General features: G+C 37.6%; 8 protein-coding genes across 19 annotated transcripts in view; 6 read left to right on the top strand and 2 right to left on the bottom strand.

Annotated features, from left to right (window-relative positions):
- The window catches only part of LOC117343178 (solute carrier family 23 member 1-like), a 46232-nt gene extending 17163 nt beyond the window's left edge, over positions 1–29069 (top strand). For all 6 annotated transcript variants that reach the window (XM_033905514.1, XM_033905511.1, XM_033905509.1 and 3 more), the window contains exons 4-15: positions 19024–19181; positions 19901–20001; positions 20497–20573; positions 21115–21296; positions 21773–21893; positions 22557–22713; positions 23449–23598; positions 24146–24249; positions 24385–24514; positions 25483–25626; positions 26249–26344; positions 27113–29069. In XM_033905514.1, coding sequence (XP_033761405.1) covers positions 19024–19181; positions 19901–20001; positions 20497–20573; positions 21115–21296; positions 21773–21893; positions 22557–22713; positions 23449–23598; positions 24146–24249; positions 24385–24514; positions 25483–25626; positions 26249–26344; positions 27113–27405 — 1713 coding nt within the window. In that variant the 3' untranslated portion in view covers positions 27406–29069. The remainder of the gene's footprint in view (positions 1–19023; positions 19182–19900; positions 20002–20496; positions 20574–21114; positions 21297–21772; positions 21894–22556; positions 22714–23448; positions 23599–24145; positions 24250–24384; positions 24515–25482; positions 25627–26248; positions 26345–27112) is intronic.
- Positions 1543–16351, bottom strand: LOC117343180 (skin secretory protein xP2-like). The gene is made up of 7 exons (XM_033905515.1): positions 16146–16351; positions 7184–7335; positions 5776–6184; positions 5111–5298; positions 4403–4461; positions 2886–2921; positions 1543–2061 (listed from the first exon to the last, which is right to left on the bottom strand). Exons 1-6 carry the CDS (start codon positions 16251–16253, stop codon positions 2917–2919), a joined length of 921 nt encoding a protein of 306 aa, XP_033761406.1. The 5' UTR covers positions 16254–16351; the 3' UTR covers positions 1543–2061; positions 2886–2916.
- A 4500-nt stretch (positions 29070–33569) lies between the features above and the next one.
- LOC117344024 (solute carrier family 23 member 2-like) lies at positions 33570–55330 on the top strand. Of its 3 annotated transcripts, none has more exons than XM_033906618.1 (14): positions 33570–33703; positions 42662–42808; positions 43354–43511; positions 44051–44151; positions 44514–44590; positions 45459–45640; positions 45806–45926; positions 47912–48068; positions 48360–48509; positions 49189–49292; positions 49676–49805; positions 50397–50540; positions 50967–51062; positions 53414–55330. In XM_033906618.1, the coding sequence occupies exons 1-14, from the start codon at positions 33659–33661 to the stop codon at positions 53668–53670; spliced, it is 1869 nt and encodes a 622-aa protein (XP_033762509.1). In that variant the 5' UTR covers positions 33570–33658; the 3' UTR covers positions 53671–55330. The 3 variants fall into 3 exon arrangements, with proteins under 3 accessions (XP_033762509.1, XP_033762507.1, XP_033762510.1); XM_033906616.1 differs by lacking the exon at positions 33570–33703 and adding an exon at positions 38480–38583; XM_033906619.1 differs by lacking the exons at positions 33570–33703; positions 53414–55330 and adding exons at positions 38480–38583; positions 52258–52904.
- Positions 55331–59848: 4518 nt separating this feature from the next.
- LOC117343311 (U1 small nuclear ribonucleoprotein 70 kDa-like) lies at positions 59849–60765 on the top strand. The gene is made up of 2 exons (XM_033905653.1): positions 59849–59932; positions 60031–60765. The coding sequence occupies exons 1-2, from the start codon at positions 59849–59851 to the stop codon at positions 60763–60765; spliced, it is 819 nt and encodes a 272-aa protein (XP_033761544.1).
- A 15252-nt stretch (positions 60766–76017) lies between these two features.
- Positions 76018–88693, top strand: LOC117343893 (inhibin beta chain-like). Its single transcript, XM_033906440.1, has 2 exons — positions 76018–76615; positions 85556–88693. Exons 1-2 carry the CDS (start codon positions 76291–76293, stop codon positions 86416–86418), a joined length of 1188 nt encoding a protein of 395 aa, XP_033762331.1. The 5' UTR covers positions 76018–76290; the 3' UTR covers positions 86419–88693.
- A 5020-nt stretch (positions 88694–93713) lies between these two features.
- LOC117343926 lies at positions 93714–107063 on the top strand. 2 transcript variants are annotated; one of them, XM_033906486.1, is made up of 12 exons: positions 93714–93800; positions 96204–96240; positions 96712–96790; positions 97409–97534; positions 98563–100252; positions 100316–100598; positions 101071–101212; positions 102113–102259; positions 102957–103124; positions 104302–104406; positions 105293–105455; positions 105855–107063. In XM_033906486.1, the coding sequence occupies exons 1-12, from the start codon at positions 93749–93751 to the stop codon at positions 106700–106702; spliced, it is 3840 nt and encodes a 1279-aa protein (XP_033762377.1). In that variant the 5' UTR covers positions 93714–93748; the 3' UTR covers positions 106703–107063. The 2 variants fall into 2 exon arrangements, with proteins under 2 accessions (XP_033762377.1, XP_033762376.1); XM_033906485.1 differs by having other exon boundaries at positions 98563–100598.
- A 1266-nt stretch (positions 107064–108329) lies between these two features.
- LOC117343929 (acidic mammalian chitinase-like) lies at positions 108330–119865 on the bottom strand. 2 transcript variants are annotated; one of them, XM_033906493.1, is made up of 7 exons: positions 119777–119865; positions 116350–116482; positions 115199–115659; positions 114405–114526; positions 114096–114225; positions 113106–113390; positions 108330–112314 (listed from the first exon to the last, which is right to left on the bottom strand). In XM_033906493.1, the coding sequence occupies exons 2-7, from the start codon at positions 116417–116419 to the stop codon at positions 112177–112179; spliced, it is 1206 nt and encodes a 401-aa protein (XP_033762384.1). In that variant the 5' UTR covers positions 116420–116482; positions 119777–119865; the 3' UTR covers positions 108330–112176. The 2 variants fall into 2 exon arrangements, with proteins under 2 accessions (XP_033762384.1, XP_033762385.1); XM_033906494.1 differs by lacking the exon at positions 119777–119865 and having other exon boundaries at positions 116350–117114.
- Positions 119866–119893: 28 nt separating this feature from the next.
- LOC117343927 (sterol O-acyltransferase 1-like) lies at positions 119894–143505 on the top strand. 3 transcript variants are annotated; one of them, XM_033906487.1, is made up of 16 exons: positions 119894–120187; positions 124548–124621; positions 126277–126413; positions 130517–130555; positions 133541–133603; positions 134003–134110; positions 134575–134723; positions 135581–135708; positions 136254–136326; positions 137605–137707; positions 138183–138379; positions 138788–138864; positions 139091–139189; positions 140237–140372; positions 140697–140839; positions 141491–143505. In XM_033906487.1, the coding sequence occupies exons 1-16, from the start codon at positions 120046–120048 to the stop codon at positions 141539–141541; spliced, it is 1719 nt and encodes a 572-aa protein (XP_033762378.1). In that variant the 5' UTR covers positions 119894–120045; the 3' UTR covers positions 141542–143505. The 3 variants fall into 3 exon arrangements, with proteins under 3 accessions (XP_033762378.1, XP_033762380.1, XP_033762381.1); XM_033906489.1 differs by lacking the exon at positions 130517–130555; XM_033906490.1 differs by lacking the exon at positions 124548–124621 and having other exon boundaries at positions 120111–120187.
- Positions 143506–144179: the final 674 nt, after the last annotated feature.

Here is a 144179-nt window from a genome sequence, read left to right as displayed (position 1 = left end):
TTAAAACTCAACTTGAGAGGGAAATGTATGGAATATAACGGTAAATCTTCTTTGTAAATCGTCGCTGCCTTTGAAGTTATCACTGTGCGGCACTGTGCACGTGCTTGTTTCTTTGATGTGTCAATCAAATTAGACTCCACTTTATAGCGGGGACTTATTGCGGGTTGCGATTAAATAAATAATATTTAAAAATGAGGTTTTAATATCACTTTTTTCAGCGTTTTATAAGGAAAATAAAATGAAAAACTCAACAATTCCAACAATCTGTCATGTGTAAAAAAAAAAATTCTATTAGCCAATTTTTCTGATCTCTCTGCGGGCAAGCCTCTTTAAATGTTTGTAAATTAATTCAACTGAAAAACTTACGGTTTCTAAGATTGACATGATGATGGCATTTGAAATGCATCATTTAAATAATTTTGGATTTTAAAAGTTTTGGTTGGAAGTTTATATGCGTGAGTGTATGTGTGGTTATACCATTTAACTTGGACGAGTTTTTCGTCATTCTACACAGCCCAGTCGCCTACTTATTTGGGTTTTCCTTGTCAGATATAAATGTAAACACTATAAACACGATAAAACCCGTAACAAACACACGATGGCAAATGTGTATTCACTGAGTCATCGTGTATTTGTGAGAGTCTAGCTATTTTCATTTCATTTGGCTCTGATCTACTAACTTCTCTTTTGTATGACAAGTATCAATTGACTGCCCCGCAGCTTGTCGTCACGTGGTAACAGAGATTTGTTTCCCTTTATCTGTACGATAAGGAACCCAACTCCACATGGACATCCTAGTGCGCTTTAAATGTATGTTAAGTGATTTACTTAAATACCTGATCAAAATAGCCCTTTGGCAAAGTGTCTATAATAGGTGTGTCATTCTCTGGCCACTGCCATCGTACTGTGACGTAGCATTACCTTGGCATCACGTATCTGGTCATGCACCTTACCGTGGCATGACGTAAGGCCAACATTATCATACCAAGACACCACGTATCTGGTCAAGTCTACCGTGACATGATGTAAGGCCAACATCACCGTACCATGACATCACGAATATAGTCACTGTACCGTGACATGAAGTAAGGCCAACATCACCGTACCATGACATCACGAATCTAGTCACTGTACCGTGACATGAAGTAAGGCCAATATCACCGTACCATGACATCACGAATATAGTCACTGTACCGTGACATGACGTATCAGTCATTGTACCGTGGCATGACGTAAGGCCAACATCACCGTACCATGGCATCACGTAACTGGTCACTGCATCGCGGCATGGCGGCTGCACCGCGCATGACGTCAACGTCACTGTACCATGGTATCACATACCTCGGCACTGAACCGTGGGATGACGTAAGGCCAACATCACCGTACTGTATCTGGTCACTGTACCGTGACATCGAGTACCTGGTCACTGTACTGTGACGTACAGTGAGTCACTGTTATTATACCGTGACAAAAAGGCACGCATATCTAAAACGTGTTGACCACTGTCTAGAAATTGTAATGAAGAACAACTTTAACATAGAATTACACTCCAAACTATCGTTTATTGATGAACTCACAGAGGATTTGTTCACTTCCGGTTCACATTGACACGTAAAGTATAAGAGTCACGTGGTTTCTGTGAGATCATTGAGGCTAATCCAGCTTCCGAGTCAGTTATAAGTACCAAATTATCAATATAAATAAGATTACGTCACAGCAAGCAGTGTCTCTTGTCCTTCACGTGCCCCGCACATAATTTCCGGCGAACGTTATGCAGTGGTGAGATGTGAACTGGCCCTACTACAGGAAGAAATTGACCACATCTATCAGATGAATATCCGCCCTGGTGTTTGGAAAATGTGTATCCCTTAATCTTGACGGATCCAGGGGATAAATTCGTATCGTATCCGCTAGAACTATATCAGGTTCGGTTCCTTCACGCTGTTTTGAGACCTTCGCGCGCATGCTCCGAAGTTTTCTTTAAAGACTAGAGTCCACATGTTAGTGACTATGTGTCCGGTGGTTATCATTGCTGAAGGATTTAAGGGGTCCATGGCTGACCTGAAGACACGAGAAAAAATATTCATTATGTCCCTGCACAGCTATACAACTTTTCCTTCCGGAACAATTTTTCCATCTCCGGATTCGTTTTCGTAATTAGTTTCTATCTTATCTTCTTCCGGTTTTCAATAAAAGCATGGTGAATCGTCTTTCATTTTCTAATTAAGAGTCTAAAATCATTGGAAATAAACAGTTTAAGTGTATTCATTAATACCAAATACAATGTACCATTAAATGATATCGGGTCTATTTGAAACATGCCATTTTTAGAAATCGTAGCCAAATCTCTCCCGTCTGAGTTATAATGTAACTTCAGTTTTTTTTAAGGTTGAGCCCCATTTACTGAATCTGAACGAGATGATAGTATGGGTGACGATTCATACTTTCTCTATTTAATTTTTATCCTTAAAATATTTGTTAAGTGAAAGTAGTATCCCAACACCTGAACTTTCCTTTCTCCGTACTAACGATTCCAAATACCGGAATTGGAATACTTGGTGTTTAAAACAAACAAACATTAAAAAAAAAATATCACGTGACTGACAAGCATACAGTGAGAGAAAAGAGAAAATGTCTAACAGTTGAAGTGTATTCATTATGCCCATCTTAAAGGATCTCGAGCCTATTTAACGCCATTTAGAAGCCAGTTTAAGCGGTTTAACCGGTTTAACCGGGTTAACCAGTTTGATTAGTTGATAAAACTGAAAGCCAGTTAGTAGAATTGTTGGAAAGATAGGCAATACACTTACTTTGGCAGCTACAACGATACTGGAGTTGTTTATAATGACACTTAAATATTCTAAGAATGTTTGTTTGATACTTACGTAGGTTTATAGACGGCTTGGGTGTCCCATGTTAATCTACAACAAACAAAATGATTGTACCATTTGTTTACTCTGGGGTATGTCTAGTCTCGTAAATATACCTCGTCTATAGGTGCTTTAACGTCATGGATTTAAATTCACGTAAGGAGGTTTGATTTGGGGAAATATGTACCCTGGATTTGTTTAAAACTTCAATCAGTGATTTTCCCTATATCTCGAGCTTCGCTGTGGACATATGCATATGTAGCGAGATCGGACTGCCGGATTTTAGTTTTGTGTAATCGACGGTTGTGGTAGATACGTGTATTCTAACTGACGGTTGACCTAGATATGTGTATTCTAACTGACGGTTGACCTAGATATCTGTATTCTAACTGACGGTTGTCCTAGATATGTGTATTCTAACTGACGGTTGACCTAGATATGTGTATTCTAACTGACGGTTGACCTAGATATGTGTATTCTAACTGACGGTTGTCCTAGATATGTGTATTCTAACTGACGGTTGACCTAGATATGTGTATTCTAACTGACGGTTGTCCTAGATATGTGTATTCTAACTGACGGTTGACCTAGATATGTGTATTCTAACTGACGGTTGTCCTAGATATGTGTATTCTAACTGACGGTTGTCCTAGATATGTGTATTCTAACTGACGGTTGACCTAGATATGTGTATTCTAACTGACGGTTGACCTAGATATCTGTATTCTAACTGACGGTTGTCCTAGATATGTGTATTCTAACTGACGGTTGACCTAGATATGTGTGGTCTAACTGACGGTTGACCTAGATATGCGTATTCTAACTGACGGTTGACCTAGATATGTGTATTCTAACTGACAGTTGACCTAGATATGTGTATTCTAACTGACAGTTGACCTAGATATGTGTGGTCTAACTGACGGTTGACCTATATAAGTTTATTCTAACAGACGGTTGACCTAGATATGTGTATTCTAACTGACGGTTGACATAGATATGTTTATTCTAACTGACGGTTGACCTAGATATGTGTATTCTAACTGACAGACCTAGAAATGTGTATTCTAACTGACGGTTGACCTAGATATGTGTATTCTAACTGACGGTTGACCTAGATATGTGTGGTCTAACTGACGGTTGTCCGAGATATGTGTATTCTAACTGACGGTTGACCTAGATATGTGTATTCTAACTGACGGTTGACCTAGATATGTGTATTCTAACTAACGATTGACCTAGATATAAGTATTCTAACTAACGGTTGTCCGAGATATGTGTAATCTAACTAACGGATACTACTTAGACTGGCCATCATCTTGTTTAGAATTTTCTGAGCTAAATTCTAATACTAGATTATCTCCCCTTTACTTTGAAACCTAGAATCAGACATATCCTAGCCACCAAAACCATAAAGCTCAATCTTATTCATAATTTTAATATTCTTAAGACTTGGGGCCAGTCCAGATACTACTGAGCAAGGCCTCTTCCCCCAGAAGCACATGTACATACCCTATGGTTACTTTCCGACTTACCAATAACTTGTAGAGCTCCGGACATCTTTGTTCCCACAGGAGCTTTTGATACGTCTAGACTGAAACAGGAATGTCAGATTTATATGTCAGGGGGACATAATGTTATATGTTGTTGTCAGGGGACATAATGTTAGATTTTTGATGTCGGGAGACAAAATGCTAGATTTTGTTGTCAGGGGAACATAATGTTAGATTTTGATGCCAGGGGGACATAATGTTGATGTCAGATGGCAGGAACGTTAACAAAAACAAATTGAAAATAACAACTTTCATAATTTCGTATAAGTTTTAGTTTTTTCAACTCACCTGGCCCGAGAGCTTATGACATGGTGCGGCGCCCGTCGTCCGTCAACATTTGCTTTAAATCGCTACTAGTCATAAAATACTGAATGAATTTTTACCAAATTTGGTCAGAAAGACCCTTGGGGGAAGGGGAGGGGATTCTACATCAATGACGATTCTGACCCCCAAGGGGCCAGAGGTCTGGGGCCGAATAGGGGAAATAGAGGTAAATTATTTAAATCGCTACTAGTCTTAATTTTATTTAGTAGTTCAGAAGATACAGTATGTGTAGTTTCTATTAAAATTAAAAGTTAGAATTGTATCAAAAATAATCAATCTGGCATATGATATATGAAATCACATATCTTGAAATGTTCCATGTGGAACACAAGTCCTGTACGACTCCAAGACAAGTTATAGACATACTTTTCCATTTCACGTTCGATTCCCTCAGTCTGTGAGGCGTAAACTGATGCAATGTTGTCTGCAGAATAAAGACCCATCGGGCTGTTGAACTGCGCATGCGTCACATTTGGAATGGCCTTCTTGACGCCTCCAGGAGAGAAAGGCTTAGATCCTCGTGTTGCCTGTTCTCTGAAGGCGGGGGACGCTAGCTGGAGCAAGGATGTTGAGCATGCTATTTATTCAAATATTCATGATGACATAGTATATGTAACACTATTTTTATTTCACCAGTGTGCAAAATTGAGTCATGTTGTTGATTCATTGTCGCGAAATATTTCCGTTAGTTTTAATCGAGAGTAAAGACCTCAAACTTTAAAACGACACTAATATATATAATCCAGATATGAACTTAAAGTTGTCTAACATCAAGCATCACAATTTCACAAATTGGTGAATTTAGCCAAAGCAAACTATAACGCGCCACTTCTAATTTCCTCTGGTGCTCATGTGGATTTTTTCTTCGCCGCAAAATATTTAGTCCGACTCGACAACAATCTTGCCAATACATAGATATCCCTTTTCGCATTGGCCACACGAGAAATGGTATTGATAATCCGATCAGGTACACTCTGGTTTCTTTAGATACTATTACTGTCTGCCGTCAGTTATAAAATATAAACACTTACCACTTCTTTGGGACTGAGTACCTCCGTGTCTGGGGGTACGTCCATGGTTGTGTCCACAGCCAGGGGTGCGGTAGCAGCTGGCGATTCCTCCGTCTTTGGTTCACTTGAAGGAGTTTCTTCTGGTGCCGGGACAGGCGCTGGTTCTTCAGGTTTAACTGGCGCTTCTGGTTCTGGTGCAGGCGCTTCTGGTTCTGGGGCAGGTGCAGGAGCAGGGGTGGGTTCCTGAACTGGTGCAGGTGCGGGTGCAGGTGCAGGGGCAGGGGCCGGGACGGGTGCGGGTTGCGATGACGGTTTGGATGCTGGAGCCAGAACAGAAGCATATCCTTGCAGGTATCCGTTGTTTTGTGGTGCAGCAGCTACAGGTTGTGGGGGTTGTGTCATTTGGGCTGGGGGTGCTCCGGGCGGGTCTCTTCAAAACGAAAAATTCAATAAATCAGCCGTCAGTTACCTGTATACTTCAGTGATGGTTACCTGTACACTACGGTGATAGTTACCTGTACACTACAGTAATAGTTACCTGTACACTACAGTAATAGTTACCTGTACACTACAGTTAGTTACCTGTACACTACAGTGATATTTACCTGTACACTACAGTGATAGTTACATGTACACTACAGTAATAGTTACCTGTATACTACAGTTAGTTACCTGTATACTACAGTAATAGTTACCTGTACACTACAGTAATAGTTACCTGTACACTACAGTTATAGTTACATGTACACTACAGTAATATTTACCTGTACACTACAGTAATAGTTACCTGTATACTACAGGTATAGTTACCTGTACACTACAGTAATAGTTACCTGTACACTACAGTAATAGTTACCTGTACACTACAGTAATATTTACCTGTACACTACAGTAATAGTTACATGTACACTACAGTAATATTTACCTGTACACTACAGTAATAGTTACATGTACACTACAGTAATAGTTACCTGTACACTACAGTAATAGTTACCTGTACACTACAGTAAAAGTTACCTGTACACTACAGTAATAGTTACCTGTACACTACAGTGATAGTTACCTGTTCACTACAGTAATATTTACCTGTACGCTACAGTTAGTTACCTGTATACTACAGTAATAGTTACCTGTACACTACAGTGATAGTTACCTGTACACTACAGTGATAGTTACCTGTACACTACAGTGATAGTTACCTGTACACTACAGTAATAGTTACATGTACACTACAGTAATAGTTACCTGTACACTACAGTAATAGTTACCTGTATACTACAGTGATAGTTACATGTACACTACAGTAATAGTTACCTGTACACTACAGTAATAGTTACCTGTACACTACAGTGATAGTTACATGTACACTACAGTGATATTTACATGTACACTACAGTAATAGTTACCTATATACTACAGTGATAGTTACCTATATACTACCAGGTCCATCTCCAGTCCCGATCGGATGATCTCCATTTTTGTTTGCTCGTGTGACGCTCCATCCACGTTCATGTTGTTGATTTGAAATACTCTGTCACGTGGTCTGAGCCCACAACGGTCGCAGATACTGTTTCTCACAATCTTGTAAAAAGACATTAAAATTATTAGACAAAGAGTAGCAGAATCGAGTCATTTCGGCCCAATTATAATACCACAGCATTATAGTATTGTGACACATAGCCGAAACTGACATCGATCTTCGAATTTCAAAGACAACTTGTACACGTTTTATACCTGTGTGTATACACTATACATGCCGCCCTGGTCATTTGTCTGATGAAGGTGAAAGTGTTCATACTATACAAATCATGGAAACGTCACGTATAAACCATTCACGGGCTGTGTAACAAAATTCTAACAAAACCTAAAAATATTACCGATTCTGTAATTGCTATGTAAGCATTAAGAATTCTGTTATCAATGGTTGTCATCGGCTGAAACTGGATACATAAATATTATCACATTTCAAAAATCTATCAGAATTAGATACAGCCTAGATCATACCTGGGAGGCGATTGAGCTATTGTCATTGCATCAGTTTACCCTTATTTTTATTGACGTTTCGCGTCACGTGACGAAATGTTAATGATGTCAAAATACCCAGATTACACATATCATTGTAATTATGCATAATACATTATGTGGTTAATGTGCTGTCAGTGCGTCCGTCCATTAGCAAACTATTTCAACTCTTCAAGAGAAAAAGGATAAATCTTGACAACAGCATTATACCAGCATTGAGCAAGGCGTCTGATTGGACAGAGCTCGTAGGTCGTCTGTCAAGGTTAAAGGGTCAAAGGTCACACTCGACCAGTTCAATGTATTTTTACATCATGGTCGGTACCCACGTGATACGTTTTCGTACGCAGAGAAGACTCCGTGGGGTCCGACGATGGGTTTACGTATACACAAAAGCATAGTAACATCACATTCTATTCCGGGTTAGAAGTTGGTGGACATTGGTCAGTTTTGAAAGGTCAAATGGCACACTTGATGACTTTGTGGTGGGCTGAGATATTATATATAGCTTGGGTATCAATGTTTTCATTGTCTTACGAAGGAGAATGTAGTCTTTATTATCTTTGGCAGCAGCATCGCTCACTAAATATATATCAGTATATTTGTTCTGTCCAAAGTGATGTATCCGGACGATAGCTTCGAACGGTCAATGAATTATGACCTCGACAAAATGTGTTGCTCTGTGCATTTTAGAGGCATGGACACCTCGTGTTATTCTATGTGGCGATTGCTCGTAGTGTGTCCATGTTTTGGTTCCAGAAACTATACTTGGTTCGAACCCTCATCCCTACTTTGTGCATATGTTTTTAGTTATTTGTACATGGCTTTTACTTCATGTTTCGTCAGTTCCGTAGAAGTAGATGGTGGAAGCAACCGCGTTACCTTACAGCTAAGTAATCGTCGCGTGTCGAACATAAATGATGTGTACGTGTTGATATGTGAAACAGACGCTGTGTGTGAACACTTGTGCGCATGCGTTATTAAGACATCTAATGCATGGCATCTTGATTCACGGTACCCAAGTGTACATAGATCTGAGCATTTCTTACACTTTTAATGTATTTTGACATCCTAGTTTGTATAGAGTATTTTGGACAGTTCAGTCCAGTTATATATTATTAACGCCTTTAAAATTAGGCTCATCAGTCGACATGTGTATATTCACAATACATCAAAATCATTTATTACTTTGGCACCACGTGCACACACAAACAAATAATAAATAACATACAACGCCCTTAAACGGTTACAATACAAGATATTCACACAGGAATAGGTTCATATACCGGACCGCAGCAAAAATAAAATGTTCAAGATATGAAAAAGAGATATATTCAAGTTTAAAATATTTGTTATTTATCTAGAATAAGATAAATTATCAATGATAATCTAAAAAGATCGTTTTCGTCCGATTTTTTTTCATTCCGTGAAAAGATCGTTTTTTACAGAAAATAGGACATATATCTAGATGAATCAACTCGTTTTCACTACATATGTTTTGTTTTATTTTATCATTATTTTCTATTGTGGATCAGACATTCAAAAGTTGGAGGTGGGCTTATTCCCGAATATGGGCTTATGCAAAAACAGTGAAAAAAAGGGGATGGGTTTATACCCGCTAAAATACGGTACATGTAGACTAACACATTATCAGGTCCTTGTTCTCGGGCGCTATCTGGTCAGAAAAAACAGTGCCTCAAGTTCATGTTTTCTTTGCTAATCATACACTTTGATTAACGCGATATGTATATCTGTACAGATGCTTTCTCAACATTCCCGCCGGCGGGAAGCACGCGCTAATGGCTTCCATAATTTCATATTAGTTAGAACTTCTTTGTATCACTGAAATAATACGACATTCTGTAATAAAGTAAAGAAATTCTTTGTTCTGTGTCAGCTAAGTGATGCGGGGGAGTTGGGTATATTAAACGACGGGCAGTGAATGTAGGGGAAAGGGCATTACCATGTAATATAGAAATCATTCAAATAGCTCATTAGTTTATTGGAGCCAGATAAGACTTCTACCAGCCCTCAAGTAAAACATTTACCAAGCTGAATTACGATACTACATGTGGATTATCTCCTCCTAGTTTTAAAACTTTAGATGACATATCCTAGATACCAAAATTATCAAGTTCAATTTTATTTAGACAGCAAGTATCTACACAGCTACAATCGAGGTCGTGGTATACAGACAGCTACTCTCTAGGTCGTGGTATCTAGACCTCTAGTATCTAGATCGTGGTATCTAGACAGTGGTATCTTCACAGCTACTATCTTGACAGTGGTATCTAGACCTCTACTATCTAGATAGTGGTATCCAGACAGTGGTATCTAGACAGCTACTATCTTGACAGTGGTATCTAGACAGCTACTATCTAGACAGTGGTATCCAGACAGTGGTATCTAGACAGTGGTATCTAGACAGTGGTATCTAGACAGTGGTATCTAGACAGTGGTATCTAGACATCTACTATCTAGACAGTGGTATCTAGACAGCAACTATCTAGACAGTGGTATCTACACAGCTACTATCTATATCGTGGTATGTAGACATCTACTATCTAGATCGTGGTATCTAGACATCTACTATCTAGATCGTGGTATGTAGACATCTACTATCTAGATCGTGGTATATAGACAGCTACTATCTATATCGTGGTATCTACATAGCTACTATCTAGACAGTGGTATCTAGATAGCTACTATCTAGACAGTGGTATCTGGACAGCTACTATCTTGATAGTGGTATATAGACAGCAACTATCTAGACAGTGGTATACAGACAGCTACTATCTTGACAGTGGTATCTACACAGCTACTATCTAGATCGTGGTATCTAGACATCTACTATCTTGACAGTGGTATATAGACAGCAACTATCTAGACAGTGGTATCTACACAGCTACTATCTAGATCGTGGTATATAGACATCCACTATCTAGATCGTGGTATATAGGCATCTATCTAGATCGTGGTATCTAGACATCTACTATCTAGATCGTGGTATACAGACAGCTACTATCTAGATCGTGGTATCTAGACATCTATTATCTAGATCGTGGTATACTGACAGCTACTATCTAGATCGTGGTCTATAGACATCTACTATCTAGATCGTGGTATACAGACATCTACTATCTAGATCGTGGTATGTAGACATCTACTATCTAGATCGTGGTATCTAGACATCTATTATCTAGATCGTGGTATACTGACAGCTACTATCTAGATCGTGGTCTATAGACATCTACTATCTAGATCGTGGTATCTAGACATCTACTATCTAGATCGTGGTATGTAGACATCTACTATCTAGATCGTGGTATCTAGACATCTACTATCTAGATCGTGGTATGTAGACATCTACTATCTAGATCGTGGTATCTAGACATCTACTATCTAGATCGTGGTATCTAGACATCTACTATCTAGATCGTGGTATACAAACAGCTACTATCTAGATCGTGGTATACAGACAGCTACTATCTAGATCGTGGTATACAGAGAGCTACTCTCCAGATCGTGGTATACAGACATCTACTATCTAGATCGTGGTATGTAGACATCTACTATCTAGATCGTGGTATCTAGACATCTACTATCTAGATCGTGGTATTTAGACGTCTACTATCTAGACAGTGGTATCTAGACCTCTACTATATAGATCGTGGTATACAGACATCTACTATCTAGATCGTGGTATATAGACAGCTACTCTCCAGATCGTGGTATACAGACATCTACTATCTAGATCGTGGTATGTAGACATCTACTATCTAGATCGTGGTATCTAGACAGCTACTATCTAGACAGTGGTATCTAGACAGCTACTATCTAGACAGTGGTATCTAGACATCTACTATCTAGACAGTGGTATCTAGACAGCAACTATCTAGACAGTGGTATCTACACAGCTACTATCTATATCGTGGTATGTAGACATCTACTCTCCAGATCGTGGTATCTAGACATCTACTATCTAGATCGTGGTATATAGACATCTACTATCTAGATCGTGGTATATAGACATCTACTCTCCAGATCGTGGTATACAGACAGCTACTATCTAGATCGTGGTATCTAGACATCTACTATCTAGATCGTGGTATATAGACATCTACTATGTAGATCGTGGTATCTAGACATCTACTATCTAGATCGTGGTATCTAGACAGCTACTATCTAGACAGTGGTATCTAGACATCTACTATCTAGACAGTGGTATCTACACAGCTACTATCTAGACAGTGGTATATAGACAGCTACTATCTAGACAGTGGTATATAGACAGCTACTATCTAGACAGTGGTATATAGACAGCTACTATCTTGACAGTGGTATACAGACAGCTACTATCTAGATCGTGGTAAAAGTGTTAAGATAGAATAAGTCACCAATTACACCGTACTTTTAGTATACCAGTGCAGTACATACTTACCACCGCGCATGGTGGTGATATTTGTATACATACAATGTGTGTAATCAATTACTTCTAGAAACTTCTTCACTTATACCCCCTCCCACAGACCCCCTCTCACAGACCTCCTCCCACAGACCCCCTCTCACAGACCTCCTCCCGCGCCGGTAGGTAGATACACATGTCTGTATCATTCTCCCCCAGATGTAATTGTTATTGGCACACAAAACATCACAGCATGTACTGACATTCACTACTGCATGGTAGTCTTAGTATATTACCAGTATGTGCGTGGCGAGTGTCCGTATCTAGTTATTGACGATCAATTGTCCATGGTCCATATCTAGTGAGTGATGAGGGTTCATATCTATTGACTAGCCTGGCGTCCGTATCTGGTGTGTGACGAGTGTCCGTATCTAGTGAGTGACAAGTGTCCGTATCTAGTGAGTGACGAGCGTCCGTATCTATTGAGTGACAAGTGTCCGTATCTAGTGAGTGACAAGTGTCCGTATCTAGTGTGTGACGAGTGTCCGTATCTAGTGAGTGACGAGTGTCCGTATCTAGTGAGTGACGATTGTCCGTATCTAGTGAGTGACGAGTGTCCTTATCTAGTGAGTGACGAGTGTCCGTATCTAGTGTGTGACGAGTGTCTGTATCTAGTGGGTGATGAGTGTCCGTATCTAGTGTGTGACGAGTGTCCGTATCTAGTGAGTGACGAGTGTCCGTATCTAGTGAGTGACGAGTGTCCGTAACTAGTGTGTGACGAGTGTCCGTATCTAGTGAGTGACGAGTGTCCGTATCTAGTGAGTGACGAGTGTCCGTATCTAGTGTGTAACGAGTGTCCGTATCTAGTGAGTGACGAGTGTCCGTATCGAGTGAGTGACGAGTGTCCGTATCTAGTGTGTGACGAGTGTCCGTATCTAGTGAATGACGAGTGTCCGTACCTAGTGAGTGACGATATAATAAACCTCTACCGATAAATGTCCTATTTCAATGAATTTGACGTAATCCGACCCAAGTTTACGGAGATTAAAGTAGTAACAGGTGAGCGATACAGGCCTTTTATACCTCTTTTTGTTACTGGCACATAAGGACTATCCGCAGAGAACTGTTTCTATTGTAGTGAAGATGACACCTCTGGTATTTACCAAGTATAAGTGTACATTCTATTCACTATTTACAAAAATGGGCATTTTTTCGGATTTGTATTAAGTATCAACTGAATGACCGATATTAAAGCGGTATTTATCAGAAGGAGGGTGAGCATTGAAATGTATGTTTTTGTCTGCAAGTTTTTTTTAAAGACCACGAAACTGTAATGTTAAGGTCACCCAAGACCAAGTCTCAAGTTACCTATCACAGTAGTCAGTGCGTCGTCCGTCCTACGTCGCCATCATCCGTTCTTAAACAATTTATTTTTCGACTATTCTCAATGACCGAGAGGATCACTTTTCAACTTCAGGATTATTATCAAGTAGCCTATTGCACTCGCTAATGCGTCGTTCGTCTTGCGTCGTCTATCGTTCTAAAGAACCAATATGTCGGATCGTAATGTTAGGCCAGAGGCATGCTGGATGGAGGCAACTAAGTTTATGTATTAAAATTGATGACCTTCACCTACTTTCAATGTCAAAGTGTCAAGATCTCTAAATGACTTCTTCTCGGTAACCAACAGGCCCAGGGTCGAGGTATCAAGCAATAATGGTTAGCATGCTGGGATGAAGGGCTACCAGGTTCGCTCAAATGATCAAACCTTGATCTACTTTCAAGGTCACATGGTTAAGATGTGCCGAAATTTTATTAAGAAAACAAAACATCATCAGCCCATGTGCCTGATCTTTGGTGATGTCATATAGAACATGTGCATCCTGCCATCTGAAATCTCGCATATTTGAAAACGATGATCACACCATAGCGATCAGCCATCAGTCTTATATCGCTGATTTAGCGTTGTGAGTAGTTTGAACCCGTGTAGACTATGTTTAAAAGACATTAGTAGACCTAGTGTTACTGTCTGTTGTTGTGTTGGGAAGACGTGGATCATACACACTACAAATCGCTGTTCCATATTATGGGTATTAGTTACACCTAAAAACATCACACGCGAGGAATGTCGGACTAGTATTACATGTTAACAACGGTGGTTTCTCGTGTTAATTGACAAGTTTACCTCAAACCCACTAACACTCCAACAATCACGTCTGTTGACATGCTCCTTACCTCAAACCCACCAACCCCTCCCAATATTAGGTCTGTTGACAAGTTACCTTTCGCAAACCCAACAACACCCAATATGACGTTAAGTGGCAAATAACTTACCCCAAACCCTCTAACGCCTTCAAATATTACCTCAAACCCACTAACCCCTTCCAAAATGGCGTCTATTGACAAGTTACTTATCTCAAACCTACCAACCTATCACACGTTCACGTCTATAAACAAAATTTGCCTCAACCCCACATCCCCCCTCACTATCACGTCTTTTTAGTAGCTTCTTACCTCAATTCCACTAGCCCCTCCCACTATCATGTCTATTGACAAGTTAACCTCAATCCCACTAACTTTTCCCATTATTTCTTCACACATAGATATAATTGTATTTACTCAAAACCCTTTCTCCCCTGTATTTGCGTTGTGACCTCCCAATAAACGCTGTTTTATGATCTACATTCCGGTAACCTGACAATGATATGACGTAATGTTGACGTCATGTTTACCTTCATTACGTTTGATGGGTTTTACGTCGCTTTAGATTACACCAATCACAACAACAATAGCGTCCCTCTTTTATTCATCTGTCATTAAGACTCCATTCGTTACTGGTAAATGGTACAGCCTGACAGCCTCACTATGGCTAAACTCTTGAGTTAACTCACTTAGTTTTATTCAGTTTTGGCTCTTCTGTGACAAAATCTCAATTTTAGTGAAACGTGCTAAAATCGTGTGTGTATATCGTACAATGCTGTCTGAAGAGATATTTTTAGGTCACATGGCAAAAATATGACGTCATTTTGGCGCCATATTGATGTTGACGTCAACGCTTTGCACGTCGCCTCAGATAACACATATTGCAACTTTGCATAAAACATTTAGATGAGGGCGACTTCACGCAGCTCTATATGGGACTATATAGATATATGTATATATCAAAATAACCCTTTCACTGTAAGATTTTAACTACTGAACGGTTGTCAAGTTATATTCATTAACTACGTGAAACAATCTGCGTGACGTCAGAAGCTCGTACAGCCATGATTGGCACAGGTTTATGTAGAACCGTTGTTCATTACTCCCCGCGTTCCGTGGTGTAACCCATACCCTAATCATGTTAAGGGTGCCAGCTCAGAATGGCGTCACAGTAACATTTATACTTAAACGCCGACAAATGTTGATTTAAATATCATACAGTATTTCATAGTTTTTTTTTGTTTTTTTTTTTATCTTTTACGCAAGAGAAGGAGCCAAACTTGTGGTGATGTGGTATAGGGTAACACATCTGAGGGCGTGGTGGTTCTAGAGATAGGTATAATGGGGGTACGTGTAATGTGACACTGCTACGTGTATTTGACAAGACGTTACTTATTTTGATAAACGATGCTGAAACATTGATGTTTCTGCCAATTTACATCGCTGCAAGTGCTCATGGTAAATATAAGTATGTCTCAATCAAAACCTACCATACTACAAACAATATAGAACAAATCTTGGTGAACGATACTTTCTGGGGAACACCGAATACATTATTTAATAAGCCGGTCCATTGATTCTGAATATCACTATCATTCAACTTCTGGATCTGATTGTGCCTATCAATAATGTGGATTATTACATATCAATCATATTGTGCCTTCTGCACAAAATCTCCACAGGATTGATGACATTCATAGCTAAAATATTGCTACTGTCGTAGACTCTGTCTAGACTAACACAAGTCCGGATTTATATAACCTACCGTTAAAATTGTCATCGGAAGTCCATATTCCATGCCTCCGTGGAGACGAAATCCCCAGGACATTCCGGAGTCTGCCCTGTTCATCCGTATGGTCAGTCGCTGGGCCATGGTCAGTTTCTCTCCTGGTCCGTCACTTCGCACTAGTACATCCCTTGCTCCCCGCCCGACGTCACATGTGTTAGGTATATACCCCAACAATTAGCACAAGGCCAGGCCAATAAACGTTAGTCTTCTGCGCCAAAGCAACCACGCCTGCCACAGTGCTGAGACGCTCGGAACATCTCTGATTAGATTGGCTTACTCTTACTGCGCTACTAATTGACAGTTATTTTTCCAAATGTACCCGTCTGTTTTCTTAAGAAAGTTGTGTTCACAACTTCTCAGTGATAACTAACTATCCATCTGTCTATGGAGTATATTGCTAGTTGGTAATACAGTAAATATATCCGAAGGTCAGAGCTTTACTACAAAAACAAATTGAACAGAAACGAAAACTCTGGAGAGAATGGTGCTAATCTCAATGTTTGCGACATGGATTTTATCCCAGAAAGTGCCGCCTATTGCCTATGACCAATTTTACTCGAGAGGTTGTCACTCTTTGCTAGTAGTGTCTTTGCAACCAGATGGCGCCACTTATTGTTAATAATGGTTTTATTCCATAGGGAACAACTCGTAGGTTATGGTGGGTTTTTACACTAGAAGGTTCCACCTATTGCAAATTGCGCTTTGTAGCATTCTTCACCCTATTGTACCACTTATTTCTAACAGTGTGTTTTCACACTAGAGGGCACCACCTATTCCTGACATTTGGGTGTCCCCACCAGAAAGCCAATTGCGATGATCAATTTAATGGAGACGGCCTTATGTTAGACTAAATAGAGTCAAAAATGCCAGAAGTTATTGAATTGTCTTAAGTTAAGCATTCTATTTTGTGTCTGTGTTCATGTAAAACAACATTATATATTATTTGGCTTGGCCTAAGAGCGGCACGTGCACACCGCCAGCTGTAGGCAGATGATTGTTCCATTGACAATCGGACCGACGCCATTTTGTACCGTGGTACTGTTTGATCCGCACTCACCGATTATTACCGAACGGCGGGGATGTTGTCAGACAATGTAACAGCTAACTTGTCGCATCAGCGGGGTGGTGCCTGGTACATACAACAGCTTATATCACTTGTTGCACCAGCGGGGGCGGTAAACGGTACGCTGTAACAACTGTATGTACGATGTGCACGGCAGCTACGCGTGAGTTTGGTTTCGTTTTACGTATTGTTGCAGCTGTTAGGTTTGTGATCATGATTAACTGCTGGGCTGTGTGAGACATGTAATACTGGATATGTATCCCTAATGGAAACAATCGCAATATATCGATATTTCTATGTATCGTTACATTAGCACTAAATAAAATGTACTCTAATCACGGATTATAAAATACCTACGTATATTTTCTCGAGATAACACACTCGCAATTATTTTCTCTCCATTATTGTATTCCGTTTCTTCCGGTCGTTTCCCGCTATTCAAGTTTAATCTCGCCTCTTTATCGTGAAATCAAAGATAGCGCCTTAGTGCCAATTGGCACGACCTTCTCAACTTCCATTTGGTTGGTTAAGGTCAAAGTTCAAGGTCAAATACAAAATCTGATCAAATAGCACCTGCTACAGACACACGGGATTCCACACATATCCGTATATACTCAAACAGAGAAAGTATATACATGCCCTGTGACAACTTTCACTTCCCTTATGGACAAGGTCACTCTTTGAGGTCAAATTACATATATGGACAACCAGCTAATGTCACTTTCACGGCGTTAACTCCATGTCAAGGTCATAGATCAAATCGGACGGAATAACAACATGACAGCATGTTGCAATATTTGAAAAAAAAACCATTTCTAATAAAAAATTGTAGTGCCAAACAGGAGCGTAGATATCCCAGTGTCCATTCGTTGCTATTAACTTTACTATGCTGTGTGTTACAGCAAAGCCTGTGGTGTGCTCAACTGGGTTGTGTGTTACAGCAATAACTGTTGTGTTAAATGTTACCGGGTTGTGTGTTACAGGATTACCTGTTGTGTTAAATGTTACCGGGTTGTGTGTTACAGGATTACCTGTTGTGTTAACATTAAAAGTCGTGTGTAACATTTTACCAGGTTGTGTGTTACAGGATTACCTGTTGTGTTAACATTAAAAGTCGTGTGTAACATTTTACCAGGTTGTGTGTTACAGGATTACCTGTTGTGTTAACATTAAAAGTCGTGTGTAACATTTTACCAGGTTGTGTGTTACAGGATTACCTGTTGTGTTAACATTAAAAGTCGTGTGTAACATTTTACCGGGTTGTGTGTTACAGGATTACCTGTTGTGTTAAATGTTACCAGGTTGTGGGTTACAGCAATAACTGTTGTGTTAAATTTTACCTGGTTGTAGGTTACAGCAATAACTGTTGTGTTAAATTTTACCTGGTTGTGGGTTACAGCAATAACTGTTGTGTGTTAAATTTTACTGGGTTGTGTGTTACAGCAATAACTGTTGTGTGTTAAATTTTACCGGGTTGTGGGTTACAACAATAACTGTTGTGTTAAATTTTACCTGGTTGTGAGTTACAGCAATAACTGTTGTGTTAAATTTTACTGTGATGTGGGTTACAGGATTACCTGTTGTGTTAAATTTTACCGGGTTGTGGGTTACAGCAATAACTGTTGTGTAAAATTTTACCTGGTTGTGGGTTACAGCAATAACTGTTGTGTAAAATTTTACCTGGTTGTGGGTTACAGCATTAACTGTTGCCTGTTGTGTGCTAATTTTACCGGGTTTTAGTCTACAGTATTGCCTGTTGTGTGTTATATTTCACTGTGTTTTGGATTACAGCATTACCTGACAGCGTTTGGCTCTACGATCTCGGTTCCTTTAATCCTGTATAAAACTTTCTGCGTGGCGGAGGACAAAGTCGGACTTGGGGAGCTCATCAATACAATATTCTTTGTGTCCGGCCTATGTACACTTCTACAGACTACGTTTGGAGTCAGGTATTCTGTCATATGTGACGTCATCTTTGAACTTTCATATTAGAGCATCATAATCAACGTAACGTGTGTCATTTGCTCATGTCGAGACGTATGTGATGAAAAATGTCTTTTTATAGAAGTTCATCAATAGCATAAATGATTATCACGGGATACTTCTCAGTATATCAGTAAGTAGCGTGACAAATCCGCAAATTAATGCTGAAGTCGAAAATTAGTTTCCCTCATTTGAGAATATTTTAGATCACATAAACAAAATCTTGTATGTGTGGAAAGACGCCATTTTGTTGTCGACACTTTCCGTCATAACTTGCTACAGACAGGTCAAACGTACGACAAAGATATAACAGATATATTTTGGATAACAACACAGTTGTAAACACAATTGATAGCTTAAACTGGTTATAGTAAGAGATAATTATCTGCGGATTTGACCGTCACAGGCGACGTCACAACTTTGGAAGGTTAAGATGAAAATGATAAAATACTGTATCAGAAGAATAATAGTCATTGTTGTTTATAAGTTTTACCATCGCTCACCCGTGGATCAAATCTCTGGACCACCGACAGTACTTAGTGTTTTGATTTTATCAATGTAATTGTCGACGGGAAGAAATTCTCACGGAAAACTATGAAATCACAGTTTAATCACATAAAATGGTCAGATTTCGACATTTTCTTTAATATTTCAAATGTTTATAATGGATGGTATTTTGTTACAGACTTCCCATTATACAGGGCGCTACGTTCGCGTTCCTCGTGCCAACTCAGTCCATCCTGGCCTTGCCGCAGTGGGCATGCCCCTACACACTAGCCGAGAAGGGTATGTCCTAGACTTGGTCATCATGTCTTCGACCAATAAGGAAAGAAATCAAATCCTTGACCACTTCTACCGTGGATTTGTTCCTCGTCATTACAACACCATCTATCTTAATGCCAATAACTATTTCACACATAGCCAGCAGGCACTGTCTGGTCATACGACCATGTCATTGGCACGCATGTAACAACACTTTTATGACGTCATAGATAGCATTGATGACTTTTTTGGTTGCAATCGGAACCCCTCGTCATTTTTTCCTACGTTCGCCGACGGAGGCGAGGTGTTCCGATTGTTTTGGCTGTTGAAAACCTATCAAAATCTTACAGATATAAATTAGAGTCTTCGCTTATTTCTCATAAATGATATACTCTATGTAGACTGTTTCTAAAGTCGCGAGACAGTAGAAGCCCGGATAAACGTGTGACACAAACGATGTTTATTTGAGAAGTATTGTGTTTTGTATGGTTTAATATCACTTCTTTGTTTTGCTATCAGGTTTGGTCAATTTGACGGACTATCCAAGTATTGGTAGTCCAGGACACAGGGAGATCTGGCACTCTCGGCTACGGGAGGTAATGTATACAGTGTGAAATGGTGTACGGCCTGGAACCCATGTCTGTGGCTGTATATACATATTACGTAATAGTACATGTCTGTGGCTGTTTATACATATTATGTAATAGTACATGACTGTGGCTGTTTATACATATTACGTAATAGTACATGTCTGTGTATATCATATAGCGTATTACATCATTCATTGTATGTTAAAATTCTTTTTTTTAACCCTACCCGGTAAAAATGACATCCCTTGGAACACCGAGAAGTCTCATTTCCCCCGAATTTTAATGTAGCCCTTTAAAACGTCTGAAAATGTGCTACACCTGAAGAAACGATATAGGTATTGTCAGTTTGTTTTATATATAAAAAACACACACACACACACAAAAAAAAAAAAAAAAAACCAGCTTTATTTGTATGAAAAGCAACTTTATACATGCATGGAGATGTAACCATTACTCTTCAAGAAATGCCGAAAAAGTGTCAACAGTATGCTGAAACCAAGCTGTCAACGACACCAATACTAATATTAACATCGCGTGTCTGTTTCAGATCCAGGGAGCCATCATGGTGGCGTCACTGTTCCAGGTTGTTATAGGTTTCAGTGGCGCGGTAGGGGTGGTGCTGCGCGTGATCGGTCCTTTAGCGGTCACGCCCACCGTTACTCTGATTGGTCTCGCGCTATTTCCGGATGCGGCCAACCTCGCTGCAGAGCAGTGGTATATCGCCTTGATGTGAGTGACGTACATGACACGTGATAACACATGCGCTCTCCATACGTTGCATGTTTGAAACGTAGAATCGTAACATTGTGAGCGTTTCCAGTGCACATTTACAGAAAATAAACAAATATTTCTCACACATGGCTGGATTTCAACTGCCACCAATCACTTTTAGGATTTAAGGCTTCAATGTTTGCGAAATTATTAAACGTAGCTTTTATAAACGTTTACAAGTCCTCTTCCCAAATTGTTTCGAAAGTAGTTCACCTAAACACAGCAACTGAAAACTGTTTACAATGCATATATAGCTCCGTTTTGCGCTTCTTTACTTGACAGTGGAAACATTCGATAGCTCGCACAGTTTTCAATCGCGTTTGAATTTAAGATAAACACATAATAATTATATACACCGAACTGATGAATTCCATTTCGAAAATGCGTTTCGCACAGATTGAGTTTAAAATCAAATTTTATCTCGTTTCTTTCAGGACAATGTTTTTGATAGCGCTGTTTTCTCAGTATCTGCGTAACGTCACCATACCTGTATGTGAGTACCGGAGGGGGAAAGGGTGTAGCACATACAAGCTGCCGATCTTCAAACTTGTACCGGTACGTTATACAAATTGATTCATGCGTTAACAGTTTGGTATACTTGAATATGAATATGGAATACTTTGAAGATTAATAGAATCTTACATGGGTCTGTCCCGTGGACAGGGATATCTCAACCCGAGTGTAAGAGTTTGGACAGTCATCACGAGGCTTGCCGAGTGCTGGCCAGCCGAACTCTTACACGAGGGTTGGTATATTCTTGTTCGCGGAACAGACCAATGTTTGATTAGTTTTCTCACATGCTTGCAACCAAATGTACGTTTTTTATGAAATCGCGCCATCTTCAATGCTCCTTTGAATGTTCGTCAAAATTTATGACGTCTACATTTGCGACTTTTAAAATTATTCAACGTAAAATGATGACGTTACGATATTGTGAGCAGCCTCATATAGCGCGCCGGCTGTCTTTACCCACCCTGTGTAAGATCCATTTATCTTTTCCTTTGCAACCGCCGAATAACCATGTGAAGGTATGTGAGAAATTCTTATCTCCTTTCCCTCTTCTTCAATACTTCTACAATTTAGGAATATTGAGCGTTACACATCTTATATCTCCTAAGAATGCTTCTTTGCTGTTTACCATCCTTACAATAGGCGGGTCATACAATGACACAAGACTACTTTATACCTACAGCCAAATGACCTGTTGACCTTTTGTAGGTATTATTGGCCATGGTAGTAGCCTGGGGGATATGTGCCATCCTCACGGCGGCAGGAGCCTTCCCCACGGACAGTGGAGGCTGGGGGTACAAAAGTCGCACAGACACCAAGATAAGCGTTATCGCAGATGCACAGTGGTTCCGATTCCCTTACCCAGGTAAAATAGGACAAGTCTCTTACAGTCTTCAAGTGTCTTTGAATTTTGCTTGCAATGTAGTCTGAAAAGCTTTGAACATACTCTCGGCAATGATAAATCTCGGATTCTGGCCCGTGACATTGAGAAGTCTTTAAATATATGTTAAAGTACTCCATAATTACATACCTGTTTCCTATCGTCGAGGATTTTAAAAATGCCAGTGACATCTCTGAACCATTTCGATTCTTGTTCCTATTAATTCCGGTTGTGCAATTACTTACAGACATGACTTTGGGGAGATGCACTTTCAATGAAAAAGATAGACTCGTTATTTAAATATTGGGTCAAGGTTCAACTTAACACGGTTTGGAAGTTCAAAGTTCAAAGGTGAAATGCATATTGCGTTTTAAAATGGTTGCCCTAAGAAATTGGAGAATCAGTGCTGAAATGGTGCGGCGTGATAAGTGAAGCACCAGGCACTGCAACATTCGTTTTGGAACGTAAAATGTCTTCTATTCTCCAAGAAAAAGTTCCTTAAAATTGTTATTGTGGCCTTGAAATGGAACTGAATTTGGTTTTACCAGATCTGTATGCACACTTTATAAATCATAATAACCAAATTATGTAAACGTTAACTTGTCGGCATTTTAAGTTGCCGTTTAATTAGCCTATTCAATGTTTGACTGTGGCAGTAAATAGGGTAGGTAGTTTGTGAATACAAGGAGATTATCCTTATTGTTTTCCCTGTGTCCTTAGGACAGTGGGGCGTTCCTACTGTAAGTTTTGCCGGAGTTTTCGGGATGTTAGCCGGAGTTCTTGCGTCCATGATGGAGTCTGTCGGCGATTACTACGCATGCGCACGACTGGCCGGAGCACCGCCCCCTCCAGTGCACGCCGTCAATAGAGGTACTGTTAGAGTTTTGATTTACTTTCGGGTTAAGAGTTCAGTACGAATTGAGTTTATGCCCTTGACAAGTGAATTGGATGTAAAAAAAAAGATTGCATTTGATTGAAAAATAGGCAGTCTACACAGAATTGACGCAGAAATGAACATAAGCGACGCCTTCCGGTGTCCATGTATTGTTCCGGGACGACTGCCAGGCCTTCGACAAGGTGCAATTGCTTTGTAGAATGTCCCTTAAGCAGACCTTTATAGAATGTCCTTTAAGCTGACCTTAGGCATATTGGCACCGATACAACAAGCTGAAGAACTAGATATTTTCAGATAAGGTTCAGGCCTGTAGACCGCAGGTCAAAGGTCAAAACCTCTGTTATCAAAACATTCAGCTCAATAAATTGAGTTATTTTTGGTCGGTAAAAATCGGTCTTCATACAAGAATTTCTTTTGGTGAAAATGCAAGCTTTTTATCCATTATGCAAAAACGTTAATAAGTACTTTCCACTCGATGACGCACTTTGTATGCGACGTCTCAAAATATCACGTAATTTTCAGGTATAGGCATGGAGGGCATCGGCTGTATCCTGGCCGGCGCGTGGGGGTCTGGGAACGGTACGACGTCATACAGCGAGAACGTCGGGGCTATCGGTATCACCAAGGTAACGCAATATCTAATTCATATATGGTCATGTAAAGTGTAGGTCCAAATCTATTTGTAGCAAAAGAAATCTTCTAAAATGTCGTTTGATTATTTTAAATATAAATTTAATAATGTTGAGTCGTTTCCTTTACAGGTTGGCAGTCTCCGTGTAGTGCAGGTAGGGGGCATTATCATGATTTTACTCAGCTGTTTCGGCAAGTTCGGTGCCCTTTTCGTCACAATTCCAGACCCAGTCATAGGCGGAGTGTTCATGATTGTCTTTGGTAAGGTTATACCAGGTCACAGTTCACAGGGGTCACACCATTATATTTGATAATGTTATACCAGGTCACAGTTCACGGGGTCACACTATTATAATTGATAATGTCATACCAGGTCACAGTTCACAGGGGTCAAACTATTATAATTGATAATGTCATACCAGGTCACAGTTCAAAGGGGTCACATTATTATAATTGATAATATCATACCAGGTCACAGTTCACAGGGGTCACACTATTATAATTGATAATATCATACCAGGTGACAGTTCACAGGGGTCACATTATTATAATCGATAATGTCATTGCAGGTTTATCGAGCATTATGTTGTTTGTTTGCAAAGCTCTTGCATTCAAATACATCATAATTACCATACAAGAACAATTCAATGCTTTAATATATCAGTGTAAACTCAATGTAAAAGTGAGGGACCATAACTTATATTACTTGTCCATTTAAATATGGCTGATTTTCATAAATAATTTTCTGTTTATTTCCACGAACTGTCGGTGTACTCGTGACGTCAAAAGAACGGCACGAAATTTAACTTTGGATTGCGACTCATACCAATATAGCATTATTGTACGGGCCGTGAAAATCAGAAACTGTGAAACTGAATCAGAACAAGTAGAACAGGCGTGCTATTAGTATACATGTACTTCAAGTATGATACCATATATGTTATTGTCATATTTCAGGTATGATAACAGATATGTTATTGTTACATTAAAGGTATGATAACAGATATGTCATTGTCATATTAAAGGTATGATAACATACATGTTATCGCTATTTTACAGGTATGATAACAGGTATGTTATTGTTATTTTACAGGTATGATAACAGATATGTTATTGTTATATTAAAGGTATGATAACAGGTATGTTATTGTCATATTAAAGGTATGATAACAGATATGTTATTGTTATTTTACAGGTATGATAACAGATATGTTATTGTTATTTTACAGGTATGATAACAGCCGTTGGACTTTCGAACCTACAGTATGTAGATATGAGTTCGTCACGTAACATTTTTATTGTGGGCATATCGCTATTCTTCGGTCTTTCCTTCCCTATGTGGATGAAGAGTCACGGCAACGTCATCAACACCGGTTTGTAAAGTCGTTAGCCTCCTTAATGACAAAACACGGGAGGGTTAGGTCACCTGACTGGGTCAGTGGGAATTTCCTTTTAGCCTTGCCGTAGGACGTACGGAAGTAGAGAGGTCACTAATTCGAGTCCAGATTTTTTTCATAACCCCTTAAACATATATACATGTTACATATATCTAATAAATTAACCAATAGTATGTAGGCCCATTATTTTATTTAAACTTCATGACAGGTTATACACAGAAAATGACGACTCTCACTCAAACCGTTACAAACAAAACTAAGCAAATTCCCTTTAAACCTCGTATTCTGTCAAACGAGATTACTAGATGTCTGTTTAAATGGTTTAGTGATAATGTTATAAGATAGCGACTGTTAGTTGAAGCACACAGGAGTTGCTTCCCTTCCTAACTAGTTATATTGCTCTTAATAGAAAGCTACTGTTGCTGATTTGCTATTTCAAGAAAGCTATTTTGAGTTAGATATTTCTTTTCCATTTACCAGTATTCAATATACATATTAAGAAAACTATTATGGTTTAGATATTTCTTGAATACATTGTATTTGCCGGTATTTGCTGAAACAGCACTTTTATCGCCTAATATCAAATTATATTCCACAGGAAGTGACGTCGCTGATCAGATACTCACAGTCCTTCTAAGTACCAGTATGCTTGTTGGCGGGGTGCTGGGCTTTGTATTAGACAACACCATACCGGGTAAGTATCGAAAAGCAGAGAGGCGACACCATTAAGATCCTTACACTTCCGGTTTATAATGTTGCAAACGTCGGGGTCAAGGTAACTGTTTCTGTATTTAGAACAGAGTGCATTCAAAATGAAGTTAGCATTCTGAAGACCAGTGTTCCTGTTCATTAGTCGATTTCAGTCCAACGCAGATAAGTGTATGCCGTCCGAGTGATCCGGGTGTATTTCGGAAGGCATCTAGGCTTGTTCACCATTATATGCTCTATGATCAATACGAACAACTACACAGCTGTCAATATTTAAGTCATTCATACTTTCACACTGTTTTTAAAACTTCAATCTGATTAAAATCAGCTGTTACATGGATACATTTACTACGTACTACGTCTGAACATCTGAAGGTGTTTCGATCAGGGTCACATTTGGGTGACCCGTCACAAAGAATGCTTATTATATATTAGCCAATCAGAGATGAGCTTTTCAAAGCTTTTGTCTGCATTTTGGTAAGGAGCAAAAGTTGCGATAAAGATGTTGTTTCGCATCGCTGAGCTCTGTTCGATTACTCTCGGGTCTTATCATGACTAAGCGTACTGTCAAGAGGAATATCGAATCGCTGAACAGATTTTGACAGCGGCAATGTAATTGGCTAATCGAAACGTCACCTGACCGTCACCTTGGTCGGAGCACCTTCAGATGTTCAGGCGTAGTGACATCTGCTTTTAATCAAATTGCTAAAACCTTTTTCATTAACGGTGATGTGTTTAATTTCGTCTCTGACAGGTACACCGGAAGAGCGAGGTCTGACCAAATGGCGAAGTGTGGACACCTCCACTTCCGGTGCCGTAGCGGGGTTTTCGGTGTATGATCTACCCCTGATACAACCATTACTGGATAGGATGTCTTGGCCGAAATACTTTCCGTTCTGCCCTAAGTTTGACCCGTCAGTGTGTTCCTGTCGCCGTAACGTGACAGGTAAAAACCACTCAAAGGACAACAGTTATCAAACAGACGACCAGAAAATAGGAACCATGGAAAGCAATGTCGCTTTTGAAAACGACGACACACAACTTTAACACGTGTGTAGAAAAGACAGCGTTACAAGCGTTCATCCAAACATTTAGCTGATTGAACAAATGACAACAGGTTCAAACACAAGAGTCGTCCTTCCTTTCCTGTCCTGGTTACAGCCGCAAACACCATCTTTGATGTTAACGAAATGATACACTGTGTCATGTTGATTAGAATATCTTACTGGGTCGTATAGGACGATATACTCATTTCCTGGAACTTAATGCCAGTTACTATTTTAACGTTTGCGAGTTTAATGAGTTTAGATTTTATTCCCTGTCAGCGCAATAAACGGATATGACGTCATAGCTTGTCACACTCCGGATTTATATACAATAAAAATGCACGCGTGTTTTTAAGGTTGAGTGTGTGTGTCAGTGCGCCTGTGTAAGGTTGAGTGTGTGTGTAATTTTGGCAGTACGATGTGTTTGATGGTGAGTCCTCGTTTGTGACGGTGCTTATATGTGGGAGATGTTGTGTGTGTGTGTGTGGTGCGTGCGCACATGTACGTGAGATGTTGCGCGAGTGTGTTGTGTGATAGTATACGTGAGACAGACAGAGAGACATTGCGCGTGTGTGGTCTGTACTGGTGTGGTGACAGTACAACTGTACGTGCGCGTTTGAGATGTGCATGAATATGACCGTACGTGTGTGATTTTTTTAATGGCCTCAAGTGCATGTCGGGAGTCAAAGAAGTGTAGTTTTGAAATAGTTGTAACACACAGTCACTAATTATAATACAGGACAGTTATGACTAACAGTTATAAGATTGTAGCAGGAAGGATATATCAATATTGGACCTTCAAAGGGAGACAATAGATAATGAAACATATGATAGGTAGTCTCTTCTTGCAGATTCAAGGAAAATGGACCGAAAACCTGCCTTAATGACCACCTGGATTAAACGATCCCTCCAAGCAGTTTACATAATGCTTTAGGGACTGGTAGGAAGCAAGATTGAGGTTTGGACAGGCTTTCATCGGGAATTTGGAGAGTTTTTACATTTTAGTTTGATCACAAACACTCCAAACAGGATCTTTCCACTTCCGCATGTATGCCTTCCTTGGTCCCAAATTTACACTTTACTGTTAAACGTTTGAAACGACAATTTGATACACAGCAGAATGATTGGTTTGTGACGTCATGATTCAAAGACAAACGATAAACCTAGAAGTGATGAATACCGTCGCCTCTGGGGTCATTTGTTTCACTGAGATTTCCCGTCTTCCAAAAGAAAGTCGTGTTTGATGGTGCTATATATTGATAGGAAAACCGTCATGTTTTTTTTTATAATTCATTTTATTTTTTTATTTCGTACATTTTATGATCAATTTTATATAAAAATAAGATAGTTTAAATATAATATAATGTATATGTTGTACTTATATATACTGTAATGGTGATTTATTTGATTATTATACCTGAAATTATGTCAGTCCATGATACCAAGTTTCGATTGGGCATTGAACTAAGTTGTGGTGACGTCATTATTGACTATGATCACGTAATAAATGACGTCAGAAAGACTATCTCAGAAAATGACTAATAGGTCTACTACTAACATCAGTCCCTCATACAACGAGACCCCAGTATGCAAGGTTTATATAATTCTTGTTAAACATTTTTGTTTATTCTACGCAAATTAAAATGTCATTTTTATAAAGACGTTTTTGGTGGCTTTTGTTTTGTTTTTTTCTCTCCTTTCTTCCTTTGGATCCTGATTAGATACCTAAAACAAGTTTCTCCCTTGGCCGTCCAACTCGGCTAGTATATTTCATTTTGATAAAATACAAAATACTAACCGCTCCCTATTGACTCGGCTAGGAAGTATGTAATCCCGATTAGATACTAACTACTCCCTACCGACTCGGACGTCATCTCGCCACCATTCTGAACACGTCGCTCGATTAGTGTGCCTTTAGAGGTGTTCCGAGTATCCCGCAACATGTGTTTAGTTCATCCACGGAGTTGCAGTTGATTCGGTTAAGGATAGACCGTCCATATGTCGCTGGAATATCAAAATTATAAATTAAATTGAGGTTTGGTCTCAAGGATATGTCTAATTCTAAATTTCAAACTAGGGGGAGAAAACACTAAATTACTTACCCCTCAGGAACACCGTTCCCGGTAATATGACGCCACCGGATTGATGGAATAATTTGATTTGATTAGTCAACACACGAAGACGGTCATTTTGGGCTAGAATACTCAATGCAAAACTTAAAATAACAACAAAAAAAGAGAGAAAGACTTTTACAGAAAAAACAGAAGTAGAAAAGAAAAATGTTTTATTAAAAAAAAACAAAAAACGCTCTTAACATACTATTAGGGACATTCCTTCGTTTGAATAAAGTGCAGGTCGCCAAAATGAAACTACATTGGAAATGCGTATTTTGTTTAAGTTGTAAAATGTATCATCTTTACACTTATACGAGTGTTACTCTCATGGGAAACCAAAGTGCTGCAAGTATTAAATTAAATGAAATTTTGCACGTTTCTAATATCCAAACGAAGGAATGTCCCATTAAATCGTTATCAATAAAATGTATCTCAGATCCGGGACTTGGAGTACGTTATATGAAAGGTCTGAACAGTCCATTAAACATGTAAGCTGGCCATGGGTGTTGTATCATGATGGCTGTATGTAGGGGCTAAATCGGTCCAACAAGACGTACAGGAGCTCGTCTGTTCAGGCAGACTACAATTAATTTCCAATTACATGATACTAAACGCCGGGGCGTATGGATTTTATATTGTTTCAGAAAAGAAGATATAAGAAACAGTCTATACCTATTACCAGAATGCACGCGCCCCCGGACGTAGATAACATACAATGGCGAGTTATTTTAGGTAGCTCATTCATGACAGCAACATGACCATTGCCCTATGTACAGATGTATATGATGTCCGGTTCTGAGCCGAGAAAGGACTGGTTTAGTGAGGAGTAATCTGCTATATTTTGGGGAATCTTGAAAGCCCCACATGGCTTCGTAAACAATAAAATTGTGAAAAAAAAATAAAAATTTCTTAAAGGTAATTTCCCCTAACTGCTAAAGTTATCAACTTTGACGTAATAACGACCCTGGTGTCGAATCCAAAGAGTTTTAGAAAAATAAAAATATATAATTATTTTATAAAACTCCCCGTCTTACGAAAATAAATCTTCCTTGGCGAACAATAATTCGGGCATGCGCAGTGACATTCGGTTTTCGCCAGTGATAGAAATATGACGGAACGTGAAACCGTCGCGAGGGTTGAATGGAATGCCCCTTTAATTATTGTTGTTATAAAATGAAAACTGGCGTGTCAGCAAGAACTGTGCAATTTAGTGCTCACGTTCTATGATTGTCACAGTGACCTTGACCGGTGTCAGTGTTTGTTCTGCAACCAGGTACACCGAAGTAGAACATCATAAGATATATTTAGCTCCACGCGACTGTGACATGATAATGTGTTAGTGTTAGTATGTATAGTTAGTATAGTTTATTCAACTTGAAGCCTTACGGCTCATAAGTATAACATAGAAGCATCAACATACACATATATACAATACGTAACTAATTGTTATAGAGGATGAACAAAACAGTAGGCGTAACTGGTGAAAAACATCCGCAAACATTGATTTTAACAACAAAAGCACAATTTGTCAGAGTAGTCAGGGGGTGGACAAAACAATAAACATAACTGGAGACGAGTACCTAAGTCATTAATAAAAGTAAATAATACAGTTTATAAGAGTAGATAGATAGTAGTTACCAAACAATAGGTATAACTAATATAAGTATCTAGGATTTTTCAAATGCAAATATATACTTTGTTAGTACACAGGGGCTTCGCACGAATTCCCAACCCACATATAAAAGTATCCTTGATATACAAAACATATGTTGACCGTGAGTTGTGAATTTGTGTCAAGTCCCTGTGTCTAGGTGTATTAGGACCTACCGCTGTTGTATTTATAGACTTTTAGCGGAGCTGGTTTAGCATTCGATTAAAATGAAACATCTAGACGGTAACAAAGTATCTGGTGACCCGGTCCCACACTGATGTGACGTCCTGTGACTTTTTTTTACTGCCAATGGTCTTTTGATATAACACACCGTCTTCTGTTATTCAGCGAGATTCTTATACATTCTAAAACTGCATCTATATTCAGTACAAATTTTGACCTTCGACAAAGTCACCTTGATTAGGACTATAGACCGAGAAATGTTTGGTCGTCTACGATGAAAAATGGCAGTATGGTAAGCCAATATTCTATAATATGCACCACTACATACCCATGTCCGTTTTATATGATATTGAAAGTAAGCCCGAGTTTCCTCTGGCCCTGACACAAGATTTGGACATTCTTGTTCGTGAATGAACAAGATTACCGACAGGCAGCCACCTTGTAATCTTCGATTTTTGAAGATATTTGTCATTATTTCTTACAGATAACGGAATTATTTCCCATTCATACTTGTACATATGTTATTGTGCTTATTCTTAAAGTTAAATGCTATCGGGTTGTGCAAATTCTTTTTCAGAATGAATGAAAACAAGATGGCTGACAGGTAGCCATCATGGATATTGACATATGCAAATCGTTATAACTAGCTTTCAGGGTATTTGGAAAGTGACTTTCTCAAATTCATATCACACGAAATTAAATTTTGATGTTACAAAACCGCAAAATTGCAATTATGTACCTATGTATTGACAAATCTCATAGTTATTAATCAATCATATCTGCGGGCCTACAAATCGTCAAATCACGCATCAGCCAATCAGATTTGTGAACTTGCAAATATCGTCCAATCGTACATCAACAATAATTAAATAGGTTAAATGAAAGTTATTGAAGACAAAGGATGTCCATGACTTATCGATCATCGTTTACGTACATAGACACAAGACGCGATAGACACGCGATAATGTTCCATGGTCACGCATGCTCACTCATAGTCACTCGACGTTTATCAGCTGTAGATCAGTAGCGATTCATATCCATATATTTACATTCCTAATGTGGTTTGCTGATATGAACATACCAAGTGAAAACAACAAACATATGACCATGAATACACTATGAAAACCGTATGAAAACATTGTCTCTCGTGCAAATCACCTGATTAATCGGGTCATATTAATACGCCATCGACAGTAAGACAGAAAGAGTAGCTTCCCTTGGATGGATAACGTTGGTACGAGATAAGTGTTAACAACATGAATGATTGTATTTAATATTATTTTTACTTTAATACTTCTTTCTTATTGTTTTATACAAAATTAAACAAAAAAGACCAGAAAATGCAGAACGACATTAAAACAATGGCGTGGTGCATAGGCGGGATCTCCCGGCTGTTCTAATAATTTGGCGTTTCGTCGTATACATGACAAATTTTTCTTTTTAATAAAATTTCTCGTTTTCTCGATATAAATTTTTTAAATCAAGGTTATGTAAATATATGAATTGAATAGATTTTTTAAATTTTCATTGCGGCTATGAATACCAGTAGCAAGCTACATATCCTCCGAGGCGCGCTACCGCGCGCCACGGGATATGTAGCTAGCTACTGGTATTCATAGCCGCAATGAAAATTTAAAAAATCTATTCAATCCATATATAGCTTAGATACAAAAATGACACAGAAACACAAGTTTATGACTCGTGCAAGACTCGAATTCACAATCTACGGCACCTATTTACTTGGCCAGAAAAGTTTTGGAATGCAATAAACATTGCAGGTATATTTGCTTTCTATTATTTCTTACTTAATATTTTTTAACAAATGTATGTGTGACATAAACTTCCCAACAACAAAGTCATGTCACGTATCAAAAAAAAAAAAACATCTTACAAGCGACAAACACCAGTCGGCCTTATCTGTAAGAGTATGAACAGTTGGTAGACTCTTGAATTAAGATACAGGTCGGCCGAATTCCGACGGTGGCAGGGAGAAGGTGCATTTTTTACATTACCTGTATTAAGTTGGGTTAGTTTAGGCTGCTAATTTAATAAATCACATTTTTTTATACCAACAAAAAAATTCTCACCTTCATAACTTTACTTCTTAGCACCCTCGTGAACACAGCGGCCTACACTACTATCAAATGGAATGCAGTGGAGCGTGACCATGTCACAGGTAAGCTAAATTGACTTAAAGCTGTAGTCGTTTGGGTTAGGACAACGACCTTTTACCAAGAAAGGATTGTGAGCGGGCCTTAAATCAACGTTTTATACCGAATACAGTAAAATAAGGGGTATTCGTCAGTATGACAACTCATGAAATGGAATACAATCAAGAGAAAGAAAAACAGGTAAGTGCATTTTGTATAAATTTCACACCTTCTGAATGATATGTGTTGATGTTACATATACAGCAATATATTCAGTTAGGTAGGTATAGCGAATGATAGTGTACATGTGCTGGAGAGGTCATAGCGTACTGGGTGGGGTGAGGGACAAAAAGTATCCCATTGGAAAGCCGTCTTATTGATAACTTGCATTACACCAAATAGTCGTTTCATTATATAATGTTTTCGTTTCATTTTATGTTGTCGTTTCATTATATAATGTTGTCGTTTCTTTATAAAAAAGGGTCGTTTCATTATACGATGTGGTCATTTCAATACAGGAAGTGATCGTTTCATTATATGATGTGGAAGTTTCAATACAGAAAGTGATCGTTTCATTATATAATGTGGACGTTTCAATACAGAAAATTATCGTTTCATTATATGTTGTCGTTTCATTATATAATGTAGTCATTTCAATACAGGAAGTGATCGTTTCATTATATGATGTTGACGTTTCAATACAGGAAGTGATCGTTTCATTATATGATCTACTGCGGTTATACTGTTGAAAAAGAAAATATACTTACAGAGAGAAGGTATACAGGAGAGGGAACCCTATACGAGGGAACGTATATAGGAGAGGGAAACATACAAGAGAACGTATATTGGTGAGGGAAACCTATACTAGTGAACGTATATAGGAGAGGGAAACCTATACGAGGGAACGTATATAGGACAGGGAAACATACAAGAGAACGTATATAGGTGAGGGAAACATATACTAGTGAGCGTATTTAGGGAAGGGAAACCTATACGAGGGAACGTATATAGGAGAGGGAAACGTACAAGAGAACGTATATAGGTGAGGGAAACCTATACTAGTGAACGTATTTAGGGAAGGGAAACTTATACGAGGGAACGTATATAGGTGAGGGAAACCTATACAAGGGAACGTATATAGGGGAGGGAAACCTATACGAGGGAACGTATATAGGGGAGGGAAACCTATACGAGGGAACGTATATAGGTGAGGGAAACCTATACTAGTGAACGTATATAGGGGAGGGAAACCTATACGAGGAAACGTATATAGGGGAGGGAAACCTATACGAGGGAACGTATATAGGGGAGGGAAACCTATACGAGGGAACGTATATAGGTGAGGGAAACCTACATGGGAACGTATATAGGTGAGGGAAACCTATACTAGTGAACGTATATAGGGGAGGGAAACCTGTACGAGGGAACGTATATACGGGAGGGAAACCTATACGAGGGAACGTATATAGGGGAGGGAAACCTATACGAGGGAACGTATATAGGGGAGGGAAACCTATACTAGTGAACGTATATAGGGGAGGGAAACCTGTACGAGGGAACGTATATAGAGGAGGGAAACCTATACGAGGGAACGTATATAGGGGAGGGAAACCGATACGAGGGAACGTATATAGGGGAGGGAAACCTATACCAGTGAACGTATATAGGGGAGGGAAACCTGTACGAGAGAACGTATATAGGTGAGGGAAACCTATACTAGTGAACGTATATAGGGGAGGGAAACCTGTACGAGGGAACGTATATACGGGAGGGAAACCTATACGAGGGAACGTATATAGGGGAGGGAAACCTGTACGAGAGAACGTATATAGGTGAGGGAAACCTATACTAGTGAACGTATATAGGGGAGGGAAACCTGTACGAGGGAACGTATATACGGGAGGGAAACCTATACGAGGGAACGTATATAGGGGAGGAAAACCTATACGAGGGAACGTATATAGGTGAGGGAAATCTACATGGGAACGTATATAGGGGAGGGAAACCTATACGAGGGAACGTATATAGTTGAGGGAAACCTATACTAGTGAACGTATATAGGGGAGGGAAACCTGTACGAGGGAACGTATATAGGGAAGGGAAACCTGTACTAGTGAACGTATATAGGGGAGGGAAACCTATACGAGGGAACGTATATAGGGGAGGGAAACCTGTACGAGGGAACGTATATAGGGGAGGGAAACCTGTACGAGGGAACGTATATAGGGGAGGGAAACCTATACGAGGGAACGTATATAGGCGAGGGAAACCTACATGGGAACGTATATAGGTGAGGGAAACCTATACTAGTGAACGTATATAGGGGAGGGAAACGTATACGAGGAAACGTATATAGGAGGGGGGGGGGGGGACTTGTACAAGGGAACGTATATAAAAGAGGGAAACCTTCAAGAGTGAACGTATATAGAAGAGGGAAACTTATCCGAGGGAACGTATACAGTAGCGGGAAACATACGTGGGAACGTATATAGGAGAGGGAAACATACTAGAGAACGTATATAGGAGAGGTAAATCTATACGAGGGAACGTATATAGGGGAGGGGAACCTATGCGAGGGAACGTATATGGGAGATAGAAACCTATACGAAGGAACGTATATAGACGAGGGAAACCTATACGAAGGAACTATATAGAAGAGGGCAACCTATGTGAGGGAACGTATATAGGGGAGGGAAACCTTTACGAGGGGACGTATACAGGAGAGGGAAACCTATACGGGGGAACTTTTATAGGGGAGGGAAAACTATACGAGGGAACGTATACAGGAGAGGGGAACCTATACGAGGGAACGTATACTGGAGAGGGAAACTTATATGAGGGGACGTTTATAGGGGAGGGAAACCTATAGGAGGGAACGTACATAGGAAATGGAAACCTATACGAGGGAATGTACATAGGAGAGGGAAACCTTTACTGAGAAAGGAAACTGATAATGAGGTAAAATAAACTAAGGAAGGAAAGGACAATAGTAATGAGGAAAATGTACTGGAAGAGAAAAGTGTTTTGGGGAGTAGAAATTTTGGAAGATAGTGAGAAAGGGGAGATTATAACAAGGGAAATTACTAAAAAAAAGTATACAGACAACAGGAATGTATATTAAAGAAGTAAGTTTGCTAAAGGCGGAACTACTGCATATTGCCGAGGAAAAAGTATATCGCGAGTTTAATTGTCTGACCATTATATTTTTGAGGGTAATTTATACCTCTGAGGAAAACGGATATAAAATCGGAACATATGCTTTTAGCGGGGCATATATGACGGGGGTGAGAGGGAAACGTGTACCGTATTGAAATGGGGATGCTTACTGGAGAGGAAAACGAATACATGAATTTAGGAAGGAAAAGTATGTTTGGGAGAAAAGTGAACTAGAGAATAGAAAATTAATAGTGCTGGGATTTCAAAGAAGAAAATTATTTTAAAACGGAAAAAGTAGACCGAGGAAGGAAAAGTATTTCAGATAGGTAAAAGCAAATAGGAGAGGGAAAAGTATATTGCACAGGAAAAATATAGTGAAAAGGAAATTTAACTGAGAATGGAAAAGTAAACAGAGTAAAGAAAAAACTATCACGGAGGGGAAAGTACATTAAGGACGGAAATATATAATTGGGAGGAAAAGGGATATTAGGAAAGTAAATGGAACCGGAAAGTAAAAACACATACGGGAGCGAAATGTATTAATGGGAAAGTAGAAAAGTATGCTGTTAGGGGAAGTATACTGAACAGGGCAGGTGATATCGAGAAGGGAAAGATATACTAAAGGGGGAATTATATTAAAGTATAATTCAACTTAAGAGGGAAAATGATTTTGAGAAGGGAATTTAAAAGAGAAGATAGAAAAGTATGAAAGCTGAAGAAGGAAAAATATCTTAGGGAGGAAAATAAATATGTGGAAGGGGAAGTCTTAGATGGGGAAACTATGCAGAAGACGGGAAATACACTTGAGAGGGAAAATGTACAGCGGAATAAATAAGCAAAATGAAAGGGAAATATTCTGACAGAGAAGGAAGAGCAGGAGCAAGAAGGGGAGGGACAGAAATGGGAGGAAAATGTGTTGGAATGGGATAAGGAGGAAAATATATGTATACAGAGGAAGAAATGTAAAATTAAAGTGAGGACGGAATATAATGAAGAAATGAACAGGGGAGATAGGGGAAAAAATGTATATTGGGTAGGGAAAAGTACACTTGGGTGATAGGTAAAATATACATTGTACCAAGGCAGGAAAATTATAATGAGGATTGAAAATATATCAAAGAAGAAAAGGGATAAAGTATACTGAGGAGGGAAAAGTCATTTAGGAGGAAAAATATATTGAGGAGGGAATGGTATTTTTGAAGAGTGAATGTATATTGAGGAGGAAATAGTACTTTCGAAAAAGGAAAGTATATTGAAGAGGGAATTTTATTTTGAGGAAGGAAAGTATAATGAGGATGGAATAGTACTTTGACGAGGGAAATATATTGAGAAGGGAATAGTACTTTGAAGAGGGAAAGTATATTGATGAGGGAATATTACTTTGCCTAGGGAAAGTATATTGACGAGGGAAAGTATATTGACGAGGGAATAATACCTTGGAGAGGGAAAATGTATTGACTATGGAATAGTACTTTGAAGAGGGAAAATATGTTTAAGAGGGAATAGTACTTTGAGGAGGGAAAGTATAAAGACGAGGGAGATATATTGAGGACAAGATACTGACTTATTCCCAAGGTTTATATAAGGCCTTTTCCCCATTGATGCATAATATACAATTATGGCCCTCTGTGGAGGGATATATCCAGAATTATGTCCCTGGGAAGGGTTATTTTCCGAGGGCGTAGCTAAAAACTGTTCTCTCTGTCTGACCGCATGGCCCAGTTAACCAAATACCTAGACTCTTTAACGAGTACTCACATTCTGTATAGAGCACGAGCTGAAGAATGGTTCACAGTGTTATAACGACCTGATATAGGGGTCTGAGCTGCATGCAGGTAACTGACGATATGGGGCACGGGAGAAACAAGAGAAGGAGGAAAAGTAGCGATGGGTCTTGTAACACGAGTGGTCATAGTGAGTTCACGGTGAGATATATATCATTAACTAGCTTACTTAGCTTACTTAGCTGTTAATACCGAATTACATGCAGCCAACACGATTGCATCCAACAAACGACCGCCGACGCCCACCGACGCCCACCACCGCCATCCTTCCCTACTAGTATTCAAACGACATTTAACAAACGTCCGCCGACACCCGACATCCCATTCAACCCACCTACATATATAGAAACGCCGACGTCGCCCACCACCCCAGCATTTAACAAGCAAACGCCGAGGCCTATCTACCCCACTCCATTCTCCTATATTTCACAACCAAACGCAATCCCCCGCCCAAACCACAAAATACTTATCAAGATGATATCGGAACTCTGCAGAAATGAAGGTGCCCGGATGCAATTTATGCCCCATGGTCAGAATGGAATGGTTGAGTAGGGCGAAGTTATGCTTACTTTCTATTCACTTAAACCCAATCACCTGCAGATATTACAATACTTTCGACTGGGTCTAAGGTAAAGAACAATAAGTTCCAAAGGTTTTGGTTTGTTTGGTTTGGTTTGTTTTTGTTTAACGTCCTATTAACAGCCAGGGTCATTTAAGGACGTGTCAGGTTTTGGAGGTGGAGGAAAGCCGGAGTACCCGGAGAAAAACTACCGGCCTTCGGTCAGTACCTGGCAACTGCCCCGCGTAGGTTTCGAACTAGAAACCCAGAGGTGGAGGGCTAGTGTTAAATTGTCGGGACACCTTAACCATGGGACGGTTCGAACAGTTCGTTGATTGACCACATTCTAATAGGAGCACAGGATTTATGTAATGTGAAATCGTGCGTAATACATGAAGATCATTTTCTTAACGCGTCAGATCATTTGCCTGTGTCTTTAGAAATTTGTTATTCTTTAAGAAACACACATAGAAACGTTTTGCCACCAAAAGCCGTTAATTGGAGAAAAGTATCCCCCGAGCAAAAGGTTGCTTATGCCGACAAAGTAACACAGATGATACAGACTACGGTTAAACGACATACGAGGAGTAATTTCGATGATCTGGATAGTTTGGTAAAGGAAATTGTTTCCGCAATAAAGATCTCCGCAAAAGTTACATTGCCAGTGAAGCGATACCGCAAATTTCTAAAACCATATTGGAACGTTGGTAGTGTAAAGGAACTTCATACGACAATGAGGCAATACCGTAGAGTGTGGATAGATGAGGGTCGCCCGCGTGGTATAGAATATATTTCATACAAGGATTATAAAAATTCAAAAGCCGCCTTTCGCAAAGCGCTACGTGAAGCGAAGGAGCTATACGACCAAGAGCAACTCGAGCGTCTCCAGGAAGCAGCTGAAATTGATGTCGGCACTTTCTATAAGACTGTTCGCGCAAGAAAGTCTAATGGGCATCAATGTTCAGTGTTGAAGGTTGGCAATCAAATCATTCGCGATTCAGATGAGTTAAGGAATGTTTGGTTTGAACACTACAGGAAGCTAGCTCTCCCCTCTGATCAAAGTAACTTTGATGATAAACATCAGGCTAAGATAGCAGTGGATATTCAGGATATGTACATCAGTAGCTTCGGAAATAGTGATGGCATTTGCGATCAACCTATATCAGCAAATGAAACTGCTGCAGCGATCAAAGGTATGGACGACGGTAAAGCAGGCGGGCATGATGGCATAGTCATCGAACACATTCGGTATGGTGGCAATAGCCTACTCGACGCGATTGTTATACTTTTCAACCAAATACTTTCGAAGGAGGAATACCCAGTACATTTTAAGAAAGGCATAGTAATAACGTTATTCAAGGGTGGTAATAAAGATAAACTAGATAAAAACAATTATAGAGACATCACGCTAACGCCTGTTCTTCAAAAGTTATTAGAAAAGGTTTTATATCAAAGATTGAAAGTTAGATGTGCTGAAATACAGTTTCCGCATAGACTCCAACAGGGATTTCGGGCAGAATGTGGAAGCATCATGGCGGCGTTTACTGTTAAGGAATCAATATGTCACGACATCGAAAATAAGTCAAAAGTATTCGCTGCGTTCTTAGATAATGCCAAAGCATTTAACAGTGTATGGATAGAGGGGCTATTACATAAGGTGTACAGACTCGGTTTTAATGGAAAATTCTGGAGAATACTAAAACATTCGTTCGAGAACGTGACTTCGTGTGTGCTTTACGAAGGCAAAACCAGCGGAAGCTATCCGGTCAAACAAGGGGTCGGTCAAGGGAGAACTTTGTCAGCATGGCTGTTCCTTGTGATGATAAACGATCTCGCAAACGCTCTGGATGACGCGGAACAGGGGTTACATATACAAAAATTACATATCCCCTGTGTGTTTTTAGCTGATGACACGCTACTATTAACGGGAAGCATCGCAAAGCTTCAAGCTCAATTAGACATTGTATTTGAGTATGCTAAAGAGTGGAGGCTAAACTACAACTCTGCTAAATCCTCACTGATGGAGTTTTCATATAAGAGACGATTTGCCAATAGCAAAACAGCCGTATGTTCTCTGGGAGACGCGATTATCCAATGGGCCGATACAAAGACTTACGCGGGAATAACTTTTTGCCCGAACCTAAAAGCTGACGTAGGCATAGAAAGTGCGTGTAGTAAAGGTAGAAGGAGCCTTAACAGTCTAATGAGTGTGGGTGTTCATCCTGGTGGATTAAATCCTCTTATAAGTGCGAAGCTCATAAAAAACATTATCCTACCTGGTGTCATATATGGATGCGAACTTTGGGCTAATGTCACGCAGAAATCAGCGGACATGTTGAATAGAACTATGCGGTATGCTGCACGAAGATGCCAAGGTTTTGAGGAAACTTCGCCATCGGCCATAACTACTAGAGCTATAGGCTTACCCGATGATTTATGGTCTGAGGTAGAAATAAGGAAACTGTACCTATGGAACAAGCTTTGTAACGCTAAATCGTCATTTGTGTGGAAATCTCTTTTTATCATTCGACTGTGCTCATTTATGTTCACCGCGCAAACTTTCCAAAACGTGAGCTTCGTTGTAGACATTCTACAAACAATGGTAAAATATCAGATAGAGTCATTCTTTTTCAAATATATCCTTTCTGGTACGTGCTGTAGAGAGTTTCAGTGGAAATCGTTTGTTAAGAAAGTCGTGACAAACTATCATTTTGATGCATGGTGTCAAACGTGCGAAAGTCGTCCCGATTTGTTATACTATAGAGCTGTCCATCAATATATTGGACCAAATCCACTATGGTTACTGACTTTGAAGTTCCCTAAAATGACATGGAAAATCTGTGAACTAATCAAACTTTCCTACAGAGTTGATCTCAAAAATGTGATGTGCAAACTGTGCAATAAAGCTGTTAACAACGACGTTAAGCACTTTCTATTACAATGTCCTGCACTGTTCCAAAGCAGAGACATGTTACTCGAACAAATTGTTAATTGTATAAGTGTTGACAAGTATGTGCAATACGATATGATAGGAGAAGACGAGAAGTGTTCATTCATACTCGGCGGAAGGCACGACATCATCTTGGGTGACGAGGAATGGGACAATTTAATTGTTGCTATTAGTGTCAAACTTACTGAGATGTTTTCCGAAATGACCAAACTTCTTCAGAAGAGTTCTTGACTTTTTATAATCTGATCAGAACAATGATTATGTACATAAAATAATTCTTTGTTTAAATCGTTACACACAAAATGACATGATAATGTAATCTCTCAAGAGGAAATAAAGAATGTCTGTCTGTCTGTCTGTCTTGGCCACCGCGGCCAAAGGTCAAGGACAACGTACACGTAGATCTCTGATTATGACCCTTGCTTCATGTTAGTTAGCTCAGCAAAAGCGGGAGTGAAGTGTATGACATATAGTTTGTTCCGTTGTCACATGACTGGATCATTGATGACCTTTCAGTGTTCTAATTTGAATTTGAGTCTGATCCTCTACACGACCATCTTACACCGGTTATCGCCCATGGTGGTCGTTTGGCGCAGTGGTAGGGAACTCTCTTTTCGCCTACGCACGCTTCCGTCCAGGCCGGCAAGAGTCATTCATCTAAGTTGGAATAAATTGTTTGATTTTTTTTTCATATTTATTTCATATCATAGACGACATCCGTGTCAATGGATGATGAACTCGAACAGAAAAGAAGAAAAGATGAGAAAACAGACGAGACTACCGGTAGACTTTCGGGCCTGTTGTACAGCGTGGAGGAGGTTCCCCCATTGGGCCTCTGTGTCCTGTTAGGATTCCAGGTGCGTAGATATAGATGTAAAAACGTACCAGTAATTGAAAAAAAAAAACCCCAAAAAAAAAACCTCTCGGCTATTTCCGTCAACGCTCGGAATCAAACCTCGAATGTAAGATATCGCTATTTTCTTCTATACACCTTGGATTTATTGAGTGTACAAAAACACACCTGACATATATTCCAGGTTTAATTCCGAGCATTAGCGGAATTGGACGAGATGTTAAGATCGATGCACTATTAGAAGGATTGTCCCCGCTTATATTATAGAATATAGGTATATTATGCAGATATCACGATTATATCATGATACTCAACAAAACGTTTCATAAAATATCGTAAGACAAACGTCTTATAAAAAATTAAGAATATTAACGTCATAATTTTATTTTATTTTTTTCCGGTGCGTGCTTGAGTCTAATTTCCTCGGAAGGCGGGATAATGAATAATGAATTGAGATTCCTGGCCCTTTGTAACTGTATATCATTCTGGTGTAATAAGTCTTTGTCCCGAACTGAATACCACCCGTGTTAAGACATGTATGTTTTCCAGCACTACCTAACAGCATTCGGAGGGATCCTGTCAGTACCCCTGATTCTATACCGAGTGTTTTGTATAGGAGAGGACAGAGTCGGTCTGAGTGAAGTCATCGGCACCATTTTCTTCTGCTCTGGCATGGCCACACTGCTGCAGACCACCCTCGGAGTCAGGTAAGTATATGGCACTAATTTTGTCCGCCCCCCCCCCCCCCTCGGAGTCAGGTAAATACATGGCACTAATTTTGTCCGGTCCCCCTCGGAGTCGGGTAAGCATTCACCAGTTGGTCGACCACCCGCGATGGCCGATAAGCATTCAGCATTTTTTTTTATATTGAGGCGTGTTGTGTTAGTACAGAGCGCGCTGTTAAGGAAACTGCCGATATATTATTGCCGAAAAGTGAATTATTGAATGAAATAGAGGCTTGTGGTAAAGGGGCTGTAATTATTGACTAAAAGTAAATGTACAAACTCAAGCGGACGATATGTGCCTCGGAAGTACAGATTCTAAAAGTTTACAAAAAATGGTCGACATTATGAAAGCTTATGTAAGAAGTGTATATACAAAATACATTCTTCATGATCAATGTTACAGATGTGCATATCCATAGAGCATTGCTGAATACTTACTCAGGGAGTTCAATTCGTGACGTGTACACTGATGCTGCTGTCATATGTCCATTTTAAATTAAGAACGTAATATGATATTTCAGACTTCCAATCATCCAGGGAGGGTCTTTCACCTTCCTCACACCGACGTTTGCCTTGCTGTCCCTCCCGATATGGTCCTGTGAGTACACAGAAGCTGAAAACGGTAGGTCTTCAACAGTTCTTTATAAACCTGTCATCTCGTTTGATGTTTAATTAACGCCATGACCGTCAAGCAATATAGAAAAGCCACCCTCCCCCCTTACATCCATTCTCTCCCCGTTCATCAATACCCATGTTAAATATACATTCTTTTCTGTTCGCCATTTGACCTGCTTTCCTCTATTGAGTTTCAAACCATATGCGGCATTCTCCTCTGATGACAAATCGCTTTGACCGTTTGCGACTGTTTTATCAAAATAAGTTTGTTACTCATCGAATGTGTTTATATGATGAATAAGAGAGCACCAGATGATATGGTGTTATGCTGATTTTGTACAATTAGATTTTCATTGCTTCGTCGTTTAGGACTCCGAAACTTCACGGACCTGCCACCGTACGGAAGTCCCCAACACCAGGAGATGTGGCATATGCGCCTGCGCGAGGTAAATCCGTCTTGGTATTCACTAGTACGACAGGGCACATGCCGTCTTTAAAAGTCATTAAATTTTGCTATTTGTCATTAAAAAGTTTTGAAATAACTTTCGGCCTTGACAAGCTTTCATTCCTGATCCACGACCTTGAAAAGTCTTTGAAAATGTGATTAAGTGCATCATATCGACACACAAATATGGGAAAATGTATTTTCAAAGGTGACAATTCAAAGGCAACTTGCACCCTGTGTTTCAAGCAGATAGACTTTAAAAATGGGCAAATCAGTGCTGACATCATACATAACAAGTTTTAATCATCATGCAATGTACAAATAATTGCTATGTGGCATGTCTTTTCAATTCTGCATGAAACGATCCTTTAAAATGTACACGAGGACTTGAAAAGCCTCGAAATGTCCTCGAATTTCGTTTAAACATGTCTGTATTCAGGTTTTTGATGCGATGTTGGAGCATGTATAATACATGTAAATAGTCGAATATCTATACTAGTGTTATGTCCGTGTTCATGTCATAATCCGGACAATAGTCGCACCAATTACCACTACTGCCTGGTTCCTTTTTATGTGTTGCGCATGCTTAAAGTGTATACTTTAGATAAATGTATATATGTTAGGTTTTTATTTTGTTTTGGTTTGTTTGTTGTTTTTGTTTTTATTTATTCATTTATTTACCATTTTTTATTTATTTTTTTTTTTGTTATTGTTTTGTTTGTTTTTGTATTTTATTTTTCTTTCTTCTCGCTCTCTGTTTTGTTGTTGTTGTTGTTGTTTTTTTTTATTTTTGTTTCAGTAACTTTCCTTTTATTAATTTTGGTTTAGGTATTAACAATACCGAACTCTCTTTTTTTTGTTGGTTTTAGATACAGGGTGCCATAATGGTGGCGTCTGTGTTCCAAGTTGTAATTGGTTTGACAGGAATAATGGGCGTGGTTCTCAGATTTATAGGCCCTTTAGCGGTCACGCCCACTGTGGCACTGATTGGTTTGGGGCTCTTCCCAGAGGCTGCGGATCTAGCTTCAAAACAGTGGTATATTGCTGTCATGTAAGTTTGAACATTTTAAGAAATATTTATCACTTCCGTCATATTTTTTGATGTAATAAATGATTAATATGTTATTGTCTTATCCCCCCCCCCCCCCCCCCCCCCCCCCCCCCCCCGAAACAAATCACCACAGATTCATCATAAAATTCTTCACTGTTTCTATAGGACGATGGTGCTGATAGCATTGTTTTCGCAGTACCTTCGGGACATCTCTATACCCGTCTGTAGATTCTCGAGGGAAACCGGATGCGGTACATATAAACTTCCCATCTTCAAACTATTTCCGGTAAGTGAAACAAGAATCTAAGTGACGGCCATTTTCTCTCAGATAACTACAGTCACGTACGCTGTCATAAAGCGACTATAACTGTAGATTTCATACTGCAATTGTTAACTGTTTGTTGCGATAGTTGAGCGCATCTCTCTCCCCTTAAAGGACAATTTTATCTGCTCTGTCTGGGACAGACTGTGAACCCTCGCCACATCCTCTCTACGTATTTTTTATATCGTAACTTATCAGTGGCGTAGGAAGTCGTCAAAAAGTGGGGGGGGCAAAATTTTTTTTAACCTTAAATTTTACGCACTAAACAAATCGTATCCCATCTCCGCAAAATTAGGCAATAATTATCATTTCCACATCCCATGATAATTTTGATAATTTATGTAGTACAAAACAAGTTATTTACGCAAATCATAAATCACCAGGCCCGGCCAGGATTTTCGAAAGGGCGGGTGGTCCAGTAATTTAGTAATAATGCGAGCGCCGTAGGCGCGAGCCGATTTTTTTTTTTTTTTTTTTACGAGGGGCTGAGGGGCCGCCCAGCGGGTCCAGGGCAGCGCCCTGATAGGGGGTTCAAGGGGGTCTAAGCCCTCCGCGGAAAATGAATATAGCACATTTGCAGTAATTCGGGATCAGGCGCGGATCCAGGAGTTTTCGAAAGGGGGTCCAGTAATTAAGTGATCATGCGAGCGCCGTAGGCGCGAGCTGATTTTTTCCCCCTTTTTGCGAGAGGTCTGGGGGCCGCCCAGCGGGTCCCAGGGTGGCGAAGTCCCCCTGTGGATCAGCAATCGAAAGGGGGGGGGCAGTAATTTAGTGATAAAGCGAGCGCCGTAGGCGCGAGCCGAATTTTTTTTTGTATTTCCTCGTACCTGTCGGTAATTAGTATCACTCTATTCACGTTAAAACCGCGCATTTTTATTCATGTTGTGTTTCTGTCTTGTTCTCATTATAAACTCAATTAACTTCACAAATTATCATCAACTTATTGAATCTATGTGATGAAGTTAAGCAAAATTTCGTATTAAGATATAAATATTGACTTACCAGGCTATTGCAGACGACCGACACACAGGTCTGAGGATTGATATACTAGTATAAAGGTCGGAATGTTCCGGATGTACAAGATACAGTTTTTATCGTTGCCTTCAAGAAAACATTATCGGTTCGAAAATATACAGATATTTATCGAAATGAATATATAAATTCGTGTTTTTTCCCCTTTTTTAGATTTTGGATGTCAAAAAGTGGGGGGCAAAAAGATATGTTTGCCCCCCCCCCCCCCCCCCCCCCCCCCACTGAAAAAAGTGGGGGGGGGGGGGGGGGGGGGCAATTGCCCCCCCCCTGCCCCCCCGCTTCCTACGCCACTGCTTATGTCCCTTGTGTTTGAACTCGTAGTCATTTGGACCCGACTTATTAGCGGACTCCGTAGCACTATCCGTGTCTGCGTTTGTAACACCTTTTGTAGAGCAGTGCCAAGCAAGGAAACTGTGTCATTTTTACTAACAACATTAATTGTCATTAACAGGCTCGTCATTACCCACGTTTTGTTCATGATGCTATCTCTTTCTCGTGTCATACGTTTCTTATTCCTCTCTTCCGTTCCGGAAGTCAGACTCCCAATCTCAATTACAAAACGGACTGCTGTCCGGAATTTATAAACAAAGTACATAATAAAAGTTTAAACGGATTGGATAATTTTCCGGGATGATAATTATTTATTTCATTATTCCCGACCAGTGAGAGCATTATATATAACAACGAATTGAAACAATTCGTCGCCAATACGTGTGTCGACATCCGCCAAAATCAATCAATGAACGTGTTATATCGTTGAGCAACGAACTCGAAACACACGCAAACTTACGAGTACAAACGAATTAAATTTTAATCCATTGTGGTTACAAATTGCATAAAGTGTTTACCTCTCTCTACTCTTACTGAATGTTACACTATTATGATTAGGTAATTATCTGTGGTTATCTTATATTTAGGTGCTGATGGCGATGTTGACTTCCTGGGGGATCTGCGGTATTTTGACGGCAGCCGGAGCCTTTCCGACTGAATCCACTGCTTGGGGATACGATGCACGAACGGACACTAAACTGAACGTCCTGAGCGACTCGAGGTGGTTCCGGTTTCCATATCCAGGTGAAGATCTGTTTGATGTGACCAAAAACAGTTACAGCCTTTAGTCTATACTTAGAAATACTTCATCATACTTACCTATCTTGGGATTGGATGTTTTAAAAAAGTACATATGTAGTACAGTTTGAAATAATTAGGAGGTCGCCTAACTTCACTTAACATTAAAAGTTGTTTTTTTTTAATCTTTTTATTTTTTTTATTATTTTAAATATCCTCAACGTAAACGATTTCCCCCGCGACGATTCATATGGAATGTCCAGTAGAATACTAATTGATAATTGGATGACCTTATAGGTCAGTGGGGTGTGCCCACTGTCAGTACCGCGGGGGTGTTCGGCATGCTGGCTGGTGTCATCTCGTCTATGATTGAGTCTGTTGGAGACTACATCGCATGCGCACGACTGTCTGGAGCGCCACCTCCACCGGATCACGCTGTGAATAGGGGTAGGTAACTCTCGGGTATTGAATATTTTTTTTATATTCATAACATTTTAAATCAACCAGAGACATGGGGAGATGAGACACACTTCAGAAAGTAAGAAATGTATGTATAAAAATGTTATACGTATTTTTTTCCCTCGATCCTCTTAGAAGATAACCTCTTTGGCTATTATTTTAGACAGAAAGGTTTTTGTCGGTACCTCTTTGGATTCTAAGACCCTTCTAATATTTGTTTATACGGGGACTGCGATAGTTCAGTCGGTTAGAGCGCCGGCCACGTAACCTCAGGTGTAGGTCCTAGGCGCGTGGTTCGACTCTTCCTAACCGTACCGGTTTGTGTTTCTCGGGAAGCTGACAAACTGACCAGACTGTGCTGTCGCGGTTGTGTTCTTGGGCAAGACACTTTACCCTAATTGCTCTGGATGTCATTCGGCGGGCCTCCTGTATGTTGTTCAATGAGGTAGTCACTAACTACTACAATGATACCGCTCCTCAAAATGACCCTGGCTGTTCACGGGGTGATAAACCCAGCAAACAAACAAAGAAGCAAAGAAACAAATCATCTTACAAACATTTGAAGCTTTACTGTAAATCATACATGTGGCCATACAAGTGTTATATGACAGTGATATTATGAACATTGAGATACTATAGCTGTCCCACCAAATGATTTCATTGTCAGGTATAGGAATGGAGGGGATAGCATGTATCTTGGCAGGGGCATGGGGTTCCGGAAGTGGGACGACATCATACAGCGAAAACATTGGCGCAATCGGCATCACCAAGGTAACGTAATATTAGGAATTTCTGCATTTCACAAGTATTAAAGTCTTTAATACCCCCTATCACATCCCGCCAAAGTTTTTGGTTATAGGTTTTGATAATCCTTGTAGACATAAATAGCCAATTACTCATTTCTATCCTTCTTTCTTTTGGAAATCCAATTTGTTCATCGGAAATAGCTGATTTAATGAGTGATTTTGTGGATTTTCCATTGTCAAAGATAGATCTTTGTTTCAATAGAACCTCCCTCATGGAAATCGCAGAAATATGTCAAACATGCGACATGCTCAACTTGGTATATACAATCGCATTTAGTATGGAGCAACACAGTTTGATGTCCTTGATTCGATTAAACACTTTTTCTCATGTTTTTTTTTTTTAATTAGGTTGGAAGTCGGCGGGTGGTACAGGTTGGAGGCTTTATCATGCTCTTACTCGGTTGTCTAGGGAAGTTCGGGGCATTGTTCGTCACTATCCCCGAACCCGTCATCGGCGGCATGTTCCTCGTCATGTTTGGTATGTACCATCAGCTTACATACGGCTACTTGTGTTCAAACGTTTCGTCATTTATCCTATAATATGTCCATGGTGCCCTACATTTGCCATCTCTTGAAAAAAATAAACTTTATGTATTTTACAACAATTTCGAAACAAGTTATATCAATTTATATTAATCACTATTGTTGGCACGGATGGAAGCCCGCGACGGTTTTACTGTGGAAAATCGGAGTAGTCGGGGAAAACCCACGTGGTCGGAAAGGCGACTCCATACCTTTTCACGTCGGATCGGGGAATCGAACCCCGGCTGCCAAGGTGAAAGGCAAGTGTGTCACCACTGTGCCACTCGACCACCCATGTCTTGAGTTTTATAACATATTTCTTGAACTCTATATCTAAGATGGTTTCATACATTTTAATGTTTAAGATTTCGTATGGTGCGATTGGAAGGATAAAGCGAATCTCCATGTTGATTATCTACAGGAATTTCCTTGATTTTACTACAGAATCGTCATTGATAAAATCATCACAAACTGACATTGTGTCGGACATAGGTAGCACGTGTGGTGGACTAGACATTTTTTTTATAATGATCACGTGATTTTACAGGAATGGTGGTGTCGGTTGGATTGTCCAATCTACAGTACGTCGACTTGTCCTCGTCCCGGAATATATTTGTGTTGGGTACATCCTTATTCTTCGGCCTCTCGTTTCCGGTGTGGATCAAAGATCACCCCAACAGCATAGATACAGGTATGGATGAATTAATTCAACTTAAAGATATACAAAGATATATCAATCTTCAACAAACACATACCTATCATTTATTTGAAATGTAACACGCTTTTCAATTGACGTAAAATTACGATAGACCGCCCGCCAATTTCAAAGCTTAGTAGCTGGTAGAGTAATCCAGGAATCGTAATTAACTATAGATGTAATAATGCCATTCTTACAGATCAATATTAATTAAAACTGATTATTAATTAGGGGTCACGTGGAAGGTTAATTAATCTTAATCTTCTACGCTAGGTACTTCCACCGTTGATAGTGAGGGTGAATGATTAATGATGCTGATTGATTTATTGGTGGGGCTTAACGTCCTAGTTCCGGTTATTACCGAGCCTAGGACACCATTAATGAAGATTGTAGCATATCGGCTATTTGTACATTCTACAGGTAGCGATGTCATGGATCAGATCATTTCTGTGTTGCTCGGAACCAATATGTTTGTAGGAGGCTTGATCGGACTTGTACTGGACAACACCATCCCAGGTAATTCTGCAATTCATTAATAAGTTCTTAGTTAAAAACTGATATGTGACGTCACGTATCTTAGGTAAGGCAGTCACATGTATGCCTGTATATGACGTCACGTATCTTAGGTAAGGCAGTCCCATGTATGCCTGTATATGACGTCACGTATATTAGGTAAGGCGGTCCCATGTATGCCTGTATGTGACGTCACGTATCCTAGTTAAGGCAGCCCATGTATGCCTGTATGTGACGTCGAGTATATTAGGTAAGGCAGTCCCATGTATGCCTGTATGTGACGTCACGTATATTAGGTAAGTCAGTCCTATGTATGCCTGTACGTGACGTCACGTATCCTAGTTAAGGCAGCCCATGTATGCCCGCACGTGACGTCACGTATATTAGGTAAGGCAGTCCCATGTATGCCTGTATTTGACGTCACGTATATTAGGTAAGGCAGTCCCATGTATGCCTGTATGTGACGTCACGTATCTTAGGTAAGGCAGTCCCATGTATGCCTGTATGTGACGTCACGTATATTAGTAGGGCAGCCCCATGTATGCCTGTATGTGACGTCACGTATCTTAGGTAAGGCAGTCCCATGTAGGCCTGTATGTGACGTCACGTATCTTAGGTAAGGCGGTCCCATGTATGCCTGTATGTGACGTCACGTATATTAGGTAAGTCAGTCCTATGTATGCCTGTACGTGACGTCACGTATCCTAGTTAAGGCAGCCCATGTATGCCCGCACGTGACGTCACGTATCTTAGGTAAGGCAGTCCCATGTATGCCTGTATGTGACGTCACGTATATTAGGTAAGGCAGTCCCATGTAGGCCTGTATGTGACGTCACGTATCTTAGGTAAGGCAGTCCTATGTATGCCTGTATGTGACGTCACGTATCTCAGGATACTCCGTCCCAGATAGGTAAGGTAACACGCAGTTGGAGGTAAATATATGTCTGATATATGACGTCATGTATCCAAGGTAACACACTGTCCGAGGTAAAAATCTGATATATGTCAGGCGGGAGCAGCCTGACACGACAGCTAAAAAAACAAACTTACTCCCTATGTTTTTATTTATCTATTTTTCTTTCTTTTTTTTTCTTCTTCTTTTGGTTTCATTATTTTTAGCCCTGAATAGTGATAAAATGATATATGGTTCAGTTTTACAAAAAATAGTATAATTTTTTCAACCCTTGCTGTCTTGAAGGGAGCGAATGTGATCGTACCCAATGACAGCCGATCAATCAGTACGTATTCGGAACCTAGGGTACCTGCTGCGATTTTATTAGTAGCACTTAAAAGTTGTTACCACCGGAAACATGGCTGCCAAGTCAAGGTAGAAGCCCACATCATCTCAGAGACATAGAGAATAACATTGACCAGAAAATCGACGTGACATTTTTGTAGGGAGAAAAGAAAGGAGAGCTGTCTTTCCTATTTGAAATACATTTGAAATTTTGTGATGTTTTCAAGTAATAAAATGAAAGAGTCAACCAAAACATGTTTTAAAAATAACGCAAATCTTTATGCGTCTGTATGACGTCATATATCCATGGTAACTCCCACTCTCTAGTAAATGAGGCGATATATCATATCCTGTTAGAATACCGGTAATAAGGTGCTGAACATGAAGCAGTTTCGGACGAACTGATGATGTGGTTTACATATTAACAATGCATGTACGAGCTAAACCACACCTTAAGAAATATTGCATCACAACTTTGACATAAACAAGGGATGCAAACATAGCCATCTCTGGCGCCGCAATCTTTATCTCACGACTTTTCAGTCATACTTCATTAGCAAACATACTTCCTGTCTAAACAAAATTATCAACTTAAATTGGTACTGAGTTAATCTCTAATTTCGACTGACGTATCATCGAATGCAGTCTGTATGGGATAATCCGTCTGGCGACAATTTGCTTAAGATTTCTTCAGTGGTCAAATCATACGTTATTGTCCGAAATTTAGGCATAGATGTACATGTGGTGTCCAGCAATGACGGTATGGATTTAATTTGTGAGAAATGTACTTTTTTGTTTCCAAATCCTGTTTTTTTCTTTCGAATTTTTGACACTTTATCTATTTTTAGAGCAATCAAATTGGTGAAAATTTAGAATGGGATTAGACTAGCGTATTATGCATCGATTTGTGTAGCCCGAGTTTCCTCTGGCCCTAACACCATGTCTGGTGTTAGACCCCTACACCAGACATGGTGTCAGGTGGAATTCAGAGGAAACTCTAGTTACCGTTTGTGGTGCTTTCATATTTATTAAGTGTTTGCAAAGTGTACTACAAAAGGCAGTCACCAGAACATGACGTCATGCCGTTTACACGTGTCCCCTATATTGGTATTTACAGGGACGGACGAGGAGCGGGGAATTAAGAAATGGCGGGAAATGACCAGTTTGACGGAGGGCGACACCAAACGTAGCGCTGTGTATGACATACCCTTTATACAGCCTCTTCTGGACAAAATCTCGTGCTGGCGTTACTTCCCAATGTGCCCGGCATTTACCGGGTGTCGACGGAGACGTCATGGGGAAAATAACAAACCTACATCATATCATAATGAAGGGTTCACTGCTGGTCAGGATCGAGACACGACTCAACTATAACCCCAGAAATCCAGCCAATCCTGTTTGTTTAAATAGTGAAGCGTACCCGGATGTTAAATCGTCATTTCTATGTAGTCCCATCATGCATTTAATGTCGTATTGCTAATTAGGACGCACTGACTCAACATAGTCTTTTTGAAATCGCTTACCGCTTTCAAATTTGGCGCTAATGAAACACTTTGTACATGAAATCAAAAGAAAACTTTCTGTTTCTGGCTGTTCTGTATCTTTGAAGAACTCTTTTTGGTAATTTTTAAAATTGTTTTCAGCTTCACATCAAGCGAAATTGGTGGGAATGACCCCGGCCAGTTTAAAATCAGATCTCCTAAATGAAACACATCGGGTACTGAGGATTCATTGAACCATTCACACAAGTGTGTACGCTTTTCACTTATAATTTCATCTGAGATAGCTATGGCCTCATTCGGCTTAGTTCTTGTCGATTTTAAAACGTACACAAATAAGTCTCATTGTGCGGTTAATAAAACGCAAACAATGTAGTGCGAATGTTTGTAACTGATGTACTAGTGAGGTCTGTATAGAATTTCAACAAATCAAATATCGTATGTTTGTTAATATGATAAATCGTGGTGTACGACTTCCAAGGATAAGAACATAAGAAAGTCCATTGTGCAATTTGTATACATTTGTATAAATGTATGTATAATAAACATTTCGCAAAGTTTAGGAGTTCATATACAACTAAATGTATTGTATTTTCACGTTCCATATATATGGTTACCATACTATAATTGTTATGTATATATATAGCTATAAACTTTATTTATATACAGCAATTGCGAAACAACCTATAGTTTAGTCTTCAACGAAGACGCGAAGCGAGACTACGGTGTTACGTCGTCGTCAACATTTCACTTTAATGTTTTGCGTTTTGGTTCGTTGCTGAAAAAAGCATACGTCCAACTTAAACCAAACCAAACTTGTTATATAGTTTGATCACACAGTGGACATACAAACAAACACACTTCATTTACGGAATATAACCCAGAATTTATGGTCCAGTGACTCTAGAAATTAGGGATGCCGGGAATCTGAACTTTAGAGTTTTGTATTGAATTACTCTTGTTGGCCTAGATGGAAGCGCGGGAGGGGTACTGTGGGGGGAAACTGAAGTACCAGGAGGAAACAAACATTTGCACGTCCGTTCGGGGAATCGAACCCCGATCGCGTAAGTAAAATGCGAATGCGGTTACCACTGCACCTCCAATCACAGGGACTTGGCACGGATTTCCAACACAGGGTCAATATACATAAATATATTACAGTATCAATATGTATGGACCGTTGGTAAATCGTGCCCCCATTGATAGTGCTAATATCAGATTGGGATGGTCGGGTGACACAGAGGTAACATGCTTACCATACACTAATACTGATCGGACGGGGAAAGGTTTGGGTCCCTTGCCCGACCACGTGGGATTTTCCGGGTTACTCCGGTTAGTTTCCTCCCCCAGTTAGACCCTTCGTGCGCTTCCATCCGGGCAAGCAAGTGATTAAAATCAGTTGATATAACTGTTTCGCAATTGTTGTAAAATATATATTTTTTACATCTTTATATCAGTCTCAGATAATGATATATGTGTATTATCAAGTTCTAATATGAAATCCGACACATAATAGAATCTAGGTGAGAAACGTGCGTTTGAATGCAGTGTTGTTTTTATGACGTCCTCTTTAATTGGATGGCAAAAGAAAATGCCGGAAGAAAAATGTAAGCTGGAATTGCTATCATCAGCAATTGACATTGATGTTCTTCAAACCCTTGTTAACCAAGTCGGCAGCAGCCCAAATGGCAAATACATTAACAGGTCATGATTTTCGCACTGGTTTCTTTCTCAGTATGTCATGTTAATATACTTTAACTTGAATGGATACAAATCATACTGTAAATATAGATATTTTCGCGGTAATCTTATTTTCGCGTTGAAACATTGCGATAAACAGTTATGTTTGCTCTTTTAGAGTTTTCGTCATATGGTATAGTATAATTACATTGTGGATCCGCCAAATAATTAAAAACATCTGTATCTGTTTATTTTGATAATGTGCTAAAAAGATTTGATTATTATAAAACAAACAGGTTTCCTATTCGTGTACAAGTCATATTACAGGTACAATGATATCGGAAAGGATTTATATCCACTTTGTGCGCAGAAAGAAATAATTTCAGTCAATTTAGAAATACAATCTAATTAAAATCTAGATGTTCATTCTCACTACGTTACATGAACATCTAACAACATTCCAATAGTGGTCACGTCGGGGTGACCTTTCGGATTAGCCAATCAAATGACTACTTCCAGAATCTTGGAAGTGAATTTTATATGTCCGAATTAGCATGACTAGAGTGCATAACTTGCATAATCTGTCAATTTGTTTCAAGTCATTTCGTCCCACAAAGCATATATCATTATACTGTGCCGAAATGGTTTGCTTTGGACGCCTGCTGTGACGAAATGGTTTGCTTCGATGGCATCGACAAATTGACAATTCGCCCTGAAAGTGAAATACACACAACTCAAAGGTCGTCAGAACGTGACCCCTTATGGGATGTTGTTAGATGTTCATGTAACGTAGTGAAAATGACCATCTAGATTTTAATTAGATTGTTAAGAAATACAGAGTGTAAGATCGAGTATAATGCCATTGAAACGTATCAATGTTTACATTATACCAATCTTTTGTATTATTAAATCTGTACTCTGAGCGTGGGTTTTCTACCTGGACTATGTAAATGTGTGAAACATCAGTCTAGACATAAACAATTATACATGTGTTTCTGCTAACATGCCAGAATTTTTACTGAGGTTGTTTAGACAAGCAATCTTGACTTAAAAAGTCCTTTCTTGAAAACTGTCCAAAAAACTCCAGGGTAGGCACAATAATATAGGGTCGCTAAGGTTATCGGTAACACAGGTATTGTTTTAGGCTAGATTAAATGTTAAAGTTTTCAATATCAATTGCTATGTATTTATTCATTTTGGTTCAATCATATTTTATTGGCATATAAAACAAAATGATAGGACACAAGTTTAAACAATATCAACGCCCTCTCCTTTAGAAATGTATGATTATAATTATATATATATATATGGCATTTAAAATTTTAAATCAAAATCAGTACTATAATGAGAGAGAGAGAGGGGGGGAGAGAGAGAGAGAGAGGGGGGAGTGAGAGAGAGAGAGAGAGAGAGAGAGGGGGGGGGGGGGGGGTGAGAGAGTATTCCTTCATGACATTGTGTAAATATTGGGATATTAAGGAACCTCACATAACATTATATAATAATACACACATATTCTTCCTACATAAACTACATATATACATGTATTTATATATATTTGGAATTTAAGAATATGATATGAAATGTCTTATAATGGAGCCAAACAGTACAGACATAGTCATATATTTGATAGTACAGTATATTCTACATGTTACATGCGTTACTTTAGCCTAACTATAATTACGTTAATTTATCTCTTTTCAAATACATTAAAGAATGAATATGTACATATACAGGATGTTACATTAAAAATAGGCTATATAGCTTGATGAAGTTTTGATCGATACTATTCTTGTTAAAGATGATAAGCTACCTGTCAGAATTGTTAGAATCGTGAAAATATCCTCGCCCTCCCGGTGAACTTTTTTTTTTTTTTTTTAAATTTATTGAGCCTAACTCTGGTCATTATCATGATACAAAATATTATCCTTAAAGTAACCCTGTATATCACTCAAGTTACAATGTAAAAGTGAGGCATGCTGGTAAAAGTAACTCCCGAGCAGAATTGTGGACCAGGGGGAGCAACTCTCGTTAACCTTAATGGGATATACGGCTATAAATTTGCATAGGAAAATAACTTGTGAAAAGTAAATATTTATAAAATGATGATGTTACGTAAAGAGATATAGGTAAAGGCTCACATGGTATTCATATTCCACAATTATCATGTCAGGGTATCGGGCCGACCATCACTGCGCCATTGAAACGTTCTTTTTTTAAGAGTGGCGGTTTAAGCTGTGGGTATTTCTGGCTAGGCGATTGGGCGCTATAGATCGTGAGTTCGAGACCCGGTCAGGGCACGAGTCAAAAAGTTGTTTTCCTTCGTCATTTGTAATACTATGTTATATATCTATTTATTAGCACAATGTATCATATACACTATGTGTTGGTGATCCGAAGATATAGATTTGAATTTCCTGTCGTAGTTGTACCGAAAGAAATATGTTTAATCTGTATATTATATATGAATATATTCCATGATATCACACAGAAACTCTATTTGTAGTATAGTCTGTAGTCTGTTTGTGACCGATGAATATCTACATGTTTTTGAGCCAATAAACAGTGATTTATACTCGCCACATTTAACCTGTTAATGAAATATTTTACACCTATACAGTTTAATTACGGAATGTGACGGGGCGCAACTTTACCACCTATGGTTTAACAGTGTTCTTTAGCCCTTAAGAGGATAATGAAGAGCAAAGCACATAAAACATATAAAACATTTTACATTTTTTGGAGGAGGGGAAGGGGGGGGGGGGGGGGGGGGGTTGCTGGATCAACGCAGTAACTAAAATCATTCCGTTGCCCGTGAGACCTTGCTATTTTTCCTTTCTTTCTTTTGTCTTTCTGTGATTCGGTTTTCGTCGCAATCCCACGCGAGACATTGACACTCGCACTCAAATGACCCTGTTGCAATATCGTTAACCTTATAAAAAAAACACGCATAAAAAAAACCCCGAAACCTCCTGGCCTTTAGATCATGTACGTTCTCATGTATCATACAGTATAGCCGAGATGTACCTCACAACCTGGTGTTCCAGACCTCGCTGATTTTATAGGAAAAAAACAGACTAAATGTGTGACAACATCCACATTGGCGACTAAATGGGCGAGAAATGTATTCACCGAACTTATGTCTGAATCAAAGTTCTGAAGAACAAAAAACAGATGCAAAACTTGTCTATAACCACATACCAGACGCACGCGTACATTCCTTTGTGTTTATCAGGCTATAACTATTGCACGAGGTCTCGCGTGAAGAGCACGTTCCTATAGGGACATAGTGCAGGTTCGTGAAAATATCTGATCAAAAGTTTCAGTTTCATTGTCTCTCACCCCCAAATATATTTATCAAACACCGGGGATAGTGGTTAAAGGGTTTGTCATCTTCAGGATAAACAAACATCGAAGATCTCGATTAAATGGTCTGTCATTCGCAGGATCACAGTCCGTCATCTCCAGGGTCATCAAACAGTCCGTCATCGCCAGGGTTATCAAACAGCACAGATGTTGGTTAAACGGTCCGTTATCGCCATGACAGGGTCATCAAACATCATAGATGTCCGTTAAATGGTATATCATCTTCAGGGTTATCAAACATCACAGATGTCGGTTAAACGGTCCGTCATCTCCAGAGTCATCAAACAGCACAGATGTCGGTTAAACGGTCCGTCATCGTCAGGTCATCAAACATCACAGATATCGGTTAAACGGTCCATCATCTCCAGAGTCATCAAACATCACAGATGTCGGTTAAACGGTCCGTCATCTCCAGGGTTATCACGCATTACATGTACATATGTCGGTTAAACGGTCCGTCATCTCCAGGGTCATCAAACAGCACAGATGTTGTTAAACGGTCAATTATCTCCAGAGTAATCAGACATCATAGATGTCGGTTAAACGGTCTGTCATTATCTGTCGTTTTTGACGTTGTGGAATAAAACATAAGAAACTTCAAAATACCGGTAGGATTGTTAAATGGTTGTGTAATCTATCAATATAAATTAGTAAACTTTCCAATTAAAGCGAATCGCTCAAACCTACCTCGACAGTGTTGTCTTCTCACACGAATTCTCACACGTTAGGAAAGTGTGTTAAAATAATAATAATAATAAAAAAAAAACATAATTCCAAACAAATTCGGAACCTCATATATGAAACATATGTACACCATCGAATAAACTAATTAGATATGTATTATGTTTAAGCAAGTCGTTGAGATGAAATGTTAAAATGCTACAAAGGAACTCCCGGAGATATTAAGTAAATGGATGGATATTAGGATTCCGATACCACACAAAACCAACAAAGTGAGCCACAAACAGTTAAAAGCTCCGCATGTCTGACCCAGATTCTATCTAACTGGAATGGAGACAGATTACCGACAAGTAGATGGGGGTCGCATACTGAAATCCGGTTCTACACTACTCTATACTGTAGCAAATGCTCGTGTAATATACAACAATGTTCGATACCTGAATAACAATCAATGTGCGTGATACAAAATATTCCCAATGAATATCTTAGAACATGACATGGATATGGGAAGAAGCGAGGAGCGAGCGAGGAGCGAGAGCGAGAGCGAGAGCGAGAGCCGAGAGCGAGAGCGAGCCAGGAGCGAGACCGAAGCGAAACGAGGAGCAGACGAGAAGCGAGGAGCGAGACCGAGAGGGAAGACGAGGAGCGAGAGCGAGGCGAGAGCAAGAGCGAGACCGAGGAGCGAGAGCGAGAGCGAGAGCGAGGAGCGAGAGCGAGGAGGAGACCGAGCGGACCGAGAAGCGAAACCGAGGAGCGGACGAGAGCGAGAGCTAGGAGGCGAGACCGAGAGGGAAGCCGAGGAGCGCTAGCGAGGAGCGAGAGCGAAGAGCGAGAGCGAGGAGCGAGAGCGAGGAGCGAGAACCGAGGAGCGAGACCCGAGGAGCGAGACCGAGGAGCGAGACCGAGGAGCGAGAGCGAGAGCGAGACCGGGGAGCGAGACCGAGAGCGAGAGCGAGGAGCGAGACCGAGGAGCGAGACCGGAGCGAGAGCGCGCAGCGAGAGCGAGGAGCGAGACCGAGGAGCGAGACCGAGGAGCGAGACCGAGAGGGGAGACCTGAGGAGCGAGACCGATCGAGCGAGACGAGGAGAGAGACCGAGGAGCGGGACCGAGGAGCGAGACCGAGGAGCGAGAGACCGAGGCGCGAGGACCGGGGAGGAGAGCCGGGAAAGAGACCGAGGAGCGAGACCGAGGAGCGAGAGACCAGGAGCGAGACCGAGGAGCGAGAGCGAGGAGGGAGACCGATGAGCGAGAGCGAGGAGGAGACCGAGGAGAGAGACGAGGAGCGAGAGCGAGGAGCGAGAGCGAGAGCGAGGAGCGAGAGCGGAGAGGCGGGACCGATAGCGAGGAGACCTGAGTGAGCGAGGCCGAGCAGCGAGAGCGAGGAGCGACACCGAGTAGCGAGACCGAGGAGCGCGAGAGAGGAGCTACACCGAGGAGCTGGAGAGATGAGCGATAACTCGAGTAGTCGGAGAACCGAGGATTCTAAGTAGATAGTATCTACACCTAGTATCTTGAGCATAGGATGAGCGAGAACCGATGATCGAGGACCGATGCTTCTATATATATTATCTACACCTATTATCTTTATATAGTATCTATACCTATTATCTATACCTATTATATATACCTATTATCTATACCTATTATCTATACCTATTATCTATACCTATTATCTATATCTATTATCTATACCTATTATCTATACCTGTTTCCTCGCGTGGATGAGAATCCTGCACAGATAGCTCATTTTTAAACATGTTTATTTCACATTTTTGTTCCAAAAATATAATTTCAGCATCCAGTTACTAAACTTGAAACACAACCAAAATTGCATTATAGGTGCATGCATACTTTATTGAATGCAAACTTGTAAACATAACGACTTTGCACACTGGGTTTTTGTGGCTTTTATCGTAACGTGAAGTGGAGTTTGATTACAAAGTTACGTAGTTAGAGAGCCCTAAGACTGCGGGGGTCAAAATCTGGGTCACATCTATCAGGGCTGCATCCGTCTGCACATTTGCAATAAGATTTTCCCGTCTTGCAATTTTCGGTACCTAAATGTACATGTCTGGGTAGTCTGTGTTTATGCTGCACTTACGTACGTTCCTATCATCGAAACAATGATTATATTTGAAATATGATAAAGGTGGATGAGAAAACGTAATTTCTAAAACACGCGCTGATATTTAGCTTGTGCTGTTTGATAAATACTGTAAAATAAGGAAATTATTGGCCTGGCTATTTCTAACAAATATACAAGTGGCATTAACCCACAATTTGGGCTGTTAGAAATGAAATATATTCCGTCTAGTTCGAAAAATAAATAACCAAGCGGAAAAACCCCCAAAATAAAGCAAAATTTGTATTATACGAAATGTTGACATTTTGTTGTTGTTAAACTCTGATTCCGTATAAATAACCATTAACATAACTAAAGATCTTCTAGAATGGTGCAGTGAAACTTCCGGGAAACATCCGTAAGCTCCTGGTCGCGTTAGCCAACGAATTTTTTTTACTTTTTACAGTTACAATGTATAATGACGTTTTTTGGTTTGACTTTGTTAAAACGTTCACCAACATCAGAGGAAACATTGCAATTAAAAAAAAAAAAAAAAAATAAAAAATCATCAATTTTCTCGGAATCAATAAGTATGTTCATTTTACATGAAGTTCTGACATTCATTTTAAGCAGCTATATTTCATACTCAATAAACGCTGATTTCATATAAATACATGTTGTGAAATGGGTTTGACAGCGATGTACAAGCATATACCGTTAAATATGCTGTTAATATAGGCCTATTGTTTTCGGGTTTTAAAACACAGGCGCTTACAAATAAAATGTTAATTTTAAAAAGTTTGGGTCAACGCCTATTGAGATTTAACATTTGCGTCGGCCCCCCACTTCAATCTCTTTTTCATTTTTTTTCCACCATAATTTATGTAGATACAGGAAAAGAAACCATAACCGCATATGAATGATTTATATATTATATAAACCGATAGTCGTAGTGGACCTCCTTGCATAACACCAAGTTGAGTTAAGGGGGTACCCTTACAAAATTGTAAATAAATTTCACAGGTTGATGCAAATTTGAAAATAAATCATAGCTCGATGACAAGTAACATGTCAATCGGAATACACCGCCTTCTAGTTTCGGAGAAAATGACGAGGGGTTCCGATTGGTAACATGTATATTGCGTCGCATGAGAACACGAATGCTTGTCGGCTCCATGGTTTATAACGAGGATACGAATCAAACCGTCTTTCTACAGACCTGTCATGTTGGCTTGGTGACAATGGCTCCATTATTTCAGACGATACTGAATCGATATTGACATTCCGATTATAATGAGGATCTACATATGGCGGACAGTGAGAGATGCGAAGGCACGTATTTTTTCAATCTTTATTTAAGTGTATTCGATTCCGTCTAGTGCGTGATACAAGATGGTAATTCAACAGCAAAAAAATAAGGTAACTACGTTTCCAATAGCGTCTCGTCCAAACGAGAGTCAAGTGTGACTTGCATTGTTTGCATTCTCATTTCGGTTCGTAGCAATCGGAAAACTACTCGGGCCTTCCAGTCACATTTCGGAAAAACACCTTTGCCGGGTTCGATTTGTCCAACAGAAGACTTCCGACTTCGGAAGTTGCGTCTTCTGTGCGTTCGATTTGACCTCTTCTCTTCTCGAAGTTATTCTGTATCTTCCAGCCAGCACGTGGAAGACGAAAATCAGAAGACGAAAAAAACGTGGCGGACAACAGGTGAGCATGCGTTTCAGCAAAGGGGTTATTCTTATTTCTTTCAATGCAAATGCCATTTTACGCAAACACAATATATAGTTAATTCCACTACAAGTAATTCCATGCTATTTGAATATGTAAATGAGTAAATAACCCTAATATGAGCAAATACCATCGCAGGAGTCTGCCGGTCTGTCAAAAACAAATAGATTAGATCATTACCGACATCTAATCTATAATTCATAATCAAATTCGATTAAGAAATGGCAAAATGTTAACAAAATAAAAAAATGTATGGAGACTCTTGAAAAAAAATCAAGACAATAGAACCAGGTGCTCCGGAAGACTAATCGTTCTCTGCTTCATCGACGAAATAAGAAATATTTCATCGTGTTTCTTTGGAATTCTACTGAACACTCAGTTTATTTTCAGTGATCAGTGTGAACTCCGAATACAACAGTATTCAGTCCACTTTGTCATCAAAACACATTAACGCTGCTACGGTGTCACTAATAGACGCCATCTTTGTTTTTCAATAACGCGTTCGATTCAGAAGATCTTCCACTGCTCTGCTTTTAAGGGGCATCTAAACAGCAAATCCAGCCAAAACAGTTGATATTTTAAAAGGCTATACATCTCTACTAGGGTGGAATTTAACAGAAGTAACTTGATAACATTTTGATATGTATCATGTCAAACTGTGGGCCTTGCTGTTGACATTCAATTTGTTCAGTAGTTCGTAAATTTCAACAAAACATTAGAAAAATGCATGTTTCAGGGGGACATAATTAACTCATTTGTATCTCATTTATTGTGCAAAACAGTCATGTCGTTTTGCTCACAAGGGTCTAAAGCACAAAATAGGAGCAATGGTTTGACTAGATTGGACTTTATGATATGTATTAACACTGATTTTATTTAGACCTTGAAATGCAAATGGCGGTTGTGAATAAGATCACACAATTATGGCATATAAGAAGGTATTTCAAACGTCAAAAATGCTCATATTAGATACTATAGAGAACTCTAGACATGGCAGGAAGACTGTTTTTAGGAAAAAATGTTCATCCGTTGAGTTTGGGGTAAAAGATATATATTTCTGAAAAAGGCCCAAAACTCACCAGTTTGACAATTTGTCTTAAAAAGGTCATTCTTACTATAATCAGATGTCTTAACTGTATGATATAGGAGCATTTTTAATGGCTGGAATGACTCCCTTTATGCCATATTTGTGTAATATCATCCACAGCCGCCATTTGCATTTTCAAGGTCAAAACTAAATATGTGTTTAAACCTACATAAAGTCAAATCCGGTCAAACAAATGCTCCTACCCTGTGCTATAGACACCTGTGAGCATGACAGCTGGGCTATTTTTCGGGTTTGGTTATTTTTGTGACTTAGAATTAGTCCATGCTACAACTTACCACAAAGTAACTGTATAGAAGAAATTGTTAGCATCTACATCAAATCATTTGTGAAATTTAAGACACTACATGACCAAACAAACATTTTGGTATATTACATGACTATTTTTGTGCAAATTTTAAGCTATTTATTCGTGTTTGAAATTCAACATTATTCTGCTATATAGATGACCCTTAAATTTAGAAGAGGCAAATCGAACCGCCTACTTGAGATATGACGGAAAGGCCCGAGTGGTTTTCCGACTGGGTTCGTAGTTCTATAAACCGGAACTGCACTTTCTAGGTTAACATAGTGACAGTGCATCGCAAATGTCAATATGAAGAAACGACTCGGAGAAGAAATCGGGAGAGGGGGAGTAATTGTCTTTGTTAAAGAGGAAGACATTGGAGGAAGAAATTATTACAAACCGAAGTCGAGAGCCACACAATCAGGGATACAGGCTACATGGAAATCAAACTCAAAGCAGGTCACATTTCTAAGTTGATATTGCCATTATTGGAACATTGTTATTATCTGTCGATTAGATATTTAAAAAAACAATAATACTTACCCCATTTACAAAATTCTTTATAGGATCAAGTGCCGTAAGGTAAGTCGAGAAAATCCTTTCCGTGACACGGAGAATTCAAAAACATGTTAGCATAGTGATCCCTTTGGCTCCAGCGGGGTGTTGGAGATATTGGTTAAGACCTTTATGGTTTTAAAATAGAACATCAATTTATATATATATATTTCCCTCTTTTATGTGTTGGCATGTGTGTCGTGACAAAAAGCATAATTTAAAAAGTTGCCAGTGTCGATGTATAACTTATTTGAATAATATATATATATTAAAAATAAATAATATATGAAAATGTAAATGTGAAATATTGTTAGAAAGAGCTTATTATAATTAGCGTGACAAATCCAGTTTATAGATGGCATGATTTGACCTCCGTCTTAAATCTTGTGTAATTAGTGTTCCAAATTGGACAGAATCCAATACATTGCATTCTTTCTGGGTGTAGGCCGTCTATGCGGTGACGTAAGCGAATTCTAAATATGAGGATTTATATCTTTAAATAATGCAAAGAGATTGTCTACTTCTTCTGTACAGCTTTTAGATTTATCAATAGCGTCAAGTTAAATCAATTTTAACTGCTTTTGAAATTTCTGAATCAGCAAAATTTAAACAGCAAAAACATTTATGATGGAGCATCCCCGAGTAAATCCGCTTTCAGAAAAAAGATTCACATATATATTAAAATTTTATCTCTACTAAAGAAATTAGGATTTATCTCATATTATGGGCAAAACAATTCCAAGATGTTAACGTCTATACCTTTAGCTGATAAATGAAACAATAAATTCCAAAGATCGTCAAAGGCTTTGCTTATATCGCAAAAAAAAAAAACCCATACTAGTTATCACCTTGTTGTTTAAATGTTGGGCTAATGTTCATTTATAATGATTTTAAGATAGTTGGTTATTACATCTCATTCGTAAATTTTTTGGATATTAACTAATCTTAAAGGGATCATAAGGTACGTTCTCTACTTTTTAAATTATGCCTCTAATCAGAACCAGAATGTCGTCAGTGTAGACACAAATACAACGACGCCAGTCAGACCTGAACTGAAACACAAACAACTTTTAACAGACATCTGACAAACATGCGACAGCAATGGTTTAGATTTAAACATATATTATTTGCATAAATACAAACACATATTGATTAGGCTTGGTTTATTTTGTTTTGTTTTGTTTAACGTCCTATTAACAGTCGGGGTCATTTAAGGACGTGCCTGGTTTTTGATTGGGCACATGCTTTCAAACTTATATACTCAGCCTGTTCCAGATTTTTAAAAACTTATCAACAGTAATGTTAAAGTATCGTCTATCAATAATGAATCTATAAATCAATTCAATTATGGATGAACTGTAGGAAGTGCGTACGAATTGTAACTGCTGTTCTCGTTGCATGGTGTTGTTTTGTTGTTGTCGTCGTCGTCGTTGTTGTTGTTGTTGTTGCTTTTCCCATACGAAACATGTTATATTTGCTAATTTCTTCCCTGACTTTGCCTCACATTTGGCATATATTTGAGCGTCGACCCTGTGAGAACGGTTGTGGGTTCTGTAGCCTTGACCGAGACCTGCTGCTCTGTGTCTGGCGTTTAGCTTTAAAGTTTGGTGTATAAGGACTGGTTCGCCCGTTGTCATTATAATGTGACCGAGGATGGCGTTACATAACCATGTCCAATTATGGCATCTCAATGTGATGGCATATAAAGACATTCACAAATGGCCCCACCACCTGTTTACGCCGTCTTTCAATTGACTTTTATTGTTGACAGGACATAGAAGACGCTTACATTCCGATACACCTGGTCTCGTATTTATGAAACCGTACTCGTGCTTAAATACACATATTGTTTTCAGACTGGAGTACTCTTGGTGATACATCCAATATCTGAATGAATATTTTTTCAATGATTTGAAATTAAGAATTTCGGAAAGACTTCGCGTGTGATATTATTTTCAATATATAGGGGGTTCTTTTAAACTGATATTTTATTACTTAAGGAAGTTTAAATGAAGTTGGGTTGAGAACAGATTTCATGCTTGAACACGAAAATGGTTTCATGAATACGGCCCTGGTCTTAACCTCCTTGTATTTTTTACGAATGATTGAGAATTGCGAATTCATTATTATATCGGTGTTCTCTGCTGGTATTTTCAGAAACTGATATAATTTCGAAATAAGCCGGCCAAAACAACGGCTTTGTTCTTCAACAAATTTTGTGGTGATACGCAATAATAGACAAGGGTCATTATGAGGTCTTACATTCGGGTAAAATGTTAATGTTAAAATAATGATTTTATGATTTTTTTCGTACAATAACTCTAGCATATCCATGTTGTATCCAATATGTACTACATGCATTAAATAAAACATTTTAGTTAATCCCTCATCGGCGAAACCTGCCCTAAAAATCCATTTGGCAAAAAAATAATTCAAATAACACAGCCGTATTGGTGTCTATCTGGTAAAGAGATGTGATTGGCTGTTGTCGTGGATAGAGATTCGTGCGCGTTGGTTTCCATGGTTCAACGTTTTCCTCGAAAACAAATAACGTTTCTCACAACGAATATTTCACTTTAAACAGTCATGCTTCGTTCGTGTTAAGATGAATCGTCCTTTAATGGCCATAGGTGTTGAAAGGATATTAAACAATATAAACCAAACCTGTCATATTAGCGATATCAACAGTTATTGATGGAAGGTTGAAATAAGTTCGCCAATTTTGGTGAAAAAGAACTAAGATGCAATTAATCTAATATTCAATAAGTCCGATTTTGCAATTTTATTCCATTCATGGAAACATTGAAAACGATCTTAGAACCTTCTCACAAAGTCATTGATTTCAATGTCATGACAGGACTGAGTTGAAAAAAAAAACCCACAAAGAATACCGGCATGATAACAAAACCACAATTCTGTCACAAAGTCGATAATATGAGGGCAAAGTATGAAAAAATATATAGATTTGCATGGAGGCCATTGGAAACAGTACAATGAAAATAAGACCGGGCGTTCCAGGAGTGTAAGCGTCCTCTACGTCATCGACGACACCGCCATCAAATATAGGTCACGACGACACCGCCATCAAATATAGGTCACGACGACACCGCCATCTAATATAGGTCAAATCCTCAGTAAGTCACTTACTGAAAATGAGAACTACTATCGAGATTACAAGAGTGCAAATAACACAGTCGTTATAGGATGCATCTGTTAAAGACACATGATGAGTAGTTGTTTTTATTGTCGGTGGAGATGTGGGAAGACTTAAAGTGTTGTCTATGTTTTATGTATTGTTAAGAAGAACACATAACTTACTTATCTATGTTATTTATTACCATTAAGACCATGAAATGTTTAACATCTGACAGTTATCATTAACAACAAAACATTGTTTATGGGTTCTAACACTTTAAACGACAGGTGAGAAGAAAATGTAAACAAAATGGTGGACACTAACTTCCTGTTTACACAGAAACACGGTCACTAAACATTGCAATAACAATAAAGATGAGTTTTAGGAGCTCTACCACTGTACATCACAGGTGTGAACTTAACCCACAAATACCAAGAAACATTCCTCGTCTAAATGGAAAACAAAGGCTATGGGTAAGATAAGTCAATCGCGGTACTGTATCTAATGTACATATAGAAGAGATTCAACAGTTTGCAAGCTGTTTTACGCAATCGAATCAAGCAGATTCGAGTTTTTTCCTGTTTTACAATGCGTGCACATTGCTTGGACCAATTTACCCATTTAAAATTATTGTTATGATGGTATAATTTGATATATTTATATATTTATATATATTTTTTATATTTATTTGCAGGAAATACGTTACAATCTAATTCGGCTTTTAGCTACACTGTATATGATAAACCCTCGTCTGTCATTAGAATGGTGGGCACTTCTCAATTCGAATTCACATCATCTTATTTCATTAAACTTAACAGCTTATCTGCATATAAATACGTAATAATACAAAATACAGGTGATTCAAAAATGGTATACACTTTATTCATAACATCATGAAAACAGATAAATCATTATACAGTTTTGATGAATTTTGTGAAAAAATTAGCATTCATATTAATTTTTAAAACTATCAGAGCATAAAAACAGCCAATTATCAATTCATAAAAAAACCATCAAATTTTCAATTCGGAAAAAAATTTAAACTTCCTAGTATACCCATAAATCTCAAATTAATTTGAAGATGTAAAAATTGTGCGCAGGAAAATAAGAATGAAGTTAAACTCATTGCTCAGAACAATTGGAATCAAAATTTCAGTATTGATAAAGATAAATGGAGAGAAATATGCAAATATCCCTTTAATACCTGTTTTAGTTCCAAACATCAATGGTTTCAATTCAGAATAAACCAAAGAATCGTAACTACAAAAGTTTTGTATTCAAAATTAAAAGAAAAAAGACAATAAATTCTGTAATTCTCGTCCTGAAATTATTACACATATACTATGGGATTGTGAACATGTGTAAAATGTGATAGAACGTTTAAGAATCATTATTATCACTAAAAACTTGGGTCTTAGATTCTATAAACAGGAAAATATCTTTGGCAAGCAAATTAAAAAATTTACCTCGTACAACCTAGATAACCTAATTTTACTCATAATCAAATAATATATTTACAAATCTAAATGCCTTGAATAAGAACTTAATTTGAACACTCTAAAAATCATATCCAGTTTGAGTTAATATTTTAATAACCAAAAGTAACATCAAAAATAAAATAAATATTGACACACAAATACAGCAGTGGCAAGAAGTTTAAAGTGAAAATTATAAGAAAGGCCAGCATATCTGGCTTAGCTTAATTTTTCCTTTCTGTTTTTTTTTATTTGTGTAGTTTTTGTATATTTTTTGTTTATTTATTTTTATATAGTTATTTATCTAATCTTTATTCCACCTTTATAATAAATATTAAATATATTGTAATCAATAAAAACCAATAAATCTAGTTTGTTGGAGTGAAAGTGTACATGTAGCTGTGGATGTATAAAAATAAATGATTTGTCTGCATTCATGTATTGTGTAAGTCATATTTTGTAAACAAAATTTGAAAATGAATAAAAAAAAATATTTTTATGCACTTCGATCTTGTATCTTGATAAACAGGACACACTATGACAAATTGATATTTCCCTTAATATCATGAGGATCACAAAATTTACATATACGTTCGCACCTTTCTATATTAGCATAATGTCCTAATTCACTAAACAGATGTGTGCTGATAACCTCATATTTGTCAATACATCAGGTCTTTTTTTGGTATATACTTGGTCAAATAATATGTAAAACAACATAATATGAAAGAATTGTCCGGTATAAGAAATAACTCTTGAATGTGCTGTCATAAATTTGCTCCTTAATCAGTGTTAAAACTAGGAATTAGTAACCGCATATTAGGTTACCCAGAGCTTGTCAAAGGCTTTAACAAAAAATTATGCATTAATTCAACCCAGTTAAACATTATTGTATTTAGGTAATTCAATAAAACATCCTATGCAGAATTCAAAATACCGTTATTAGAGTTTATAAATTTGAACCAGTATTTTATCATGCGATATTTTCTATTTCCAATTCAAGATAAATCATAAAATTGCATGTAGATTACGTAATAAACAAAATCCAAGTTGTTCTTTTCAATATCTAAAGCAATTCTTACATATATACAAAAAGAAATGCCGACAGTAGTGATATTCCTTTAAAGAAGTTTCTTCTTATAAATCTGATTTTTCATGACTGAGTCAGTCTCGTATCGGCATTCCGAGGATATGTACATAGTCTTACGTGGTGCTGGAGTCTGCGGGGGTCAGAATCTAGGTCATGTTTTCCTGGTCTGCATCCGTCTGCACAGTTACAAAATGTACAACCTTTCTCAACCTTGTCTCACTCGGCAGATAAGGCAGCAAGGTTGGCCAAAGTTTCATCAACTTGATAAAGGTTTAGATGATCTATATAAATGTTCTTGTTGTTCTCACACAGTAGATAAGGCAAAAAGGCTGGTCAAAGTTTAAACAACTTGATTAAGATTCACATTGATCAGATATGCTGTTAAACAAGACAGCGCTATAGTACACGAGTTCCGTTACTCATGATATTGTTAGACTTTCGGTACCATGGCTTCGATCCACTGTTTATTCTCCTTGGCATAAACACGTCAACGTTTCATCAACATGATATGTTTCAATCACAGATCACTTTCGAGGCAATCTGTTAAATACATGTTTTAGGATTCGATCAGTTTGTGATAATGCTTTTTAATAATCAAATGGTTTGAATTCGTACTCGCTATCTACTAGATAATCTAGAGGCAATGCTTCATTATGCGTTGTGATATCAATCGTTACGATAAAGGAGAGGAAGTAGGTCATGGATTTCAGTATCAAAAGCGTGCATGATAGTTTTACTCCTGGTGAACACATGTTGTGTATATCTAATGCTATTGCTCGTTTTGGCTCCACACTAATATAGCAGGGATGTAACAATACATGCCACATATATATATATATATATATCGGAAACTATTTTTAATATAGAACACATTACCCACTTAAAGAAGATAAGCCCACTCTCATCAGTTCTAGCAATTTCTAGGCGATAACTAGGTTGCGTCTTATCTAAAGACAGACTATTTATAATTGTCTAGTACAATACATTGGTCGGACATTGTAATGTCTTTTATCATTCTACAATTCATTCAGAACTTGTATAAGTTGTATTATGAAAACATATGATAGAGCGGTGTTTATTACCCTAGTAAAATATAAACAATTAAATGATGTAGAATAATCAATAAAACGGCAAACATTGTTATCGGTGAAGCAGAAGACGGCTACCCTTCGAGAACACTTGGTTCTCTTCTCCTTGAACTTTTCTCAATGGTTTCTATGCAAATATATGTTTGGACTGTAAACTGGCCCTTCAGGTAACTTCGATGTGTTGGATGATTATAGACTGTTAAACGTTGTTGTTTAGGATTAATATTGGATATTTTACTGTTAGAGGGCCCTTAAGACAATCCTTGTTGTTTAGGATTGACATTGCAATGTAAGAGGGCCTTTAAGACAAACTTCGTTCTTTAGAATTAATATTGTTCTGTTTGAGGGCCTTTAAGACAAACTTTGTTGTTTAGCATTAATATTGTAATGTTAGAGGGCCTTTAAGACAAACTTCGTTGTTTAGGATTAATATTGTAATGCTAGAGGGCGCTTAAGACAAACTTCATTGTTTAGATTAATATTGTTCTGTTAGAGGGCCTTTAAGACAAACTTTGTTGTTTAGGATTAATATTGTTCTGTTAGAGGGCCTTTAAGACAAACTTTGTTGTTTAGGATTAATATTGTTCTGTTAGAGGGCCTTTAAGACAAACTTTGTAGTTAATGATTACTATTGTTCTGTTAGAGGGCCTTTGAGACAATCTTCATTGTTTAGATTAATATTGTTCTGTTAGAGGGCCTTTAAGACAAACTTTGTTGTTTAGGATTAATATTGTTCTGTTAGAGGGCCTTTAAGACAAACTTTGTTGTTTAGGATTAATATTGTTCTGTTAGAGGGCCCTTAAGACAATCCTTGTTGTTTAGGATTGACATTGCAATGTTAGAGGGCCTTTAAGACAAACTTCGTTGTTTAGGATTAATATTGTTCTGTTAGAGGGCCTTTAAGACAAACTTTGTTGTTTAGCATTAATATTGTAATGTTAGAGGGCCTTTAAGACAAACTTTGTTGTTTAGATTAATATTGTTCTGTTAGAGGGCCTTTAAGACAAACTTTGTTGTTTAGCATTAATATTGTAATGTTAGAGGGCCTTTAAGACAAACTTCGTTGTTTAGGAATAATATTGTTCTGTTAGAGGGCCTTTGAGACAATCTTCATTGTTTAGATTAATATTGTTCTGTTAGAGGGCCTTTAAGACAATCTTCATTGTTTATATTAATATTGTTCTGTTAGAGGGCCTTTACGACAATCTTCATTGTTTAGATTAATATCGAAATGTAAGGGGCCTTTAAGACAAACTTTGTGGTTTAGGAATAATATAGTAATGTTAGTGGGCCTTTAAGACACAATTTGTTGTTAAGAATTAATATTGTAATGTTAGAGGGCCTTTAAGCTAATCTTTGTGGTTTAGGATTAATATTGTACTGTTATTGGGCCTTTAAGACACAATTTGTTGTTCAGAATTAATATTGTAATGTTAGAGAGCCTTTACTTAGGATTGATATTGTAATGGTAGAGAGCCTTAAGGCATTTTCATCTTTTATGATTAATATTGTTCTGTTAGAGGGAACCTTAAGGCATTTTTCCTTGTTTATAATTAATATTGTACTGTTAGAGGGTCCTTAAGGCATACTTCATTGTTTATAATTAATATTGTACTGTTAGAGGGTCCTTAAGGCATTTTTCATTGTTTGTGATTAATAGAGGGCCCTTAAGGCATTCTTCATTTAATATTGTAATGTTAGAGGGCCTTTAAGGCATACTTCATTGTTTATGATTAATATTGTACTGTTAGAGGGCCCTTAAGACATTTATCATTTTTTTCGGATTAGTATTGTAATGTTAGAGGGTCCTTTTGGCAACGTTTTGGTTCAGGAGTAAAATTAGACAGTACGAATGCTTTCAATACATAAAATAGGGTGAAAAGAGGTCATCTTTGTTATGGAAGACTATTTTAGTTTTAATTTTAGATTTTAGATATCGTTGTTCTAAATTGACATTAGTGTTTTTATTATAGAAAGCGTTACACCAAATATACATTAATGTTTGACTCTCTGTACTTACGTCTTCAATGGTGATTAATACTACACATATAGAATGCTATCAATACAAAACTATTGAAATCAAAGAATAATTATAATATTGATAATACTAAAAGACGAGACTGATACATTTAAATTTGAGAGCACTGTCAATACCAATAATTTAGATAGAAGTGTACATTTGGAATACAAGAATTTCGCTTATTGCTTCTCAAATTTATCTACATATGTATTTACCAGGTATAGCTAAACTCATTCACGATCAATTCACCGGAACAGATTCAAGAGGAAAGCTGATATCGGAAAACACATAATATTAGACGATTAACAAGACGAAGACGAAAAAGGAAAAAAAACGTTTGTGGTATTCTTCCTATTTTCTCCTGTGAAATTGCTGTCGGCAAAAATCTATTGAAGTGTAAGCTACTGTTTTTATGACAAATTAGTTATCTGCCGTACCGTTACACCAACATTTCATTGACTTTTTACCTGTCTTTGATTTGTCGTACTTTCTCATTAAAATGGCTGCGACCTTCACCTTTATCTGCTCTGCAGTGCCACTTTTACCGTTCCTATGACATTTGCGTGATCTACAGTGCCCATCCCACTTTATATGTGACCTTCGAGCCGTTTTTGATCGGTTGACCTTCTTGCCACTTTATCTGTGGGTTTTGAATCGTTTTTGATCGGTTGACCCTCTTGACACTTTAATCTGTGGGTTTTGAATCGTTTTTGATCGGTTGACCCTCTTGCCACTTTATCTGTGGGTTTTGAATCGTTTTTGATCGGTTGACCCTCTTGCCACTTTATCTGTGGGTTTGAATCTTATTTATCTGTTGTATCCTCTCACCACTTTATTAGTGGGTTTTGAACCTTATTTATCTATTGACCCATTCGCCATTTTATCTGTGGGTTTCGAATCTTATTAATCTATTGACCCTCTTGCCATTTTATCCGTGGGCTTTGAATCTGATTCATCCGTTGATCCTTCAGCCACTTTATCTATGGACTTTGAACCTTATTTATCTATTGACCCCCTTGCCATTTTATCTGTGGGCTTTGAATCTTATCTATCTATTGACCCTCTAGGCACTTTATCTATGGACTTTGGAACTATCTATTGACCCTCTAGGCACTTTATCTATGGACTTTGGACGTTATTTATCAATTGACCCTCTTGCCACTTTATCTGTGGGCTTTGAATCTTATTTATCTGTTGATCCTCCAGCCACTTTATCTAATGACTTTAAATCTTATGTATCTGCTGAATATCTCGCCACTTTATCTGTGGGCTTTGAATCCTATTGATCTATTAAACCTCTCGCCACATTATCTATAGACTTTGAACTTTATTTATCTGTTGACCCTCTCGCCACTTTATCTATGGACTTTGAACCTTATTTATCTATTGACCCTCTCGCCGCTTTATCTATGGACTTTGAACCTTATTTATCTGTTGACCCTCTCGCCACTTTATCTATGGGCTTTTGCCTTGTTTATCTGTTAATCCTATTATCTTTGAACTGTGAGTGATCTGTTATATTCTCTTGCCACTATTTTTGTGACCTTCTCTGATCCGCTGTGCCCTCTCCCCACTATTTATGTTATCTTTGAACTTTGAGCGATATGCTATGTCCTTCCGCCACTATTTCTGCGACATTTGATCTGTCTTTGATCAATCATATCCTCTCGCCACTATATCTGTGACCTTTGACCGTTTTTGATCTGTCGTACCCTCTCGCCACTATATCTATGACATTTGACTCAAAAGTGATCTGCTGCACACTCCTGCCGATATGCTATACCTCTTGACCCGAAACTGATCTGCCGTACCCTCTCGCGGTCATGTGAACAGGAACAGGTGGCAAGGCCTACTTCAAGCAAATGTACGCGCATAGGTATTTTGGTATAGAGAGCGAGTTCAACTTTAAGTCACTTATGAAATCGTGCAGTTAACACTCCTGGCCGCACGAGCTGTGCGGGAGGCCGTGTGCTGAGTGCAGTCAGCGCCAGTGATAGGTATTTATGATAAATTAGCGACAATTATGCCGGGCGCTAGCGAATCGGAGGTATTGCTATACTCACTGCCAAGGCTTGTGTTTACACAAGAATCTGTAGAAACAGTCGGCCTACAGCTCCATACGTAACCCCACGGCCTCCCCACGCTGTACAGCCAACACAATCCGGCTAACACGCTCAACAGTCTCACTCAGCCCAGTCACGTGACCGAATGGGTCTCTAGCTATGTGTGGTCACGTGACCCTTGTTGTGTGCGCGCTGACCAGTCTACTGGTCTTGGTATCGTGTGTCCGTGACTGTTCGTCACCTCCGACCAACCTGGAGAGCTACACGTCCCGGCTCGAGAAGTTCAAGGCAACACAGGTTATAAAGAGCAGAATTCTGGGAGGGCTCGGTTACAAAGATCGACCATTTCCCGCTACATCACTGAAGAAGTCGTCTGCGTGTCACCTTTTAAATATCGTTAATGATGACGACTCAACGACCAACTCTCCAAAGGGAGACTACTACGCCGAACTACAGGAAATGATCAGCTTTTCGGAGCCAGCAGGTATGGATCAAGGGCTATTTAAGGAATTTATATTTTCCATGTTATTACACCTTGTTTGGGTCATTTTTATCAATTCCAGTTCTAAGATGTCAGTTAACGCACATAATTTATTTATTTATTTGTTTATTCATATATTTATTTATCTATTTATTTAGTTAACTATTCATTATTTATTTCATTTCACTATCAGCAGAATAAAGGTGTATATATTTTCAAACACAATTTCGTCAAACTACAACAAACATCGTTATTATCAAAATGTCGAAACTCAACCTCTTTACACAACATCAGTGTAAGGTGTGGTAATTGAAACCCTGTCCGCAACATCTGTGTTAGGTGTGTTGACTGTACACAACATTAGTGTTAGTTGTGGTGACTGTACACAACATCAGTGTTAGGTGTGGTGACTGTACACAATATCGGTGTTAGGTGTGGTGACTGTACACAGCATCAGTGGTAGGTGTGGTGACTGTACACAGCATTAGTGTTAGATGTGGTGACTGTACACAACATCAGTGTTAGGTGTTGTGACTGTACACAGCATTAGTGTTAGGTGTGGTGACTGTACACAACATCAGTGTTAGGTGTGGTGACTGTACACAGCATCAGTGTAAGATGTAGTGACTGTACACAACATCAGTGTTAGGTGTGGTGACTGTACACAACATCAGTGTAAGATGTAGTGACTGTACACAACATCAGTGTTAGGTGTTGTGACTGTACACAACATCAGTGTTAGGTGTGGTGACTGTACACAACTTCAGTGAAAGATGTAGTGACTGTACACAACATCAGTGTTAGGTGTTGTGACTGTACACAACATCAGTGTTAGGTGTGGTGACTGTACACAGCATCAGTGTAAGATGTGGGGACTGTACACAACATCAGTGTTAGATGTGATGACTACACAACATCAGTGTTAGATGTGGGGACTGTACACAACATCAGTGTTAGGTATTGTGACTGTACACAACATCAGTGTTAGGTATGGTGACTGTACACAACATCAGTGTTAGATGTGATGACTACACAACATCAGTGGTAGGTGTAGTGACTGTACACAACATCAGTGTTAGGTGTGGTGACTGTACACAACATCAGTGTTTGGTGTGATGACTGTACACAACATCAGTGTTAGGTGTGGTGACTACACAACATCAGTGTTAGGTGAGGTGACTGTACACAACATCAGTGTTAGGTGTAGTGACTGTAAACAACATCAGTGTTAGGTGTGGTGACTGTACACAACATCAGTGTTAGGTGTGGTGACTGTACACAACATCAGTGTTAGGTGTGGTGACTGTACACAACATCAGTATTAGGTGAGGTGACTGTACACAACATCAGTGTTAGGTGTAGTGACTGTAAACAACATCAGTGTTAGGTGTGGTGACTGTACACAACATCAGTGTTAGGTGTGGTGACTGTACACAACATCAGTGTTTGGTGTGATGACTGTACACAACATCAGTGTTAGGTGTGGTGACTGTACACAACATCAGTATTAGGTGAGGTGACTGTACACAACATCAGTGTTAGGTGTAGTGACTGTAAACAACATCAGTGTTAGGTGTGGTGACTGTACACAACATCAGTGTTAGGTGTGGTGACTGTACACAACATCAGTGTTAGGTGTGGTGACTGCACACAACATCAGTGTTAGATGTGGTGACTGTACACAGCATCAGTGTTAGGTGTGGTGACTGTACACAACATCTGTGTTAGGTGTGGTGACTGTACACAACATCTGTATTAGATGTGGTGACTGTACACAACATCAGTATTAGATGTGGTGACTGTAAACAACATCAGTGTTAGGTATGGTGACTGTACACAACATCAGTATTAGGTGAGGTGACTGTACACAACATCAGTGTAAGGTGTAGTGACTGTAAACAACATCAGTGTTAGGTGTGGTGACTGTACACAACATCAGTGTTAGGTGTGGTGACTGTACACAACATCAGTGTTAGGTGTGGTGACTGTACACAACATCAGTGTAAGGTGTAGTGACTGTAAACAACATCAGTGTTAGGTGTGGTGACTGTACACAACATCAGTGTAAGGTGTAGTGACTGTAAACAACATCAGTGTTAGGTATGGTGACTGTACACAACATCAGTGTAAGGTGTAGTGACTGTAAACAACATCAGTGTAAGGTGTAGTGACTGTAAACAACATCAGTGTTAGGTATGGTGACTGTACACAACATCAGTATTAGGTGAGGTGACTGTACACAACATCAGTGTAAGCTGTAGTGACTGTAAACAACATCAGTGTTAGGTGTGGTGACTGTACACAACATCAGTGTAAGGTGTAGTGACTGTAAACAACATCAGTGTTAGGTGTGGTGACTGTAAACAACATCAGTGTAAGGTGTAGTGACTGTAAACAACATCAGTGTTAGGTATGGTGACTGTACACAACATCAGTATTAGGTGAGGTGACTGTACACAACATCAGTGTAAGGTGTAGTGACTGTAAACAACATCAGTGTTAGGTGTGGTGACTGTACACAACATCAGTGTAAGGTGTAGTGACTGTAAACAACATCAGTATTAGGTGAGGTGACTGTACACAACATCAGTGTAAGGTGTAGTGACTGTACACAACATCAGTGTTAGGTGTGGTGACTGTACACAACATCAGTGTTAGGTGTGGTGACTGTACACAACATCAGTGTTAGTTGTGGTGACTGTACACAACATCAGTGTTAGGTGTGGTCACTGTACACAACATCAGTGTAAGGTGTGGTGACTGTACACAACATCAGTGTTAGGTATGGTGACTGTACACAACATCAGTGTTAGATGTGATGACTACACAACATCAGTGTTAGGTGTAGTGACTGTACACAACATCAGTGTTAGGTGTGGTGACTGTACACAACATCAGTGTTAGGTGTGATGACTGTACACAACATCAGTGTTAGGTGTGGTGACTGTACACAACATCAGTGTAAGATGTGGTGACTGTACACAACATCAGTGTTAGGTGTGGTGACTGTACACAACATCAGTGTTAGGTGTGGTGACTATACACAACATCAGTGTTAGGTGTGGTGACTGTATACAACATCAGTGTTAGGTGTGGTGACTGTACACAACATCAGTGTAAGATGTGGTGACTGTACACAACATCAGTGTTAGGTGTGGTGACTACACAACATCAGTGTTAGGTGTGGTGACTGTACACAACATCAGTGTTAGGTGTGGTGACTGTACACAGCATCAGTGTAAGATGTGGGGACTGTACACAACATCAGTGTTAGATGTGATGACTACACAACATCAGTGTTAGATGTGGGGACTGTACACAACATCAGTGTTAGATGTGGGGACTGTACACAACATCAGTGTTAGGTATTGTGACTGTACACAACATCAGTGTTAGGTATGGTGACTGTACACAACATCAGTGTTAGATGTGATGACTACACAACATCAGTGGTAGGTGTAGTGACTGTACACAACATCAGTGTTAGGTGTGGTGACTGTACACAACATCAGTGTTTGGTGTGATGACTGTACACAACATCAGTGTTAGGTGTGGTGACTACACAACATCAGTGTTAGGTGAGGTGACTGTACACAACATCAGTGTTAGGTGTAGTGACTGTAAACAACATCAGTGTTAGGTGTGGTGACTGTACACAACATCAGTGTTAGGTGTGGTGACTGTACACAACATCAGTGTTAGGTGTGGTGACTGTACACAACATCAGTATTAGGTGAGGTGACTGTACACAACATCAGTGTTAGGTGTAGTGACTGTAAACAACATCAGTGTTAGGTGTGGTGACTGTACACAACATCAGTGTTAGGTGTGGTGACTGTACACAACATCAGTGTTTGGTGTGATGACTGTACACAACATCAGTGTTAGGTGTGGTGACTGTACACAACATCAGTATTAGGTGAGGTGACTGTACACAACATCAGTGTTAGGTGTAGTGACTGTAAACAACATCAGTGTTAGGTGTGGTGACTGTACACAACATCAGTGTTAGGTGTGGTGACTGTACACAACATCAGTGTTAGGTGTGGTGACTGTACACAACATCAGTGTAAGATGTGGTGACTGTACACAACATCAGTGTTAGGTGTGGTGACTGTACACAGCATCAGTGTTAGGTGTGGTGACTGTACACAACATCAGTGTTAGATGTGGTGACTGTACACAACATCAGTGTTAGTTGTGGTGACTGCACACAACATCAGTGTTAGATGTGGTGACTGTACACAGCATCAGTGTTAGGTGTGGTGACTGTACACAACATCTGTGTTAGGTGTGGTGACTGTACACAACATCTGTATTAGATGTGGTGACTGTACACAACATCAGTATTAGATGTGGTGACTGTAAACAACATCAGTGTTAGGTATGGTGACTGTACACAACATCAGTATTAGGTGAGGTGACTGTACACAACATCAGTGTAAGGTGTAGTGACTGTAAACAACATCAGTGTTAGGTGTGGTGACTGTACACAACATCAGTGTTAGGTGTGGTGACTGTACACAACATCAGTGTTAGGTGTGGTGACTGTACACAACATCAGTGTTAGGTGTGGTGACTGTACACAACATCAGTGTTAGGTGTGGTGACTGTACACAACATCAGTGTTAGGTGTGGTGACTGTACACAACATCAGTGTTAAGGTGTGGTGACTGTACACAACATCAGTGTTAGGTGTGGTGACTGTACACAACATCAGTGTTAGGTGTGGTGACTGTACACAACATCAGTGTTAGGTGTGGTGACTGTACACAACATCAGTGTTAGGTGTGGTGACTGTACACAACATCAGTGTTAGGTGTGGTGACTGTACACAACATCAGTGTTAGGTGTGGTGACTGTACACAACATCAGTGTTAGGTGTGGTGACTGTACACAACATCAGTGTTAGATGTGGTGACTGTACACAACATCAGTGTTAGGTGTGGTGACTGTACACAACATCAGTGTTAGGTGTGGTGACTGTACACAACATCAGTGTTAGGTGTGGTGACTGTACACAACATCAGTGTTAGGTGTGGTGACTGTACACAACATCAGTGTTAGGTGTGGTGACTGTACACAACATCAGTGTTAGGTGTGGTGACTGTACACAACATCAGTGTTAGGTGTGGTGACTGTACACAACATCAGTGTTAGGTGTGGTGACTGTACACAACATCAGTGTTAGGTGTGGTGACTGTACACAACATCAGTGTTAGATGTGGTGACTGTACACAACATCAGTGTTAGGTGTGGTGACTGTACACAACATCAGTGTTAGGTGTGGTGACTGTACACAACATCAGTGTTAGGTGTGGTGACTGTACACAACATCAGTGTTAGATGTGGTGACTGTACACAACATCAGTGTTAGATGTGGTGACTGTACACAACATCAGTGTTAGATGTGGTGACTGTACACAACATCAGTGTTAGGTGTGGTGACTGTACACAACATCAGTGTTAGGTGTGGTGACTGTACACAACATCAGTGTTAGGTGTGGTGACTGTACACAACATCAGTGTTAGATGTGGTGACTGTACACAACATCAGTGTTAGATGTGGTGACTGTACACAACATCAGTGTTAGGTGTTGTGACTGTACACAACATCAGTGTTAGGATGTGGTGACTGTACACAACATCAGTGTTAGGTGTGGTGACTGTACACAACATCAGTGTTAGGTGTGGTGACTGTACACAACATCAGTGTTAGGTGTGGTGACTGTACACAACATCAGTGTTAGGTGTGGTGACTGTACACAACATCAGTGTTAGGTGTGGTGACTGTACACAACATCAGTGTTAGGTGTGGTGACTGTACACAACATCAGTGTTAGGTGTGGTGACTGTACACAACATCAGTGTTAGGTGTGGTGACTGTACACAACATCAGTGTTAGGTGTGGTGACTGTACACAACATCAGTGTTAGGTGTGGTGACTGTACACAACATCAGTGTTAGGTGTGGTGACTGTACACAACATCAGTGTTAGGTGTGGTGACTGTACACAACATCAGTGTTAGGTGTGGTGACTGTACACAACATCAGTGTTAGGTGTGGTGACTGTACACAACATCAGTGTTAGGTGTGGTGACTGTACACAACATCAGTGTTAGGTGTGGTGACTGTACACAACATCAGTGTTAGGTGTGGTGACTGTACACAACATCAGTGTTAGGTGTGGTGACTGTACACAACATCAGTGTTAGGTGTGGTGACTGTACACAACATCAGTGTTAGGTGTGGTGACTGTACACAACATCAGTGTTAGGTGTGGTGACTGTACACAACATCAGTGTTAGGTGTGGTGACTGTACACAACATCAGTGTTAGGTGTGGTGACTGTACACAACATCAGTGTTAGGTGTGGTGACTGTACACAACATCAGTGTTAGGTGTGGTGACTGTACACAACATCAGTGTTAGGTGTGGTGACTGTACACAACATCAGTGTTAGGTGTGGTGACTGTACACAACATCAGTGTTAGGTGTGGTGACTGTACACAACATCAGTGTTAGGTGTGGTGACTGTACACAACATCAGTGTTAGATGTGGTGACTGTACACAACATCAGTGTTAGATGTAGTGACTGTACACAACATCAGTGTTAGGTGTGGTGACTGTACACAACATCAGTGTTAGGTGTGGTGACTGTACACAACATCAGTGTTAGGTGTGGTGACTGTACACAACATCAGTGTTAGGTGTGGTGACTGTACACAACATCAGTGTTAGGTGTGGTGACTGTACACAACATCAGTGTTAGGTGTGGTGACTGTACACAACATCAGTGTTAGATGTGGTGACTGTACACAACATCAGTGTTAGTTGTGGTGACTGTACACAACATCAGTGTTAGATGTGGTGACTGTACACAACATCAGTGTTAGATGTGGTGACTGTACACAACATCAGTGTTAGATGTGGTGACTGTACACAACATCAGTGTTAGGTGTGGTGACTGTACACAACATCAGTGTTAGGTGTGGTGACTGTACACAACATCAGTGTTAGGTGTGGTGACTGTACACAACATCAGTGTTAGGTGTGGTGACTGTACACAACATCAGTGTTAGGTGTGGTGATTATGTACACAACATCAGTGTTATGTGTGGTGACTGTACACAACATCAGTGTTAGGTGTGGTGAAGTGTACACAACCTCAGTGTTAGGTGTGGTGACTGTACACAACATCAGTGTTAGGTGTGGTGACTGTACACAACATCAGTGTTAGGTGTGGTGACTGTACACAACATCAGTGTTAGGTGTGGTGACTGTACACAACATCAGTGTTAGATGTGGTGACTGTACACAACATCAGTGTTAGGTGTGGTGACTGTACACAACATCAGTGTTAGGTGTGGTGACTGTACACAACATCAGTGTTAGGTGTGGTGACTGTACACAACATCAGTGTTAGGTGTGGTGACTGTACACAACATCAGTGTTAGGTGTGGTGACTGTACACAACATCAGTGTTAGGTGTGGTGACTGTACACAACATCAGTGTTAGGTGTGGTGACTGTACACAACATCAGTGTTAGGTGTGGTGACTGTACACAACATCAGTGTTAGGTGTGTGACTGTACACAACATCAGTGTTAGGTGTGGTGACTGTACACAACATCAGTGTTAGGTGTGGTGACTGTACACAACATCAGTGTTAGGTGTGGTGACTGTACACAACATCAGTGTTAGGTGTGGTGACTGTACACAACATCAGTGTTAGGTGTGGTGACTGTACACAACATCAGTGTTAGTGTGGTGACTGTACACAACATCAGTGTTAGGTGTGGTGACTGTACACAACATCAGTGTTAGGTGTGGTGACTGTACACAACATCAGTGTTAGGTGTGGTGACTGTACACAACATCAGTGTTAGGTGTGGTGACTGTACACAACATCAGTGTTAGGTGTGGTGACTGTACACAACATCAGTGTTAGGTGTGGTGACTGTACACAACATCAGTGTTAGGTGTAGTGACTGTACACAACATCAGTGTTAGGTGTGGTGACTGTACACAACATCAGTGTTAGATGTGGTGACTGTACACAACATCAGTGTTAGGTGTGGTGACTGTACACAACATCAGTGTTAGGTGTAGTGACTGTACACAACATCAGTGTTAGGTGTGGTGACTGTACACAACATCAGTGTTAGGTGTGGTGACTGTACACAACATCAGTGTTAGGTGTGGTGACTGTACACAACATCAGTGTTAGGTGTGGTGACTGTACACAACATCAGTGTTAGGTGTGGTGACTGTAACAACATCAGTGTTAGGTGTGGTGACTGTACACAACATCAGTGTTAGGTGTGGTGACTGTACACAACATCAGTGTTAGGTGTGGTGACTGTACACAACATCAGTGTTAGATGTGGTGACTGTACACAACATCAGTGTTAGGTGTGGTGACTGTACACAACATCAGTGTTAGATGTGGTGACTGTACACAACATCAGTGTTAGGTGTGGTGACTGTACACAACATCAGTGTTAGGTGTGGTGACTGTACACAACATCAGTGTTAGGTGTGGTGACTGTACACAACATTAGTGTTAGGTGTGGTGACTGTACACAACATTTGTGTTAGGTGTGGTGACTATACACAACATCAGTATTAGGTGTGGTGACTGTACACAACATCAGTGTTAGGTGTGGTGACTATACACAACATCAGTGTTAGGTGTGGTGACTGTACACAACATCAGTGTTAGATTCGGTGATTCTCCATAACATCAGTGTTAGGTGTGGTGACTGTATCACAACAAAAGCATCAACAGATATATCAGCATGTGTGATATTTAAGGTGATTATGCCCCTTGATTGAACTATGTCTTACTCATTTTGTATTCAAAGGTGCCAATATCTTACTGGTCTTGTTTTACAACCTCCATTCACTCATGATAATAATAAATTCCATTGTGTTTACAGATAGTTTCCATGACGACAACATAATACAGTTCAAAGTGGTACGAGACAGCCAAGGAAGAAAATTGGAGGTCAAAAGCGCCAATGTTCTTGTAAAACTGAAATACAGAAGCTCTAAAAAACGAGGTCGGACATCTTGTAGACCTAAGAATAGACGTTCTGACGTCAAGAAGAAATACCGCAGATCAGGTTGTAAAATAAAAATTGTATTATCAACTGTTAATGAGGACGGAACATCCGGTGAGGAAGTGACGTCATTACGTGCGGATGTCAAGAAAACACATTGGTTTAAGTTAGGAATACCAAAACAACTTGTAGAAAGTGCAATGCTTTCAAAACATCAGATTTTGAAACTGCATATTCTTTGTCGCGGGTGTAGGCGAAGGATTCAGCTTGTTCTTGTTCATGGAAGTCGGCGTCGGCGGAAGTCAAAGGGTGAGAAACGTAAGGGGTCAATGCGTGTTATGCGACCTCGTAAACGACCCAAAAGACGCCTCAGCCGGACACGTCCATTTCTGATTCTGCACACAAAGGTGGAAACATATATCCGGTCGCGACGCGACACTTCCGGTGATGAGGGAACATGTACGGGACAGGATTTGTGCTGTAAGTCAGACCTAGTGTTTAATTTTCATGAGATTGGCTGGAATGACTGGATTCTGTATCCCGCCTCATTTACAACCGGAATATGTTCCGGGGCGTGCCCAGTCGTCCCACGGGTGTCACAGGACCAAATAACATCAGAACATGCAAACTGTAGCGCTATACAACTTGCTCCGTTAAGGATGATGTACTACGATACTAGTGGGAATATATTGACGAGCTCCCTGCCTAATATGATAGTTGAGCGCTGTGGGTGTCGCTAACGCATTTCCCTGTCCAATTACTTAAATCTAATCCAGAATTACGTACAACTCAGGTTGTAGGAAGCCATTTTGAGTTCCACCAAACCGTTGTGTGGAAAGGAAGCTACTCTTCCATACGAGACTAAAGAACAAGCTATACAGCTACCACTGTCCTTTAGCAGTCTGTAACTGTTTGGACCACAGTCTACGTATAAAACGACCGCTTTTAAACGGCCTACTTTTCCAACATAGCTCTCTGGTTTTCTTCCGTCTAACTTTTCACACAGAATGCTTCTTTTCATGCTACACATTGTAGCTATTTGTTTTTCCGCGTTACATCCAGTCTGTTTCATCTGGGGGTTTTTTGACCTCGCAAAAAGGTCATATTTCGTCGCACGTGCTAGAATTTCACACGTCTCCGTATTTCATCTTTTTCCAAAAATATCACAATTCAGAACATTACCCTTAACTTTTGATTTGCTACCGATCCCACTACACACTTTTAAATTTCCTCTCGGTTTACTCTTCTCTTTTCTCGTGTTACCATAATTCCCTGTGAGTTGCCCGCTCCGTTAGATTGTCATCGTAAGTCAATATAATATGGCTTTATAATTTGAAATCTGCAGATAGCCCTCTCCGGTGCATTACTCGCGGGATGTCTGCTTCGTAATTAAGTACAAGTTAACTATCAGGGGAAAGAAACCTCGCCGAGACTTTAGCTCTCACATTTGAGACTGTTTTGCCTTGACAAGTGAACAATGTTAATAAACTTACTTTTAGGTATGCTTGTGAGTATTTGTTTTCTTAATACGTCGACGCACAGCTGAATGTACCATTCATATTTCGGACGTTAACAGCAATGTCGGTACCTGAAAGTACCATTGAAAGACAAAAAGTTAACTTGGATTTGACAAGTAAAGCATTGCCCGCGGTGTTTATGTTTTTGGGGAAACATTTTGTCAGATATCCCGCCCGCTTCATCAGCAAGCCCACAAAAGGTATTTTGTGTTTTAGATAATATAAAACGCGGGCAATACACAAGAAAATACGGTACATCTCGCACAGCAAATCTTCATTCTAACGTAAACCACGTCCGCTTCAGAAGTCACACTTTCAGTCTTTATCGTTACTCTTCCAGTCTTGTGTTTCTTCCGTCTTCATTGTTAAACTAGCTTCTTTCATTTAAAAATTCGAACTGTTGGCTCACAAGCATGACCTTAGTTTGTATGCCTTCAATATCACAGATTAACTGAAATCTCCATCTTTGAATCTCGGATATTGTTTAGGCTGTTCTCTTTACTCTCTAGCAGATTCGCTGCATACGAATATATTTCTGAAGGCAGGTAACTTGCAGATGAATAACAAATACATAGAAAAAACAGTACTAGTTCATATGGATATGAGAGCCATGCATCTTCGGTACGCCATTAACGCATAAACCAGCAAATGAGAGAAACCGGTCATTCTTGCAGATAATTGAATTTAACATATCTAACTCTCATTAGAACGGAAAACATGTCTTCTTTCCTATCAATTATTGGTTCATCTGCTGCTGTTGATTTCTAACTGAAAAACAATTCGTTTGGTCAAATATGTCATAATAGACGGAACAAATCCGGAAAACGTTGACAACACTGAAGATTAGAAATATGCTTCATGAGGACGCCGCGTATTTCCAGTTCATTTAAAATTCGACTTGGAATTTCGCTCCTCTGTGATGCTCTACGATCATGATTCACTGTTATCTTGTGTTGTAGTTATCGTACCGTATCGTAGAGGAGCGGAAATCACAAGTTTAATTTTACTTAGATTGTGCGTATTTCTAGCCACATCCAAACCGATGGAAGTTTGATGTAGGAACAGAAGTTATGATAAGGTAAACTCTACAAGTTAAGAAGGACGTTAAGAAAATCTTCGTTAAGAGACTTTCCCTTAATTCTGTCATGCTTTCCTATGGAAACTATTTAAATTAAGCAATATTGATGAAACTGGGGCATGACAACACTGAAACTATAGAAGGCGAAAGAGTAAAAGAAACCACGTGAGTGTGTCCAATGGTTTAAGACATGGAACAAGAAGTAGACTGCTGGGATTGTAGAAGTGGAAACTTGGAGGTCCGCCATCCTGGTCCAATCTCGAGAAATAAAACACCAATAACAACTCCTACGAGATATACACTGTACCAATGGCATAACGTGTAAGGTGTAGAATTAATGAGTTTCCGTTCAGACTCTAAAACTGAACACAGTGAAAATTCTGAGAATTATTATATGAATAAAGTGAATGTATAAAATCAGATGGTAGAATGTTGTTTTTGAGGCTGAAAATGCTTATTTCATGTATGAATGGCCGCGGATGGTCGACCTTTTTAATTTCAAGACCCACGGTCTAAAAGTATTGCACTATACCCAGGCACTTAACAAGTTCAACCGCATCCAAATGTAACTTCAATACTAAGTAATAAGTACATACAATTCATGGAATCTTCTGCTATGCCTTCTTCTTTGTGAAATGACTTGCGGTATATGGCATTCAATAAGAAGGCAGCCCAGTGGCTTCTTGCAAAATACGATCTTCAATCACACAGAAAGCATTATCCATAAAGACAGACAAACTACTAGTATGCTGGAGTCTTATACTGACACCCGAGTAAAATACGACAAGGGAAGAAGGGCATTTTGTTAAAAAACAAATAACAAGTACCCTAACGGCATATCGCAATTCACATTGGCACAATACAGTCTTCGGCTACTGGTAAGAGACCTCCAGTCAACGCAAAACTCTGTAGCTCATCGTAGAATTTAAAAGAAAATTTTAGTTTCGCCTAATGTTCTGCTAATCCAGCACTACGTCAATGGATGTAGACACATGCTTGCTGTTTGTTTGTTTGCTGGGTTTATCGGCAGTCATTTTGAGGTGGGGTCTCCTTGTAGAAGTGTGGTGACTACATCACCGAACAACTTACGAGAGGCATGGCGCATGCCATCCAGAGCAAGTATGGTAAAGTGTACGTGTCTTGCTTAAGGACACAACTATGACAGCACAGACCGGCCCATTTCTAAGCTTCCCGAGAAAAACAGACGGATTTGTCAGGAAAGATTCCACCTTGTTGGCAGAAGGCTGAGGGCTGCTTCGTACCAAACGAGGAGAACTCGGGGGGCCATAAAGCAGTTTCGTAACATCTCGCTGCTGAATGAAGAAGGAAAGATATTCTTCTCGGATCTAGCAAGGAGGTTGACAGCATATATGACAAGAAACCGGTATGTTGATACATCAGTGAAGAAAGGAGGAATACCCGGATTCTCAGGATGCATAGAACATACTAGCATCGTAATTCAACTCATCAGGCAAACCAAGGTCAACAAGAAGGACCTCACAGTAGTATGACTGGGTCTTGCAAATGCATATGGAACAATCCCACATACGCTCGTAAAAAAAGCACATTACCATATACCAGATCCCTTCAGAAGACTGATAAAAAATTACTTGAGCGGGTTACATCTTCGTTTTACAACCAATACTTTTACAACATCTTGTAAGGAATTACAGAAGGGTAGTGTAGACGGGATGAAACATTGAAAGAGTCAAAGGATGACAAGGTTCGGCTAGCTGGCGTGGAAGTACGAACTGGCAGGAAGTGGTCAGCAATAAGAGTTGACGAGGCTGAGAACAGGTTGCGACACAAAGACAATGTCGGAACAACGTTAGGAGGAAGGAAAGGCTTATGAACATCTAAAAGCACCTTTTGGGAAAAAAAGCTGCTGCAGAAGAAAGGCGTAGGATGGTCCAGAAGGAAATAAGAAATAGTGAGGAAGAAAGAAGGTAGACCAAAGCAGTTGAACTTGGAGTTCAGGGAGCATGGACTGGGTGGGACACAGAACCGCGTGCACTGTTCTGGTCGGAAATCTGGAGGTACCCTCAATTCCAACTGCTGTTTCTCCTTCGGCCTGTGTATGACAAACTACCAACACCAGTAAATTTCCATAATTAGGACCTTGCAGAAACACCAGACTGCCCTCTGTGTGGACAGAGAGGAACCCTACAGCAGATACTTACTTCTTGTCGCGTGGCCTTAGCACAGGGGATATATACATGGCGCCACAACCAAGTCCTAAGGGAGCTGGCAGACATTATCGAAAAAGAACGGAAGAACAAGGTCAGCCAACCAGGGTTCAGACATACACAGATCAGACTTGTGAAGGAAGGTGAAACACCAAGTTCAGAGAGATCTTCCGGAATCCTCAGTCAGGCAGGAGACTGGAAGCTGACTTTAGACCTTGACCAGAGACCTACTTTTCCGGACGTCGTACCAACCAACCTTAGACTGGATATGGTTTTATGGTCACCAACAACAAAGAAGATCATTGTCATAGAGCTAACAGTACCATGGGAGGAAATGTGCAGTTGTACAAAGCATTTCTGATGAGTAGGGAGAGAGGGTTGCAGGCGTGGAGCTACCCAGTGGAGGTTGGATACAGAGGCTTCTCCGCACAGTCTGTGTGGAGAATGATATCTGCATTGGGGGAACCTGGCAGAACTAAAAGATCAGCAGTTCAGAGGATGACCAAGGCAACAGAAAGATATTCATGCTGGGTGTGGATGAAGAAGGACACAAGTAGCTGGACACCCACCACCAACGGGCAGTGACTGATCATCACTGGGATAAAGCATCCCAATCCTGAGAGTGTACCACGCTAGGGGACGAAACACACGATTAGGGATGGCCTCGGCTGAGGACGTCGGCGCAGCAGCAGCAGTGACATCATAGCTATATATAGATTAAAAAAAACATTACAAGATTTGTTAGGTCAGATTCAATTAATTGTTTCTCTCGATATTAAGTGCCGAACGGGCATGCCTTTAAAATACTTTATAGAACTTTATTCGTAAGAAAAATATGATACGGAAATAAACTGAAAAGTATAAATGATTTTATTCGGCTTGGATTTTGAAAGATTGCATTATAATTCATACTGTGAAACAGTTGGTACAAAATTTAAGAAATTCATTTTTTTCTTACAGCCTTTTTTTCTAGAAACTGAGTTGTTCTTTCACTGAATCTTGATAAAAAAATTGCGATGGTCCATATTGAAAGAAGTGTAAACGAATAGTTTCAGCATGAAATTTGGTAGACTGATTGAAACATGATGTGTTTCGTTAATTTACAGCGTAGGATGTTTATGAATTTTTAGATAAAGCATGAAATAAATTGAAATTTGGTTTTCGACTTGAATCCGTTTTTCAACAGAAATGTTTCAATCTTTCAAACGTTAAGCAGAATATTTTTTATTTGTACTTTTCAGATTTTTGCAATATGGATTATCTCGGGGTTTTTTAAAGACGATTAAGCATATAAAGAATGAAAGAATGTCACAAAGCATGAGCTAAATGGGTTCATTTCACGATTTTTTAAGATAAAGTAAAAACAACATCAATTGTATGGGGAAAATGTTGCATGAAAGAAACTGATATTTTGTTTTCTACTTCATTTCCTTTTTTAATAGAAATATTTCAATTAATCTGTCAAAAGTTAAGCAGAGTATTTTCATTTATAGTTTAGTAAATCAATTTATGTTCTAGGGGAAAAGTTGTCAGAGAAAACAGTGGAAACTACATGTATTAATGACAAGTGTTCAAGACAGCGTGCTTAAAATGTAAAAGAAAGTCAACAATCTACTTAAAAACCGTTAAGCTAAAGGACGGAATGGCACACAGCTTTTTCACCACAACAATGTTTCATCTTCATCCAACTAAAGCAATACCGTACCAATGTGCAGTTTTAAACGAGAGAAAGTAGTACCGATCGACCTTCCACGCTATTCACCAGATCTAAGTCTCTACAACTATTCGTTTACTTTGCCGAAGAAAATGTTTTTTTTTGGGAAGATGCAAACGCCCAGACGTGCATTGTATATATGTACATGTACTATAAAGTTCCGCTATCTCGTTTGCACCATGGATAGCGCAATTGCATTTCTGCCAAGGGTCAGCTGTACTTTGAGGGATTGTAATAGAAAACTTCAACAATATAAATCTCTGAATGGCCCTCGTACACAAAGAACTGTGAATTGTATCCGAGATGAGCTTAAAAGATTGGCGTGCGTTAACTATATGGAATTAAAAGTGAAACTCAATTTGTGCTAGAGTTCGATTTGTAAACTTGTTAACAAGTTATATCAACTTATACTTATCACGCTTAATGGTTGACCCGGATGGAAGCGCGCGAGGGGTCTTACTGTGGGAGGAAACCGGAGTACCCTGGGAAAACCCACGTGGTCCGGTGATCCCATACCTTCTCACGTCCGATCGTGAAATCGAATCCCGGCCGCCTTGGTGAAAGGATCGGGGAATCGAACCCCGGCCGCCTAGGTGAAAGGCAAGTGTGTTACCACTGTGCCACCCGACCTACCAATTGTTCGATTGGTATTGGAAGTGTGGTTATACGCGGATGTCCAGATAAAAAAATGTTTCAAATTAAAAGAGAGAAAGAGGAAACACAAACATTTTAGATATGTTGCAATGGTTTGTTTACGAAATCCAGTGAGATACAGAGGGTATATTTCCCTGCCCTGACAACAAGAGGTGTGTAATTTGGAGATCGATACCACATTATCATTAACTTACTCATTTCTTTAAATTACAAATACTGAATTTTATGTTGACTGGCCTCTTGTCTCTAAAATATTAAAATTATAAATAAATTGAGCTTTATGATTTATGATTTTGGTCCCTAGTATATGTCTGATCTAGGCAAAGTTTGAAAATAGGGGCAGATAATCTTGCATTAGAATTTAGCTCGGCAAGCCCTAACAAAAAGAACTTATAGGGTCATGGTGAACAGTCTAAATTTTATGTTACACTATCATATTTAACTTTTCATCAGAATGCCTCCGTGTGTATTACGCACATTAAACTGTGTACATTTTATTCATGAATGTAGCAAATTTTTTTACGTTTCGTAAGTACATGTAAATCTTGTATAAAACTATTCTTAGAAATTGTCTGCTGTCCAAGAACAACATATACTGTAATCTGAACAGTAAGTGAGTGGGTGAGAGATGAATGAGTTATAATTATTAATTCATTGACATGCTTAAATATTATTCTGCCGTAATAATGGATCAACCTTTCACTCGTCTGACTTTGAAAATTAAAAAAAGGGACATAAAACGAAGGAAACTTATAATGAAATTTATCCGGAATTATAACCCGGTTGTTGATTTTTCTCTAGATATATCAAAGTCTATAAAACGCTTTCATTTGGTAGTCTGTACGCTTAGCAAAATCAAGCTTGCATTTCAGTGCGATTAATTTGTTTGAGTCCGCAACGAAACGTGCACAATCGAAGACGATGTCCAGTTTTCACAAAATGACGAGTGGACCAGAAGCTACTGTCTGCCTAGGTAATACAGTTTAGTGAGAGTGTTCAATTCGTCTATGTTGAACACTGGAATATGTCCATGTAGTAGAACTAGACTTGGCTGGACGCCATTGGCTAGACAGGTAGAGGGCTCCAGTCCCGGTCTGGTCGCATATTAGCTCGAGTTTCATGTACAGGTATAAAAATGCTGTCCCATCTTCAGATAATGTCCGGTGAACATGCTGTGACAATTATTAGTCAGTCAGTTTCTTCTTTATATCAGGACGCACCAGCACAACCTACCGATCGACCTGGCTATAGTCACTTTATAATCAGGTTGGGGAAATCTGCCATTTTCAGCTACATGTATATAGCTGATTTCAGCTACTCGAGCTAAACATAGCTACTATCGATAGCTGAATTCAGCTACTTAAAAATAATTTACCTGTTGACATGTCAAATATACAAAGTCGCACGTGGGCCGCAATGTGATCGTGTACGCCACCCTACCACAAGTATTTAAACAACTTCCACGAATATAAATAAAATATTTTTAAAAAAATAAAAAAAACGTCATCGTTTATATTCGTGAAAGCTAGCTATATAGCTGAAAATAGCAGACTTTCCCATTCTGATAATACTGTATAGTATTTGAGTGTCTGAGTTTGTGAATAAATGAAAATCTTGAATATACATGTATCAGAGACATGTATCTGAATGTATTTTGTTATGTATATATCATTATGTAGCAGAACTGGACTTGGCTCAATACCTGCTCCTCCATGGAAGCTGTAGCTAGGTACATGAAATGGCTAGATGAGCATTCATCTAGATTTTGGAAGCCCAGGGATCGAGTTTTGGTTTGGTCTTTAAACTTAGAATTACCTGTAGCTCTAATTAACATCTGAAATAGCTATATTGAAAAATATTTTTGAATAATTTCATTTGATTTTCGGAATTATAGCTTACTGTACACATAATTTAGCTATATGAAATTGGTTGATGCTACTACTACAGCTTTCATGCAATCATTGGTAATTGAACCACATATAAAGGTAGCCCGAGTTTTCTCTGGCCCTGTCACCATGTCTGGTGTAGGGCCAGAGTGCACTACTATATGAAAACGTGGAATTATCCGACACCGTTTGGTGTTGCTAAGAATTTGGTGCAAATACAATAAAATCGGGTGTGACATAGCACCTACCTTATATATATGGATAAATGAGATATTTATTTACCCCAGAACACCCATTTAGTCCCATCTAGGTGTTTTATTCCGTCCGTATAGACCCTCGCTTTACGCTAGTCAAAATTTCATACTTGACTCTACGCCATATTGCTAACTATGTAGGACGCGGGTGGCCTAATTACCCTAATCTGTGCGCGATGGAGTGAAAAGGAAAACAAATACAACGTTTATTTTTATATATTTTACCCCTTAAACACAATAAATCATATGTGGTCTTTTCAGTCCATTGCATTCTGATCGGGTGGTTAGTTGTACTGTCACTTACAAAATGGCGGGTCAACAGTGCAAAATTTTGACTAACGTAACGCGAGGGTCTATACGGACGGAATAAAACACCTAGATGGACTAAATGGGTGTTCTGGGGTAAATAAATATCTCATTTATCCATATATGTAAGGTATGTGTTATGTCACACCCGATTTTATTGTATTTGCACCAACTTCTTAGCAACTCCAAACGGTGTTGGATAATTCCATGTTTTCATATAGTAGTGCGCTCTGGCCCTACACCAGACATGGTGACAGGGCCAGAGGAAACTCTGGCTAATATACAGGTATTTGGAATTCTGACAGTAAATTGAGAGATGCATGATACATTATATGAAAAATAAGGGTATTGCACCAAAAAGCAGAAGCAGTTGGAATTCTGATAGTAAATTGAGATGTACATATATATATCATATAAACAAATAAGGGTACTACTTTTTTCCAAAACAGCTGTGATTGTACAGGACCTGTACGTTATAAGAGGCCATTGGTCAACAAAGTTATTAAGATGACTGTGACAAGCACATGACCTCTCCATATTTTAATTTCTTCCATTAATATACATGTATATATTATTAATATTTTTCTATATTACCTTATTCACAATATGTTTAAAGTGCAGATGCCAGTTCGCTTACTCTCTAAACAAATTCACTTACTCTCCAAACAAATTGCCCAAACTGTGTGGCAGATCATGCTCTGATTTCTTCTCCAGTTTCCTTAAAGATTTTATACATGTACCAACTTTTTTAGATGTTTTAATATTTCACCTAAAATCTTATGTTTACTGTTTGTAGACAAAAGTAGAAAAGTAAGAAATGGGCAAATGACCTGGTCCATCAGTATTAAGAGGCTACATAGTACAGTTGAGATAAAACCAAAGAATGTGTTTGATATAAATCAGTTATATGTGTTTATTTTCAAATTGTAGCATCAATGTTCACATCTTCATTGGGAGTAAGACATGGGTAAGTTTTAAATGTAATTTTGTTATTATGATGAGCTATTAACATCTATATTTATGTTATATTTTGCTGAGCAACCATAGTCTATCCACAAAATGTCACGATATAATTAAACAGGGGCAGTAAAATTTACAGAAAAAAAAATAATAATATAGCTTTCTGAACTTCTCACTTCGATTGAATTAATTACTCAGTGTTCAGTTTGTGCAAGATCTACAGGACAACATTTAGATTAAACAATATATAGAAATTTAAGAAATCAAAAGCAATATTTGTTGATATTACTACACTGTTATAGTTTCTTTTTATACATGTACTTGTGCTAACCTTCTTTAAAGCAGATCAGAAAAATATTGCAACACAGGTATGGCACTGTTGCAAGGAAAAAAAAAAGATATAGGGAAGATTAATTAGGGTGCTGATACCTAGAGAAATTTGAGATAGGATTTTATGAGATATTGGTGATGTTTACAGATTCAAGTGTGTAGTTGATGGTGACAAAGAACTATTCTTGAGATCAGCTTTCCTGGTACTGCAGAATCTGGATATCGAGGTAATTTGATATTAACAGATTTAAATATTATATTAACATCTTGCTACTTTGGTAAGTACATTGAGTAATCAGTCAGGTAAAGTTTTGTAATAAATCAGTTTTACTCAGTAAGATACCTGCTGGCTTAGGTTTCATATATTTAGTTACAATTATTTCTTAACTTTATTTAATGGAAACATGTAAGCTCATTATTGAGTGTGTGTGTCTGTGATAATGATGGTTGGTTTTTAGACTACATTATGAAATTTCAGAATTAAAATTGATTAATAAAATTGTATTGCATTGTAAGTAGCTTCAGTAGAATAGATACAAATTATAGGTATAAAGTTACATAAACTGACTGATATTAATCCTTGTGTCAAAATCCTGATAGCCTGATGAAAACTGGTCTTTAGTATTACTACCCAGTACCAAGTAAAAAACTTGATACAATTATTTGTAGTCTTGGAATGGGTTGAGATTAAAATGATACATTTTCCACCTACATTTATAATTCTATGTCATAGATTTAAGCATCAATGTCATTCATCATATATTTGCCCAGTGCAGGGTTATTATTTGGGCAAATAAGAATATTGTATATGTTGTAATATATACATACCATTTTTTAATTCACAGCATCCTGTTGGCCAACACCTTGTCACCACCTGTCAATCATTTCACAAACGTCATGGTAATGGAGTAAAGACCCTCCTCTTTCTTATTGGCTCCCTGATGAAGATGGCTGTTTCTCAGCGGGAAAATGTAAATTATTTGTAATTAAGAGTCATTCACAAAACAACTTTGTCATCATTGTGTAGTTGACCTGTTTCAAACATTCAATTGATACAGATTTCCGATATGGTTAAATTGATTGATGGTAAATTACAATGGTAAATACATAAGTTTCAGTTTGATTTAACTGTGGAATTCTTTGATATCTCTTATAAAACAGAAAATTAATTGAATAAAATACAAAATTTAATTTATCTAACAACAACCAAACAAGTAATATCAACTGATACCTACCAGTCAATCACTCTTGTTGATTTGGATGGGAACATGCAAGGGCTTTTACTGTAGAAGTAAAACTCCTTGAAAACCCACATGGTCAGGCAGGTGACCCCCATACCTTTTCACATTCTCAGATGAAAGGTGAGTGTGTTACCATTCGGCTACCAGACACCCTGTAACCTAGTCACTTGGCAACTGGGCAACTGGACACCTGTGACCTGGTCACTGGGCCACCTGGACCCTGTCACCTAGTCACTGGGCCACCTGGACCCTGTCATCTAGTCACTTGGCCACCTGGACCCTGTCACCTGGTCACTGGGCAACTGGACACCCTGTCACCTAGTCACTGGGTCACCTGGACCCTGTCACCTGGTCACTGGGCAACTGGACACCCTGTCACCTAGTCACTGGGCCACCTGGACCTTATCACCTGGTCACTGGGCAACTGGACACCGGTGACCTGGTCACTGGGCCACCAGACACCCTGTGACCTGGTCACTGGGTCACCAGACACCCTGTGACCTGGTATCTGGGCCATCGGACATCCTGTAACCTGGTCACTGGGCAACTGGGCCACCTGGACCCTGTCACCTGGTCACTGGGCCACCTGGACCCTGTCACCTGGTCAATGGGCCACCTAGACCCTGTCACCTGGTCACTGGGCAACTGGACACATGTGACCTTGTCACTGGGCCACCTGGACCCTGTCAACTGGTCGCTGGGCCACCTGGACCCTGAAAATATGATAAAAAATGATAATGTATTCTTCTCTCCACCAGAATATTCCAGTGTGTGACATTGTGTCTGCCATGCAAGAAGGGGTCAAACAGTGTCAGAAGGTCATGGAAGAGGTCAGGTTGCCAATTTCTGATGTGATGCAGTCATGTGATCATTGTCAGTGCACACTGCCATCACCAAATGGTGAGAGTCAGCCAACAATAAAGCAGGCACCATGTGAGATGACAGGCGGTTTCTCCACAAAATCAGGGACCTCTTCAGCGATTCCTTTACATAATGATGACACTATTCAGTCTACAAAATCAGGGACCTCTGCAGCAATTCCTTTACATAATGATGACATAATTCAGCTTAGTCTGAAAGAGAACATTACAGAACCTGAAGAGGATATTGATTGGTTCTTTGAGGATGACATCATCATCCATTGTCTTGACAATGTTAATAATACAGAAGTTCAAGGTCATGCTAGAAAAAGTTGTCTTGTAAACAAAAACAAAACAAAAAGTGACAATATGGAAATGTTGACTGTCACACAGAAGTCCCAATGTCACTCGGATGATTCTGATTTTGATGACTGTTTTGATGACGTTCCAGTTGTTAACAAGTTTGACTTTGGAAAGTCTGATTCCCAGAACACTGGGACTTCCAGGATTCCAGTTAGTGATACTTGGAACAGATCAACTGCATACTCATTTGATATTTCCAAAACCAGGAATAGTGACCTCTCAGGTCATCTGCCACCAGGTCAAGGTCACAAAAGACAGGAAAGTATGGCTAGCAATATAGAGGATGAGTTTGATTCCTGTTTTCATGAGGAATGTGATACTAATAAGACTAATGTTGGCACATGCTCCAATGAAGATCCAATGAAAATAAAAGGTCAACAGGTCAATGGTCAAGGAATGTTATGTCCACCAGATATGGGTAAATATTCTTCCAGTGCTAGTGAAGCATTAAATAAATCACTTGAAATGAAAATACAGGATTTGTTACTGCAAAAGACTGCAGCAAAACAACAGGAGCACAAACTTGTTTATAATTCCAGTCGACACTTTAAATCAGTTGAATCAACAGTTAACTTACTTAAGCTGGGTAAATTCAATACAGATGAAAAGGATCAGTCTCTAAGTGTCATGGCTCCTAGCAACCAAGAATATCTTGGTCAGCCAATGGAACCTCAAGGTCAGTATCTGAAGTATCAAGATATCCCTAATGAAGATGCTGTATTAGATAAAAAAGAAAGTTTGCAAAGCTTGAATAAGTCTGATCTACCAGGTAGAAACATGCAAGGTATACTGGATACAAAAACACAAGAAAAACACCACAGAGAAGGTCTGGGTAGAAAGCTTGATGTTTTACTTGGAAAAGCAAGGTCAAAGAAAGTGTCTGGGGCAATGCTTCAGAGTCGCCACTTTAGAGAGCTAGGACAGGGTATAGACAATAATACAAACATTCAAAGCTTGGAGACAAAGGATCAGTTTACAAAGGATACACTATGTTCTAATGGTGAGAGGCTGAGAGATGGAAATGATGTGACAGGTCAAATGTCAGAGGCCAAAAGTCAGGATTTTGATATGCAATCAGACAAGAGTTCAGAGGTCAGAAGGCAGAGACTAGGTATGCATTTACAACCAAGCCAGAGTAAAGAGGTAAAAAGTCAGCAACTAGGTATGTTAACCTGTCAGAGTTCAGAGGTCAAAAGCCAGGATCTAGATAATCTTGCACTACCAGGTCAGAGTTCAGAGGTCAAAACCCAGGAACTACAAAAAAATGTAGATAATCTTGCACTACCAGGCCAGAGTTCAGAGGTCAAACATTCGGATAAAGGCTCAACGTCAGGTCACAATGAACTGAAATCTATAGAAATAACAGATGTTGGTGTAGTCTCTGACCATGGCTTCATCAACAGAGACATGGTATGTAGCTGTGCACCTGGTGGAGAAATCGACCAATGGGCGGGGCTGAGGGGTGTGGCCAGGAGTGTCAGTCACCATGACGAGGATATGATGGACATTCTAGTTGCAGCAGCTATGTCACAATGGAGGACAGACGGATGCCTGGATACAAGCCAAGCTAGGTAGTATTATGTATTACTGGTTCTGCTATTTGTCTTATTCTCAATAAAAAAGATATATAAATTAATTTGAAAAGTAAACATATTCACATGATCATAATACTATTCTATTAACTCTCTCTCCTTTTTATATGCGACTATTCTTCACATTTTGCATTTTTGACGTTCTTTTTATTATTTAGTTATAAAATAATTGTGTATAAAAACATATAAGATAACTTGAGTATAATTAGATTAAAGTAAATGATGTTTACATAATATTTGTATTCCAATAAACCTGTAGAAATTGTCTACTGGTCATAATATCTGCATATATAGAAATTGCATTACAAATAATCCAACCCTGTCTTTACTCTGACCAACAACACACAGAGGCAATATATGGAAATACTTCTCAGGGACAGAGTTGCATTACCACATCAGCTAGAATTGTCTGCCCTTTGCTGTGTCACCATTTTGTTGACTTGGTTTTCAGACTGACATTGGAGCTGCTGTACTGCTGTGTAACCCTGGGTCCCATAACTACACCTAAACTTGTGTCCGGTGTTGTCATAGCAACAGATATTTCCAACATACCATTGGTCCACCAGAACAAGAACAGACAACTCAATACAATAGTAAGAACCATAAAAAAAAAGATGTTGGAAGTAACAACCCAGGGCTTTTTTATCACTGGTTTGGGATGGGGCCTTTTTGTCTCAATTTGAGAAGAAAATAGTGAATTGATAATTTTCAGGAATAAACTGCATATTTTAGTACTTTGGCTTAAATATGAAATAATTACAGGTAGGAATGGGTCCCGTTAACGGCCCCAAAAACCCCATAGAAAAAGCCCTGCAAAAGAAACAGATTTATATAAGTTGCTGCAACTTGTTTCCGGATCTTTTATGAACTTGATGTTGAATTATGAATAAAATAAAGCCCTGCAACTGGAGACAAAGTAGAATTATATCCAGATGAATTTCTCTCTGTCTCATCCTTATTATGGTAGAGAAAATAATGTGCAAATTTTATATCCATTTTTTGGATTTTATTATGTACTAAATTGATGTGGTATCTTGTGCAGAATATTTTACCACGATAGATAATTACATATATATCCATTCTTTATTTTGGTATTCATATCTCTAAGACCTGTTCTGCCTGTAGAATGAACTCTGAAATATCCCTTTTTTCAGTACTGTTATGCTATGGTATTGCAGGGGTGAACATCTTTAGCATTTATGAATTATCCTTTTAATTTCCTCAATGTGTATAGGCTGTGTTAGATTTATGTAAGAACAGCTATTTCAATATTTTAATAATCTCTCATTTTCATCTATGCTGTTGTTAAATCTGGATTTCAACTTATTTCACATTAAACAGTTTTTAGTCAGAGATATAGCATTTATACATGTACAGTGTATACGAACTATATGCTAACAGTGCTTTCTTCATTAAAAATGGAAAGTTTCCGATGAGTTGATGGTCCAGCATCTGTGATAAAGTGCACTATATACTCCCTTGTATCAATCTAGATGCTCAATGGTGATATCAAGCCCAGCTATCATCACATCGGATACAAACGTCCCTTGGATGTTCAGAAAACAATAACTGTCCAGGATTTCCATCAAGCTGATAGGCAGTCAAGCTGGCTAAATGATGTAAGGGACACACTAAAAAAGGTAATACAGAAACTGGGTCGTACGTAACTGCTTCAAGAGGCAGCAATTTGCCACGGTACAAATCAATATTAATGTAGAGAATTTGAGGATACAATAGTAAAGTTTTGAATGTACCAGGTAGATTGATAAAAACGTTTTGTGTATTTGCAAGATTGATAAAAAAAATCATTTGCAATCTGATTAAAATCGTATCTTGATTTGTATTCCCGTTGTGAAAACTACACTCAGCAACATCAGGGGGAGCAGTTAGTTAATAGGAGTGCTGATCAATTAAGATATGATTTTAATCAGATTGAATGATTTGAGATACCATCAGACTTGGTGAAGATGTATATAATTTTTATCAACAAAGTCAGCATCTTGTTCAGTGAGACACCTCACCGTTAGCTTGTAATTCATAGGGTTTGGTTTTGTCTTAATATATATTATTGTCACAAGAATGGAGCGACAGTGGTGATAAGTGTTTTAGATATGCAGTATAAACAATTCTTTTTTCAAGTTTTAATGTGGTGAATGCAAAGGTCACTCTGATTGGTCAAAAACTAAAAATCTTCTATTTTCACTGCAAGATCTTATATTTTCACTGCTCATTGCTGCAGTGAAAATATAAGTTTTATTAGTTTGATAAATTTCTATATTTCACTGGCAAAAATGCAATAAAAAAAATTCTTGTACGTTATATAAATTTGTGTTCCAGTTCTCCATAATGTGTCTGCTTGTTCGTGGCTCAATCTGTGATGAGGTCAAGGTCATATGTGAAACACTAGGGGTGATTACCATAGAGAATGTTCCATACAAGGCATTGCAGGTGATGTGTACAGCCTCTGTATCCAGCATGACCACCTATCTATCTGATACTAACAAGGTAAGCACTATCAGAAGCTGGAAAGTCTCCAGTATCCTAAGTTCTTTTTTTATTATTAGTCCCCAACCGGTGGAACGGTCGGAAATATAGGTTTCCTCCCTGCGCATCTGTCCATCCGTCCACTTGTCTGTCCACTCAGTTTTTCCATCCATCCACTTGTCTGTCCACTCAGTTTTCTGCACTTTTCTCAGCCATGCTTAAAGGTAAGTTGGTGAACGTTGGTATATAACTTCAGTATGAGTAGCTACAGATCAGGTAAGTTTGAGTTTCAGTGTTTTTTGGTCAAGGTCAAGGTCACTTTACTATTTTAAGTGGGGGTCGGTAGGGGATATGAATAATATCCAACTGTTTTTATTTGTTTTTTCATGTATTACATTTACAATCACAAGACATTTACACATAAAGTCCTACACATATGACATAGAACAAACACACATCACCATCAAACATACACTCCCATCCTTATGTATGTACATGTATATAAGAATGCAGTTAGCAAGATCATTATAGGGGAGGTAACTCCAGTTTAAAGGGTAAAAATATATTGTTCTGTATTATAGTTTAGACACAAGGCTTAAAAGAAAAGAGCAAAAAAAGATAAATAAAAAATCTAAAAATTGTTGAGAAAATCCACAAATAAAAGTAGGGGAGGTAACTCCAATATCCTAATCTACCATCAGTGTGTGAATGATGTACATGTTTTTGAATAGGGTTGAAACATTCTGTCAAGACCGGTAGATAACTTTGTTAACATAACTCTTAGAATACTGGACCAATTTTACTGCAATAACACAATTAATGTTTTGCAGCTTTTTGAACTTGAAATATCAGTTTGTTATTTTCAGTCCAAATCAGAGTAACTGCCCTTGACTAAACCTTTCAGAGCTTTATCAAATCCACTATTCTTAAACTTTTTCATAAGAACATATGAAAATTCATTATTCTTCAATTCCTTCCTCAATTTTTATAGCTCTTTGAGGTGTCATTGTACTGAAGACAAGGAGGGGACAACTTAATAAACTAATGCATGGAATTTTATGATTCATTTGATACCAAGGTCAGGAGATCTCCAACTAACTTATTTCATGCGAGGGTGTTTGTGTAATCTCAGTCCTATTAATGAATGTCCTTTGACCTTAATATTTCTCGCCATGATAACTACTGATCCTGTTTACAGACCAATGTATGCACCAGCGTTACCTTGGATACCTACAATGAGAAGTGGATGATGGGATACCAGGCCAACTTTGTGAAGATTACTTGTCACAAGACGCCTGTCCAGGTAAGTGTAGCTGATGAGTAATCTCTTTTTGTTCCACCAATCTAAGTGTTTTTTTGTTTGTTTTTTTATCCAAAAAAATCTTTGAAATCTTTTTTTTCCTTGAAAAATTTTGAATAAAAAAAATTCTAAGTTTAGTTTGTGTTTAAAAACATGAAGGTATTTTGGAAATTGTGCTTTGTACTGTTGCACAGGAGAGGTATAATGAAAGAAAAAATTCTGTCTGTGCTGCTCAAGCTAGTGACATCTTGCTCTCTAAGCACAGATTACCACATAAGGTCAAAAAGAAATTCCAGCCTGTTGGAGCTAGCAAAGTTATCTGTACCCCCAAACTTTTACCTTATACTTTGAACCGGAAGACAACACAAAACCTTAATGCTTTCCTTCTTGATAAAGAATCTCAATCTATTATACATGATGTGGTTACAGCACCAAGTATGTCAGTGAAAAGAATGCTGTCTATACTGGGAATTGAACTAGTCAACTCTCATTCTCTCAGTGATTGTCCTGACTGTGAACTAGAGGGAAATACCCACCAACCAGAGCTAGTTTGGCGACCTATACCCTCTTATGTCATCATACTGGTACAAACATTTTTATTCCTCAGCGAAATGTGCTAAATACTTAAGGAATGGGTTACCAGTAGACCCTTGAAAGTATGTTTTTGACCTCCGAAAATGAAGTTTCACTTCAGACTTGGGATTGAAGGGACACGTCTATATGACTATCTTTAGACCTTTCAGATTTCTGACAATAGTGATTTGACTTCTGAATTCGCCAAAAATCATGTGTCAACTGTTGATGCCCTGCCAGAAATATATTAACTGCAAACCACAGATGAATGTTTAGACAACTTTCGTTATGATACTAGTATGTGTTCACTTTCCAGACTTGTGTTGTCAGTCACCCTACTACTGGAGGAGGGGATCTCATGGAACAGGATTTCTGGCGATGTGGCAACATTCTCTCTTCTCTACTCTCCTCAGGATATGTTCTTCCAGGAGGGGGGAGCACAGAACAGCTATGTAGTCAGGCTTTACTAGCCAGTTGTGGTAAGTCAGAAAAACGAAAATACACTGTACAAAATAAAGTACGATTCTTGGAAATATTCCTTAAAGAGATTAGTGGTGTGTTAGTTCCTTTGTGTTGAGCAAAACTTCAGGAGTTCATGAATAAACATGCAAATAATTACAAACCTGATATATACCACTTGAGACTCTATTTTTCTACTTCCTTTTTTTGTGTTCAGTGATTTTTGGAACTCTTGCTTTTTAAAAACATTTTTGAGTAGCAGTTACCATTATATCTCTTCATATTGGAAAAAATTGAAAATGGTATTCTTGATTTGCCAGGAAACAAAAAACAAACAGAACTACCACAACTACTCCAATAAATTTCAAAATTACTTCAGAAGTTCAGTATGAAATACAACAAGATTTTTTTACATACAGGTGCTGTTACTGAGGATGATGCCAATGGCTACCTACCCCATGTTTTACAAGACATGGCGGCTGTACTACACGAATATTGCATCACAGTCAACTTAAACACAGGCCAAGGTCATAGATATCCTCTACCAGTGAAAGGTCAAGGTCAGACAGATCCTCCTCAAATCAAAGGTCAAAGTCACGAAAATCCTACCAGCAAATGCCATGATCTCTTGAAGGATTCTTCTCCAACCAAAGGTCAAGGACACACAGATTCTTCTCCAATCAAAGGTCAAGGACACACAGATTCTTCTCCAATCAAAGGTCAAGGACACACAGATTCTCCTCCAAATAAAGGTCAAGGACAAACAGATAATCCAAATAAATATCAAGGTCACACTTATCCTATTCCAGGCAAAGTAAAAGGTCAGTTAGATCCTTCTTCAACCAAAGGCCAAGGTCATATAGATCATCATCCTATCAAAAACACAGAGACTGATCAAAATACCAGTATAGGTCAAACTGTGTTTCACAAGAATAAAGGTCAAGGTCATGTATACAGAGGTAATCTGCAATATATGTATGGAGATGATTCATGGCCCGATTTCAAAAGTACAGGAGTACATCATAGTAACAGTGAACAACACTTTCCCAGCGATATGGATATTCAGAATATGAATATCTTGGAAAAGAACAGATTGTCTCATTATAGTGAACAGCACTTTCTGGAGCAAAGAGAAAACACTTCTGTGTTATTTGATGACTACAAGTCCAAGATGGCTGGTATAGAGACAGCATGTGACTTTGTGTCCACAGTTCTGATGTGTGACACCTACATTGTGACTGGGGTATACCAGACCGACAGCCTGTGACTTTGTGTCCACAGTTCTGATGTGTGACACCTACATTGTGACTGGGGTATACCAGACCGACAGCCTGTGACTTTGTGTCCACAGTTCTGATGTGTGACACCTACATTGTGACTGGGGTATACCAGACCGACAGCCTGTGACTTTGTGTCCACAGTTCTGATGTGTGACACCTACATTGTGACTGGGGTATACCAGACCGACAGCCTGTGACTTTGTGTCCACAGTTCTGATGTGTGACACCTACATTGTGACTGGGGTATACCAGACCACCACCCCAGGTTTACATCTAGACACTACAAAATTTCTCCCTGGACAGTCAGGTGATATAATACTTTGATGAATAAAATAATATAAAGTTTGATATATGGTGATTGAATCAATACGATGGTGTGAAGACACAATGTCCCAGAAGGTAGAGAATCGTAAAAATCCAGACAACCCTAGTTGTTCAGAGGGCGATAAACCTAAAAAACAAACTATACTCCAGTGACATTGACCATACATCAGTGAAATATACAAAATCTGACATTGACCTTGAACATTTGGTCCTCGTGACCTTGACCTTTGATCAGTTGATTCCTTGTTTAATTATGACAATCTTTGCTTCATCATGTCATAATGACGTGTTCATCAATGAAAAGATACTAGTTTGACCTTTGACCTTGATGACCAACATTGCTTCATAGTCACAGAGTCCATAAGTGAAAATCTACACAATCTGACCTTGACCTCTAAGATTTGGTCAGTAGACTCCTTTATTAATTCTGAGCAGCTTACTGTCATAACAATATATTCATCAGTGAAACGTTGCAAAATTTGACCTGGACCTTTGACCTGGACTTTTTATAATTACCTAAGTATGGATTTTTGTGAACTGAACATATTGACCAACTTTCATGTAAATTGATCCATAAATACCTAGAGTCAGAAGTACAACTTGTGGATAGACAGTGTGATTACTATAGGGCACCTGTGTCTTCTGCACTAATTAAGGTGTGTAAACTTGATGTTATGCTGCGTTCTGAAAAATGTGTAATTACATAAATATGGATGGATATCGCTGTCTTATCTAAATTGTCAGGTGTGAAGATAGCATGATTATATGGCTCTCGAATCCTATAATGTTGTGTGGAAAATGTGTTCTGACAGGCAACCATTTTGAATTTTGCCAGATGAATATTGTTACTGCTATTCCTCAGAAAGTTCTTCATGGATCTTTTAAGTATCTTCATTGTATGTAGGTTTTCATTGGTCGCTTGTGCATATTGAATTTGGAAACTGATCGGAAAACAAAATGTTTAACAGCAGTCATGTTGAATATTGCCAATTGAAGGTTGTTATAGCAATTTATCAGAAAGTATCTTTCTCAAATTTTGTATGCTGGTTCCCTTTGGTCTCCAGTTGTGCTATCAAATTTTGAAACTGATCAGGAAAACAAAATGGTCAACAGGCAACCATTTTGAATTTTTGTTGTAGAATTTATCATTCTAACTTTTGTATGTATGTTGACCTCTTGTTTATTACATGGTACGTGGGCGATGTCCATCGTTAAATAACTGTAACCACTAAGGATATACAGCTCCTTATGGCAAGATGAAAGACACAAATCTATAAAAAACAAAAAGGATTTAAGCTTAAGATAATTTAATCCTTTGGAAAAAGAAAATTTAATCCTTAAGAAAAAACGTAAGAAATAGAACATTAGAAATATCTCAAGGATTCATTAACATTTAAAACACAAACATTAATTAAACATTGCACATACCGTAACAATACATTAATAGACATGTTTAGAACATGTACAGTATAACAAGGCTAAGAAGGCAGTGTAACTCTGTATAAATCACAGATATTTAATTGTAGCGGAACTAGACTGGGATGAATGCCGGCAACCAGACAGCTCAATATATTGGTAGTGTTTGAAGGTCTCGGGTTCGAACCCCAGTATGGACATACATTTTTCCTCTTCTATTACATATGGGGCACAAATAAATACCCACAGAGGTGGTATAGGGTCCCATGTGTGTCTTCGGGGTCAAAGACTTTGTTGAAGAAGGGAGGAATGTAGCGGAACCGGACTGGGATGAACGCTAGGGATCAAGTAGCTCAATTGGCAGAGCATCCAGCTAGTGTTCGGAGGTCCCAGGTTCGAACCCCGGTCTAGCCATGTATTTCCTCTATTAGTACATAATAGACAGGAAAAAGTGTCTTTAAATGCAACTATAACTTTATATTTATTACCCAGGAAACGGTGAATTCTTCAAATCAAGAAACAAACAAGACGGTAATATAACAATACACAAGTCTATACCATAAACTTTGTTGTACATGTATACGTATACGTTTTCAGATCTTAAATATCATTTATCTCAGTTTATATTGACACATTTACATATTACACCATACAAATCAAAGAAAGCGAATTCCAATGTCTGGTGTAGGTAGCTCTGTATGTACAGCAGTCTCCTTAGGATGGATTCCAAATACAATACCCGCGTCCGGTCCGTAAACCATTAAACCTGTTGAAGATCTCCCTACGGATGTTGTTTGTACTTACTATTGATTGATAATACACCATTATTGTTATTAAGAAAAACAAATTTATAAGCCATGCCTGAGTTTTACAAAAATAAAAAAATAGACAGTGAGGTATGTGTAAACAAAGATGCATGTATAAATGATAATTAATTGATAATATAAACATCCATATTTTTGTAGGTTTATAGGTTTTGGCTCCAATTACATGTTCTATATATATACCATTTCTATAACAAATAAGATGGGTGTGCTAATTCATTACTGTGCTAAAATGCTGAGATTTGGTAATGCTCTAAAATTTCCGTACACCAATACATATTAGTATGCTCATGGATTCTGTGTACATGTATCGATGGTAGGTAGATGTGAAGTAACGCCCCCATGCACAATGTTCCTCATTTTAGCAATTATCATTGTAAGAAAAAGTACAGAACCAACCTCATTGTTTTGTAGGATATTTTTATCAAATATATTTGCAGGCACTTTAAATTTTTGTAATTGGAAGAAAAAAATTAGTTTGATGATCTATATTTTAAGATATTTTCAAATTTTTACATTTTTAGTCACTTAAAAATGAGATTCCATAAATCCTCTGACTAGTTTAGGATAAAACAACTTTATACAAATAATAGTTTTCAAGGCTGTGGATTTGCTAAGTCCGCATTATTAGTTTTGGAAAGAGACAAAAGAGTCAATATTACTACATTGTGTTAAAACACTTTAAAAATCCTACTGTAAACAGTTATCAATGAAAATGGCACATATGTACAGAATTCTGTGAACATCATCACAACGCACTTACTTCATGTAAATCAGTGATGATTGTCACCAATATTAAAATAAAAGTAAGAGATATTTTTCAAGTGTATTAATCCAACATCAAACACAACAATCATGTAAAAGTACAACACATCATGAACCTCTATTAATGAGAATTTAAACAAGAGGCCAAATGGACCTGTATCGATGTGCACCTGTATATGGATCACTTGTTATGAAGCCCAAAAAGAAAAATCTTTGAAGATTTGATTCACATGAATTTCAAAGTTGATTTAGGTCATGGATGTGGAACCTGTATCATTTTCGTTTAGTAACTGTTACACATTGAATATATATCATAACCCTGAGATTTCGGTATACAGGAAACAATAATATGAAGGTTTTACCACAATTAACCCCATGAACAAGGTCAAGGTCATTCAATTGAACAAACTCGATACCTTTACCATAACGCTTTTGGCCAAATACCACAATCCTAGGCATTTAATATAGCGTGACAACCAGATAACTGGTGACTGGATATATTTAATATAGTAGGACAACCAGATTACTGGTGACTGGATATATTTAATATAGTGGGACAACCAGATATTACTGGTGACTGGATATATTTAATATAGCGTGACAACCAGATAACTGGTGACTGGATATATTTAATATAGTAGGACAACCAGATTACTGGTGACTGGATATATTTAATATAGTGGGACAACCAGATTACTGGTGACTGGATATATTTAATATAGTGGGACAACCAGATATTATTGATGACTGGATATATTTAATATAGTGGGACAACCAGATTACTGGTGACTGGATATATTTAATATAGTGGGACAACCAGATATTACTGGTGACTGGATATATTTAATATTTCGGGACAACCAGATATTACTGGTGACTGGATATATTTAATATTTTGGGACAACCAGATATTACTGGTGACTGGATATATTTAATATAGTGGGACAACCAGATATTACTGGTGACTGGATATATTTAATATAGTAGGACAACCAGATATTACTGGTGACTGGATATATTTAATATTTCGGGACAACCAGATTACTGGTGACTGGATATATTTAATATAGTGGGACAACCAGATTACTGGTGACTGGATATATTTAATATAGTGGGACAACCAGATATTACTGGTGACTGGATATATTTAATACAGTGAGACAACCAGATTACTGGTGACTGGATGTATTTAATATGGTGTGACAACCAGATATTATTGGTGACTGGATATATTTAATATAGTGCGACAACCAGATTACTGGTGACTGGATATATTTAATATTTTGGGACAACCAGATATTACTGGTGACTGGATATATTTAATATTTTGGGACAACCAGATATTACTGGTGACTGGATATATTTAATATTTCGGGACAACCAGATTACTGGTGACTGGATATATTTAATATTTCGGGACAACCAGATATTACTGATGACTGTCATTACTATAGGGAGATGACCAATGTTACAATACAGTGTAATTGAACAAGAAGTTAAGAATCATACAATTAACATTCGTTGTTCGATGAATATATCCAGGTATACAAATCTCATAGTGTAAAAACACAAGATATATGCGTTCAAAAATTGAATGAAAAATACAGCACTTGTATGTGTATATTATTATAAACGTTAAAATGTAAAAGATACAACTTCAAAAAATCTCATCAGGAATGTCGTAAGAGTGACATATGATACCAAACATACACACTGTACAAATATAGTTTTTGATGTCAATCACTTGTTACTGCATATTATATGTTTAGTGGATATTTTAAATTCATACATCCTTTGACCTGCTAGGCTCCAAATAAACCTATCTTGAAGCCCTAAAATCCTGCCTTGCAAGGCCAAAGACTTATTTTAAAACTTTAACTTACTGGGCCCCAACAGTTTTTTTTTTTAAAGCCCTAACACCTTTGCCTTGAGGGTTTTCCTGGTGATTTTGATGAACAGATATTCTTATGTCCTGACTGCTTTGACTTGCTTGGCTGCAAACTGAGTTTTCCTGTTGATATTGACGAGTGGATGTTTTGAAGTTCTAACTAATTTAAATTGCTAACTTCAAAGTGAGTTTTCCTTGTGATTATGATGACAGGGTTTTTTGAAGTTTTAACACCATTAAATTGCTAGACTCCAAACAGAGTTTTCCGGATGGCTTTTAGGAGTGGAAACTTGGTCTTTCCATCACAGACACCTTCTGTATCGTCATCTCTCATATCCCAAACCATAACGCCTCCAAAACCGTTGTCTTTGACCCACTGAGCCTAAAATATAATTAAAAAAAAAAAAAAAATGAAATTAGTTTTTTTAGAGCGACCAGACCCCAGAAAATGTATACAGTTTAGAATTTTAGATTTGTATAAATACTGCCCACATTTTCATTAAGAAACCAGACCCTAGTTTTATCAACATTCTTTAACTTAAGATACGGTAATATTTTTCTTAGGAAAGTATTACAGAATTGATTATAGTTCCTTAACTAGGTTTTCCTGTTTATTCAATAATGATTTCCTGTAGAAAATTTAAGCAAACTAATCGAATATGTTTTAAGTTCAGAAATGTTGATGAAACTGGAGCCAGACTTGTACATTTCTATGACGGACAGCTCATAACCTTTCAACTTGAGGGACAGCTCATAACCATTAGACATGCTAGTCTACTCATAACTCTCAACTTGCATAATTAATACACCTAACAGCATATATACTGGAGTAAATAGGCTCACCACCTCTGTAGAGATCGAAGACATATTTTGAGACTTGCTTGCAAACCAGATTTCATTTCTCATACAGGCTCATTATTTATATACAGAATGTACAAATGTAGCACAAAGACAACTCATTCTTTACACTGTGCCTCTACATTTTCCAGGACTGATCTTTATCTTACCGTTTAGAGTAGATGAATTCCTTACTTCACAGCAATGATGAGATTTCAAACTTGTTATATGATCAAAGTAGCATTACCTAGAGTGTAGATCTCACGCACAGCTCGATCTCTCCCCACAAACCCCATATATATCTTGCTTAATCCAGAGCAGACCTCACTCCTTTACCTTTTCAGCGAGACTACTTTCGTCGTCGTAGCTGACCCACTGATCACCTCGGTACATGTAGGGAACTCTGGCGCTCTCGTCAAACTTGCGCGTCCAATTCTGCTGTAACATTTTACATGCAAACTTATAGCCACAGAAGTCACACTGGCCTCTGCCCTTGGCTGGCGACCCTGGAGCGGTGAACTCTTCCAACAATAGAGTATAGGTATGGACGTAGGTGGGCATTCCGATCATCATCTTCTCTATTGGGATTCCCCTGTGGACCCACTCTTTTGATGCCCATTCCTGGAATATAAACTTCTCAGTTATCTCCCTTTTACATTGACTGATTTTACCCACTCTTTTGATGCCCATTCCTGGAATTTAAATTTCTCAGTTATCTCCCCTTTAAATTTACTGATTTTACCCACTCTGTTTGATGCCCATTTTTGGAATATAAATTTCTCAGTAATCTCCCTTTTAATTTTACTGCATTAAAGTTATTGAAGGTAATCATCACTTGTTATTTCCATTTGATTTTTTGTGTCAGTTGAAGATTTACTGAGACTGAAGTTATTTGACATCATCTTTATTACCTACAATACACCTGAAAAATTTGTTATCGACTTTTTCAGAGAAAACAGTTTACTATGGTAATGTATATGTAACAAGATTATGTAACAAGTTTGCTTACCGGGTAGGTAACTTGCTTGTTATGGTAATGACTATATATAGGTAATGAGGTTGATATGGCATTGTTTAAGCAATCAGGTTGTTGTGGGAATGTTTCCTGTAGTTTTCAAATTTCAGGTTATCTCTGAATTTTATGTTTTATTTTCACAGATGAAAAGTCAATGGAATTAGTTGAAATTAATTAGAAAATCAATAAAAATGTATTCTGTATTTTGTCTATCAATAATAGAAGAGGAAAATTAATATCTTATAAACAATAATTCTAAAATGCCTCTGTTTCAGAATTAGATGATTAGGAAGGCCCTAAAAGCCTGTTACCAGATTGTTGGTCACGAAGAACTCTGTGTCGTATCTTTCTGGTTTTAGAGGAGAGTTGAAATAAACGAATGGCCGCAAATAGCTGAAGGCGTTGAAGTCGTAGCCCATGAGGTTGACATAGTCCAAGGTCCTACAAATAAGGAATGACGAATGGTCAAAACTAGTAATTGTTAACATTTACCATCAGGTTATTACAAGCAGTGTGGAAAAAGAAAGGGAGACAATCTGCATATTGCTGATATCATGGATAAGGCATGAAGTATTTTAAAGGGTTTTACATATAGCTGTGTAAAGATATAGGCTACTCACTTAGCAAGGATGTGGAACTCATAAATAACCATCATCGAGTTAGCTGTTGACACAGCAGCAGACAACAGTAGGCGGGGCCGCGAAGTCTGTTTGGCTTCCTCCTCAAACAATTCTCGCAGACCCTAAAAAACAATTTGATGAAATGATATTTTGACCATCAGGATGGATGATTCGTTTGAAATCGTAAAAACTGTGAACCAGAGATTTAATAGATCATATATGTTTCCATAATATTGGTAACAAGCATATCCCCTACCGCCTTCCCCCCTGAAAATAGTAAGTGACCTTGACCTTGACCCAAAAACCCTGAAACTCAAACTTGATCTGTGGCTGCTCATACTGAAGTTACATATCAACTTTCACAACTTTCACAAACATACCTTGAAGCAGGGCTGATAAAAGTGCAGAAAACTGCGTGGACAGACATACAGACGGATGGAGTGACAGACAGAGGGGGAGGAAACATATATGGTCCCCCCAGTTTCACCGGTAGGGACTAATAAAGCTACAATCAACCGATTCCTATTCTTGTTACTTTCATATCAAATAAAATATTCTCTTTCAATGGTAAATGTCAAACTTTACTACAAGGGTACTTTTGGTATTATTAAAAAACTGTAAATTTGTACATATAATGTGCATTTGTGTATATTGTGCAGTTAAAACACCTGGGTGCATAGGAGATAATGAAACTTCATCGATTTATTGATAAAAAATATAAAAAACTCTTGTACTTGTATGCCTAAGGTTAAAGAACATATTTACTATTGCTATGTTCTTATCTAAACATTTACCATAGTGAGTAAGGCGAAGTTATGTCGCTGTCCAACAGGGCGACCATTCCAGCCCGGAAACTCCCAGTCAAGGTCGAACCCATCAAAGTCGTACTTCCTCAGAAATGGTACAATACTGTTAATGAACCTGGACATGTTGTACGGAGACCCCAGCACTTGATCAAACGCTCCGCCATTAGAAACCATCACTGTCAGGGCCGGATTTTGTTTCCTGATCACAGGGATGACCTTGGAGAAGAGGTCAAGGTGAAAGGGATACGCAGCAGCAACCTCACAGGCGTCATTGATATTAGTTGGGATGAAGATGATATGTGTACACAGTGTAGCGTCCAGGTTTTCGGGAATGGTAGTGTTAGGTGGAGACACAGGTAGAGGGTAGTAACATACAAACTTCATTGTCTTATTCTGTCCAGGTGTCGTCTTGTCCCATGTTCTCAGGTTAGACTCGGCTTTGGTTGTAGCTGTGGAAAGAAAAAGGGACACTTGTCAAAATCTTACCAAGTGTGACATCAAAATAAACTTTAATGTAACAGGTTTATCCTCACATCAATAGACAGGATCGATGTTATGTATCTTTCTTCATGTTGTATTTTTCACTACAATTCATACATTTGTATATCAAACTGAAACAAGAAATTTTACGGAATATCATACAAATATATCTATATTTATTGCGTTTTTGCCAGTGAAATAGAGAAATTAATCAAACTGATAAAACGTATATTTTCACCGCAGTGATGGCCAATGAAAATATAAGATTTTGCAGTGAAAATATTCATATTACTTTTTTATTGGCACTATATATAACACTTTTTTATTATCACTATATATAACACTTTTTTATTAGCACTATATATATATATAACATATTTTTTATTAGCACTATATATAACACTTTTTTATTAGCACTATATATAACACTTTTTTATTAGCACTATATATAAGACTTTTTTATTAGCACAATATATAACACTTTTTTATTATCACTATATATAACACTTTTTTATTAGCACTATATATAACATATTTTTTATTAGCACTATATATAACACTTTTTTATTAGCACTATATATAACACTTTGTTATTAGCACTATATATAACACTAATTAAGTCAGTATAGCTAATTTTTAGTGCATTTTGTATTTTTTACCTGTGAGAAATACAGCTGTAATTATTAACAACAGAACAAACAAGGGGAGATAACTAATATGTCCAGACATCCTCAAATCTTTATCCTCCTCACTGTGCCTTCAAACGTTCAACTCTTTATTGACATCCTTTCACTGAAAATATAAAGAAATTTAAAGAAAAGGGCATTGATCATGACAAAGTTAATGTTAATCTTTTTTTAACAGTTTGAGGAATACAAGAAATCAGGAATTAGTCTCCAACTCTTTAAACATAACTTGATATCATGATTATAAAGCCTTCCAAGTTTCAATGAAATCACTTAAAAACTGCAGGAGATCTCCAAACAAGATTCTAGCACTAGGAATTAACAAAGGGCAATAACTTTTGCAAAAAGAGTCAAATCAGAATGCCTTTCAAGGAAGCACAACTTATAATACAATGCATGATTATAAAGACCAAGTTTCAGAGAAATCATTCGAAAAATGTTGGGGATCTCCGGACAAAAATCATACTAAAATAAACAAAGAGCGATAACTTTTGCAAAACTAGTTGAAATCAAAATGTCAATCAGGAAAATACAACTATTATATATAATTACTATATAAATTATAATGCATACTAGGTTTAAAGAGATCAGTCGAAAAATGTAGGAGATCCTAGATCTCCAATCAAATTAAAGTTTACACAGGACGGACGGACAGACGATTTCATACCATAATTTCTATTTTGGAGAAGTAGAAAGAACAAGATTTTCAAGGTAACATTAAAGTGGCCATCTTATATGTTAAACCTTCTGAATTCCACAAATGGTCAGGCTATGTATCAAATACAATGTACATCACTTTAGAGTGATTCTGGTTTTGATGCAACCCTTTTTAACAAAAGATGCGACATCAAGGCTTTTGATGCAGAATGTGTCAAGTCCCTGTGACTATGACCCAAAACATGTCAAGCCCCTGTGACCCTGTTAGACCAATTTTAGAATATTCAGATACTGTTTGGGATAATTGTACTACTGCAGAGTCGAAATTACTTGAATCAATTCAAATTGAAGCAATGAAAATAATAACTGGGTTAAGAAGTGGAACATCTCATCATAAACTTTACAATGAAACTAATTTAGAACCACTTATTGAAAGACGTCGCAAACATAAACTTATCCTAATGTATAAAATATTGAACAAAATGACTCCTGAATATTTATTTGATATTGTTAGACCCTATATTAATAATAATGCTCCACATCATAACCTTAGAAATCATAGATTCTTTAATATTCCTCGATGCAGAACAAACTTGTATGATAACAGCTACTTCATTGATGTCATGAAAATTTGGAACTCCCTTGAAACAGACTTAACTAGTGCTCCTTCACTGAATACTTTTAAATCTAAATTGAATAGAAATAGGCCTTTAAACACTGATACTACTCACTTATTTAAACTTTGCTCACCTAGAAAATTAAATATCACTCTTTGCCAATTAAGAAACTCTGCTAGCAACTTAAATTATCACAGATTAATAGATCATCTAATTCCAAATTCAGCCTGTTCCTGTGGTTATTACTCTGAGGATCTAGACCATTACTTCTTCTATTGTCCAAATTACAACCATATAAGGCACTTTATACATGACATATTTATACAAGTTGGTTTTATAGATATTAACTTACTAACATGTGGTAACTATGAACTTTCACTTGATCTTAACAAATTTGTTTTAAATAATGTAGAAAGATTTATAACTAATTCGAGAAGGTTTTAATTCTCATTGAATCAATTAATTATATAATATTTCATTAATATGTATGTATATTATTATCCTTGTTCAATAAAATACTCATCTTTCTCAATGTCAGGTAGGTGAAGCGCTTTTGCTCTACAAAATTTTGTATAATTATCTATTTTTTATATATATATATACATGTATATATAATGTTTACGTATATAAATAAAAATATTTCCTGAACTTTTGATACTTTTCAACTAGAAATTATTCCATTAAACTATGAAAAACTACTTAAACTATTACAATGATGTGTGTATGAGTGTATGAGTGTATGTTCAAATGTTATAAATAACCCTAATTATATAGCTCTATTGTTCAAGTTGTCTAGAAAAATGCTATCAATATTATATTATCAAAATGTCATTTACATATGTATATGGGAGAAGACTGATATAGGCTAAGCCTGTTGTCAAATCCCTTTGTATTATAAGATCTTGTACAATAAAATTTGTTGAAATTGAAAAAAAGCCCCTGTGACTGATGCAGAATGTGTCAAGCCCCTGTGATTATGCCCAAGGACAGCAACAATAACAGTAGCAGATAGACCCAGGTGACATAAAATACAATGGGACAGGACAAATAAGATTGAAGGACAGAAGGATGTATGGAAAGGCAGAAGGTTGACATGATGTCAACCATGTCGCACAAAGGTAGATAACTCTTTTACTACCAAAATGTGAGAAAAATGCCATGTCATGACACAGCTATGGCTGTATTATTTGGATGGGAATGCTTGTATTTGGATGGGAATGCTTGACGAAATCCTTTTTTCATGACATTCTTTATGGTTCACACTTAATCAGATAAATTTCGACGGGTGTTTAACACCAATTAGATAAGTTACATGCAACGTCTCTTTGTGTAGGGATTACCTTCCCTGTGCTGTATAGTCATTTTCCGAAAAGTTGAGATAAGGGTTTGTATATACAGTTGTTTATTTTTGTACTTTTCTCAATCATATTCTATACATATCTATAAACATAATTATGCATAGTACATGTAGTTTCCATTTTAACATCTTGATTTTTTTATTATTGATTCATCATATAAATAATATAAAATTACTCTTTATTGTGTGTCGTCGAAGTAGTGAGAGCATTTATTCATTCTTCTGCATAACACCAATTGAAATAATTATATTCATTGAGGCTATTATTGAATTTAATATGCCTGATATTCACCGTTGCTTGTATGGTGATGTAGAGTTATCAAAAATAAACTATACTTTACCTGAGAATGATCATGATAATATTGTAAGGATTGTCTCCCTTGCTCTGATTACTTCCCTTGAGTGCGAGTTTTACAGTTGGCATCGGATAATATGAATTATTAATAGCATGGTATAGTGCAGGAGCAAACAAAAATCTGAATGACTTTTGCCTTCAGTAATCTATGTACAACTATCAAAAACCAAATTTCGTTGGTGCAATTGTCATTTTCTAATTGTAGTTGACCATGGATGCGCAAAACGCAAAACTGAAGTCCACAGGTGGATTTATAATCATATAAATAATCACCGCTGTTTTCAGGGAAAATATACAAAAATGTCAATTGTCTTAGCTGTCTGATTTCCCAAACTTTCTAAACAATGTGATATGTAGGCATCATTATTTCATAATCAGCCTAGCCTATTTCATGTTGTGTAATCTCATACTCACGTGCCTCTCCTGTTTACTTCCTGTTTACAAATAAAAAGTGGGCGCACTCGGTAGAATTCATACATGTTCTCCAATGATAAAACTATCAAAATCAGAATATCGCTTAGTTGCAGACGATGTAACTAAATAAATCATTAATATTAAAATGTTTCTAATTCAATTATATTTGAAAACTAAATACTGAATTACATATTGTCAAAAACAAGACAGTGTTCAGTAAGGTTCAGATTACCACGGGAAGCGGAAAAGTCGAGCCCAGTGCACCCACTATGTTGGGTCACCAAAACGCTTCACAACAGTCTACTGTATCAAGTATCTTCGCGACGGCACGATTCGATCAGCAATCTCACAGAATGGAAGAAAACAGTGAGAACGGTTCACCTCCTAGGAGCAAAATAGCAGGCGATGCAGGTATACTTATGATTTTAGATGAATGAGAAAATCACAATGAAAGAATTCTTAAGTGAGGCATCACCTGAAATTATCAACATATTACATGGTGGCTACATGATTATGTATATTTATGTCAGAATTCGTCCCTGTTAGTATTTGTACATTTGACTTGTGAACGGCTGTTGGTAGATCATTGATCCAACCTCTTATAATAACTGTCTTTTTTTTTCTTTTTCCTTCAGATGTAGCGTGCTTGTGTATTTAGCACAGCAGCTGTGTTATATGTATAATGATTTTATCCATAAATCTATAAATGATAATTTAAAATGGACATATAGTGTGTTGTCATTTAGTCTACATCATTTTCCTATTGACTTTTAAATATAATTAATTAGCCTATATACAAGTGAATGAAATTATTATGAAAGTCTAAGTCTCCAAAACTGGTGTTATATTGATAAATATGTATTTTAATTAATGTTAATTATGGTCTAGTTAATAATTAGTTTCATGGTATTATAGTTATTTAAAATTTTGGTTATTTTGTCCAGTATAAATTCCAAAATTAAAGTAAACTGATACTAAATCTGGCTTATAGATTATCGACTGTTAAATATGTTTTGCCAGGGGAAAATAAAATGGAAGCCACACAGTATTGTCTTGATCAATTTATGAAATTCTTAAAAAGAATCATCTTTTTTTTTTACTCTACAATACAGGGATATATGCACTGCATTATCATTTTAACAAATTTTATTGACAAACGATTTGTATTGAAGGATGCAGGACAACAATCTCAGCCTATAAGTCTCTATATGCATGCATATGTGAGCTAACTGTCTGTACCACTTTAATTTCGTAGTTTTCATAGCAAATTATTTATAAGTTCACATTTTGTATTCGCATCTTCCAGTTTAATTGTATGGATTTCTTAAGCTTCCTTCAGCTTCCTTATGTTACCCAAAATCAACTATACTTGGAATATGCACAGTTATCTTTAATTGTCATGTTAAATGAGTTTGATGAAATTGTGACATTTTTGTATGGAAAATGAGCTTCACATTTTACAATCGGCAAAATAACAGTGGGTAGGGTGGGCTGTGCTCTAAAGATGACTCTTTCATAACGGCAGGATACTGAACAGGTATGTAGATAACAGCTCTCAAGAGCCTTGATTATACTGCTGACTTCACGGTTCAGTGAATGAACACAATAACTCAAATAACATCAGTCTCCTCCCCCCCCCCCCCCCCCCCCCCCCCAAACAACCAACCAACCAACCAAACACCCCCTCCCAAAAAAACACACACAAACACACACAATTTGCTGAATAGAAGAAATGTTGAAATCTATTTATCATTACACTAGTGACTTTGAAATTGTTTAGTAGGTAAAATTAAGTGTTATATATAGATCTAGAAATGGATTATTTTGTAATTTTTTTTTACCATTATTGTAAACTTTAATTGTCTGAGAAAGACAAAAATAAAGACAAGAAAATTTATACTGGAAAAGTAACTTAATAACTCTGAAAAAATATTTAAAGTTGAAGAGGAATAATTGTCTAGTACTATTATCTTAAAGTGTAATTTGAAGAACAGCTACTTGTCATTTAATTTAAGTAATATATAGTACCAATTGATATGTTATTTCTTGGAAAAAATACATATTTTCTAGTCAGTTTAATTTGATATTGATGACCTAAACATTATTCAAACAAAGGAATGCCCCTTAAATAGATCTAGAGATATCTGTCAATGGAGATTTCAGAGAATGCAGATTGCAATTGAATGTCATAGAATGGCCGTCTCAATTCAGCAGATAGGTCATTTACTAATATATAATGATCATTTGGATAAAAGTGGGAGGGCAAGACATTATCTTATGCATATACAATAAGTTATTATTTTAAACCTATCCAGTATTTTTCATGGTCATTACAATGTAATTAATAATATAAGAAAGCGATATGTGTTGACATTTTCACTTTCAATTAACCATTTGTTTTTACATTGGTGATTACGTATACACAGATCTAGATTGATAATTAAACTGGATAATTCTTTTGGAAGTCTCTCTGTTATAGTGTCCAATTATATAAATACATTTAATTTCAAACAACATACCGTATATCACATGAACAATTTTTTATTTACAAGATTAAATGTATATATATGTGCAGCTTATAATAATTAGCAAAGGCACTCATGCCAATAATAAAAAGTGACTCGGGTACACAATGTACAGGTTGGTTTAGGTGGATTTATACTGTATGCATTCTGTGTTAATTAATTAACGCAGTCTTTAACTTGTGGCAACATATGACATCAGTGACATTTCCATACAATCTTTTGTTAAACCATGCAAAAATTGAGAATATTTTTGAAATTTAAATTAAACTTTCAATTATATCACTGTTAAAGATGTATTTATTGTCCAAGAGATGATTGCCATACAAAATTGATCAGGAGAATCTCTAGGTTTCCAAACTGATCATGAAAAGTTCAGTAGCACGTACATTAGGATGGTCATATCCATGCTAGAAACTTTACAGTATTAATATATACTGAATTCAGTATTTTGGGGAAATATTTATCCATCGATGTGTCTGTATCATTTATATAATAATTTTTTGTTAAAAAAGCAAAGTTATGATTTGAATAATCTCCCCATGCACATTAACATCAATTACACAACAAGTATCATTAGATTAGGGAGTTTTCCTACTGGTAATGTGAGAAATTTGAAAAGTTGTCATATGACATCATTGGAGCCATGCAGGGGTGGTGTCATCATTATGTGATATAATGGAGTGCCAGGTAGGATAAAGACTTATAGGTTGATGTATCGTATATAACACTATTACCAGGTTAAATTAGCTACCATAGGGATGAACTGGAAAACTGAGAAATTTGAGTTGTTATATATCGTCAGTGTTCTACAGGATAATGTAAAGAGATGATAGATGTTGATCCTTCAATAGAGCTTACTTCACCTGCTCCACCCTGTCTAGACTGACAGTCAAGGTTATATACTGACCTGTGTACTATATACGGCCATGACCAGGTATGATCATGGTCAGTGTTCAGAACACCTGTACATGTATATAATATATTACAACAATGTATATTAGATAAAAATGTTGAAGGACATGTCTCGAGTTGTGTTTGCATAGCGCATATATATCTCCTCAACACTCGCATATATAGAAACATACATATTTCAATTACTTTGATTTGTGGTGCCTCAATTAATTATTGATTGATTGATTTGTAGTGCCTCAATTAATTATTGATTGATTGATATGTAGTGCCTCAATTAATTATTGATTGATTGATTTGTAGTGCCTCAATTAATTATTGATTGATTGATTTGTAGTGCCTCAATTAATTATTGATTGATTGATTTGTAGTGCCTCAATTAATTATTGATTGATAGATGGGGCTTAATTAATGTCCTTGTTCCGGTTAAATTATAAGGACACAATATTTACATGTATGATTTAATTTTAACTATAGAGATATATATACTTATATATCAGTTAGGGGTACTAATTGTTATATACAAATTTATTCAAAGCTACATGTATGCCTTGTGACTAGAAATCTTGAGTAGGGATTGTAAATATAATAATACAAATGTGAGCAGATATTTATAATATTGCATGATTGTTGAGTTCATCTTCAATCACATTTCTGAAATATTTCATCATTTTCTCTCCCCATCCCTCAAGCTCTAACATAGTGACTTTCCCTGTACAGGTCTAAAGTACACAGTCACAGTAAAGTCAGTTGTCCTATAATGATCATATAGTATCCACTTGATAACAAGTGGATATTTTCCTTCCTCGACACATCATTAAAATGTGACAGGAAATTGTGATTAAAAATAAGTAAATAGAATATAAATAACATTAGTTATAAGAACACATAATTTCCTGATATTGATAAGTAGATACATTTTTTTGTATGATCTATATAAGCACTCATCCTCCGTACTCAGGATTTATTTGATTTCTTTAACACGTCTTACGTCAGACTTTACTGTCTTTAGCGCAGCTGACGAGAAAAGATAGGAAAATGAGCGCAGCTGACGAGGAAAGATAGGAAAATGAGATCTATATAATACGTTTACGTACAGAACAGGAAATCTCCTGTTAAGTCACAATCACATGGTGTCATAATTAAGATCTGTATAAACAATTCCAATGAATTGTATCTTTTGTAATATTATTGGCTTCACAAAGGGACAAATTGCCTAGAAAAATTGACACTTTATATTATTACTCGTTTAAATAAACAGTTGCACATCGTGGATCATATATCTATGTATATGAAAATCTTTTAAATTATCTATATTACATGTTCGAATGTTTCAGGTATGTCAAGGTCTGCCACAGAGAATGTGTTAAGGCAGCAGATCCTTGCTCAACGCATTAAAAACCAGGCTCAGGTATAGTGAAATTTTGTCAAAAATTGTTCATGGTGGTGTAACACAGAGCATGATTATAATTACTTAATTAGATTTAAATCAATGCTTCGCAATATCAAATATAGAATATTTCTACCACAAACCAAGCCTAAAACTGGCGTCAACATGGGCCTCAAAGATTATACTTATCGCTACTTGTGAAGTTCTATCTAGCCAAGCGTACGCGTTATATTGGAGCTATTGTAACTTACCCTGGTTACATACTCCTCCTCCAGGAAAGAACTCGTCTTCGAGTAATTCAGGGTAACAGCGATGATTTTGCAAACAGAGATGAGTATAATTTCTGAGTCCCTTTAGGTGCCAATGAAACAGAGTGAATGATTCATTAAATTCAAATCAACGCCTTCGTTAGAGATCAAACCGGGACCTCTGGCTCAATTACTAGTCTTACGCTCAACCGATTGAGCTAAAGAGAAGATCTCTTTAAATAGAAGCAGTATATTGCGGCTAGTATCACCAAGGCTACAATCATCCTGAACTTGTCCATGTAAAATATTTACAGGTACCATATTCATTGCAGGCAGTAAATGTTTGTTGTCATGGTAAAATCATGCTCTGATATATATATATATGTCGGGTCTTCATGATGAAAGGTCTGAGTGTGTTCAATTGAATTGTAGACGAGGGCAATAACAGTTTTGTTGGAAAATTATTTTGTGTGCATGTGCACATATATACAGCTGTCCCATTTCAAAATGACAGATATGCCCAGAATCAGTTTCGGCCATTGATGCTAACAATGCATGATTAAACATTTTGCAATTTATTCTTCCAGCTGATTAACACACGCAGCATCTGACATGCCACTCGATAATCTGGAAAAGGTTAAAATATCAGCTACATGTACGCCTTTGAAACTTGAATCAATAAAACATCTTATAAAACCATGGGTCTGTCTCTTGTGCAGAGTTGAAATGTAAATTTGTTGTAATCAGTATTGTATTCCGTCTATCTTCCAGGATGTATACAATTTCACTTTGAGATCTAGTATTGCAATTTATTGTTATATGGTCAATAGACAAGAGTAATTTTTATAGTTCATTTACTTCCTCTGTTCTGTTTAGGTAAGAGATTACTCATTTTGTATATTTCACTGCCTATTAAATATGATTGAAAAATGTAGCTCCATGATATTTTGTTATGGCTATTCCATATACAATGTAAGTAATCATTGCGGGGTGGTTGGAAAATGGGTTTTTTGAGTCAACTATTTAATATTTCAGATTTGTTGTGAATCCTTCAAAAACATTCCTCTCATTCACCAATTTTTTGCTTTTGGTATTCATCTTTTTTTTTCCTTTTTTTTTTACAAATGACAAAAGTTTAATTTGATCAAGCGTGAGCAGTATGTCAATAGATAGTTGTTTGATTTTTTAAAATGCAAATTATTGTTTTTCGGTTATTTGTGCATGAAATCTGGGTTGATATACATGTAACATAAAAAAAATAGGGAAAAAAATATTGTTACACAACATTGGGACCTTCGCCTCTTAAAATCTCTAAGTGGAATTTCCGCCAAAAAAAAATATATCGCTCGCTCCCTTTTATTTTTCTAATTTCACAAAGAACAACTGATTAATTTGGCATGGCCTAAATGAATATATTTCTCCTGACAGAAACTACAGAAGGATGTTATAGAACAGCTGAGCTCCGAGTTAGAACAGTTATTACAGGGCTTTGTCACGGAGGTAGAACATCTGGAACACAATGGTGACGCCAACGACAACTACACATCCTTTCCTTCCAAAGCTGAGTAAGTAAATTTTATTCTTTTTATTCTGCTTTTGATACTAGATTCTTGTTTCTTTGTTCATTGTTTACTGGTTTTAATTCTTATTAAGTGAATGTGAAAGGTCAGAGTGGAGATTTGGTCAGCCAAACAGAAAAGAAAAAAGAAAGAAAATAAAAAAAGAAAAGCAGCATGCCATGATCGGACCTTTTAGAAGTTTCCTAGCTTGTATGTGTGGTTTTAGCAAATTTTGCTATTATGTTGTTAATGTATTTACATGTATTTCGGAGCGCTCAAAATTGAAGTGCAAAAGTGAGCTTGAACAGATTACCCAGGTAGCACCAAAACCAGGCACATCCTTAAATGACCCTGGCTGTTGATAGGATATGTTAATAAAAATAAACCCAACAACCAAACTGTGATGAATCAGTATATACATAATACTAGCTGTATAAGACAATACCGTATACAAAGCCTGTATAATTACAGTAAACAAATTAGTGGAATGTTTACCACACAAAATGTACAGATTATAGGATAACTGCTAAAATATGGATATTGACAGTATTGAACCTCATTGACAATATTGGACATGATGGAAATTGACAGTATTGAATGTGATATATATTGAAAGTATTGAATGGATTTATATTGACAGTATTGAATTTGATAGATATTGACAGTATTGAACGTGATTTATATTGACAGTATTAATGAACGAGATGGTTATTGACAGTATTGGACATGATGGGTATTTACAGTTAATTGAATAAAATTGATATTGACAGTATTGGACATGATGGATATTGACAGTATTGGACATGATGGATATTGACAGTATTGGACATGATGGATATTGACAGTATTGAACATGATGGATATTGACAGTATTGAACATGATGTATATTGACAGTATTGGACAATATGGATATTGACAGTATTGGACATGATAGATATTGACAGTATTGAACATGATAGATATTGACAGTATTGAACATGATAGATATTGACAGTATTGGACATGATGGATATTGACAGTATTAAAGATGATGAATATTGACAGTATTGATATTGACAGTATTAAAGATGATTGATGATAAGTATCATGTATACAATATTGCTCCAGTCCTTAAACTTGTATCTTACACTAGTATCACATAGATCTTACTTGTTGAGTCCAATTTGTCCCAACATATTTTACATTTGGACAGGCAGAGACATAACATATAGATCATTATGTATTTAAAGACAGGTGAAGAATACTCGGTCAAGTATAAGTCTGATAGCAGCTATAAATAAAATGCAAACATACCTTAAAAAGGTTTAAAGGCATATATTGTTTAATCATTTTAGGCAAACATACTGTATGAACGCTCAGGATTGGCTTGTTGATTTAGTTTGAATGAGGCTAGTTAAATATGCCCTTCAGTTCTTTGAAATTACCCAAATACTCATTACATTATCTTCCATCACTTCAAGTATCAAGGTTTTACAATATTCAGTCTAGTAGGGGGTATTGTTATCAATTTTCACAGAAAGACAGGGATTTAGCTAAACAACAGCTTACCTGGTACCGTATAACATGAAACATATACATACAGTCAAACTTCGATGTTTCGAAGTTCAAGGGACTAACAGAAAAACTTTCGAAACAGCGGGACTTCGAATTATTCAAGGTTGACAATAGATCGATGTTTTCTTGATAATGACCATATCTGTTAACATTATATGTCCTCAGTGTCTTCGTGTTGATCGTCGCCTGTCAGGCTCAAAAGTTAATTTATACCTCAAACACAACAAAATAAAAATTCTTTTCATTAATTATACCTAAGCATTTTATTAATTAAACAAAATATGTATCGGTTACAACACTTATATCGCGTTTAACAGATAAAGCAAAAGAAGTACAATGCACACTTACGTAAGTCGTTAGGCTTTTCTGCTAAAGACACGTGCGTTTACGTTATGTGCATATAAAATACGGAATCCCGATCAGTTGGAGAATGCATGATTGAATGACAAATAATCGATTTACTTGGATATTTATGTATAAGTTTGAAACGTGACACTTTGAATATGAGTGAAGCCATCGCTAATTGTTTGTGTTTAAAATTGGTCCGGTTGTTTTACAGTTCCGTAAAATTTACTCACCGACCGCTGATTTCAATGGTGGCGGAGATTATCAGAGACGACTACCGAAATGTTTTACCGGAGTGATTAAATGTCATGGCTTCTAAATACACCTTTTATCTATCAATTTGGTCTGATTATTAATTAAACCCATGACCGGGAGTGACAACACACGCTATCGTTATCCCTATTGTCAGTCAGGGCATTTGGGGGAGAGGTGTGAAATCTTGCCGCAGGGGTCACGACAAACACCTGTCCAGTACAGGTAAATTTTTTGTTCTAATCATGAGATGTCAATTACCTATAATATCATAGCTAACGGGTCATGAAAAAAGTTTGATACATCGAAAACTTCGATTTATAAAAATTCGAATCATACATAGTTTCGTTAGTAGTGTTATATATTGAGAAAATTCGGGACCAAGCAAAAAGTTTGATACAGCGAGAAATTCGAATCAACGAAGTTCGAATCATCGATGTTTGACTGTATATACATTTTACTTTCATTGTTTTTGTGGTTGCTATAACCACAAATATAAATACAACAAATATTGTTGTACATATTATTGTTATATTATTGTTGCCCAGGCTGACCACAAAAGTTTGTACCCAAAAAATAATTTGAAAGCTAAAGCTTCAAACCACAAAAGAAAGTACACACAATCATTTTCATGTTATACAGTACAGATCATTTGTAGTAGGACATATTATTGTTTAATTGTTTGGATAAAATTATAATAACAAATGTAGACAGTGTAAAGGATAATGGGAATTGAATCTAACAATTGTTCTTTTAACCAAAGTTTAGTTACTATTACTGGAACACCCTAACTAGACACATTGAGTGAGTAGTTTAGAACAACATAAAACTATAGATAGTATAGGTAAGGATTTGGAACTATCAGCCAACAGATAATCCAATATATTAGGAGTAATTAACTAGGTCAGTAATTAGGTTATATTAGGAGTAATTAACTAGGTTAGTTAGGTTATATTAGGAGTAATTAACTTGGTCAGTAATTAGGTTATATTCGGGGTAATTAACTAGGTCAGTAATTAGGTTATATTAGAAGGAGTAATTAACTAGGTCAGTAATTAGGTTATATTAGGAGTAATTAACTAGGTCAGTAATTAGGTTATATTAGGAGTAATTAACTAGGTAAGTAATTTGGTTATATTAGGAGTAATTAACTAGGTCAGTAATTAGGTTATATTAGAAGGAGTAATTAACTAGGTCAGTAAATAGGTTATCTTAGGAGTAATTAACTAGGTCAGTTAGGTTATATTAGAAGGAGTAATTAACTAGGTCAGTAATTAGGTTATATCAGGAGTAATTAACTAAGTAAGTTAGGTTATATTAGGAGTAATTAACTAGGTCAGTAATTAGGTTAGAAGAAGTAATTAACTAGATCAGTAATTAGGTTATATTAGGAGTAATTAACTAGGTCAGTTAGGTCATATTAGGAGTAATTAACTAGGTCAGTTAGGTTATATTAGGAGTAATTAACTAGGTCAGTATAAGGTTAGAAGGAGTAATTAACTAGGTCAGTATAAGGTTAGAAGGAGTAATTAACTAGGTCAGTAATTAGGTTAGAAGGAGTAATTGACTAGATCAGTTAGGTTATATTAGGAGTAATTAACTAGGTCAGTAATTAGTTAGAAGGAGTAATTGACTAGGTCAGTTAGGTTATATTAGGAGTAATTAACTAGGTATGCTAGGTTATATTAGGAGTAATTAACTAGGTCAGTAATTAGGTTAGAAGAAGTAATTAACTAGGTCAGTATAAGGTTAGAAGGAGTAATTAACTAGGTCAGCATAAGGTTAGAAGGAGTAATTGACTAGGTCAGTTAGGTTATATTAGGAGTAATTAACTAGGTATGCTAGGTTATATTAGGAGTAATTAACTAGGTCAGTAATTAGGTTAGAAGGAGTAATTAACTAGGTCAGTATAAGGTTAGAAGGAGTATGTGTTATGTGTCGTACATGTTTGTTACAGTGGTTTATCACAGTGTGGAGCTGCTAATGTCCATCACCCGTACGTATGATTGGATGGGTGATGTATATGTCAATCTTTTGGAAATTCATTTCTTTTAGCTTATATTTCCTTTGTTTTTCAACTGACGGCATGTTCTATTAACATTGTGTTTTCTGGTAGACCTCCAGGGCAAAGGTGCTACAAGAATATGTACAACTAGCAGTGTTGTCATAGCTTTAGACAAGGTATTTGTCTACATGTACATGTATGTATATATTAGGGCTTCCAGTAGGCTCTTGAGTTGATGTTTTGGATTATTCACCAAAATCAAATTTGATTCTTGAGATTGAAGGGGCATGTCTATTTTACCCTTAAGATTTTTGAGAAATACCAATTTGACTTCTAAAATGGCTAAACATCAAGGGATCAAGTGTCAACAAGATTGCCCCATAAATTAAGTGAAAACTGATGATTTGTGAATGTTTTAAGGATTGTTAAAGTTATTGACCGGTGTCAGAGTATATCAGGCTGGGTAGTGACATTACAAGTTATATCTCTCTTAATCCAACTTCTTGCTTCTTGAATCAGGAATAAAGCTAGTGATTCTGTCTTCGAATTCTGTCCATTTTCATGCTAAAATCAAAGAGGTGTTGATTTCTATTTCCCTTTAATCAATAATAAATGTTTCTAGATCTAATACAGTATATTTAATTAGACCACCATATGTACACACAGTATGAGAATCTTTTACTTATGACTTGTGGAAAGTAAGGCCTTGATTAATTAGTTTTAATTAGTAGCATCCACTGGTTAAAAATCATCAAGTTTATTTAGATTTAAAACTCTGGCCATGAAAACAAAGCTGAGAAAAGTAATTAATTGTTATTGGCACAATGTATCCCACTTATGTAAATTAAAGTATTGTATATGTAAGAAATAATTAACGATGATTCGTGTATTATTGCAGGATATACAACGAGGACGAGGATATTTTGCAATTGAATTAATAACGAAGGCCGCAGGCCTGAGTTATTAATTAAAATTGCAAAATATCCGAGTCCGAGTTGTATATCCTGCAACAATACACGAGTCAAAGTTGATTATTTCTATTCTACCATGTACTGTTTAGTTCTTAGATCGACCTCTTTCTAATAGAAAAACAGCAAAGAAACCCCGAGAAAACCTTGTAATTTATTTCTTGAGTATTGCATTATTTGTTGATGAAATATACAGGTAATACAGGACTACGATCAAGAGCATCTTTCATATGGCATTGATTTTGAAAAAAAAAAAAAAAAAAAAGAATAAAAAAAAAGAAAAAAAAAGGTGGGCCTCCGTAGGATTCGAACTCGCGTCGTGATAAGAATGAATGAAAGACTAACCCATTAGCCCACTCGGCTATAGTAACCTTTATTAAAACGGGTGAATATTAGATATATAAAATCGTTACAGCCGTGACTCCCGACTGTGTATTGGCACGAGCGTTTATTATTGGAAAATAATACATGGTTTTAAACCAATCAAAACTGGCGTTGCATAGCAAACATGGTAGAATTAATGTTATAATTATGAAATTTTAAAAGTGCTAATTGGGATGTATAGAGCCATTGTCATCATAACATTACCTGCTATATTGCCAACTATTCTGCATAAACACCTCTTGGGACGGTAACTTTCTAAATTTTTTACTAAAATTGGGTAACATCACTCTTTTAACTCCTCAGAGTTATGGCCCTTTGCTTTTAGATTTCCTGTACAGACGATCGGATCAGATCACTTGTTTGTCTGAACTAAGCTGCACATTCCTAATATGGTTATGGGTTATAACTATTAGATTATCATACACTGTATATTATCATCTCTTCAGCCTAAAAAGTGATTTCCTGTACGTTTTATGGCCATTTTCAGCAATACATTTTTTTCTCTTCTGTCCACACCATTGAGGTAGCTTTGTCTGGGGACATGTTTAACTTGTTGACAATAGATATTAACTTTAAATGCTTAATCTATCTTATGATTTTCAGTAATTATATGTTGTAAGTTTTGTCAGTAAAATATAACTCTACATGTATTCATGTTCTCTTGCAGCTTGGTATTTTCATTTATGCCAAAAAAAAAAAAATATATAATAATAATGATCACACAAACTGCAATTGTTTTCTTCTCTGATTTCATTAATTCTTAGCACAAAAAAGGGTTTCTAACAGTTTTTAATACTTCATAACATTTGAAAAATTTTCTTAATTTTGTTTTAGGAAATGTTGCACATTTTTTAAAACAATTTTGCTTTTCTAGTTTTGTAGACAACCTTTGACATATTATAACAGACATTTTTGATCATTAACATATATCAGTGATTACTATTGAACATGTGATGTAGTCCATGGAATTATCATCCTGGAGTGTTATTGTTTTGTTCCTGTAATAGTTTTTTGAGGCTGCATTTCACAACTCGTCTTGCCATGATAGTCAACATTTCTGTAGATATTACTGCTTATAGCTGAAGTTCAAAAAATATATCAAAAGTATACATGACCTTGTAAATTTCAGAGAGCGTTTATAGGTAGACAAATTTAATAGGCTTTCCAAATGATATATAATATAAGTTAGAAAGTATATACCTGGTACCTCCAAAATATAACTAGAAAAACATAATTTCTCTAAATGTAACTTTGAAAATATTCAAAATATTTCTAAAAATCATGGTTTTGTTTTTTATGAAATTTAAATTAAAGTAAAATTTTTGTAAATATAAGATTTGCATTTGCATAATTTTATGGAATTAACTGGGTCTCTGCATGAAAGAAATATTTCATATGAAGTATACATGTAGTACTTTATTTCTTACCGTAGACATCAAGTTCATGTTTGGTATCAAGAGTCCAATGCTTTGTCTTTTTACATTTCAGCAAAAATGCTTAAAAATACAGTTTCATTTCCTTGCAGTAATCCCCACCCATACATTGAGCCATAGTTTGTGACTAAGGCCACCAGGGCTTATTTCATACGATACATAGGTTATAATTTCCGTTCCATTATTTCCAGGAAGAAGCGTCACAAGGGAGATTTACCTGACAAAGTATTCCACATGCGACGATCCATGCTCACGTATGTATTAACGAAATCTGGACTGATCATACACAGACAGTTGTATCATTGAATCATGTATTTACTCTGATTTTAGCTTGCTAGTTATCAATAACTTATGCTTTTTCACATGACCATAAGTTGACAAATACCTTCAAACGTTTCCTGTTTTATATACTTAAGTGACATCCATTTTGGATCAACTTGCGACATCTCGAATTAGTAGATGTTAAGAGTATTCCAAAATTTCCCAAATTTTGACCATGTTGAATTGTTGGGCTTTGATTTTTGCATTAATACTAAATTTTTCTGGGGGTCTGATTTTTAGGTGCTTCTAATTCGACCATTCACCTGTGGTGTTTATGAGTTAACTCAAGACACATGATTTTCATTTTCTGTTAATGCTTTGTATAATTACAGAGAACTCTTTGAGATCAACCACATCCGAACCATCTACCATATCTTTGTGGCCATATTGATCGTGTTTAGCTTGAACACATTTGTGTATGACCTTGTCAATGAAGGGAGGTAAGTGTAACTATTTTAAATAAATTTGGCAATAACATCAAGGTCACTTAGACGAAACATGTTGAAATTGTCAAAAATTCTTCTAGAAGTTGAAAACACTCATGATCTAAGGGGTCCAATGATCATTTGGTGAAACTGCATCATAATATATCAACTTGAATACTGTTTCTCTCAAGTTCAAGGTCAAGGTCACAGAAGGAGTCGAAGTGTACAAATGTTGAATCAGTAATGCTTTGATGAGACAAAATCCATTATACTGAAGCTTCATGAATATGTCATACTTATATTGTCAAGATCACAACAAAGCTAATGGTCATAGCTATATTCAATTATAAAATATATTTTGTGGTTAAAATGAGGACTAACCATGCTGTTATGTTTCTCAAACATATGTATGTATAACTTTGTGAGGTAGTCTTGCTCTATTAAGTTTTATACATTGGAATTACCCATTTATTTTACAGACTAAACCTGGACTTCCGGTTGATGCAGTGGGCCCTGGGAAAGTTCCCCAAAGTGATGGCTTTGTGGGTGTGTATGCAGATCAGCACTCTCATCATAGTCTACCCAATGTTTTACTACTGGGTTGTCACCAGGCTTCCTGGCCCTGTTAGTGAGTATACTGATCAAAGTCCAGTTTACCAGGTCGTTAATCTGTGGTATACTACACATTTATAGACCTGATGGCAGGGTGATATGAAAGTTTATTTACCCTCAGATGATATGTTACCATGGCCATCAAATGATTTTATACACACATAAACACATTTTAAGTTAACAGAACTTTGTAAATAGAACCAATGTAATCAACAACAAAAAATACCAATCTAACGTCTTTTCATTTATTTATTCACTTGAAAATATACAGATATTTAATCAGCTTTGTGTAAATTTTTTGTCTTTAACAATATCCATTCATATCGTCTCTTCAGGATGTATCACATTGTTTAGGGGTGAATTTTCACACAGAGCTCCTTCAGTTTTCTGTGTCCCATTATAATATTTAATGGTTTGTAGTCTTTCCTTCCGTTATGATGTTGTTGGTGATGATAAAGTCATAACTGTAGGCTCATTGGTTGGCCAACGTTTCATTATCGTTTCATAATGATTTATCAGCTGCTTCCATCTTGCTCAATTTGATATATGACTCAATGTCAAAATTCTTACTAGGAGCCCTTAAAAACTCCAAGACACATTTGACAACTACATTTGTTGACCTTTTTGTGTTCATTATAGTTTTCAGAATTTTGTCTATTTCTGCTTCTACGACTACATGAATATGTTTTTCTGCAAATTTGTGGACAGCTGGAAGGGAGACAACTCCACGCAGAAAGATGATTGAGCGGCCGGTCACCATGCATGATGGCACAAACCCCAGAGAGATTAAATGTTCTTATTTCCTTGTCTTGTGACGTGTTTCATTGATATTGTTATAAACATGAGGTACAATAGCAGTATGTTTTATTGTAGATAAGACAGACTTGGTGGCCCTCTGTCTCTTCGTGGTATACCAGATAGCTTTCGTAGTGTTACCGGTTTATTACATCAGGGAACATCAACTTCCTCCTGCTTCAGCTGTGATCATCACCACTGAACAGGTGAGTGGTAACTATGGAATATGTTAATGGTAACTTAAAGGAATAGGTTAGTGGTAACTAAGGAAGAAAGGAGTAGTTACTATTAAAGGAACAGATGAGTGGTTGCTATAGGATATCAGTCGTAACTGTGGAACAGGATTTCAAGTCTCACTTGAGTGTCAATGTAATTTTATCATAAATCTTGGTAAATCAGATTTTTTTTATATTTTTATTTTTCTATATTTCATGAATATCTGTCAGATTTCTGGACCACACAACTCGTGCTTCTAAAGAAAATAAGCATAAACATTCAAATTAATTGCTTAGTGGATTGACAAATGTATGATTTCTCCACAAAGACATAATTTATAATTGTAACATCATTTCCCTATAACATAACGTTATATAATTGGTGATCAATCTTTGGAAAATTGTAAAATTTTTATCTGTTTTTAGTCTTCCTCTAGCTGATAAATTAGTGTATTAACTTCAGTAGACGATTGTATAACTGACATACTGTTGTAATATAAGGTAATAATGTGATATATCCATACCTTTTGCTTCAGGTTCGTCTGATTATGAAGGTCCATGCCTTTGTGAGGGAGAACATTCCAAGAGTCTTGGCTAATTACAAAAAAGGTTAGTGTTGAAAAATCCATAAACTGTTCAATCATACTCATAATCAAACTTGTTAAAATGGAGTCCTTGTGGGAGCTTTTGCATATGCCCATATATTTTTATGAAACAAATTCTAAGCATGAAATTTTGTTGTTGTGTCAATTTTTGTATGTTACATACTGTAGACTTAAAATTGTAATAAGTGATCTTCAGAATGGGATACACACAGGTGTAGGATGCTGAGGCAGGGAGAGTTACCATATTTATTCTCAAATAAGCCCCTTCCTCGGTGAAAAAGTTAAGTTCTGTATTTATCTGCAAGTAAGCCCCTCCCCTAGTGTATAAGTTTGGTACCTATACCATATTTATCCTACAATAACCCCCCCTGCCTTAGTTCTGCATTCATCCTTAAATAAGCAGCTTCTCCTTGTGTAAAAGTTGAGTTCAGTATTTAACCACAAATATGCCCCATCCCCTCGTGTAAAAGTTTGAGGAAGGCTTATTTGTGAATCACGGTCATCACCCTTATAAGGTTTCTGTTATAAAATTGTTGATTCTGTAAGGATGAAGACGAGGCTAATTTGCGGATAAATACATTGAGTTGTTAAATCAAGTACAGAGGACACTATCAGATACAGTGGCAACTTGTTGTTCATCACATTTCTTTATTCATCTGTCCATCCTGTCTTCATGTTAACACCAACATCAGTCAGACTTGGCTTACTGTAGTACTGATTGTACTAGTCATAGCAATATCACACCTTTATCAGACATTACTGGTGACACTTTGTTGTATGTCCATTCATCTATATGTCTGGACTTGTCCATCCGTCTGACTTGTCCATCAGTCTAACTTGTCCATCGGTCTGACTTGTCCATCAGTCTGACTCGTTAATCAGTCTGACTTGTCCATCTGTCTGACTTGTCGATCAGTCTGACTTGTTCATCTGTCTGACTTGTCCATCAGTCTGACTTGTCCATCTGTCTGACTTGTCCATCAGTCTGACTTGTCCATCAGTCTGACTTGTCCATCAGTCTGACTTGTCCATCAGTCTGACTTGTCCATCAGTCTGACTTGTCCATCTGTCTGACTTGTCCATCAGTCTGACTTGTCCATCAGTCTAACTTGTTCATCTGTCTGACTTGTCCATCAGTCTGACTTGTCCATCTGTCTGACTCATCCATCTGTCTGACTTGTCCATCAGTCTAACTTGTTCATCTGTCTAACTCATGGTCTAAATTGTATAAGTAGTCATACTATTTGTGATGTCACTTATAACTCTCTTCTATAATTTTCAGATGACGGAGATGTAGAGGTGAGATCGAACCTCTGTCCAGATTTCTCCAAATACCTCTACTTCCTGTTTGCTCCAACGCTAGTCTACAGGGACTCGTATCCTAGGTAATATTTATATTTATACTTGGGGAATCAGATATATCATCAACTAGAAAAATATCGTAATTAATGAAAACTTTAGCAAATGGAAATGCTTGATTTACTCATAATTTACTAATGTCTCAGCATATTTAGTGTAGTTCTTGGATACACCTGATTATAATATTACTATAGAAAAACCTATTCTAGTATACCTATGTCCCCGACATAGTTTACATTATACAATGATTAAGGAACCTGTTTTTAGGATTTATAAGCCTGACAAAGTCTGGCCATGGGAAGTATCACCTTTGAGGGTTGATGAATCCACATATATATTCACCTGAAAACAGGTCAATAACTCCTAAAATGACCCCTGGCTGTTAAAAGGAGGTTAAACAAAATAAACCAAACCAAACCAAAGATGTTTTGACTAATCAGTGTGTAGGAAAAAATGATATTGCTAGATTTTGCCTCATATGTTTTGTTTCAAAATATTCAGGACAAAGACGATCCGTTGGAATTACGTGGTAACTAACTTTGCCCAAGTACTTGCTTGCCTTCTTTACACTTACTACATCTTCGAGAGATTCTGCGTTCCCTACTTCAACAACTTTAACAAAGACCATGTGACACCTAAAGCCCTTCTCCTATCAGTATTTGGATGTATGCTTCCAGGCACGCTGGTGCTATTTATAGGTAAGTCATGTGACATCTGTGGTGCTACTTAGAGCTGAAGTCATGTGATATCTGTGGTGCTACTTATAGCTTTTAAGTCATGTGACATCTGTGATATTGTATATGTGATATCTATTGAGGTTTTTATAAGTAGATCATGTGACATGCATGTGCTGTGTTATACATTCATTATATTTTGTGTGTAAGTCATGTGACATCTGTTGTGCTTATTATAGATGGGTCATGTGACAGATAAATCTTTCTCTGTCTGCTGAGATATTTATAAAATTTTGGCTTTATTAGCAATAACTATTTTTGTCAGGTGTCTCTCCCTCGCTTTATTACAGTGTTTGAGTAGAATTATAGAGGTGGTACAATGTAGTCTATTAACGTTAGACAAGTGTTCTTATATAGTCATTTTGATTGCAGCATTCTTTGCCATACTACATTCCTGGCTAAATGCATTTGCAGAGATGCTCAAGTTTGGAGACAGAATGTTTTATAAGGTAGGAAAGACGTGGCTTTAATTGTGTGCATGAAACTGTTTATTTCATTACATTCCAAAGTTTTGGCCTCGAGTGTAGGAAAACTAAGCAGTTCATTAGAACTTAATTATAAGGGTCTACTCAATAAGAAGAATCAACTCATTTATTATATTTTAACAGATATTTAAAGTAAAACTTGCAATAAATCTTGCTCTCCACTAATCTTTCCAATTTTGTTTACTTTTAGGATTGGTGGAACTCAACAACATTTGCCAACTATTATAGAACCTGGAACATTGTCGTGCATGACTGGCTGTATACTTATATATACAAGGATTGTAATAGGGTAACGTCTCCTTATAATAACATCCACTGTAGAATCAATATCATCCCATGTATAGGACTGTCGCAGGGTAACGTCCCTCTGTCCTCTTTATTAGCCAACCTGATGATGGTGGGCTATTCAAATCGCCCTGCGTCAGTGGTCCTTGGTCCGTCTGTCGTCCGTCCCTCAGTAAACAATCCTTTTTAACGCTGTTTCTCGACAAGTAATGGAGTGATAGACCTCAATCTTCATGTTCCTCTTGGTCCCTAGTTGTGGGCAATTCACTTTAGATTTTTAATCAGAAAAACAAAATAGCCGACAGACGGCCATCTTGGATTTTGAAGTTTGTTATCATTATTTCTTGAAAAGTACTGGAGGGATATTCCTCAAATCTCATGTGTAGGTTCCTCTTGTTCATGTTATCAGATTATCAAGAGGAAAAAAAGAAGGGAAAGTATAGAGAAGATCAGTCTGACATAGAACCAATAAAGATCATTCCATTGTAGGCGCCAAGATCTCTGGGATCTCTTGTAAAGTTTAATGTAAGACTGTCACAGGATAATGTCCATCTCTCCTCAATTATAATGGACCGTCACAGGGGAACATCTGTTGCTACTCTTTATAATTCCGATTGTAGGACCGTCATAGGGTAACATCCCTTTCTACTCTTTATAACGCCGATTGTAGGACCGTCACAGGGGAACATCTGTCGCTACTCTTTATAATTCCGATTGTAGGTCAATCTCAGGGTAACATCCATTTCAACCCTTTATAACGCTGATTGTAGGACCGTCACAGGGTGTAACATTCATTTCTACCCTATATAACGTCGATTGTATGACCGTCATAGTGTTACATCCATTTCTACCCTTTATTACACTGATTGTAAGACTGTCATAGTGTTACATCCATTTCTACCCTTTATAATGCCGATTTGCTCCTTTCAACTCTCATATTTCCCTCGATCAAACCCTGCAACCAGGGCCATACATGCATAATATCCCATGAAAGCCCTGAAATATGTTAGTGTGTTCAACAAATATAATTGATATTTATCATAATTTATAGTTGCTGGGTGCAAAAAATCGTGCTGGCGCGATGGCTCTAGTCTTCCTGATCTCAGCGGTGGTCCACGAGTATATCCTCACGATCTGCTTCAGCTTTTTCTACCCGGTCCTCTTCGTCATGTTCATGGGAGCTGGTTGTAAGTTGTATAATCACACTTGTGTACCAAAAAAAAAACAAAAAATGGACATGTACGAAATACAGGTGATACTGTTAAGATCTCTGTCAAAATCATTAACGTGGTACCAAGGTGAATACGTTTCAGCATATCATGGCTTTCTTGCCAGTCTTTATTACATGTGTTAATCTCCTAATCATATCAGAATATTTAAATGATTGTGAACATCTTTTTTTTAACAAAACTTTCATTTGTCAAGAACATAGTGTGTAATGAGAAATTAAAGTGTTTATCTGCCATTTCAATTAGATATGTCTGTTTTTATTTTTTTATTTTTTTTTTCAGTTTCTTTCATCTTTGTGACGGACAAAGGTGTGTCTCGCAGCTGGAATGTGTTTCTGTGGGTGGCCCTGTTTATAGGGAACGGATTGCTGATGTGTCTCTATAGCATGGAGTGGTATGCCAGGATAAACTGTCCTGTTAACACTGTAAGTTATAGTTAACGGACTGTTGATGTGTCTCTATAGTATGGAGTGGTATACCAGGATAAACTGTCCCGTTAACACTGTAAGTTATAGTTAACAGACTGTTGATGTGTCTCTATAGTATGGAGTGGTATACCGTGATAAACTGTCCCGTTAACACTGTAAGTTATAGTGAACAGACTGTTAATGTGTCTCTAAAGTATGGAGTGGTATACCGTGATAAACTGTCCCGTTAACACTGTAAGTTATAGTTAACGAACTGTTGATGTGTCTCTATAGTATGGAGTGGTACGCCAGGATAAACTGTCCTGTTAACACTGTAAGTTATAGTTAACGGACTGTTAATGTGTCTCTATAGTATGGAGTGGTATACCGTGATAAACTGTCCCGTTAACACTGTAAGTTATAGTTAACGGACTGTTAATGTGTTTACTTATTGATGCAAATCAATAAGTAAATAAACATATTAATAATATATTTATAATGATAAATTATTATAGCACTATGACTACCATTTGAATAGCAACATAGATAGCTTGTTTTCTGTAGAGACTTTGCCGATTATTTGTTTGCCCTAAAGAGACAATTTTCTTTCAGGCAAGAAAAATACGAAAGTGTTGATATTTGATTTAATTTCTTCTTTGTATGTTTCAGGATAACTTCCTGGACTACATCATCCCGCGATCATGGACATGCATGATTTGAACGAGAGTAATATCCCAAGGACAGGTCATAAAAGATCTGTTATGGCCAGCTCACTATTGCCTAAAATTCATAAACTCAACTGTTGGTAGTGTATAAATATTTTTCTGGGACCACATATTGATATTTAAAGAGATTTGCTTGGACAATGATTTTACATATGTCCACACATGCTACAAATATCATTTTATAAATCATATTATGTTTAATAGTCATTAAATGTTTGTTAAAGTAATATTAATTTTTGAGTAACAATGACGACTTTTACAAAGACTTCCTCGATGGCATGTCATTATTGTTTATTAATTAAGCGAGTACGAGGCATATTTGTAGGCATGATCAATGACATGTTTACCATATTTATAATGGAATGATCACCCTCAATTTGTGTAAGATTTAAATACCATATTATTCTCGAATAAGCCCCATCACCTAGTGTAAAAGTCAAATACTGTATTTATCCTCAAATAAGCCTCCTCACCTACTGCATAAGTCAAATATTGTGTTTATCCTCAAATAATCCCCCCCTCGCCTAAGGTAAAAGTCATACCATATTTTACCTGGAATAAGCCCCCTCGCCTACTGTAAAAGTCAAATCCTGTATTTATTTATTTTCAAATAAGTCTCCTCATCTTGTGTAAAAGTTGAATTCTGCCTTTATCCTCAAATAAGCCCCCTCACTTAGTGAAAATGTTAATTATTAAAGTTTAGGGAGGGTTTATATGTGAATCATTAAAATTGATGATTTTGAAAAAATAAACAAAGGGGGCTTATTGTGAGCAGGTGTTTATTAGTGGATAGATACGGTAATACTTTCATCTGTGGACTCTGTGTATCCCCTTAGTCTATACTAGCAGGTCCTTCAGGTAAATATGTATGCACTAGGTTCCAGTACAAAAAGGTGATGAACCTAACAGGGGATTCCTTCAAGTTTATCTACAATATCTTCCTTTAGCTTTTCGAAAATACTGTTTGTTAATTTCAGTGGATTCATTTTTCAGTATGAAAGAATAAAATGACATGAATAACCTTTAAATTGAAACAAATGCAGACAATCACGCGTAATTTCTCAAATTTTAGTAAAATCTAAAAAAAATAAATAACATTTTAATGATGTTCAATGAAAAATCAACCTTAACAATAAAATATTATGTCGGTGATTAAAACCAACGCCAAATGTCAGACTAGAGTTTGACAATACAATACAAGGTATTTGTTTGTATTTGAACAATTATTTATCAGCTATAAATACTGATTACTGGCAAATCCTCACTCAGGGCATTATCTAATCCTGACAACAAGATAGATGTACTATCTGTTTCAATCCACTGTCGTGCAAAAGGAAATTGAGATTTGTTAGAGAAAAAAAAAGATTAAGATTGAAAAATATAAATTTCATTAACATTTCCTTGAATACAGATAATTCGAGATCTTTCTTAAAATCGTAGCTATTGTGATATATTGGTGGGTTGTTCATTTTGTGGCATTGTGTAAGTGAGATTTGTATTGTACATTGTGTAAGTGAGATTTGTATTGTACATTGTGTAAGTGAGATTTTTATTGTACATTGTGTAAGTGAGATTTGTATTGTACATTGTGTAAGTGAGATTTGTATTGTACATTGTGTAAGTGAGATTTGTATTGTACATTGTGTAAGTGAGATTTGTATTTTACATTGTGTAAGTGAGATTTGTATTGTACATTGTGTAAGTGAGATTTGTATTGTACATTGTGTAAGTGAGATTTGTATTGTACATTGTGTAAGTGAGATTTGTATTGTACATTGTGTAAGTGAGATTTGTATTGTACATTGTGTAAGTGAGATTTGTATTTTACATTGTGTAAGTGAGATTTGTATTGTACATTGTGTAAGTGAGATTTGTATTGTACATTGTGTAAGTGAGATTTGTATTGTACATTGTGTAAGTGAGATTTTTGTACATTGTGTAAGTGAGATTTGTATTGTACATTGTGTAAGTGAGATTTTTATTTACCATTGTGTAAGTGAGATGTGTATTGTACATTGTGGTAAGTGAGATTTGTATTGTACATGTGTAAAGTGAGATTTGTATTGGTAACATTGTGGAATGTGAGATTTGTATTGTACATTGTGTAAGTGAGATTTGTATTGTTACAATTGTGTACGTGAGATTTGTTTTGTAGTGAGATTATGTACTTGTAGTGAGATTGGTAATTGTACATTGTGTAAGTGAGATTTGTATTGTACATTGTGTAAGTGAGATTTGTATTGTACATTGTGTAAGTGAGATTTGTATTGTATAATCGGGAGTTAAACTACATGATATATACTATATAGCTACGTAGATTATGATTGACTGTGATTTAGTAGTTATCTCCCTTTAATTTGTCCTCCATCATATGTCTGTATATAGATATCCTAGTTAGTCGGTCTATAAAACTGTTTGTATTCATGGACATTTAAATGGCCCGCCAGGTTGTATCCGATCAATACCAATAATTCAGCAGTTTTTGTACTTATAGAAGACATTTCAGAATTTCAAAATAAAATTTAATCAGCACCAATATCAGGTTTTGAAAAAATACCGAGTAAATGCCTTCCTTTCAAATAAAATCTACAAAAACATGCATGTACATTACACTGCCATATGTAAAAAAAAAA

This window comes from Pecten maximus, chromosome 15 (assembly GCF_902652985.1).
Source record: "Pecten maximus chromosome 15, xPecMax1.1, whole genome shotgun sequence".
Taxonomy (NCBI): Eukaryota; Metazoa; Mollusca; class Bivalvia; order Pectinida; family Pectinidae; genus Pecten; species Pecten maximus.
The sequence above is the reverse complement of the archived record's forward strand: the minus strand, read 5'-3'. Positions and strand labels throughout refer to the sequence as shown.

Bases quoted from the DNA above. Each gene is read 5' to 3' on its own strand.
- LOC117343926 (XM_033906485.1), top strand. From the start codon at position 93,749: ATGTCCAGTTTTCACAAAATGACGAGTGGACCAGAAGCTACTGTCTGC. The intron at 93,801-96,203 runs GTAATACAGTTT...TTCAAATTGTAG, and splicing joins AGAAGCTACTGTCTGCCTAG to CATCAATGTTCACATCTTCA. The intron at 105,456-105,854 runs GTAAGTCAGAAA...TTTTACATACAG, and splicing joins GGCTTTACTAGCCAGTTGTG to GTGCTGTTACTGAGGATGAT.
- LOC117343311 (XM_033905653.1), top strand. From the start codon at position 59,849: ATGGAGACAGATTACCGACAAGTAGATGGGGGTCGCATACTGAAATCC. The intron at 59,933-60,030 runs GTAATATACAAC...GGATATGGGAAG, and splicing joins ATACTGTAGCAAATGCTCGT to AAGCGAGGAGCGAGCGAGGA.
- LOC117344024 (XM_033906616.1), top strand. From the start codon at position 38,488: ATGCAGGTAACTGACGATATGGGGCACGGGAGAAACAAGAGAAGGAGG. The intron at 48,069-48,359 runs GTGAAGATCTGT...ATGACCTTATAG, and splicing joins GTTCCGGTTTCCATATCCAG to GTCAGTGGGGTGTGCCCACT. The intron at 49,806-50,396 runs GTATGTACCATC...GTGATTTTACAG, and splicing joins CATGTTCCTCGTCATGTTTG to GAATGGTGGTGTCGGTTGGA.
- LOC117343929 (XM_033906493.1), bottom strand. From the start codon at position 116,419: ATGTCTGGACATATTAGTTATCTCCCCTTGTTTGTTCTGTTGTTAATA. The intron at 114,226-114,404 runs GTGAGTAGCCTA...CCTTATTTGTAG, and splicing joins GAGTTCCACATCCTTGCTAA to GACCTTGGACTATGTCAACC. The intron at 113,391-114,095 runs GTAACAGGCTTT...TTTATATTCCAG, and splicing joins TCTTCGTGACCAACAATCTG to GAATGGGCATCAAAAGAGTG.
- LOC117343180 (XM_033905515.1), bottom strand. From the start codon at position 16,253: ATGGCCCAGCGACTGACCATACGGATGAACAGGGCAGACTCCGGAATG. The intron at 6,185-7,183 runs GTAACTATCACT...TTCGTTTTGAAG, and splicing joins ATGGACCTGGTAGTATATAG to AGACCCGCCCGGAGCACCCC. The intron at 5,299-5,775 runs GTAAGTGTTTAT...TCCTTGCTCCAG, and splicing joins TACTCAGTCCCAAAGAAGTG to CTAGCGTCCCCCGCCTTCAG.
- LOC117343927 (XM_033906487.1), top strand. From the start codon at position 120,046: ATGTTGGGTCACCAAAACGCTTCACAACAGTCTACTGTATCAAGTATC. The intron at 126,414-130,516 runs GTAAGTAAATTT...TGTTTGTTACAG, and splicing joins TCCTTTCCTTCCAAAGCTGA to TGGTTTATCACAGTGTGGAG. The intron at 139,190-140,236 runs GTAACGTCTCCT...CATAATTTATAG, and splicing joins TATACAAGGATTGTAATAGG to TTGCTGGGTGCAAAAAATCG.
- LOC117343893 (XM_033906440.1), top strand. From the start codon at position 76,291: ATGTGTGGTCACGTGACCCTTGTTGTGTGCGCGCTGACCAGTCTACTG. The intron at 76,616-85,555 runs GTATGGATCAAG...TTGTGTTTACAG, and splicing joins CAGCTTTTCGGAGCCAGCAG to ATAGTTTCCATGACGACAAC.